Source organism: Molothrus aeneus, chromosome 3 (assembly GCF_037042795.1).
Source record: "Molothrus aeneus isolate 106 chromosome 3, BPBGC_Maene_1.0, whole genome shotgun sequence".
NCBI classification, from domain to species: domain Eukaryota; kingdom Metazoa; phylum Chordata; class Aves; order Passeriformes; family Icteridae; genus Molothrus; species Molothrus aeneus.
In genome coordinates this window covers 72,530,902-72,675,080 of record NC_089648.1, presented here as the reverse complement: position 1 = coordinate 72,675,080, position 144,179 = coordinate 72,530,902, and the positions used below count along the sequence as shown (strand labels likewise).

At 44.3% G+C, this 144,179-nt stretch overlaps 1 protein-coding gene and 1 non-coding gene across 2 annotated transcripts; both read right to left on the bottom strand.

The window, feature by feature from the left end:
* Positions 1 to 83,529: 83,529 nt before the first annotated feature.
* HS1BP3 (HCLS1 binding protein 3) lies at positions 83,530 to 140,248 on the bottom strand. The gene is made up of 7 exons (XM_066545841.1): positions 140,198 to 140,248; positions 134,092 to 134,257; positions 124,412 to 124,619; positions 122,279 to 122,498; positions 94,964 to 95,115; positions 94,328 to 94,463; positions 83,530 to 85,264 (listed from the first exon to the last, which is right to left on the bottom strand). The coding sequence occupies exons 1-7, from the start codon at positions 140,239 to 140,241 to the stop codon at positions 85,036 to 85,038; spliced, it is 1,155 nt and encodes a 384-aa protein (XP_066401938.1). The 5' UTR covers positions 140,242 to 140,248; the 3' UTR covers positions 83,530 to 85,035.
* A 131-nt stretch (positions 140,249 to 140,379) lies between these two features.
* TRNAS-AGA (transfer RNA serine (anticodon AGA)) lies at positions 140,380 to 140,461 on the bottom strand. Its single transcript has one exon. It is a non-coding gene; the product is annotated as a tRNA-Ser (tRNA).
* Between the last annotated feature and the right edge of the window lie 3,718 nt (positions 140,462 to 144,179).

Here is a 144,179-nt window from a genome sequence, read left to right as displayed (position 1 = left end):
TTAGCACAGAGCTGGAGCCCAGTCCTGGATGCCTCCTTTCAGGAGGAAAGCTTCAGTGTTCTCTTTCAGGCAGGTCTAGTAATGCTGAAGGGATGGGAAGGAACAGGGATTTGCTTCTCTCCAGCAGCTGACCGGGAGCGGGGAAGCCAAATGTCTGAGCATGGACATCTGCAGAGCTGCTGCCTGTGTTAGAGCCAGCTGTCTGAGACTCCCAGCAAAGTGAACAGAGAGAAGCTGTTTGAGGATGTGATTCATCTCTGCTGCTGTGGGAGCCTGAGTCAGGGCAGAGGAGATGCTCTGTTGCACTCTAGAGGAATGACTCCCACTGAGGGCTCAGAGTGAACTCATGGGCTTGTCAAGAGTTGGGTTTCTTGTTCATTTTCTGCCACAGGGTCAGTGCACTGGGCTCATGATCAGCTGAGGAACCTTCTCTAGGCTCATTCCCAAAGAGTCTCAAAGATGTTGGGTGATGTGCCCAGGCAAGGGCAGTGGCAAGAGGCAGGAGTCTGCTGCACATTGTTCACTCTCACCCTGAAGCCCTCACTGGAAGCCTCCACTGCATGATTCCCAGGGAGAAGATTAGCTTCTGCATGATTCCAAAGGAGAGGATGAGTTTCCTGCAAAGTTCCTTTGGTTTCTGGGTGTAGGTATATAATGGTGGCTGCTTGGTTGTGTCAAAGGGCTGTAGTTAGCATGTGGATTGCCAGCACAGAGAGATCACAGTGCCACAGAACTGCCCTCATGGATCTGCCTGTGGGGCTTGGCCACATGTGGGACATGGTTTGGACACTCTGCAGTGCTGCAGCTCCTGGGGCCCAGCAGATGTGGCACTGCAGAGAATTGGCTAAGCTGGGGCATGGGAAGGTGAGGTAGTAGGTACTACAACTCTCCAGGTCTTGAATCTATTGCAGAAAATCTGTGGGAGCTGGGGGTGCAGTTGTGGCCCAGCTGGGCTCTACAATGGAACAGCACAAAGGCTGTGGCTGTGGCAGCCAGGAAGGCTGGGATGTGACAAGGCTGGGGAAGCAGGAGTTTGCACAGGACTGTGGTGTCAGCTGTGCTGGAGGTGTGAGAGCAACCCTCAGAGAATTAAACATTTCTGAATGTGACTTCTGATGGCAGAAGTTTTGGCCATGCCCCAAAGAAGGCATGGTGATTAAAACAGGTACAAGGCCATGGTTCTACTCTGAGGGTTGTCAGTTCAGTATGAGGACTACACAATTTATTGTACCTATAGCATGATGTGTCCAGACTCAGAAAAAGGAACAGATAATATTGTAAGAAATTTGGAAGGTGAATTTGGAGAGGAGGTGGGGAATGTTTTGATCCCAAAGGAGCATGGCAGTGAAAGGGTTGCAGCCTCCAGTTCAAATGTGGAAAGACAGTGCTGAAACTCTTGCCACATATGTACAAGGTTATGATCTTGGTCTTGCATTCCTGTCTTGGGCAAGGTTGAGGAACACCAGCTGCTTTAGCAGCCTCTGCTCCTTCTTTCAGGACAACTTCCTTGCCATGGGGACCTCACCTGAAGAAGAGTTTGTTGTGCAATTTGTGCTGCTTCTCACAACTTTTGGCAGCACAACCTCACTGGCACTTACCCTGCTGCATGGGAAGCTGAGCTGCACACCCAAGCTGTGAGATCCTCCAGAGAGAAGCTGCTATGCACAAATAAAGAACGTTAGAGAAAGTATAAGGGGATGTGGCAGGTGTGTGTGGGCTGAAATGGAAAGCCAGGGGCTGGTGTGATAGATTTATGACAGGACTGGAGGAGAGGTTGAGGAGATCTACTTATTATAGTTTAAAAAATGGTCCCATCAGAAGACTGCCAAGAGTGCTCCACTGTGCAAATTTATGACATGCAGTGGGAGTGATCATGTGTTCTGTACAAGCTAGCTAGAAAAACCCCCACCTTTTTACCATGAATATTATTCACAGAAGTGCATAGATTAAAAATTAGAATTTTTTTTCCCCCAAGGTAGTTGTTTGCCTATTAGTGGGGGAAAAAACGCTCTTACATTAATGATAACCAAAAACTGACTTGCTTTTTGCAGTTGCAAATTTGAGATATAATATTTGTTTGAAATTCTTTTTAATTCCAGTTTTTAATTTTAAAGCAAATACATTTTGTTTTTCAGAAATACATATAAATGTGGAAAACCTATGTTTTCCTGCTCAAACATATTTTACACTGGGATATGTCAGCTTTTCTTCTTAACCATTATTGATACCTACCAACAAAAATAGCTTGCATACGTTGCCATATAACCTGAATATTATATGATTTAGTAATAAAAAATAAATATTTCAGGGTCCTGAATTTAAACAATTCTTCATGGTAAGCAAATTTGGGATTTGAAGCTCTCTGGAAGATTCTTTAGGAGCACAGCCATGGAGCATTTTGCACCTAAGTGTCCCCAGTGCCATGAGAACTTGCCCTGTGAAACACTAAGGGGTGTGGGGGTTCTCAGTCTGGGAAAAAAAAAAAACCCTTTTTGGGAAGTCTGATGTCAACCTGCCAGTGTCTGCTGGAGGAGGCAGAGCTATCCTCTTTTTGAGGGTGTGGAGCAGCAAGAAGAGAGACAGTGGTCACAAAATGTTCCTGAGAGGCTCGAACACATGGAGAAGAGGTTTCCCCCCTAAGGACAGTGGATCCCTGGAGCAGATTATCCAGAGAGGTTGCACAGACTGCTGGGCTGGCCTGTGTGCAAGTGAGAAGGGCAGTCCTTTCCACCAGGGGTTATTTACTGAGAGGAAGCTGAGCTATAGGCTCTGCATTAATGAGTTTTTGGGAGAGAAATGGCAAAAAGCAGTAGAAAGAGTCCCACAGAAATGTCAAAAGTTTTGAACCTGGGCATTTCTCTGTCCATGTCCCCCCAGGAAGGAAGAGGATTTGTATATATGTCAGCAAGATAAATATGTCTACAACTGAAAAAACAGACAAAATTCAAGCAGATCAGTGTTATCGCATGTATCCTATGATGAATACACTGAAATGACTGAAACTTCATATTAAGGGGCAAATCTACTGTTTCACAAAATGTCTTACATCTCTGTTTTCCCCTTTTCATCAGGTAACAAGATTGGATGGTGACCTTTCCTTTATTTTGATTAAAAATAGCGATTTTCTCATAAGGGCTAATGATGAATTCTGAGTGTATAGAGTGATTAAACATTAAACAACATTAAAAAAGAGAAGAGTTTATCCCTAAGAAGTTTTATTGTTGGTGGGGGTTCACAGGTTGAAAGCTAACTTCAGACCCTGAGTAGAATTGCTCCTCTAAATGTACCACATTTTTTGTAAGCCAAACAAACATGTTATATGCATGCTAAGTAGGTAATTTTGCACTAGTAACAATTATGGGTTGTCTTTTTCAAGGTTGGATTTTATATGCGAGGGGCATACATAGAGCATTTCACAAAAACTGCCCTCCCTTGACTCTTCAGGAAATCAGATAATTTTAAAACTATACTTTATACATGTTTTTCTTAGTGAGTTTTTAATTATCATTTTATGAGTGTCCATCACCTTAAATGTTTATTCAAATCCTCAAGCACAAAGCTGGAAAACAATGACCAGGTCTTTGCAGAAACCAGTGATTTTCACATTCATTTATTGTAAGAAATAAGTTCCCCTACACTGCCAAACTGAAAAATCTTTACAAGATTTCAAAGAACCCTCTAATGCCAAGAAGTGTGCAGCAATAAATTGTCTTGGGTTTTTTTCTACATCCCATGAGGACAGAATAAGTTCAAGGACCCAACTGCATAATTAGTTTTGAGATTTGAAGAACTCCTCGATTTTAGAGGCACCTGACATTTGAGGCCAGTCGGGGGTAACAGGGTCAAGTAGCAAATAATATAATAAACTCACTGAAATTTATAAATCTGCAAGTTAGACTGAAGAATTTGCTTTCATCTTCAGAGCATCTGCTGCTTCTCAGGAGGACAGGCAGGAATTTTTCCATTTGTCTTTATGTTTCTTTTTTCTAAATTTCAATCACAGGGACTACTTCTAAGTCAGGACTTAAGAAGCTGCAGAATCTCTTGGTGTCTCTTCTGGATTTCATTGACTAATGACCAGACTGGAAACACTGGCTCTTCTGATTTTCAGTATCTAATGTTGGTCATGCTGTGGCTGAGAAAAAAGTAGCTTTAGGAAATGGCCTCAGCTTGCATGACTGTGAGGGGGTCTAATTTATGCTGCATGAAGAATAAACATAAGTATATCCTTTGCCAGGGCTGCCAGTATTCAAAGGAGTGGATTTTGAAGCATTAAGGTGACTAACAAAGTTGCCTGGTCTGAGGAGCTCAGAGCCTGGAGGGTGGAAAAGATGGATTTCTTTAAGGCACAGATACTATAACTATCCAGAAATGGCATTCCAAAGACAAAAATACACAGGGAAGGGCAATGCTAGGGTAAGCAGACAGCAAATGAGGTTCAGTGAAAGAAAGAAAATAAAAGATGACAAATAGATATAGCTGTGTCAGAGGCAGGGAAGAGAAGATGTAAAATGAGAACTGCTGAGTGGAGAAATTAGTTAGACCTGACAGAAATAAAGCAGGAAAATGTTCTTTGCCCATATGAATAGAATAAGAAGAATGGAAAAAGCACCAAGTACGGACCAAGGATGCTCTAGATACAGATCCCAGAATAAAGAATCAACACTCAAGCACCTAATGTGACACTTAAGCATAATATAAACCCCCAAGCCAGCTGCCTCCCTTTCTGTAATGACCTGGCTGCAGGTCACGGGGGCTCTTCTGTTTGCATGTGCCCATGCTGCCTTCCTTGCATGCTCTTACCTGCTGTGCAAATCCCCATTTGGGAAGGATTTGCGAGCTACATATGATCTGAGGCAGGCAGGTTTGCTCAAGATGGCATTTGACAGCACAATAACAACAGACAGTCATGCACCTCAACCCCAGCAGTGGAAAAACAAGGGGTGAGTGAGCAGACAAGGCAGTGAAAGCACAGAGGAATGAATCAGATAATACCAGCATAACCACACAGGCTGCACACAAGGTCAAGACCACAGAAATGAGGGTGGGGAGAGCTGCTATTTAGACTAAGAGGAGCTGAGTTTTTAGCAAATACAGTACAGCCAGGAGTTAAAGGTCTTCTCAAAGGGTGGTCTAGGAAAACTCTGTTACTGTGGTTGGCTAAATCTGCCTGATTCTCTTGCTTCCAGTAGTTACAGCATAAACCTCACTCTGGTATCATTTTAGGAGATTTTCCAAAAGGCTTTCCTGCTGTGGTGCGCAGATAAAATGTCCTGCTTTAGCTGCCCTTGCTGGTTCTGTCCCCTTCTATTCTGGTAGTCAGTGGTCAGGAGATTAATCAGTACGTGGGGAGATCCTGTTCCCTGTGTTTAACTTCATAACCAGATAGAGGCAGTCAGGTATATTGATCCAGAGCCACTTGTGATGCCACATCTGCTCTGCTGTTCCTAAGGACTTGGGCATAAGTACAGCTCATGCTGTTGTTGGGGTCCATGTGTTGGGGAGAACAGTGGTCAAAAAAATAAGACTGAATTTGCATTGAGATGATCTGAAATAAATTCTCAGCTTGACTGAGATTTTATTTATCCCTGTCTAAATGAAAAAACCCAACAAAATAAAACACTTCCAGGCCACTCATTTGTTTCTTACTGCATAGCATCCGGAGAGAGGAAATGTATAAAATATCTTGTGAACCAGCAAGACCTGCTAGGAAACCCTATTATGTTTCCCTCTCTTCAACAGGCTGGAAAGTCTTAATGTTTCCTGTCATCTTATACTTCCTCTTTGCTTTATAAATAATTCCTGGATGCAAAACATTTTCTAGTGCTTTGGCCCTGCACTGAGGAATGCATGCTGAGACAAGCTCCCTGAGACAAAAAACACTCCAACAATTGTCCTCTTGATGCACTGCCAAGCAATGGAGATTTTCAAGCAGGCCCTACAAATTGAAATGCAGCTATGCAGACCATCATCACTTGGAAAAAGGGAAAATTGCTTTACAGGATGAAGGGTCTGTAGAACTGGTGAAAATAACTTTGTGTATCTCATGCTGATTTGAATGGAGAAACTGAGCCAAATTGTCATTCGATCCTGTTTAGGGCAGAAAATCTGGAAAAGCACAAACCAGTGCAGAATATCTTCTCTCATATACCCAGTGTTAGGGAAAGGTCAATCCTGGATCTTCCCTGAGAGCATCCAGGACCCGGAGCTGGGAACAAAGAAGGAAAGACACCTCAACTCCTTTCTCATTCCCCTCTCTGCTCCTTGAGCAAATCCCAAGAGGTGAGTGAATCTGACAGCTGTGTGAGCTGCCCAGATCAGCAGGACTCCCAGGAGCTTTCTCCTGGGGTTTGCTCCAGGGTATTTCACCTCTGCTCATTCAGTGTGGGCAGAGCTGGGACACCACAGCTGAATCCTTCAAAACCAATCTAAACCTGCTCACTGCAGCAATCCTGCTGCTAATTCATCAGGTCGATATGTAATTGTTTCTGTTGCTGGAAGGCTCCATCACCCCCTTCATTAAAATGCAAATTTTACATTAATTAAAAATGCTGGGAGCACTTGCACAATTTATGACCAAATCTTAGAGTCCAGAAACCCCCACGCTGGGGAGAGGCAGCAAGACAGTTTTGAAAATGCTAGAATAAATCCTTATCTCAGAACACTGAGGATGTTTTAGCTGATAAAGATTCTTTGTGGACTTCTAAAATTAATTTGTTCCACTTAGATTAGGAAACAGACAAAGCAGAAGGCATTCAAGTAGAATTATATTCCTACAGATAAATGCATCTAAAACTTTTCACACACAAGAGAAAGGAAAAAGAAAGATCCCATTTTATGCTCTGATGCAGCAGTAAGTGATCTTATTCCTTCTCAACCTTCCTTTCCCAACCAGAAATGTTGCATATTCCCCTGTATATCTGACCTACTGTTACAGCACTGGGAACTCGTCTGCTGAGATTCCTCAGTTTGATTGGTGTGAATCCCATCTGCTCCTAATTAGTCAGTAATGGTAGAATTTCTCCTGAGATGTGCTGGGGTGAATGGGGAGCTGCTCCTCAGTGACACAGAAAGGGCCAGCAAGGGGAGACCCTCAGGCTGTGGCTGCCTGGTTTGCATGCACTGAGCTGGCACCTTTCTAGCTGAGTTCTGCTCTGGGGTGGGATCTGGAGAGGTGCTGGGGGAGCCAGGGCTCACAGGTGCTCCTCAATTGCTCCCTTACAGGTATGGCTGCAGTGGGGTCTGTGGCTGGCAGGGGGGAAGGTGGGAGTGGGTGGAGTGGGAAAGCCTCCCTGAGACCTCATGACACATCATGGCATGTGAAGCCACCTGTGGCATCTTGGCATGACTGGAGCCTTTCACTCTGCCCTAGGGAGGAAGCTGTGTGATCTCCCTGCTGGGAAGTACCTGGAGTGAAGGATCAGGCTGTAGGAAATCTTTGCTCTTCCTCCACAGGATACCTCAAGGCTATGGCCGGAGGCTCTGCCTCCTCATTCAGCTAGCCCAATTTCAATTTCCAGTGCCTTCACCTTTCCTGAAAAGCAGGCAGACACAGCCTGAGGGTCTCACCTTGCTGGCCTGGTACGTGCCACTGAGATGAAGCCTTCTCTTCTATTTTCTTTAAGCCATCAGTTCTTCCCACCTGGTTTACACCCTTCTGCCCCAGGGAAACCTGTGGCAAACCTGGTCCTTACTTCTTCTGGGAATGAACAAATCACAGTGTGTCACTGGGGAAAAAATATCCCTACAGTTGCAAAAATAATCCTGAAGTGAAAAAAACCTTCTGCCCTGGAAGTGAAATAAATGGCAATGGAGGGTGGTGGGTCTGGGCACACCCTGGCCCCTTGCAGGAACAGGAGAAGCAGGAGTGTGACCAGCATCCAACAGTGTATGGCAAGAGCTAGGCAGGCTGGCACAGGGATCTCTCCCAATGTGCCACTGGAAGTGGCTGCCCCTGGTGCCTCCATGCCTGTGTTTGAGGTTCCTGTTTCTGTTCTTCATCTCCTGGAAAGAATAAACACACACTCCTAACTCCAGCAGTGCCTGTTTCTGGCACATGTATAAATCAGCAGCAATTTCTACCAAGGTAAATTTTGTTAGTCATTATAAAATGATTGTAAGTTAGGTCAGAATCCAGCCTCCTGAGGGCTGCTAATGGGCCCTGGGGAGTCTGGGCATGCGCGTGTATGTGCATGGATACGTAAGGAAACAGAAGGGAGGCCAGGACTCAAACCACTGCTGTTATTCTCATTGCAGTGCCTGTCCTTGGAGAGATGGGCTCCTCTGGTGCCCAGCTCTCTGCAAGCCAGGAATAAAGCAAAGGTTCCTTCTGCAAAGAGCCCACTCTGGAGTAGGGACAGCTGTAACAGGTGAATGATATGGAAATGTGTGAGTGTGGAAGAACAGGGTGATTATGGACACTTGCCTTTGCTCGGTCTCACTGTGGGCACAGTGGCACTGCCAGTCCCAGAGCACATGTGCCTTTCTGCAGATGAGATTAGTGACTGCAGATGGGTGAATTTCTGCAAATTTAGGGCATTGACGGGTCTGGTCTGTTATTTATGCAGAGTGATCGAACACAGACATTAATTTCTGTGAGGCAAGGCTTTTTATGGCTCCCTATGGATCACAGAGTGGATACTGGATTGCTGTCCTTCTGGTCGTAGATAAATCATCTATGAGAATCCAGGACGATCTGAGACTACATTATTAGGATAGTTTCCACATTCTCAGCCCTGGTACTTAAACACAGTAAATAAAGAAAGGAAAGATGATTTGTTTTTCACTTGGTTGAACTATTCTGAGATTTCACGGGGGGAAAAAACATCAAAAATCATCCTGATAGGTCCAGAGTTAAAAATAGCAACACTGCATGTACTGGGGAAAATGCTGCATTCCTCTGGGTTCTTGTAAGAAACAGGATTAAGAGAATGTGAAACTCATAAAATTTATGGTGGCCCTTGGCCGGATGTGATGTGTCAGTGGATGCAAGGCACATACCAAACGTGAAGTCAAGCAGGCACTGAGGATTTATATCTGCTGCATCTCTGTCCCAATAGCACCATATGTTTATATGGACTGTGCATTTATTACTGGAAATTGAAGGACTGCCTCATCGTTTCTCACTGGAATCTCACAGATTTGTTTTCTGAAGGACACTGAGAGCAATCCATGCTCCCACTTATATCCTGGGTCTATTTTAGTTTAAAGTAAAATCTAAAATATGTGTTCCTTCTTCTCAGCAAGGAACAGGATTCCTGAAATTAGTGAATGGGAGCAGGCAGCAGCCAGCCACCTCATTTCCATGCTTCTTGTTGTGAAACCATGTCTTCATATGTAGGATTTTATAAAAAATTTACATTTTCCTGGTACTGTACACATATCCCATCATTCGAGCCGGGTGTGAAACAACTCCCCCGACTGAAAAGCTGCCAAAAATCCAGGAGCATCCCCGGTCTGCACCAGGAATAGTCCTGGAAATCTGTCAAAGCAGAAGAAGTGAGAGATGGGGGCTGGGGTGTGTGTGCTTCCCCCCACACACACCCAGGCTGAAGCTTGGCCCCAGTGCCCTGGTTTGCCCCATGGGTGGCAGGGACGGAGTGATGGGGCAGAGCTGCTGCTGACAGAACTCCCACATGGGTGGTGGAAGGGTGACAGAGTGCTGCTGGTGAGAGGGACAAACATGGGAAGGGGAATGGGCAAGAGAAAGTCCTAATGTGCTGTGGGACATGATGGGCAGGGTGGCTCAGTGAGAGCTGTCCAGGAGGCACTGCCCAGCTCAGAGCCCTCCCTGAGCAGGCAGGCAGCCAAAAACACTGTGCTGCTGTTTGGGCTACCTGTCCTGTGCAGCTGGAGGGATGAGAGCCATAACATGCCAGAGGAAACCAAGTTGTTTTCCCAGGCATTCATTCCTGGAGCTGGTGGCAGGTGGGGATGACCTCGGGATGGGGGCCCCCCCAGCCAGGGAAGGGAGGGTCCCTCACACCCTCTGCTGAGACTGAACTTGTGCCAGCAGCAGGAAATGATATCTTAAACAAGCACAGCCATGGGTACTTGTGGTAGCTAAAACAATATTCCAGACTCCATGGAGATGGGATTGTTGCGGTTAACCAAAGTGTAACTCACCCTATTAAGCGGTTCCTGCTCATGGTGAGGGTTACTTTATGCTTAATGTAATTTTACTTACCTACAGTCTAAGGTGTTGCTTTTTTTCTAGTCTAACTCAGGCCTCTGTGAATTTGTCACTTCTACTCTGCAGAGCTGCTGTTAGGTCGCACTTCTCCCAAGGATACACGCACATACACTTTTAGGGTGTATCCTCACTGGGGAATTTAAACAGCCAGGAGGTGTTCCTCAGCCTTAGGCAGGTTATCTGCCCATTAGTGGCATCTCCACATCTCCAGCCAGGCTGCCCACATTCAAACAGCCAATTGGGAAGAGCCTCTGGTCCCTGTCAAATCCTAAACTGTTCCCAGGGATTGCAAGGGCCGTGCTGGGGGCCCAGCCCTGAGCTATGTCAGTGCTGCCAATTTAGCAGCACCTGTGATCAAGTTTCAGGGCTCAAACCTGCACACCTGGACCTTCAGGATGAGTTTGCTGCTATGGATGTAACCTCTGTTTTCTTCATGGGGAAGGAGAATAAACAGGAAAAACCTCTCACTTATTTACATAAACTATTATGCTGCTTACCCAAAATGCTGCCTACTAACACATTACCTTGCCTGGAATCTGTTTAGCTTTTGATTTCACAAGCGATAAAAGGCTCTGCACGTCACCACTGCTGTGAAAGGAAAGGGCAGCAGCAGCAATGGGCATCACCCCATAGCTCAGACCTGGGCTTTCAAGGAGGGCAGCACTACCTGCAGCATGGTCTGGGCCAAAACCAATGTGCCCTCAGTTAAATGGTGAGCAAAATCCAGCTGAAATAGAGACAGGGATACCCAGCTTTGAACTAACTGGTCACATGCTTAAAAGTTATCTGACCCCACACACAACAGTGTCACTAAGGCTGAGGAGATCTTGCCTCTTGTGGGGTCTGGCCATCAGAAACACATCTGAAATCACATATGAGATGTTTGGAAGAAGCAGGGGTGGAAGCAGGGCCCACCCGAACCTTGTGCAAATTAAATCCAATCTCTGTCTCACCTCCCTAAGTTTGATTTTGTGCTGCAAAGACCCCAAACACGTCCTGGTACAAAGTGAAAAGGAACAGAGAGTGATGTTTATTCTCCAGACTGGCAGCATTTCAACCCTTGGACCAGGCTTCTAAGCTAAAAATTGCCGAACTAGCTGAATACCTCCTTCTGTTCCTGGATTAATGTGTTTGGCTTCTGCTGATTTATGGGAGCTGTCACTCCCTGACCTCAACACGTGCTCTAAAGAAAGTGAATTTGTGCTAGATACCAGGAGCTACCCACTGGAAAACAAAGCAAAGAGAGATGGATCTGGTCTGTAATTGAGCCCTGTGCCTGGGGCTCAGGTGTCCTGTGCTGTCACCATCACAGAACATCTGTGGCTGCTCAGCTGGGAGGAGGGAGACAGAGAGAGATGCCACTTGCCATTCCCTTCCTGAAGTGCTCAGTGCCTTCATCCCTCCATAACCCCACTGCCTGCACATCCTCAACTGTTCCCAGCATCCCTGGGGCTTTCCTGGAGTGTCTGATCCAAGGGCCAGAAGAATGCCACTTGATTACAGCATGATCTGATCACAGACACTCTGATGTATTTTCCATATTTGAGTGGAAAAAGCTGCAGCTCTGCCCCATTGTAAAGGTAAAAGACTGACCTGGTGGGTCTGCAGAAGGAAAATCCTCACAGGCTTTCAGCAATGGAAAAAAGCAGAAAGACAGACCAGTGATAACAGAGGAACAGCTTTCTATACACACTGAGCTGGCAAGGACACAAAGGACACACACAGAGGATTCAATATTTTTTTCTAATTCCATCTGACATTTAGCAATCGTAACTTTTCATTTGAGTAATAAATGGATTTGTCCTTTCCAGCAAAACTGCTGTGGACATATTATTCCCTTTATGGTGTGTTTTGCTGAATTCCAGATGTTGCTGTTTATTCAAGTCAAAGTTCAACCAAAGAAGAGTCAAAAACAAAAAAAGTTTTGCTCAAAACAAAAAAGGAAATAAAAGATTTTGAAAGCAGTTAGTTTCTGCAGGTATTACTGTTATATGAAACTTTACACTGAACTGAATCGCAGCAATGCAGTGTATCATTCCAGGGGAGTGAAAATGACTGTCAGTGCTTGCTTCTCCCATTAACCTTTTATAATGTGAGCTTGTAAAATAATATGTGGTCTGGGAGATGAGGGAAAAAAGAGTACTCATTGAGACAGCCTCCACAAGAGAAATTGTCATCTTTCCTGATGTAATGATGAAGGAAATAACCCTTTGCTTATCCAGTCTACACCTATATCAAATGCCTCTCTCTACAGGAAGATTGAGCAAACAGAGGAAACACATGGTTAAAGATGGGGCTTGTTCAGGTTATGCCCAATTGTTTCTTTCTCAGGTGAAATCCATGTGCTCAGTGCTGCACAAAGCAAAACCTGATCCTCACTAGAACACTGATAGGCACCTCAAGTCCTTGCTTAGAGATAAGAATATGAAACATCCTTCAGATGCTTCCTCAATAATTGAAATGTAATTGCTTTCATTTTAACTAGATTTTAATCTTGGGAACCAGTCCCTCTGGAACCAGCCCAGGTGGCTGCAGAGCAGCCTTGGAATAGCAAACCTCTGACTACACTTGTGTCTTGGTTCTGGAGTGAGAAGATGACATAAAGCTGAATTTTTTCTCTCTGCATAACCGAGCTAAGGCTGCGCATTTGCCTCCAGTTTTGGTAGATTTCCTCCATATTGCAAAGGAAAATAAGCAGAGCAAAAGCAAGAGATTTGTTTTAATCACATGGAAGATGTTCAAAAGAGTAGCTTGCTACCTGCTGTTGCTAGCTGAAGGCTGCTGAGATATTTAGCAGCCTATTTGAACTAATTGCATTCCCTGGGACTTCATTTTTAGATCCTAAATCAGCCTTTCATCCCTGTCAAGTGGGATGAAATCACCCCTGGCGGGTAACCCACTCCTGCCTGAGGAGGTTTTGATGTGTGCCTTCCCATCCTTCACTGGGCTGCTGTGATGAGGGACAGAGGTGGAGAGACAGAGTTCCCTGTGGCATATGGACATGATGGAGAGGTTTCCTGAAGCCATTGGGAACTGGGAACCACCTCCTCAGGAGGCCAAGAGGCTGATACCTGCCTAGTCCAATGGAGGTGAAAATAAAGGTGTGTGGCATCTGGAGCAAAGAGACCTTATACTGGGCTGGAAATGAACAGCAGTGCAAAATCAGCACAAAGCACAAAGAATAGGTTGCTTTTCCCTGGCCAGTTTTAATGTTTGGCCAGCTCCTGAGCAGTCTTTCCCTTCAGTAACCCTTGGAGCACTCCAAGAGCTCATCAGGTTCTTGTGAGCTGCTCTTGCCCTGTGCAGACACGAGGGATTAGTCACAACTGGGGGAGGCGTGCTGGAATGGCCTGTGCCCTCCAGCAGCTCACAGCTCTGCCTCCATCCTGCAGCAACCATGGGATCATGGAACCATTCAGCATGGAAAAGACCTCTGAGACCACCAAGTCCCACCATTAACCAGCACTGACAAGTCCCCCACTAAACCATGTCCCTTAATGCCACGCTACACAGTTTTTAAATACCTCCAGGGATGGTGACTCCACCACTGCTCTGGACAGCCTGTTCCAGGGCTTGACTACCCTTTCCATGAAGAAATTTTTCCTAATAATAGATCTAAGCCTCCCCTGGTGCATCTTGAGGCCCCAGCAACCCATCTTGTGACAGCTTTGAGGTGGCCTTGGTGGCAGTTTCTGGGTTCAGGAGACTGCCACACAGAGAGAAATGCTGGTGATGGCAAGTGAAGGGCTCCTTGTCCTCTGGTTCTGTGTCTTCATTCCAGGTGAGACATGACTGGGAGACCAGGAGGACATGTCAGTGCTGGGACTGGTTGCCTTGAGGCAGCAGAGCTGAAGTGCAAATTGAAGACTAAAATGTGAAATGCTTGTGCTCAGACAGATTTTTTGAGTACCTTTGCCCCTGTTCATGGGAGGTTTGGTCTTATTTCACTCAGGAGCACTTTCTCCCCATTCAGAAGGAGCAGAGGCACTAATGGGTGGCTGCCCTTATGAACTTTCGTGGCTTCTTGCCACAAAAAACTACCAGAAGTCATTTGACAGCTCCCTAGGGCTTCTGTTTCCCTTAGGTTTGGTTTCTCCTTAATTAAAAACTTACTAGGTATCAAACAGATTTTTATTTTCATTTGATTTGGCTGCCTTTGAGAAGGGGGAAGGGGAAACAACCTTTCCTCTACTTCCTAAAAGGAATATTTGCCTATGGACAGAGCCTAATCCGATTTTCAAGCAAACAGATCAATATTTGCTTTTCACCACATCGAAATTGCTGTTAGCATTCCTGGTACAGAAATTAATACATGTTGATGTTAGTTAGGGGGCATTGATTTGTCTGGTGTATGTAGGTATAGTCTGCTTCAATTCAGCAGTCAGTAAATTCCATCAGAGAACTTGCCCTCATATATTTCACAGTTGTATCAAGCTTGGTTTCCTAAATGAAGTTGGAATCAAGATAGAAAAGAAATGATGAATGGAGAATTAACTGCATGAGATCAAACAGGAATCAGCATGGGCAGCTGGGGGTGTGGGGGAGAGCCTCATTTCAAGGAGGGGAGTGCTGTTGCAGGCTGGGTTACTGCTATACCCTGCCTGACTGCCTAAACCTGCATATCTCAAGTTTCCCAGGTCACAAGGTTATTCATATATACTTCCATTATAGCCTCTGCTGGGGCACTGATGCATCACTCCTTTGGTGTTTGCCATGAGGAAATACATAGCATTAGTCTGCCTGCAGTCTACACAGACAAGGTAAGTAGAAAGTGATAATGCTATTGTTATTTATGAGCTGGGAAGGTTCAGGGAAGGAGATTAAGGGACATGCCTGTGGCAGTCTGTGGCAGATGGAACAGACTGATCTCCCAAGATCCCTGATAGTGTCCTTCATGTATGGCCACCTCTCCCAGGACAGCACCCTGGTCTCATTGGGATAAATGAAATTTGAGCTGTGCCAACTATTCTTGTAAAATGAACTTTCCAAAACATGGATGTGTTTTACAAATAGATAGATAGACCTTTTCTTTACAAATTAGTAATAGGAACCCATTAGACCTACTGCAGGTATCTTTGGCCTAGTACCAGTATCACCAATGCTTTGAATGTTGCCATGGGCAGGACTTTCTTCCCTGGGCTGGTAAACACTCCAGTGTGTAATACAGTGGCTGGTGAGGAGTGGTAGCTTGGAGAGACATGGGTTCAATCCCCAAAGAGAGCACTCAGGACCTGGAACACGTGCACTGCACTGTGGTATGATCTAAGAAGCTATTTAAGGTCTCAGCTGGAAAACAAACACAGAAAAGATAACCATGGATTACAAGGCTGTTTGAGATCTATGTAGATACACTGTTTTGACAGCAGAAATTATAAACAGCTCATTTTTGTTGACCTGTGCCCTACAATCTGTTTGAAAGCAATTCCTGCTTTTTATCTGAGAAACCCATGGTGGAAAACATTGCTTGCATGGAAAATATTGTCTGGGTCACCTCTTGCCCAATGGTTTGTTTCGAAATTCTGATTTACCAAGCTCACTCTTCCTTGGCAGTACCTGAGTGTGAGTCCCCAAGGCTGAGGCTGACTGATGGGTCTGTGCTGATGAGTCACAGCCAACATGTCTGTGATGGACTGATAAAAGGAGGATGACACTTCAGACAAAACAAACCATGAGAGACCAACACACATCAGCCTGTTCCACGATACTTTCACCAGTGGTGGAGGAGGAAAGTGGAAAAGGGAGATGGGATAAGGAGAAAGGCAATAGGAGGAAAATCAGGGCATGGATCAGACATTAAGAAACATTTCCAAAGCAGAGAAAAGTGGCTCCCACACAGAAATCTGCTCTGCCTTGTCCTGCTTACTTAACAGAAGTGCTGCAAGCTTCCCACACCTCTCTTTTTGTTACTGGTGACAGAGAACCAGGCTGTTTTAGCATGTTTCTCTTACTCACTAGTAGACTTGACCTGCTGTCTGCTCTTTCCTTTCTTGGGAGAGTGACAAGGTGGAGGCAGGGGACTGGGGTTCAGAGCATCCTTGCTGGAGGTAAGGCCAGCAAGGCAGAACATGTAGGTTTGGGCAGGTTTGACCAAACAGTTGTTGCTGTGTTATCGCCAGGTGCTATGAGCAAGGCAGAAACTATAAGGGGAGGAAGAAAAGTCTCTCAGACTGCTAGAAGCAGTTTAGGCTGATGTCACTGCCCTCTGAAGTGTGCAGGCAGGGCTCAATGGTACCTGGAGCAACAGCATTGCTGCACCTGTGACAGGTAGAGGATTTTGCTCAATTAGTCTAAAGAGATTAGACCTCCCTTTACAAACCTGGCTGGAAAAGGAGAATAGCAGCTCATTTTAGACACTCTGTGTTTCTCTGGGACTGAGGTTCAGCAGGCTCAGAGAAACTCCTACCCAGTGAGAGAGCCATTGCTAGACCTGTGTTGACCCAATCATGGGTCTGCCCAGTTAGCTCTGAGAAACCTTCTTATGGAACTATCATTGCAGGCCATTTGCTGGTGTGGATCAGTGCCTGCTTTTTGCACATGTGTTTGTTCTTTGACCTTTCCCCAGCAGCATTGCTGCCAGGGCCAAAACTGGGCTTTCATTGTTGCAGTTCTAGGAGTCATTCAACCTGCACAGGATGCAAAGCTGAAGCCAGGCCAGTCTGTTTCTCTCCAGAGACTGGTTTTCATCTGCATGTTATTTATGTTAGAAATCTGCATTTATGGAAGATACTCTTAATACAAGAGCAATTGAGACCTCTTGTCTGGCTGTGTTCTGCCTACCCGCTGCTGGCCAGACAAATTGCTCCCAGGACATGACAGCCATGGATGCCAATTCCAATCTGCTTCTGTCATTTCTAAAGCACTGCTGTTGATCATCTCTGACATAAGTCAGTTGTCATCAGCACCTCCCCAGGTTCATGCCATAACTGCTCCCTGTGCAGGTTCACAAGCCCTGATCCTCTCTCCAGCCAGGTGTGCTCTCCCCTCCATCCTGAGGCCACCTCAGGTAGGGTAGACACAGAGAACCTGCCTGGTGGGCATAGTCCATATTTCACACCCTGTGCAGCAGTTGCTTGTGAGAGCATTTGATGGTCTGAGGACAACAACCATGCTGGCAACAGAGCTAATATTCTATTGATATGGAAGCCTCCAGGCTTGTGCCCGGGTCCTATCTATTCCCTAAATCAGACATGGCCCAAATGACTTAGCTTCAGTAAGCTATGTAGGGGAAATATCAGTCTAAAGCACCATAGAAGAGAGACCCTCACTCTGGGAGTGTAGTAGATCCTACCCAAGGCTTCACAAAAGCCCTGGGGGCTCTTGGTGCTGCAGGGAACACAACAGCTCTGTGCCCACACCAGTGCTGTTCACACCCACGGGGCAGCATTTGTGCTGCTACCTCTATGGTCTTTGGCTGCCAGACACAACTCAAAATTAAGCAATCCCATTTTTAACTCAGTATCTTCTACTCTCGTGGGTTCTTACAGAGCAGGATCTGGGCAGGAAACATCTGCTTCAGTGACTGCAGCAGCCAGAGCCTCAAGTGGGCTCTGGCAAAATGGGGAGTAAACAAAGCTCATGCATAACAAAGTGGTGTCCTGCAGCAAATTCTTCCTATCAGAAAGAAAACTGAATCTCACCCTTGTTTCCCTGAATCCTGGCTGTTTCCCGGTTAAGCCCCAACGATTTCAAGCATCCCAGGCATGCAAGGAAACACTGTTGATGTCAGGCAGGCTGCAGGCTGGCGGGAAGAGGGGATGGAGCTCAGGAAGTCTGGGCCCCTGGCAATGAAACAAGTACTGTGTGGAGAGCATATTCTGGGTCATAAAAGGGTTTCCCCAGTGTTCAATCTGTCTGAGACAATTTTCTATTTAAACTCCCCAGCTGTAGCCTGAGGAAGGGGCAGTGGAGCACAAAGTGAATCACCCATCCTGTCCAAGAGAATCCTGAGGTGGGAGATTTCCTGCCTTTGGAAAGAAAACAAGATACACAGTTGGGGCTGGTGCCAGAGGGGAATCCAACGCCATCTAACTGGAACCTCAGTGAGGCCATCCATGAGCCCAGGCATTTATTCCATCTGCCATTGATGCCCCATGCTCAGGAAAACGTGAGCTGGGGGCTCTCTCACTGATGGGTCTGCTGTGCTGGAGAAGGCCCACAAAACAGGGCAGGCTGTCCCAGCACAAAGCCCAGCTGAGTCAGGCTGTGCCAGTGGAGGAGGTGCTCACAGTCACCAACACCATGCTCCTCCTGGCCACTGGAAGCAAGGGGAGCCTCCCTTCCCAGCTCCATTCCTCATGGAGGCACACTGTTGTCAGGGCAATCGAGTCCACACTGGTTCATGAGCTGCATAGTGTGGAACTCCCTGCTCACCTCACCGAAGGACTCCTACAGAAAATTATTCATCAGAGAAAGGTTCAAGTTACAAAACACCATTATTCACTGAATCAGCACTGAATCATGTCCATACTCAGCACGTAAAGCAGACTTTAGCCACAGGAATGCTTAAACTGCTGACTGTGATGAAGAAAGTTGTGAAGGTGATAAAATGTAGGGCAGCATTAGCTGAGCTACACTTATTGAAACCCAGTTATCTACAGCACTCAAGTATTAAATTTGTACTTCAGGCTAAATTTTGTGTCATTTTGTATATTTTAAATGGGATTAAGGAAGGTACTTTGAAAATGTTTTGGGTCTATTTTCCCCTACATTGAACCATTGAGAGTTTCAATGGGAGCATCCCAGGGAACACAGAAAAGTTGTAGGTATGTGTTTCAAGAATCACTGCAGTCAGACATGCAAAATGCTGACCTGCTAAAAATTCAGTGAACTGATTCAATCATGCTCATATCATTTTAATTAGTTACCTTTTTACAGGAAGGTTTCATATTGGATCAGACAGTTTTTATTGTGTCACTCCAGCTTCACTTGACATGGAAAAGCTGCAGGTGATGCAGGTCACCTGTCTGTCAGACAGGGACTGCCCTACAAGTACTGTTTTTGGGAACTTGTTCTATTTAATAGTGAGTGATATTTGCAACCATTTTCTGTACCATGTTATGCTAACCAAAAAACCATTTCCATTTATTTGACTAGCTTTGCATTAGCTCTAAATTAAGCATTGTATTTAAATTTAATAATAGGTCCTTATTTTATTCATTAGAGAAGTAAATTTCTACTTGAAGTATTTAGTAAACAAATAAGGGGAAGTATCTTTCTCTGCAAGTGTGCTAGAGGTATAGTCCTCAGTCATGGTGTCTTTATGGAAAAAGTTTTTGAATGTTTGACAGGAAAGGTGGGAATTGCCCAACCAACTCCAGATGTTCACACTGTAAATTTCTGCCTGTGAGCTAAGAGTCTAGAGTGTTTTTATAGTAAATGGAAAAATACAGGCACTTCAGGATGCATTTCCCCTAATCCTAATGTCTGCAACAGCTCTGATATCACACCCTGAAAGTGCTTGCTTCTTTCTCCTGGCTGTAAAGGGAACCCCTAAAGTGACTGGCACTGATGCAGATTTCAGGCTATGTCTGCACTAGAAAACTAAAATGCCAGGGATCATCCCTTGGCACTGAAGATGAGGGGCAAAGAATGGCACAAAATGCTCTTGCCCTCAGAAGCAGTGAGGTAGCCCTCAAGTGACTGCTACTGCCCTGCTCTGAGCCCACCAGGCCTTTGGGAGAGCCCTGGGTGGCCCAGGTTGGAATATGGGAATATAATGCCCAGGACAAGCAGCTGGGATGGTGTAGAAACACTGTGGATGGCCACAGGAGGCAGCTGCAGTAGCTGGCCCAGGAAGAGAATTTTGTGTTGTAGGCATGCCAAAGAATAGAAGTGAATCCTACCAAATGTCTTGGGGATGTTCAGGTGCTCCTCTTCTGCCTTCTCTGCCTGTAATTGTGAATTATTTGGTTGCTGCTTGGAGGCTGTTGGTGTTTCTTCTGCAACAGAACTATGGTTTCTGGTTAATATGTGGCTGTTCTGACCTTTTCTCTTATCCTTCCTGAAGCAGAAAGGTATTTTTTGTCAGTGCCTCCAGCTCTTTTCACAAACTATGCAGGAAGAGAATGGCTCATTTACCTCCATAGAGATTTCTCTAAATTGATTTGCCTCTAGTGGATTTGTGCTGCTGGAAGGATTAAGGTTTTCACTTCTTATTTGGTGATTATGAAAATCACTGGGGACAGAATTGCAAGATCAAGCAATGCTAAACCCAAAAGGCTTCCTGAGTGAACCTTTGCTGTTCCTTTGATATCAGCACATGACTCTCCTCATCCATACCACAGTCAGTTGCCAACTGCACCCACAAAAAGCACCAGTATCCTTTTGTAAATTCTCAGTCTGGTTGGAACATAGTTGTTAATATAATGGAAAAATCTAATCCTTTATTTTGTCTAGATTTCATAGTGGAAGCACACTGTTTTAGGTTTACTTTTTGCCTTGTAAAAACTGCTTGTTTGTAAACAGTTTCATTATTTTGAAACAAATTTTCTCATTTTTCATCTTTCAATAGCCCTCTCTCGTGTCTGCAAGACAGAAATATCACTGTCACTATGATCTATTGATGTGGGTATGAACTATGTATGCTAAATCTATCAGACTCTGACCACAGTTTTATTGGTGCAAGTATAGCATGGCCATGATCAGAGTCTGTCTGCTGGGGAAATAACACCTGAGTTAATTTCATGCAGGTGGGACACCTGATTCTTCACATTTTTTTGCTTTGTCTCAGCAGTTTCAGAGAGACTTCTCCATACAGCAGCATAAATGAGAAGTGAGTCTGACCCCAGACACTGAGGACAGACAGAAATGAAAAATAAAGCTCAAACCCAAGGAATTGATGTTTCAGTTCAATTGCAACATAAAAAGTAGCAGAAATGGGATGTGAAAATCTGAGGGGAATCTAGAAATCCTGACATGTCATTACAACTGCTTCTTTTTAGTATGAAGTCTTGTTCTTTTGATAATACATTACTGAGTAATTTTATCTATACACCTTCTCTTCCATATAAAAATACTGGTTTTTCTATTAAGGAAGCTTACTTTTGTTTTGAGTAGTTAGATTTTATTCCTGAAACTTTAAAACAGAATAAAAAATATTGATAGGAAGAGTGCTCATATGTATCACAGGCAAAATTCCTAAAGACAAGGAGTTCTTGAAAATTGGTCTCTAGACCAATTTTTGCACAAATGAGAAGTGCTGTGAAAAATGTGAAAAATGATAATCCATATTAATTAAATCTTTTGGTGTTAGAGAACAAATTGAGGCACATCTGAAAGCTGAAGGGATTTGTAATGTGACTCAGTCTTTTTGCCTCTAGGTCACCACTTCAGAGTTGGTGTAGGCTAGTAGCAACTGAAAGTCATTATTCTCTGACAGCTGTTTGGAGACCTCTGGGAAATGAGTTTGTGCTATCCGGCTAGCAGTGGTAGTGACTGATGCAGCATCAAGTAATCTATCCTCCCTGCAGGGGGTAATTGGTATTTTCCTCCATGATGGCAAACAGAGAGTCTGTAGCTAAAACTGGCATAAACCAAAATTATCATCCTCTCATTGTATCACCAGCATCAGCCACATATTTTAATGTTCAGCCCCCAAAGTGCTGATGCTGTGTGCAAATTATCACCATGGGGGCTGGGCTCTGGTCACTGGCACTGCCAGCAGGAGGGACACCAGGACTGGCACTGTGCTCCTGGGAAGGGAAGGGAAGGGAAGGGAAGGGAAGGGAAGGGAAGGGAAGGGAAGGGAAGGGAAGGGAAGGGAAGGGAAGGGAAGGGAAGGGAAGGGAAGGGAAGGGAAGGGAAGGGAAGGGAAGCTCTCCAACCATTCCCTAGGATGTGTTGTTACTCCACACCACGCGTGCTGCCTGCAGTGGCACAGCTCCTGTTTGTTTCTGTTCATGGAACTTGGGCTCAAAGCAGTGTAAATGGCCAGCTGGTCAGGTTCCTCCTGCTCACTGCCTGACTCCCTCACCATTCACTCCTGTCCTCCTGAAATTTTGGGTTGGTTTCCTGATTGGTGGCACCAGCATGTGTGCTGATGTACCTCTGAGCACAGCATCATGTTAACCAGAGGATGCAAAGCAGCTTTAGATGGGCACCTGAAGTTAAACATCAACAAACTTTGGGTGAGAAAAAGCTGACACAATGCATTAGGGCCTTGTTGGCATTTTTTACATTCTTGTAAATATTTTGCAATCTTTTTTGCAAAAAAAATCGCAAAGAATGAGTCTCCATCACATGTTTTTATCTAGTACTAACACTCCCTAAATTCCAGGTTTATTGTCCTTTGTCACTTTTAGAGACTCTGACTCACATCTCAGTCAAAGCTCTCTCAGTTTAACCTGACCATGTATGAAAATTGGGGTCCAACCTCCACTGGAATTTCCTGTTATTTCCCCTGTTGGGTCTGACTGAAGGAGAGATCTCATCTAGAGGCACTTTCCTGGCAGACTTTTCTTGCCATGTTTTTCCCATCTACCTCCCTGTGCTCTCAGGCTCGCTGTGCTTTGTGACTGATGCAGCCTCCTGCAGACACTGGTGGTTCACTTAATGCAAAACCAATTCAAACCAGAAGTGTTGCCCTCCAGAGAGGCTTGTCTCACCCCACTGTCTGAGAACTGCTTGGAATGATGCACTCACACTTATGTGTGAGTACCTTTGAGGTGCCTGGTAGAAGGAAACCTGCATCTTAGCATGTGCATTTCTGGAAAGAGTTAATAAAATGGAGCCAATATTCAGAAGAAATTTTAAAAAGTACTTTGTAGACCTGGAAAAATATGTTAAAAGATTTAAAGTGATCAGTTTGATTTATAAAGGAAAAGAAGATTTAGTGGCAACTCAATTTACAGTCAATAAAAAGGCTGCAATGTTAAAGAGCTTTTTAAATCTAATGGAGAAAGACATGACAAGAAACAGTGGCTGGATGCTGAAGCCAAATTCAAGTGCAGTCTCATAAACTGTAACTCCCATAAAGCACTGTGCAACCAAGGGGAAATGAAGTTTAATTATGTTCCTAACTCAAAGCAGGTCATTGCTGGGAGGTGACAGTTGTGCCACCATCTACAACAAATTTTTAAGCATTGGGACTATCTGGATGTAGTGATCAGACTCAACTGGCCAATGTGTGATCTGAGCACCACAGTTAAAACCTGGGATCCTCATGCCATTTGAAGAGTTCTGGGAAGTCTGAGATACCCAGACAGGACTGGCCAGACATGCCATAAGACCTACAGAAGACCCTTTTGGAGTGAATGAATCTGCAAGGATGCTGGACTATGGCAAGGAGATGGCTGAGTCTAGTCCCAGTTGCCCAGAATCCTCTTACAGACAGTGCAGAGCTTTAAGTAGGTCACTGGGGGTTCTGAAATAAATCTGATGAACCATGACATGAAAACAACTATTTGTCTTTGTGCATTGTACAATGAGAGCAGGAATTTGGCTAAGATATTGATACCTTGCTGTAGGCATCTAATACATATGAGATGAATACAGCACTCAGTGATTAAATGAAATGCTCTGATACCATAGCAATGTTTTTAGATATGCTGGATTCTAAATTTTTAATTCATCTGAATTTTGGATAATAAAAAAACAGCTGTAAATTCAATGTTTTACCTTGTCAAACTAAAAAAGTAAGATAAGAGTACAAGTTATTCCAGTGCTCTCAATGAAAAAAAAAAAAAACAACAAACCAAACAGAATAACCCAAAACAAACATACACCCATTGAAATCAGAAATTCTCATTTCCCTCCCAGAAACATCCCAGGCCAGCTTGTGAAGTTTGATGAATGTATAACTACTGATGTGCTGTGTATTGCTACGGCCCAGAAATCCCTTTGCCTGAGTACAGAATCCCAGCAGTTCAGTGACAACCCCATGCCACGTGTGTGTTGTTGTGCAATGTCCAAACATAAGACTGAATGTTGCCCAGCAATGCACAGTGAAGCAATTCTGGAAGAAAGGGAGAGGAGAAAATAACCCAGCCCACAGTAAGGGAAAGATCAGAAGATCCTTTGGTCCAGTGGCCTTTGACATCCATTTGCTGCTGTAGCTCAGGCAACATAAACTTTCTGCTTGGGCTCTCCAGCTGGAACAGACCATTGTTCCCTTTGGATGACTGCATTTCTACCACTCCTGCACGAGATTAGTTGTGTAGCCCAGGTCTGAATTGTGATGGCAAGTGGCAGCAAAGACAAAAGGTGTGACCAAGGCTGGCAGAGGTGTGGGACACTGAAGCCAGCTGGGTGCAGAGGAGCAGCACTTTGCCCTATGCACACCCAGTGCTGTTGGAGAGGCACAGGGTGGTTCCACACCCTGCAAACACAGAGCTGCCAGTGAGCAGAAGCACGCAGGGGTCAGGATTATTTTTAGAGACATGAAATTAATGGCCTTCTCTCCTGAGTCATTGGAAAAACATTGTTTGGGGGCAGTTTCTGCTAGGAAATGCACACCACCTTTACAGGTGTGTTTACCTTCTCAACACCTTTAAATGTCTGTTTACCTGCTGTACATATGGGTTGGGCTTCACAGGACAGACATACCAGAAGAAAAGGCAATCTCTCAATCACTCACAAGAAGGTCTTTTAGGACAAGCAGATTATCACATTAAATTGTTCAACAAGTGCTGGAGTCACAGGCCAAGAGGTCCCTATAGTGCCTAAAGGAAAGTGGGCTGTGGTTTGAGCCATGCCATGGCATCTCCTCTTGAAGAAGAGATTTTTAAGGTGTCAGCAGGGCCTGTCATTGTTTTAGCAGGTGTTGTCTACAACTCCCCTCTCCCTCACTGGCTTCCCCTAAACTGACTATTTAAAAAAATCTTGTCTGCAATACTATTTTAATGCTATTCATTATTACTCCAGGAGTGCAGAGTAATTTCAACAAGTTTTCCAACTTCTGGAAATTGAAATTGTTCTCATTTAGCAAAAGATGGGTCCTGGTCCTGGCCTCACAAGGGATAGAGGGATAGGTGACAGTGAGATGTGACTCAAGACACATCCTTGGAGTTATGCAGTGTAGACTTTAGTCCTTGGAGCACAAGTGCTTCTGCATGTGCTGTTACCTGAGCTGGTCCTGAGCTGAGCTCTGCCAGCTCTCTATGGAGGGAGTGCTCTTCGGTTTGATTCCTGAGTGCTCAGGGTGCTCGAGAAGTCTTATGGCATCCATGTCTTGAGAGAGCCAAGCAGATGGATGTGTAATTCCTGCCTTAGCCCCAGGGTCCTGGAGCTCCAGGAGGGCTCCCAGACTTCAGGGCTAAAGAGGAGTTACACATCCATCTGCTCAACTCCACCAAGAACACAGCACTGGGCCAGCTCCCACTTAGATACTGCAGAAATTCAGAAGGTAAAACACAAGGCTCTGGTGGGGTTTTGATGCCCTAGGCAAGCATTGCAGGCTGAAGTTCTGGATCTAAAAATTCCCCACTTTCGGGGAAGTTTGGGTTGCAGCTGCCCTTCTTAGGGTCAGTGCACTGCAGTGTCCCTCAGGTAATGCCGCAACACATCATCATGCCAAAGTCCTCAAATGAGCCAGGTGGCTGAGTATTCATCCTTTGCCCTGTGATGATGGGAAGGTTGATGGCTGGATCCTGTCCAGATAAGGATGGAGATCCTGGACGGAGCACATGCCAAAGCACTGGGAGAAGAAAGATCTCCCACTGGCTCTCATCCAGACTTTCAAAGCAGCAGAGCCAAGGAAATCATGTGAAACCTAAGCACAGTCAGCACTTTGAGGGCTTCAGAACTTAAATCATTGGCAGTCACAGTTGAAAGTAAAAACTTAATTGACCTCTCTGTCTGATACCTACCTGATGCATTCCACCAAAAGTATGCTGGTTTTTTTTGTTTTTTTTTTTTTTTTTTTTTTGGTGAGCTACATTACCTTCTTAGGTAAAAATTTAGGAAGAAAATGTCCATTAGCAGTCAAATGAAATGGCAATTACTGTATAGTCAGACAGCATGGAGCCTGTACTTTTAATGCAATTAATTCTCTCATGGCTTAATAAATTAATTACACTAGTGTAGTCAAGACTGAAGTTCAAGAAGCACAATTGTGAGGGTTCTTTAGTTTTTAAATACATAAGCATTGAGATCCTTAAAAGGGAATTTTGCCTACTCTGAGGCCTTGACTGCTGCATTATTGAAATAAGGCACCTACAAAAATATGTGCTTTTTTGACATGGTATTTTTATTTTTTCACTTTGCATATGCTTTGGACTTTTTTTTTAATGTAAATGATATTACCAGCATTTTTGTATCCTAAAATCCTTTGAAAACGAAAAGGAATTCTGCTTTGCTATGCACCTGTGTATCAGAAGAGCAGGGCTTTTGCAGATGTTCACCCTTCCTTAAAGGAACGCAGGAGACACTTATATCCCTTGTAGAAACGTGCTCCCCATTTTTCTATAATGGATGACATGGCAAGAGGTTCAGAGGAGATAGCAGGAGGTTTAGGTGGGAATCACCCAAATCTCAAAAACATAGGCAGCATTAAGTCACAGTCAGCGGCAGGCAATTCTCACCTTCTTTGCCCAGGCTCCACCCCCTCATTCCCATCAGGCTTCCTGTGACATTTTAGGGCTCTTGCAGTTGTACAAGAAATAGGTCTCATGGGAAAAGAAACAAAAGTTGCCTTCTGGTGGATCTGTTCCCTGAACTGACTTGGTGCACGTTTTTTGGCTTTTGTATTCCACTGGCATGAACCATCTTCTGATGGCATTAGTCAATGCTACATGGGCTTCTCTTCATTAGGCAGTGCTAGTCAATAATTGTTCCTTTTGCTTTGAGGCTCTTGGGAGTACCAAGGCAGAGAGGCAGAGTGACTTTTCAGGGCCCACAACGACCAGTCTGTGTTTCTCAGCCTGGTGCTGGGTGTGAGAGCATGGCTCACTCTTAAGGAATATGAAAGAACTTTGCAGAGCGAGCTGTTTAGATTCTTCCATGCCCACACAGCCACAGACCAATGTAATTTCTGCAAAAGTGATAAAAGCTTCTTAAATCCTGGCTTCCTATGGCTTAGGCACAATCTCAGATGCCTCAGTGCTCATTTTAATTTGCTAGCTCTGAACAGCCAAGGAGCAAGGTGAGGGGATGTGCCACAGCCAACAGGTGCTCACAGGCACTGTGGTTGTGGCTCACATGCTGAGGGCATTTACTCACACCTGCAGCACTGGTGGGTGTGCAGGATGTCTGCTGCCTCTTCATGGTGGTGACAGCTCTGCACAGTCTCATCCCTCAGTCACCTTGTTCTTCAAGGACTGATCCCCATAACAGGTGGAGGGAGCATTGCCATTTATCAGCACCTAGCTGGGGCCTAGTATGCAGCTTGGTCACTGCACTTGCAGAAGGAGAAGCTGGAAGAGCTTCAGAGGGGAGCAGCATGAATGATTTCAGGTCCAGAAGATAAAATTTGTGGATTGTGAGAAACAACTGCTCATTTTGAAAATTTAAAAAAGTTTATTAAACCTTGACAAAAATACAACAAAAGGACTACATAAGGAAATAGCTGCAGTGCTGGGAACTGCCCCTCATGGATACCACGTGGCCAGTTCACCTTCAAGATGGATGCTCAGTCTTTTATACTCGTGGGGGTTGCATCAGCTAACTCTGGCCCCTCCTAAAGTCTGTCAGTCAGCTCTTCTTTGCTATTTATCAGTGGAAACTGCTTTCTTGTAACTTGGTTGGAGGTCAGGTGTTGCCATGCCTCGCCCCCTAAGCAACCCCCTGAGTTTTTCCATTCCCAGCTGCCCCAGGTAAGGGACACATGTGCAGCGTTCTTTGTACCTGTCCTAGGCAACCCCGGCTGTCTGATGGTCACAATACAGGGGGAAAGGAGAACAGAGGACATCTAAACTACAATAACATAACTATACATCACTAAAGCTTTTTTTAATATTCACACAATAGTAATCTTTTAATTGAGAGAGCCAATAATCTCATTATCCATCTATAACAAATTCAAAGGACTTGGGGAACATCAGTCTGGGCAACAGGTGACTGCCAGGGAAAGATAAATGTTTGAAACAAGGCAAAAATGCCCTTAGAAAGGAAGGGAATAATCCATCTGTGCCTGGAAAGGGGTCAGAGATTATGGATTTTAACTACAGCAAAGACTTCAGTGAGAAATTATGAAAAACTTTCTCAACCTAAAATATTGAAGCAAGGAGTTGGACACCCAAGGGAAGCTGTGAAATCTTCACACCAGTCTTTCTGAGGACCAATTAGAGAAGCACCTGTCAGGATTAGTTTCAGTACTGTCAACCTTGTCTTGGGGCAAGGGATCTGTATAGCGACCTCTCAAATTCTCTCTCAGGCTGGTTTTCTCTCATGATATTAACCTGTGAAACTTTGTCACAGAAAGTCATTTCTCTGCAAGGATGAGATGCAGCCAGGTGGTACAACAAGGCATGGTTGTAAAGGTGCCACAGAGCTGCTCCAAGCTGGAGTCCAGAGCCCAGGAACACAGCACAGGAATGCAAAGCTGAAATGGGAATGAGACTTTAATTAAGGGTGCAGCTCTTGAGAGGAGTGTCCTGCAATACTTAAGGACTGCAAATGGTCAAGACCTCAGTCAAAGATTTGAAAGGGACTGGGTATTGATTTCTCTAGGGAATCAGGTTATATTTTCCCTAAAATTCAAAGCCATTGCAGACTCCCAAAGGACCATAAACTGTCTGCTTTGCTGATTCATTTCTGTACAGAGGAGACTTCCTCCCCTAACAAGCCAGTGAAAACTTGTCTCCTCCACGTGTACCTGAGCAATCACCAGTAAATGTAGTTTTGTTCAGTAAACCTTGACCCATGATGTCTGCAGGATTTTGGAACTCTAAAGCCAAATGTATCATTTGCAAAAGGGCTTTTCTTATTCAGATGCCACAGAAATGCATGCTCTTTGAGATCCTGCACTTCATTTGCCATCTCTAGAGTGGTAGATCCTGCCTAGGTAGTTGGAAAATAGCATGTCAGGAGTTTTCTCATTGTAAACATATTATGAGCTGAGATAAATCCTGGGCAAGCCAAGCTCAGAGCAGATGAAAATAGAAACAATGAAAAGTTTTCTAGTCCCACAGAGGGGGTGGAGCTGTCTCTTCTATTCAATGGGGGGATATATACCTCTACAGGTATACGCAGGAAATGAGAGGTGTTCCTGGTAATCCTTTTTCCAGTTGTGAAGCAGTCACAGTTCACAAGCACTGAGCCAGGCTGGAATTGCACCTCTTGCATGTGATGTGTCTGCACAGGGGAAGCTGGAATCAGGAGAGGACCTGGCAGGAGAGGGAGGCTCTGAAGGAGGGATGCAGACCCAGAGCAGGAGGTGGGAGAAGAGGAGGCTGTGCTGCACCCAGGTGCCTTACATGAGCTCCAAGCAGAAAGCACAGGATCCATCATGGGACATTAAGCCCATGGGTAATAAAACTGCAGCATCTCAAAGCATCTTGAGGCTGTGAGGAGCACCAGTCAGGCATGTTGTGGTTGTGTGGGCATTTTTACACAAAACCCCTACTGATTGTATATAGATCATTTTAGTTTGGGATCATCCCAGTGCAAACATGATCTGGGTTCATATGCACATTTTTCAAGGGGCACTGTCATGGCAGACAAAAAAGGGATGTATCACAATCCTTGACTCTCAAAACCTCACCAGCTTCCTCCCCTCTGTTCTCAGTGATGCACTGATCAGTGATGCCAGCCTCCCTCCATTCCCACCTTGAGAGCCACAGTGATCCTGCACACACAGCTGCTGTTACAGGCTCTGTGTTTCAACCAGCCCTTGCTTCACAGTGCAGCTTGAAAAAGGCCTTGGGTGAGCCTGGATGTTTTGGGGCACCTCTGAGAATCAAAGGTAATGAAAGTTCCTTTTACATCATCTGTCATGCTGCTTAAGTTAAATGTTAGCACTGGTGTGAGCATTTGCCACAAAAAGTTCCTAGAGAGTAAGAGAACCAGCCAACCCCTGTGGCATTATCAGCAAATGAGATTCACTAATATTTCTCTGGTTTTGAGACAGTGAAAAAAGATGTGATCTGGCAAAAAGCTGTGGAAAGAAAGACCATATTTCTGACCTGCCAAGGCTTACATCATCATCTCCAGGAATTTCTTCTCTGCAGGGAGCACAGAGCAGCCTTTCTCTAGAAGGTCGACAGGGTTACTTAAACTTTGGTCATTTTACACAGCTGGCCAAATGAATCTGGTGGAACTGAGGTGGCAGAAGCCTCTGTCAGTGAGACTGGAAGGGATGAGAGACAAGGATGACTGTCTGGAGCTACAAACCACTGATAACAGACTGTTCCCAGTTGAAATAGCTGGTCTGATGGTATCTTTTCCATTGCAGCCTTCATCACCCATCACTTGTTCTGGGATGGGAGTACCTGACCAAGAGACCACCCAAACCCAGTGCCTCTACTATTTGCTCCATACATTAGGGAATAACACTGGGAAAGCCTTAGGAACCATTTCTGGACTGCAGCATGCCCCAGGAGCTGCTCCAGTTAGCCAAGCTGAGACCAGAGTGCTCATCCTGGAGGAGATGGATGCATGCTGAGCAGAGAGTGGTGCGTGGGAGGACTGTGCCCACTGCAGGAGCAGGGTCTGGTTGCACATTCCTCAGCCCTGAGTCATGTGGGGCTGCCTGCTGACCCCTAACCTCGCTCCAGCCCCAGGCACAATTTTCCTGCCTTAATTCTGTGGGAGAGAGTGCCTTCTCAAAGAGGAGTGATGAAAAGCAACCACTGAGGTCTGTAAAACACCACTCCTCTGACACCACACTGTGCCAGCAGGGCTCAGTTGGAGATGACTCACTAAGGGTTTTCTCCTTTCACTCCTGGCCTTAGGGGGTGAAGGGGAGCCCAAAAAGCTTGTTAATTTTGCAAAACATGTGAATGGCATTATACAACAATGGCAGACATCTGCAGAGCATGCAAATGAGAGGTTTCAGTCTTTCTATTTAGCAGAGGTTAATGAATGATCAATAGATGATCATTAGCCAGATGCTCTGTTAGATGCTGCTCATAAACAGGTAGCTTTGGAGGTTGCTACAAGCCCAAAAAGGCCTCATTAAAATGTTTCAAGAAAAAGCTTCTATAGGTAGAAACTGAGGCACAATGTTGACAGTAGCTCCACACCAGCTCAATCCATGTCTGATGTGATCATGACTTCTTGTTGCAGACACAGAGTTCCCATCACAGGAGTTTCCAGCCTCAACAAGGTCACAGAGGAAAGGCCAAGACCCAAGTTCTGGCTGCAAATCCTGGGGCTAATAGTTCTCTATCTTCCATCTGGGTTTAGTGTTGTGACTTCCCCTGCCAAGTGGAACCCATCAGGAGGGGCTGGTCTAAGCAGTTGTGCCCATTGAGCTGTGTGGGATCTGCCTGACAGGCAGCAGACAGAGCTGCATTTCCCAGGGATGATAGAGGGGTTGGAGCACTTGGAGCCTTGTCCCACCACCCCACTAATCACTGCAGATGCTACAGCACAGCAACACTTAAGGCCAGGAGGGGAGGGTGCATTTCATCTAAATCTTGATGCCTGCTCCATCTGGACTAGGAAATGTAAAATCCCTCTCTGGTTATTACATAGAAAAAGACACTTCTAGAATTTGGTTCATTTTCAAAAAGAAATAAAAAATGAGAGAAACTAAATTGCTCTCTCATATCCCTGCACCTGACCCCCATGAGCAGAACAGACCCATGAAACCTTCCTGCATTTTTCTAGCTCTCATCTGAAGAACTTCTTGTGTTGGCTATTCTTCTTTAAAACAAAAAAATTAAAAAAAAAATCTGGATTCTTCTTTAAACAAATATTAAATGAAGTAAAAAGAGCTGAAAATTGCCAGGTTTGCTACCCTGCTGCAGGTATGTGAGTAGTTAGTCTTGTATAAAAGGAACAGATGTTGCTTTTTTCCAAATGGCTCTGCCTGTGCTCAGGGTGCAAATATAACATTGTGCAGTGATGGTGACAGGGAGGTGATACCAGTGTGTCTGTACATGTGCATGGCAGTTAAATACCTGCTTAAATGCTCCAGCAGGCTGCAATCCCAGCTGACAGGTGAACGAATTGGAGTAGAAGAGAAGAAAATGTAGATGGTGTTTTTCCAAAGAAGGAGCTTTAGTCTTCACCCTTCCCTTACCAGCCTAAAAGGAAATCATTGTCTCAGAAGACAAGCAAACCATATTCCAGATGTCCAGAGTATTTGAAAAAGGATGTTTATTAATGACCTGGGGACTGAAGATAAACAGGCTGCACAAAAATAACCCCTGAGATACAATGGTGGACTTAACCTCTGCATGCCAGAGGTCTGGGTAGTCCAGGGAGGGGGCACACAGGGCTGCACAGGCTGTGGAGGCAGCTTCAGGCACAGCTCAGAGCTTCTACTCACAGGTAGTAACAAATGCAGTGCTGCAGAGGGTGAGTACAGATCTGCTGGAGAAGTGTCTCCTATTGTCTGCTTCCGTGATCAATTATAACCAGAGAAAATCCTGCCCTCATCGCTCATGTCAAAAAGAGCAGCCAATCCATCTTCCTGTAGCAAACACTGTCATGAGAACAAAGGGAGGTTTTACCAGTCCTTCCTTTTGGACACACATAATTTATAAACCCACAGCAATATTTTTGCCAGAACAACATCCATGCAAAAACAACATCCACAATAAAAGAAATCCTCTTTACTTAGCTTTGCATGCCCCCACCTAGCACAGAAAAGCTGCCTCTCAAGATCAATAATTCATGTTCTGAGCAGGGGGAGATCCACTTTCCCCCTTCTGCACATGCATATTCCCACAGGGAAAGGCCCAGGGACTCAGATTCCTCTTCTGAACTGCATTGCACACCCTGAAACTCAGTGAGCCTGGGCTCTGTGATAGCTGTAGAGAAGAGATACTCATGTCAAAGACACGCTGCTAAATGGCCTTCCTGCCAGCCCAGATTAGGCAGTGTCAGCTCCAGCTGATTACACTTATCACAGGTCTGCCCAGGAAAAGCTCAGCTCCATCCACCTGCCCTTTGGGGTGGATTTACCACACCTGTTCTATGGCTTAGTTGGTACCCAGTGTGAAGGGACACAGCAGCAAATTGCCTCTACTTTAAAAATTGCTTCTGCCTTAAGAAAGTTTATGTAAATAAATGCATAAACTTACATATAATGTTTACATAGAAACCAAATAATTAAATACAAAATTAGTAATATATAACTTTAAAATAAAAACATTTACATACATAAATAAACAGCTTAAAGAAACTCACAGCCACAAAGGTTTGGGTTTATATTGGCTAGGGCTCCCTGCCCTGAGATGTGCCTGGCTTTAGTCAAAGTCTGCACTGCTCTCGAGTATGTGCAAGGCGCTCTGATGGATGTAGGCTCAGGACTGGAGACAAGCCCCTTCTACCACTTCTGAGGAGCTCCCATCCTATCCAAGCTACTCCCTGTATCTCCCTCATCTACTCCCTGTATCTCCCTCATCCCAGCCCATTTCTCCTTTCACCTCAGTCTCAACAGCTCTGATCCTCATTTGTTCTGTTTTCCTACACTGGCCTCTGACATCTCCCTTCCCTAGCCATTACTCACACTCAGCAACTGATATTTTGGATTTGAGGATCAGGGCTGGGGAGAATTCTTGCTTGACCTTGCCTAAGCCATTGAATTTCTTTGTATCAGTTTGTAAACTGCCAAACTGAGTCATAATTCCCATGTCAAACTGTGCATCATCTACTGAGGCTTCAGGGAAAATCCTTAAATCTCTCTGGTATATAACTCAAGAACTGAATATCCAAATAATGTGGAAGACTTGGGCCAAAGCTCTTTTGAGATTGTGTAATATCTTACTACATATAGGTGTATAAATCTTTGTGAACCTTGGTCTTAGCTGAGACCTATGCTGAGCACTGATGATGTTTGTGCAAACCAGGAATCCCATGAAGATGTGTCAAACACCCATCCTGCCCACGCACAAGGAGCTTCTCTGGCTTATTCCCAGGTTTTCCTGGTAGAAAATGGTTAACATGACCTTTGTGTTCCAGACACAATGAGACCAAGATTTAAGACTTTTCAATATATAAAAGAAAACAAAGGTCAGGTAAAAATAAACTGATGACAATGCCTGGTACATGGCAAAGTAAATGGAATGGCCCCCTTGTGAAAACTTCATATTTGACCTCTTCAAAAAGGTATGAAGAATACTTCCCTGACTCATCAACTCCTTACCTCATTTACCTGCTGTGTGCAGTCTTCCCAGGCTAACTGGAATCAGCTGGAATTCAGCTGCATTTGCAAAGCTGCTGCTGACGACTAACCTAATAACTCATCATTTCTGCCAGTGCCTTTATCTCATCCAGGAGAAACAATTTCACATTTGGCTGGAGTGAGGGCCTGTTGATTCAGGAGAGCCCAGTCTCCCCAGGCTGTTTGTGCACTGCTGGCTGAAGGTCCCCTCGGCAAACATGCCACAGTGTCTGCAGTCTGTGTGCTGTTTACCCAGCCCATTTCTGGGGCTCTCCCCAGAGGAAGCCCCAGGCATTATCATCAGTTGACACTAGTTAACTCTTCTACTTAATGCATTCCTACAAGAGATATTGCAAACACACATATATCAGCTGCCATTAAGCTGGAAAATAACTCAGGCCTCCATTACAAGCCATGGCCAGTTGTATTCATGCTTTACCGCAGTTACTACCTTGAGGTCAAAAGTTGAAATAAAAATGTCTAGTTGGTATTGTATTTATAATGTTCTTATTGGCAGTGAACTGAGCTGGCTGGATCATTGTACTAATCCTTGTATTCACTGAGTGGAAACTCCAAAATATTGACAAAGTGCTGCTATTTAATCTCCAGGAATGCTTTTTGTTCTAAACCAGAGGCCTCTAAGACATTACAAATGATACCAAGAGGCCGCAAGTTTATCACAGAATCCCAAGGTTTGGAAGAGAGAAGATCCAAAATAGAACTGCTTGAGAATTTTTAAACTGCCATTTTTCAACCATTGCACATCAGCTTTTTGAAATGGAAGTTTTTAGTGGAAGGATACTAGTTCTGGTGAAATACAGAGTTGTAGCTTCACAGTTCGCTTTGTGTCTGTCACTCCTGAATGAATACACTTCACTCAGAAAATTAGAGATTGGCTTCAGGTCTCTGCTTCTGTTATTCAGAGCAAAGAATACTCTGGAAATGCCATGGTTCAAGCAAGTGTTTCACTAACTATTGCTGCAGGCTATTTTGATTAGCCTTGTTCTTTTAAAATGTCAAAAAAAATCACAAAACTGAAAATGATCATTTTCTCCATTGACCTTCTCTCCAAATGGACATCAGATGAGGGAAGGGATTCCCCTTTCTGTCCAGGGTGTTCCATATTCACAGGTTCCCACTGCCCTGTGAGGTGGCTCAGCAGGTTCCTCTCACAGGGCTGTCTCCTGCCTGCCAGTGCTGAAGAAGATGGCTCTGGAGGAAGGCCTAAATACTGAATCAGCAGGGGAGCAGTCTGGAGTGAGTCCATCCCGTCAGCAGGGAAATAATGTACTTGGTTCTTCAGTGGCTACCCACATCACTCCCACTTTGAGCCACCAAGCAACCAGTCGGGTGAGAGTTACCCTTTCCTTGCTGTCAGAACTTGGGTGAGGTACCACTGCATGGAAGATATCGAGCCACCACCATCTTTCCCAACTTCACCAGCAACTTACTACTGATGGGATACACTGTCCTAATAATACTGTGGCAAAACCAGTGTTTTGGGGGATGCTGGTCAAGGGCTGAGGTGTCAAGAGGGACCTGTGCTGGCACAAATCTTGCTGTGCCATCTTTAAGAAACACTCAAGCACCTGGCTGAGAGCCCAAGCTCCACCTGGCTGAGGGAAGCCTCAGATCCATGACTACTCTGTCCCTACCTCTGCTGAAAAAAGCCAGAGGAAGTAAAATTTGGAGATTTTGGGTTCCTTCTGGGCTTCCATTTTCCTCTCTCATACTCAGTGTTTTGTGAAACCAAGTATTGTTGTTTTGAGGAGCCTGTAAATCTGCCACTGGGGAGCTGGTTGTCCTTGGAAACAGATTGCAATCTCAACATGCTTCGAAATGAACAAGAAATATCTGGAGATTGAACTGAATTTGTGGGACAGAAAGAAAAGCCATTAGCCCTGTGCTTTAAAGCTGCCAGGGAAGATTCAGTTTCATGAGGACATTAACCAAAAAACCCAGCTAAGAACACTTTCAACATCCCCAAAAGAATATGAGCTTCTTTGTAATTAAGTCCTTCCTGGATGCTTATATATGTGCAAAGTGAGAGGGTCCCTGGCATGACAGTAGCAATGCATTTTGTTTGGCAAAATACCACTTTCAGTGTATTTCAGCTCATAAGTGATCGTTTTCCCTGCAGGCAGCTTTTAGCCTTGATATAGCAACCTCCAGCACACAGGGGAAAAAAGCACCTTTCCTCTGAGCAGATTAGCAGCAATTAGGGAAGGAACACAATGAGTTGGTTGAACAAATTCTTTCAGCTCATGGCTGGTTTCTGAAACCTAAACAGTCTTTTGGAAGGGAAGCACAGCAAGGCTGGTTGTGTTTATACTCCAGATTTAAATATACTGACATACTGCCAGGTTTGGAGCTGTGTATCAGACGAAGGTCAGTGAAAACTCAAACTCCTTGTGACAGGTTATTTTGCGCTTAAATAAATTCAGATAAAACATACAATGAGTTTATCTGTAGCTTTCAAAAGACTGACGTGCACCATAGCAAGGCTGCAGGCAGTTGGCCAGCTGGTGAAGGCAGTGGCCAACATGGCCCTGGACCCAGCTGTCTTATTGGAGTACAAATACCTGGAATGAGTATCTTTTCCAAAAAGAGGAAGCCTCACAATAATGAAAAATGCTGGAATATTGATGATATTATTTACACTTGTAACATAAGGCCTGCTAGTGCTTTCAAGTTATGTCCCAAGTAGCCCAAATATGACCATATTTTCTCAGACTGTTATCTGTCAGTGGTTGGTGGAGCCTGCAGAGGAACCAGTGTTCTACTCAGCCTCTGTGGATGGAGATCAGACCTGTTCAGCCTCAGCTTCCTGTGCCTGCTCCTTCTGACCTCCAAGGCACTCTTTCTTTTCAAAGCCCATGCACAGATCTTGGCTGCACAGCTCAGTCATTTTCATGCTTTTTCGTCAAAAAATGGAAGGACTTGATGTGTCAAACCTGCATTGTCCACTTTCAATAGCACTAAATTGTCAAGTGTTCAGTTTAGAGCTGTTCATGCTTTGGCCAACAAGCAGAGCCCCTCTCCCCCAAAACCAGACAGGCAAGGAGCACAGCAGGTTTACAAGGAATTTGTTACATGATGGTTCTGCATTATAGGTTTTATTAATTGAGATGACTACTCCAGTGTAGCAAATTATAACATTAATTATTCATCCTTTAATTCTCTCCTCCCAGCTTTTTTCATTTCAACCTGTTTCTTTCTTTTTCTCCTCAATTGCTTCAAGACCAGCAACATAATCTTCTCCCTGTTTTGCAATCCTTTGTAATTACGGTTTGGCCAGCGTGACCCCATGAAAATCCTTGCACTGTGACAAAAGGAGTCAGGGTTGCATATTAAGCAGAGTGAAAATCTTCATTTACTTGTGTCTTAAGAAAGACACTCATCAGAATATAAGCAGATATCAAAACTGTTATTTATCAGACCCAAACTTCTATTTAAGGGAAGCAATGATAAAGCAGTAGGAGTAAAGTGGAGAAAAACCTTGCAGGATTCACACAGCATTTGTCTCAGTAGAAGACAATGAATGAGTTGTGTCAGTGATGTTCAGCTTGCTCATCTTTAATTTCTCCTCATTGATTTATCAGAATTCATTTATACTGCCATTAATCAGGAATAAGCTGCTGCTCTACATTTACATGGCAGGATGATTATTTCTCCTGGGAGTCAAAGACTGTATCTGCCTGTGCTGCAGGATATTGGTAAAATACCTGGGAAGCTGGGCTGGAAGAGGAGGTGCAATGTCCAGCTGCACTAAGTCTGCATTTTGAGTAATAGAATCACAGAACTGCTAAGTTTGGAAAAGGTCTCTAAGATCATTGAGTCTGACCATTAGCCCAGCATTGCCATGTTCACCAAACCATATCCCCAAGTGCCACACACACACACTTTCACATACACACACGGGTGTCCATTTTGAACACTTTCAGGGATGATTTCACCACTGTCCTGGACAGCCTGTTCCAAGACTCAACCATTCCTTCCTTCAGTGGTGAAATTGTTCCTAATAACTAAACTTCTTCTGGTGGAACTTCAGTCTGTTTCCCCCCATCCTGTCAAACTTGTACCTTTGGTTGGGACACAAGTTTTCACATGTAGAGAGGGAAGTTGAGCTAGGAAATCAGCCCACACACCTCCTTGGGAATTGGTGCCTCCTGGGGAGTATGTCCCACTCTTCTGCAAACACCAAGACTGCATTCCTCAAATCCACCTGCTTTTCCAGGCACTGGCAGGGGTAGTTGCAATGAAAGCTGTCTCTCTTTGGAGGACATACTTTGGTGTGGGTGGGTGTAGTGTGGATTTTCTCCATCCCATGTAGTTCTCACCTGGTTAATCCAGGCTAAGGCATGTGCTACTCAACAGCAGGAAATGAGCTGGGGAAAGGAGAGTCCAACCTCCTGGGAAAGGCGTGACAAAACACATCCTTCTCCTCTGACTGACTCAGAAAAAGGTCCCAAAGTTAGCTGTGGGATTGAAGAGGGTTGACCAGACAGTCCTGATCTTACCCATGAGCAGTCAGGTTTGCTCGGAGGCAACCAGCCTTCCAGAGGGGAAAACAGCCATCTGTTGCCTGTTGCCATCTGTTGGCACTTAAATCTGAGATCCATGTCCACTGGCATTTTCCACTGGGACAAAGAAACCATTCCAGAACAGTTCTGACAGTTAGGGCTTTCTACACATGTTGACATTTTGTATCAGTAGTCAGAAAGCTGGGAGGGAATGTCCTTCTGAGGACACACTAGGCCCTATCATGAGGTTTTTATTGACATAGCACTGTCCCTTTAAGTCAAGCCTGTTTCAGTTCACAGCATTAATAACAAATTACATTTATGTTTAAAACCATACCAGTATGTAATTACTCCATCCTCCCTTGTGGATAAGTCCTCCTCATGACTTTTTATGAGCTATCCATAAATACCAAATGATTTATCCAAGAACGACCGTGCTGTAAACTTGGTCACATGGAACTGTTGATGAGGGACAGCCATAAATTTTAATTATGCCATTGATTCTTGCTAAAATATTAACTTGAAGCTGGCTATAGGATACTCCAGCCATTTGAAATCAAATGAAATTATAAAATGTCCTGTACTTTGAAGATGTGCAGCATGTACTTTTCAGGTAGTGACCTACAGGAAAAACCTTTCCTTGCCTGCTATAAAGATAACCTTTTGTATTAGGATTTAATGCAAGCAGTTATAAAAATCAGAGCCAAAAAGGATCTATTAATTCACCTCCTGATTCTCTGCCAGCATAAGTTTGTTCCAAAAAAATGTATTATTGAGTGTTATTGGTATAGCAAAGCTTTCAAAGGGCCATCTAATGGGAATTCCGTAACTCTTTTTGGATGTTGTCCCCCAGGCTAATAGACCTTGGCTTTGGAAAAAGCAGCTCTGACATTTAATCTGCAGCTTCTCTTTTTCAGTTTCACCTCACTGCTTCCAGTTGTACCTGCTTGAATCAGCTTGAATTTTGGCTCTCCAGCCCAGGTGTTGCACAACCTCTAACACAGAGCCTTTCTGCTCTTCTCTGAAGAGCCTGGGTACTTGGATAAGTTTTTCAAAGCAGGCTCAAGGATCCAGATACAGCTGTAAAGGAGAAAAACAGGAACAGACCAGAAGATTCAGCCATATAACTTTTCACTTATTTTTTGTGGGCATCATGTAGTTGCTGCCCAAAATTAGCTTTGAAAACCTCACCTGTCTGGTTCTTTCTGTCATGCCGAAGTGGACATCCCTCCCAGCCTCCAACTTGATTTTCCTAAGGTTTTTAAGTTTTAATAATTCTAATGTTTAAATATTTCTTTAACATCACTATCAATGAAATTACTAGGCCAACTTCCACATTACTGAATTTTGTCTCCTAATATATTATGCAGTTTGCATAAGTAGTTATATGCACAGACATATCCATGCACAAATCTATAGTGGCACAAACCCATGGGGTTGGTCTTATCTGCATCTACAAGCATGTTGAATTTCTTTGGACTAACATTTTAGGGGGCTAGGTTCTGTTCAATTCCACAAAATTACTGGTTTTTTTCATCTGCAGAGTGTAGTAGACATTCAGCAGGCTGAAAAGCCAACAGCACTAGAGTGGTGATATATCTGCCTAATTTGCTTATGGCAAATCCCCACAAAGCCAGACTGGCCTGGAAGCAGATCATCTTCACTTCTTGTGTCATTACTCCCCATTTAATGCCAGTCTCTCCTCATCTGTAGGCTGGTTTGGAAGAGCCATGGATGTTCCTTCCTGTTAGTGAAGGAAACAGATTGCTTGGAGGAACCCACAAAGATGATGAGCAGCACCCAAATGCTGACTCAGGTCTCACCTGGTCCAGATGAAAGAGCCTTGTCTTTCAACACAGATGACTCAGTTACTTTGGAAAGCAGCAGTATAGCCATCAAGAGCTAAGAAGTCTCTAACAAATGAGGATATTTTTTATGGCTTGTGGCTCCCTGTATCTAACAGTAATACTTTAAATTGCAGATTAGTGTTCCTCTACCAACTGTGAGAAGAGTCACGTGGATCATGTGAAGTAATCTCCAGAGGTAGTTCAAAGCAGCCTGAACTCAGAGTTGAACTTACTCATCTGAACACAAAGTAATTTATGAGGTAGTAAAAACAAGGTTATAAGCTGTCATTTCCACTTTCTCTCTCATAGGACCATCTGAGTTTGGTCACTGAGGAACCTGGTGCATCCCAGGCAGCCGTGGCTCAGAGGTGATGGGCACCTCTTCACTCTGATACAGAGCCACAGTGAGCAACTAGGCAGAAAATAGAATTGGGTGCCCCTGAAGATTTATTGGGTGTGACATGTCCATGAAATGCAGTTATATTAATCTTGCTATGGACTATAACAGCACATCCCTGCTTTGGGGAGATTCCAGCACTGCAGTAAAACATCACAGATGTAACTCTGATCTATTTAGGCTTGTATTCCTGGGTTTCACCTCAAGGCCTTGATATTGCACCTGCAATGATTTCCAGCAAGCAGGGGAGATGCACTGCAAACATGAGCTGTTTGAATAAGTCCTCAGCAGCTCCGGCTTTAATGACTTATTCATGAAAGTAAATTGGCAGATGACAGGCCACCATCTCTGGAACAGAAAGGTTGCAGCTTTAATTAAACTCTTTAATTGGCATGGCCATCTCCTCCCACACAGAGCATACACTGAATAAACATAGAATGTCACTGCATCCTTATGAACAGACATGGAGCCATTTCAGAAAATCAATGACAATGATTAAGAGAGCTTTCATCCCTTGCTCCTACCTACATTTTGCTTTCCACACCAAGTGTATTGACTAAATGTCTCCTCCTAGAAGGTTATGTGTACAGGCTTTCAGCAGACAGCACCAGCCAAATTTCTTGTTAGAGGCAGGCAATATTGCTCAAATTCCTAGCTAGCACCTTCCTTTGCTTTTGCAGTACAAATTCTGTGGGGTCTGGGCACTGTATGAACCTGGCAAGATATACGCTGACCTCAGACATCTTCTGGTCACTAGGACAGAGTAAAAGTGGTCAGGGATGAAGTGAATTTTGTCTGCTTGGGGAGACAAGCAGTAGGAGAGGGCATATGGCTCCTGGATAAGGACAGAAACCCCATCTTAGAGTCTCCTTTCACTATCCTGTAAGCAGAAAACTTCCTCATCAGAGAGGTCAGGCCAGCCACTGTACCATCCCACAGCTCAGCCCATTCAGGAGAGTTGCTGTGGTGTCTGAAATGCAGCTGTAAGAACACCATGTCCAAATGAGTAAAACTCTTGAGAACTGATGGGCTTGTTTGCCCAGCCTTAGCCATCCACTCCAGCTACTGCGCAGTTCTGGTGATGTTCAGGTCTGGGCTTGAGTCTCAGTGTGATACAAAGCAGATGGAGCTCAGTGACAAGTCTGGCTCCCAGATAATCACACTGCTGCAGAGCAACCTTCTTGAAGAGCTGTTTCCTGTTTTGCTTAAAATCAGCAGCCAATCCAGATTAGGAGCTTTTACCATAAACAACAGTATTTTGTACATACTGCAAAATTTCTCAATTTTTTTTTTAACATCTTAAAAAGTTTTATTTATTCATCAAAGTTTTATAGCTAATTTGTCACATAAAGGCCTAGGGAGAAGCATCACAAGAAGTACTGGTGAAACGTGCTTCAGCAGCTCCAGCAAGGAGCAGAACAGCCTACATCTTGTTTCCTTACATGGGTTTGAATCTGTATCAGGTCAAGTTAAACAAACCTTCACCTCCTCTCCTCAGAGCTCCAATGAACACAGATTGCTGTAGTTGAATCTATATATGAAAGGCTCAGAGCCTGGGCAATAGTGACAATCCAGCCTAATACTGCCAGCTTGTTAATGCCAGCTGAGCCATGGTGGCTGTGCTGCTGCTGGCCAGGTTTGCCCTTCCAGCCCATCTCTGGAGCAGAGACTGCTGGAGTACCTTTCACCCCATCAGCTGAGAAGTAAAGTGACTGATCTTAGACCTCAATAAAAGAAGTTTACACTGTGTTGCACATGAAGACTCAGCAGATGAGTACATGAGCTTCACTGGCATCAGCTGATGGAATGTAGTTCATTGAGCTTCTGCAACTCAGCTATGTGTCCTAGCACTGAGGGGTTGCATATATGTATGTGTATGTGTGTATATATATATATATATATATATATATATATGATGTAAATATATGTGTGTGGAAGTGTCTATCACAAAGTCACCAAGGAGCTGAGGTTGGAAGGGATGTCTGGAGATGATCTAGTTCAATCCCCTGCTCAAATCAAGGCCAGCTACAGCAGGTGATTCAGGGCCATCTCCTGTGAAGTTTAGAATGTCTCCTAAGGCTGAAGCTCCACAGCTTCTCTGGGCATCCAATTGTGGTGGCAAAGCATGAAGCCAGGGCTTTAATGCAAGCTTCATGGCCTCTGCAAACCATTCCAGCACTGTAGATGGCCAGGACAATGTGCTGCCTCTCTGCTGTCCTCCAGTGAAGGGAGCAACTTTTGTGATGCAAATACACTGCTGAAGAAATGTACACATATATGAACCTGTATGCAAGGTCTCACCTCCAAAGCTATCAAAGTATTTTGGAGTCTTTATGCTTTTGAAATGCTTCGGGCCTAAAAGACCTTCATAGTTGTGGGGACTATTTGTAAGGCTCCAATCATTGCAGCCTAAATGTCCTGTGTTCTTAAGAACATTTTTCCTTATAGTGGCCCAGGATATGTAAAGAAGGATTTAAACTATTTGTCCCTGTCAGAGACACATCAGTGACAAGGACAGCAACTTGCTTCACCTGAGCCCCAGACCTGGGACCTCAGTTTGTCTTCCCTCAGTTCATCCATTCCAGTAGCACTCTACAAATTGGCAGCTTTAGAGAAAGGGAAGTTGGCACATGCACAGGGCTTCAAACTGCAAATATTAGAAATGGATTCAAGCTCTTGGATCTAAATAACCCTGGATCTGCATGCAAACCTCACAGCTGATGCCTAAGAAGTGGGAAGGATTTGTAAATTGTGTCTCAGGAGACATCTCAGAGCTACTGATACTCTTAGTGGAGGATTTGAATCGTGCTGCTGATTTTGTTATCAGGTCATGACTAAGTAACAGATAAAAACTAAACTATGCAAAGTTATGACTGTTTCATGTGGGGGCTGAATGACTTGGCCAAAAGGCAAGTGTCCGAAGGAGCACTGAAACAGAGCAGCTGCTGTACTGCTGCCTTTCCTCCTCCTCCTCCTCATTCACCTCTTCCTCCTCCTCTTGCTTCTCTGCAACAGTTGGAGCTTCTCAACTGCTCCCCAAACCCATGAAAAGCTGTGAGAGCACAGGAGATACTGCTAGACACAATAATTCAGTTTTTTTCTGCCTTTTGACATGCAAAGGCCCTTCTCCAAGTTCTCTCACATGGATATGTATTTTGTATCCATCTGCAGGCTTTGTGTGTTGCATATAAATGGAATCATAGAATCAGAGAATAGTTTGGGTTGAAAAGGACATTTTAACCCCTCTGCAATGAGCGGGGACTTGTTGTTTTGTGGAAATACTGAGGGTGGGCCCTACATCTCTGGGCTACCTTAGAGAGGATGTACCCATGGATGTATCCACAGAGGCTGGGTGAGTCACAGTCTGATTGTGCTGGACAAAGTGTAAATGTTCAGACAGGGTTTGGGGACAGCTGAGCTCTGTGGGTTAGGGATCTGGACTGCTCTGCAACAGCAACTTTCTGTCTAGCAATTTTAGGTCTCCCACCACAGATTTCCTTTTCTTAATTAATTTTTTGCACAACTGCTTCCAAGTAGCCCAGAAACCTTCCAGGACCTGCAGACCACAGTTGAAAAGCACTGGTTTAAAAAACAAAACATTACTAATAGTTGAGACACACAAGCATGGAAAAGGCAGAAAAAAGTAAATTGGCTCTGCATAGTTATTAGCCAGAGCAATTACCACAATCTCTTGCCTTCTAAACCATCCTCAGGCTGCAGTTCATAACACATGCTGTGGAACCCTTTATTTTAATTTATATTTTTTTCCCCATGTTTTAATTTCTAACAATGTGTATGAGGCCAAGTCTCTCAGGAAGCCACATGCTTACACAGCAATCCAGGGAAAAGCACAGCAATTGGCACTTGTTTCCCTGAGCAGCTGTACCTCATCTGATGTGCACAGGGTCAGTGTGGTCAATAAAAGAGCTCAGTGGAAGGTAGGAATTATTAGGCTCAGCATCACTTCTGGTGGTCATTATTGCCACACTTTCCTGTGAATTATTTAGGAGGAGAAGAAGCTGGACAGGAGGTCCTTGTGGGTCAGTGAGGGCAGTCTCTCAGAAGACACCAGCCTCTGCTGTCACAAGCCACCCTGTCACACATATCCCCAGATGTGCGGCCATCACCTCCCAAAAGGTGATGAAACCAAGATTCACTCCTGCTTCCAGTGCTCTTCCTGCTTCTCCTGTTGTATCTGAAGCACTCTCCTCCAGTGATTAGAATGACTTTTAATTTCAAGTCTAAAGTTTCCTGTGGCTGGCTGATATCATTTGTACTGGTGCCAACAGTGGCTTTAGCTTACATGGTTTTTTTCATCCTCTGGTGTGTATCTGCTTGATGTATTAGTAGACAGCACAAGTTAATTGCTTCTTAGCTTTTGTTTTGTCAGACTAAACTGGCCAAATTCACTCAATTTCTTCTCACTGGACATGTTTGCTGTTCCCCCCAATATTTCTTCCTTGCATGCCATCCATTTGGGATGACTCTGGGCTAGAGGAGCCCATGATTAAACACTTTTTATCCCCAGAAAACATTGTAAAGGAGCAAAAGGATGCTTTCAGAAGCCTCTCTCCTGATGCAAGCTGTGACCGTATTTGCTGTCTGGTGCACATTTCGTGTTTGATCAGAAACACTGCTGTTTCTTAGGCCACATTTATGGCAAGCCAGAACAGTGAGCCAGGGCCTGATGGTGAGGCATGGCTCACATCCATGACTCTCTTAATCTGCAAACCAGAGTGACCTCATCCCCACAGCTCCTTGGAAGCTGTCCCTGGCCGCTGCTAATCCCCAAACCATGCCTGGGCATTGTCTAGCAGGGAATTGCTCAGCCCCGTCAAACAGTGCCAGGAAGCACATAAACATTTATCCTCACTGGTGATCATGGGGCAGTTCATAAACCTGCCCTGGCTCAGTTTAATTAATTAGTGTAGAGGGAGCCTCAGTGCATGCCAGGCACTTTGAACTCTTCACTCCAGGTCTGCTGATCCAGCTCTCCAACACAATGTGTTTTTCCTTTCTGCTATTCCAGATTCACTGATGCCTCCCAACCGTGTTTGTCTGCAAATATCATTAGCTCTTTCTTAGTTTTTGTTCCAGAAGAGAACTATCTAAAACTGTCTCCAAGTAATTTCACCCATTATGTCCCCCTGGTCCTATCATTTTCCTTTCAGAAGAACCTGTTGTGTTTGTTCTTTGCTGTTTCCTGACAGACCTTCAGCTCAAATACCAGTCCCTGCTTCTTCCAACACAAACAATGATTTCCCATGTGGCTCTTTTATCAGAAGTGTTGCTGAAGTCCAGACAGATTAGATCTAAAGCATTTCCCTTGTCTAAAAAAGCCCACAGAGAACTTTGTTTGCTCTTTTTTTTTTTATTTTCTTATCAAGTCAGTCTGACTCAAGTGACCTTGGTAAATCCTGGATTTATTTTTATCATATTTTGTCTTTTACTACCATGCCTTCAGGTGTTCCTTCAAAATTTGTTTGCATGTTATCCAAACATCCAAACATCCAAGCATCCAAACAACCCTTTTCAGGGGGTTCAGCCCTTTTCCTCTGAATTCATGTAAATTCAGTCCCTAAGTAGTCTGTGTCACTTACATATCACAGCCTCAGGAGGTCTGAAATTCTCCCTGCTGTGTGAGGACCCTCAAGAAATGTGGTTATTTTAAGATGAGGGGCAGAAAGAAAACTCAGAGCTAGAGCTACCTCAGTGCAGTGTGGGAACACCCAGCCTCACTTGTGCCAAGCTAAATATCCAGTCATGTCAGAAAAAAATCACTTGCATACTAATCCCCATCATAATTAACATTTAGGCCAATGCCCCTTGTTTCTCCAAGGGGGTTTTGCAGCTCTGTGCCTGCCCTACTGACCAGTCTGTCAATGCTTCACTGCCCCAATCCACTCACATCCGAGTTTGCAAAGACAGATGTACAAGGACCTGCAGGGCCAGCACTGACACTGCATAGCACAAGGCCCAGCTAGTTTGATGTGAATTTTCTGGAACTCATCTCAGAATACAGTTTGGTCAGGACTTGTGGTCCCCTTTTAAGGGATTTGGTTGCTATCCCTGGTGACTGTGACAAGTGCTGCAAGTGCTCCTAGTGTATTTATTTCAAGTCTTTTTTACTCATGTTACACCTCTTCCCTGGCAAACGTGTCCCTCAATCAGTATCTTTCCATAGCCTCCTTTGTGTACATAAATACATATCAAAATAAAGTATATGAACATATGTGTATATCTATCTATGCATATGAAATCAATGTATTTCCAACAATTCCCTGTCTCTTTTTTTGCCCAGTCTAATGCACACACAGCAATAATGTAGGAGAGTCCCACCAGCTGCAGACAAGCTCCTTCCCCAGTCTCCATCAGGCTCTGATCCAAAAGTCTGCTGGTCTTAATCTGGGACAAAGGAGCTCTTTCCCTATTTAGCTGGAGGGTAGCTATGGCAACATGGCACAAAGACATCTCAATAGCTGGCTAAGGCCAGACCAGCCCCCTGTCTAGCAGACAGACACTGCTTGCTGGCACTTTAATTCTCCTTTTTTTTTTTTTTTTTTTTTTTTTTTTGGACAAAGGGAATGTTTATTACCAAAAACTGGGCCCCTGGCTCAGAATGTCCAGTAGCTGGAAGTGAAAGCAAGCACTGCAATTCCCTCGACAAATGGGACATTTCAGGGGATGTCCATGAATAGGTCTTGTAGTGGGTAATGAAAGAAGCAGTGGAGAGGGAGGGGAGGAAATGGATGAGCAGAGACTGCAGCAGCTAAAGAGAAGCTCGATGCAGGAGACGGGAAAGGGCGCTCTGATTTATGGCTTGTCTGTCTGGGAAAGTTGCACTGATAGAGCTTTCCTTTTTTGTCTCAAATGTGCTGCCTGTGGCCACACACAAATTGTCTCCCGTCCTTTGGTCCCACCTTTCAATGGAAATGCTGCTTTCTTTTCCTGCAAGGGCTGTTCCCCTCCTTTGTGTTGTAAAGACAAGGGTGCAGCCACAGCAAATTGCTGTCTGCACCTACCAGCCTGCACGTGTGGCCATCACTGGCCTTGGGGTTTACCAGAGGCGTGTTTGGGGAAGCTTTAGGGAAAAATGGCCTCTAAACATCTCACATTTAGCAGTGTACCTGAAGATCTTTTGGGGAGCACCAGCACAGCCACAAAGGAGCTGCACTTCCACATCCCCACATAAAGCTCCACTCCCACACTTAACCTCCCCCCCCCCCCATGACATTTTATCTTTTCTCCTATTTCTAACTTCTTTATTTTGGGGGATTACCCTGGCAAAATCAGACCCTGTTTCAGCCTGTAGGCTGTGGCAGCTCAGAAGTCACTAGAGCCCCCTCTGCTCTTGCCATTGCTCCGGCCAGAGGGATCCCAAACACACCAGTTCTGAAGACCCAAGGCAAAGGGCAGTGCAGAAGCCTAAACCAGTAAGCATCCTTTTCTTTCTCCTTCTAGACACTGGCAGCATTCCTCCCTCCACAATCTTGGACTACAAAGATGCCCAGGCTGCATACATAGGCCTGGCTGTGCAGTGTGGGGGCACAGCCATGGGATGTGGGCCCTGTGGCCCTGATCTCACCCAGCATGTGCTTCAAGCAATCCCACACATTTATTAAAGAAAGCTGGGGGTATCTCCTGCTCCATCCTGCCTCACAATCTTTCCAGCAGCAGCAGGACCAGGAAAGGCTTTTGAGCACTCCACCACCCAGGTAGGCTCATGTCAGCAGCCATTGGTGCTGGCTGACGGCTTTAGGGTTGTGGTGTCACTGCTGGCACACACAGGCACATTTATCACCATTTAGTTTCCTTAAAAGTGCCATGGAGGCTGCAGAGCCACCAGGCCCAGCACAAGGCCATCTGTCTGGCATTCCTGTCCCTGTCACCTCCTGATGACAAGTGGCTGGAGAGTGGCACAGCAGCTGGTGCTCAGCAGTCACCGCTGCCAGCAGGACGGCTTCGGGCTCTCTGTGTGCTCCCAGCTCCACCTGCTCTCCCTGAGCCCTGAGGGTGGCAGGGAGTCGGCTGTGCTGCTGGATCAGCCTCACCTGCCTGAGCCCCAGCCCAGCCAAGCTGGAGGTAGCAGGCAGGGAGTCAAGGAGCTGCCTTGTGGCCCTCTGTGCCCTGCCAAGAGAGGCAGCACCAGCTGGCGACCAGCCTGTGCTGGTTGTGTCCTGCACTGACACATCCAGGGCGTACAGAATCCTCTCTGCTCACTTGCAGGACAGCTGGAGGCATTCAGAGGATGGCTGTCACCTCACATGGCCACCAGTTCAACTCAGCCTCGTGCAGGTGTGGAGGTGATCCATGACTTGCTTCCAAACATGAGTGCGGGAGGCTCAAAAACACCTGAACATGATGTTAGCAAACAGCTCATGTTTTATGTTTGCTGCTGAGGAAGGCTGATGTAGTAGCAAGCTGTTTGCAAGGCAATGATCAGTCATCACTCAAAAATATGCTAATATATTAGATTGGGTAATTTATATTTCATCTATGCTCCTCTGTATTTCCATAAGTAACCTCCCTCCTGCTATTGAGCCCAGCAGACTGTACTTACCTGAAGCAAGGAATTGATTCAACTCATTTAAAGGGGAGAGTTGGCTGCTGCCAAAAGTCTAACACTTTTTTGGTTCTTCTTGGCAAGCAGCACTGGTTTTGGGACCAGTGGGGATGCTTGTGTGTACATCCATGAGAAACCTGCTGGCACTTTGGTACCCTCCTGCTTCTCACAGTTGCTGTGGTGCTCCCTAACCCTTTAATTGCCAGTTCTCTGGGCCTGCCCTCTACTCTGCCTCAATAACTCAGCACCATCTGCTCCCATAGAGTCACACTCCAGCTTTCACCACAGTCTGCCTGAGCCATCTTGGATGCTAATGCCATGAACGCCACTCATTTGCTTTTCTGCATGAGGGTGCTGAGAATTCCAATGTACCCCAAAGCTGGGGTGAAGGGAGGTAGAGGAAAGGGAGAAGGACCCTCATGACCTGGGTGTCAGCATTGACATGACCTCTTCTGGCTCCTCAACTTGCTGCTTTGCCCCAGGCACATTACTGTGTGCCATACAGGTCAGGATATTTTTTCCTGGGCAGCATCAATATACCTGTTATTATTTTTCTCTTTCTTCCTGTGGGACCAGAACCCACCTTTTCTGAGACCTTTGCCCAGCAGCTTCAGCCAAATTTGATGCAGAGGCACTGAAGGTGCTAACTTCCAACAAATTCAAGCAGCAGGAGAGAGACAGAGAGAGAGAGAGAGAGCAACCATCTGGAGAGGGAGAACCAATGGGTGTTTCAGGTTGCAGGCACACCAGAGGGCAGGCTGGGGTCTGGGGCACAGACACCCACAGTAGGTGTGTATGTATGTGTGCCTCCTGGCATCCAGCAGGGTCCAACAGCCATGCTCTGTCCAGTAGGGTACGTGTCATCACTCCAGGGTCTGGCCCCTGGGAATGCCAGGAGGGATGTCCACCAGGATTGTCCCAGGTGCCTGTGGGGATGGCAGAGAGATACTGAGATGCTGCTTTTTGGGTGATGAGAGTTGTTTCCCCCCACTCCTGGAAGATAGGAGTGTTTCCAGCAGCCTGGGACACCTCAGCTGAGCCTCCCAGGTGACCAGGGACAGCAGACACTTGCATTTTTTAGCTTTATACATCAGACACCCAAGGAATGACATCAGTATGACTTTGTCCAGACAGGGTGGAGGCTGGATCCCACCCTCCACAGCACTGCTGCTGAAGAATCCCAGCACACAGGGAAAGGGAAGCTGGAAGCTGCAGCTTGCTCCCAGTTTGGGCATGTCTTGAGTGCAGACCTTTTCCTTTCCGGTGGCCTGAAGCAGGGAAGACTGCTCTTATCTAAAGGTCAGCAAGGAGACAGCTGACAAATACCTCTGTCTTCAGCCTGTCACTGTGCACATCACACAGATGCTGAAATAATCTGCCTGGGGGTCTGCTGGGGGGGTTGGAGGGGTTCTGATTAGTTCTAGAGAGAGATGCATTACCTTGTGCTAAATGCTGTGTTACAGCCTTTTCCTCTGCTGGTTAGATGAAAGGGGAGGGGAGAAGGAGGTCTGGAACTTGTAGCCTCAAATAACTTAATGGTCATGATCTGTACTTTGAAGCAAGATAATAAAAGATGTCTTTTTATGCTATTCATTTCAGGAGCCTTTACTCTTCAGCCAGGATTTTTCTGCCTGCTGGGAATGGCCTGATGGAAAAAGTTTTAAACTTTCAGAAATCCCATCTGAGACTTTTACTTTGTTCTTTACCTCTGAGGTTTATGCAGCATTTCTATGGCCTTATACATCAGACAGGATAATAAACATCAAGAAACTCCAGGTCCCACAGGGACCAAATTGCCAACTCAAGCTCAGCTGATCTCTTATAAGTACCAGATGCTGCACCAGAGCAGTTTAAACACCAGAGAGCTCTGGAAAGCCATGGAGAACTTATCCCTCAGACTCTGACTAACTCCTGAAGGTGCTAAAACCCAGTAGGAATGACCAAACTGAGCATCCAACAACAGGCCTTGATGATGGTTTGTTCATCACTGCTGACATATGCTGCAACATCTGACTTTGAGTTCTGGAAGAGTTTTAGGGAGCTTACACATACATGTGGGAGCTGAGCCTTAAATTGGGGTTTGAAATGCCCCAAGAGACACCAAAATTAGACATTGCCAGGAACTGTCTTTTAGGTATCAAAGATGGGGGTGTGATCATGAGGTAAATGTCAGCTGCAGCAGCAGCCCCAGCACCTGAGATAGCCTGGGAGGGCAGGGTCACACCAGCAGGTTTGGCTGTAAGGTGGACTGAACCCAGCTAAACTGATGTATCCAGGCACTACAGGAAGAAGTTCTGGTTCTTCAGAAAATTCATGGTAAAATCCTGAGTTGCCCATGCAATGCAGGAACCTCCACAGACAGGCAGAAGCTGTGGAGATATCTGCAGAGCTGGAGGTCAAACCTAGACTAGGTCTGAAACTCCAAGTCTGGACCTGTACACATTTTGTCATGGTTTTCCCCTATTTCTCTAGTCAGTTGGAGGTTAATGCAGACCATCTTAGCTCTCTTCCAGACATATCACTACAATAAGCTGTTCAATTTTTAATGAAGCCAAGAGACTGCTTTCCTAAAGACCTTCTGAAAATCAATAGTGCTCTTTACAGTGATACTACTTTACAATGGTAGGTCAATAAGGAAGGAAAATGCAAGGCCTCTGTGGGAAGGCTGCCTTCTTACCTGAAATGATGAATTTTATGTGACAAAGTTCAGTTAGACATATGAATGATTTGAGGATGCACCACCACCACGTCACTTGCTCTTTAGAGTTATTAAATTGGTTGTTGGCAACAATTAATTATTCAGAGGTCAGAGATGGTTTAGTATTTTAGAATTTTAGTACAAGATCATTACTGGTCTGAATTTCTTACAGCACTTCCTATACCATTGGGGTTTTTTATAATAATAATAATAATAATAATAATAATAATAATAATAATAATAATAATAATAATAATAATAATAATTATTATTATTATTATTATTATTATTATTATTATTATTATTATTATTATTATTATTATTATTATTATTCAAAAAGCAATTGGCAAATAGGAACACTTTTAGGTAACCTGTTATTAAACCTGAGCATCTGTATTCGGACTTGTCATGTCAGGATAGGTAATCATCTGGAAAAAAAATTAAACTCTGTGGTAAATTCACATAAGTAATAAATGTCTTCATTGATTAGTTCAGAAATGCTTTGTTTGATTAAAAAGTCAACAACTAAATTAATCTGGATCCAATACGGGAATTCATATAAAACTCTTCTTCATATGTTTTTTCTTCTTTGATTTCAATGAGATTGAAAGAAATGCCTGAGGTTTTTCCTAAATTTGGAAATTTCCCAAGCTGAAGTGTATGTTTGTGAGCTCTGACTCACGCTGACCAAAGCACATTCACACTGCCAACATTTGGACATCTCTGCTGGAAGTGATTTACTGGTGTTCCTTACACCTTTAATGGGGAGAGCTGGGAGCTGCTGAGCAAGGGTGCAGAAATCCTGGATCTGCGTTCGTGTAGCGACCAGCCTCCCTTCTCCAGCCCTTCCCAACATTCTGCAAACTTTAGGATTTTCTCCACTGCTGCTATTGAACAATCTTGGCAGCTGCTGGCGCCTTTGACTCATCTGTGTTTACTTGGTCTGCCCCCAGTGTGGGGGAGATGTGACGTTGGAAACAAAATCTGCTGGACTTGTCTCCATCCCACCCCCACTTCCCTTTGCACCCTTGGGCGGATGTTGTCTGCACTTAATGCCTTGTCAATACCAAGAGGCTTGAAGCCTTCACAAGCTATTTAAAGGTTTATCTTACAGACTTCCTGATTTTTCTGCATTTCTCTCTCTAAATATCTTTTCACCATTTTAGGTAAAAGTCTGTACTTCTGAGCTTTGAAAACAATGGCCCAATAACTCTGTTATTACTTTTTTTTTTCAGTTTATATTTTTTCCCTGTATCATTTCTGCAAGGAAAAATCACTTCTCCTCTCCTAGTGACATTAATCATAAGTTTTCATATCTTTTTGGTTAATCCTGCTGTCCAGGGACACTGGGTCTTATTTTTGTCAATTTTCTTCTTCTGTATTTTGTAACTTTCTTGAAGTTTTATTCCCCTTTCACCTTGCTCCAAAGTTTTTAGGTGAGAATAGATATCATACATTCATGGGTCACCCTGGAAACTGAAATGACAAGGCATTAGAAGTTGAATTGAAGGATAACATTGGATTTGGGTGCTTTGGATTTTAACCCAGTTCTGGCAGAGTGGAATCAATAGCCAGGAGCAAATCACTCAATAAATCCATCTAGTTTCAGCTGTCTTTGAAAAGGGAAGAATTTTTGCCAGTCTCTTATTGCAGCTCATTTCAAACATAACACCTTGGTCAATCGTGGTTGAAGGGCACTGGAGAGATCTCAGATAAAAGTCTGGCTGGGCCCAGGTAAAACACTGTACAGGGAAGAGACAGTGAGATAGGAAATTCTCTGCTAGTACAGCTCATGGACACCAATGTGGCAGATGTACCACAAGTGTTCACAGGGGAAATAATAGGATGAACAAAAGCAAAGTAAAATGAAATTTATGCGATGCATTTGTTTCACACCAAAATCATCAGGTCTTTCCTGGGTGACATTAATATGAGATTTCCTTACTTTAACACAAAGCCCAGTTTCAACACCAAAATAGCTGACAATTCAGCTGGTATCTGCATCCACGCTGGACTTCAAAAAAGCAATGTTTTCTTTACAAAGAACCTTGTTGTTTTTTGGGACTTTTTCACTGAGCTTGAGATGAGGTTCCTGGAGTTGAAATACTCACAGTGGATGTGCAGCCACATCTGAGAAAGGGATTAAGCATTGCAAACCTTCCCACAGCACTACAGTAGGGAATAAAGATAAAGGATTCTATATCCAGGAGAAATCACATTTATCTTGCAGTGACAAGCAGGAGTGAGAACAATGCTCTTTATTTTATCCAGCATCAACCCCTTCTCATCTCCTTTGCAAAATACTTTCAGTGGCCAACTGGGCTGTGTCCTGGAAAACCATATTAGAGATTAATTAGTAATGGATTTTTAACAATAGTGGAGAAGATATGCACAGGAGAGAAAGATCAGGCAGTTCAATTGAATTATTATATTTCCATAGGTTTTCAGATTGACTACATTATGCTTTTGATTAAATGATTATAATTTATGTGCTTTACAAGTAGCAATCTTCTCTGAGAGATTATTTTCTCTTGACCCATCTCCATATAGAATTATTTCCATGGTAAAAGTTTGAGTGATTTGTGAAATGAAATTATGATCTTCCATTACTATTGGGATAAAACCCTAAAATTTTAAAACCAAAATACAGCAGATTTTGGCTATATAAATGATAAAAAGTAGTGTCTGAAGGAGTCACATTTATATAAAGAGGAAATTGAAACTTGATCTTTCATTATCTCTTTGCAACAAAAATGTTATCTTCCAAATAGGGTTATAAATTGCTATCATTAGACCAAATAAATCTCATGTTTATATGCATTTGAAAGTATCTTTGAAAGTATGAGGCTTAAAATACACAATATTTCTCCTGAGTCAGCAGACTGATAAATCAATGCATAATAACTACTATTTGGTATATCCCTGGAAATTTCCTCAGTGCTGAAATGTTTGAATCAGTTAAAGGTTTTAAATGTGAGGCATAAATTAGAGAAATTAGATAAGCCATGAGAGGCAGATGACAATCACCCAAGGGTAAGTGAGGGATCAGCTGAAGTGCTCCTTGAAACATTAACAATCATCTCTGAGTGCAAAATGAGGGTGGAAGGGGAGATCCCAAGAGGCCAAAGAAGAGCAAGCAACAGAAGGAAATGGAGAAGGTTGTGGACGGAGAGAAGCTAAACCAGTCAGACTTGCTTTGGTACCTATCAGGATTCTGTGAATTATTTACAACTTTATAAGCACCAGCAGGATAAAATGCAAATACAACAGAAGCAGATTTTTCAGCAACAAGTCACATGAGTCCAGCCTGATTCCTTTCTTTGGCAGGATAACAGGTCCCAAGAACAGGGAAAAAGTAGCTGCTGTGTTGCATCATGACTTCAGAAATGCTTTTGTCCTGGCTAGATGACGTTCTTACATACTATCTAACAGAATGTGAAAGAGATTAAATCACAGCAAGGTGGGAACTGAACTGCTTGGCATATGGCCCTGAAGGGCAAGCTGTAAATAGTTTGCTCTCTAAAAAATTTGCAGTGTTTTTAGTAATTTTTTTTCACTTTGAGTTCATGGTGGAGTAAAGGATGCACTTTCATTTGCTGAGGGATGAAGCCTCTCAAGGGAATTTTCAAATCTAGTTGAGGCATGCAGCAGGGCTCAGAGCAATCTGCAAGACAGGGGAAAAGCACAACCAGTGAAGGTGAATGAAATAAAATGCTGAATTTGGGAAGGGGGGTTCCAATGCGCAAATACCAAGGAAGCAGCAAAACAACACACCCTCCCAAAAACAAACCAACCAAACAAATAAACAAATAAAAAACAAATCCCACTCCAAATATCCTTAAGCACAAGTTTTTATTAGATAGAAGATGAAATGTGAAATACAAGGGGAAATGCACTAAATAAAAGGGAAAATGCATTCTGGGTTGTATTGGTATCACAAGCTGTGGTTTTGCTCTGCTCTTTGTTGATGAATCTTGGGTTTACACACTAAATCCAGTTTAAGAAAGGTTGGCTGCTGTCCAGGATGGGCAGCTGTGACAGAGATTTAAGAACAATGAGTCAGGAGGATTGGCAGGGAAAAGAGAGGAGTGAGGGGAGAGGAACATGCAACAGTCACTGAATGTGGGATGGAGGACAGCAAGGGACTCCTGTCTGGTTGGTAGCACTAGGCAAAACACGTTTGATGGAACTGCCACAAGCAATATTTGTATGAGATATTAGGAAAATATCATAACTATAGAGTGCTGAAGCTGTGGATTGAGGGTCCTGGAGAGTTCCTGAACCTCTTGCACTGGGGATCATACAGACCAGGTTAGGCAAGTCTTCAGCAGGGAGGGTCTAAATAAGTTTGTTCCTCCCTTAAAAGAGGGCTAAGAAGAGGTAAGTGCTGTCACCTGTGTTGGATGGTGCCTGCATGGGAGGTCAGCATGGGAAGATGCAGCTGGATGACGTTCTCCCCTTCTGTTTGAAAGTTTTCCTCATGCCCAATGGAAGCTTTCTTTTCCAACACTCAGATGTCAGCAGAAGAGATCTGGAAGCAGGAGAAGTACCAGGAGCATGTTTTAAATCCCAGGTTCACAGTCCTGCCCTATGAAATCCTCTTGATGCCAACTCCCTGACTACACTATCAAAGAGCATCTGGGCCTCTCACAGCTCTGTTCCTACACCCACAGGACACTGTCTGTCCTGGGCACCAGCCAGACTCATACCTCAGAAAGACCCTTTCATATATATATATATATATATATACATATATATGTATATATATACACCTCAAAAAAGACCCTTTTAATGTACAGAGTTGTCATTACCAACCTGCTTTGAGTATCTGTTTATGTATCTGCTTACTTTGCTGAACAGAGCCCAGAAGAAGAGTAGCACCAGGAACAGAGTCAAATTTGCCTGAAGGCCTCCCAAGGCACCTGCAGGATTTATCTGGAGTTTCATTAGTAAAAACACCTCCTTCACCTAGGCAGGCTCTAAGCCTCTAATCTGATCCCATCAATAAACTACTATCAAGAATCCTGTATCACAATGCTGAAATTGCTTATTCTGATGCATTTTTACACTGCCCTGTGCCCCCTGGGCAGAGCAGGCTTTCCTGCTGAAAGGTAATCAAGGTTTATGCCAAGGGCTCTGCTGGGAACATGCACACTGGGTAATCCCTGTTGTTAAGCAACAGAAAACAGAACTTCCTGCCCAGCCCATTTAATCCAGAACATGAAATTCATTTTGGATGGTTTCTCTTTCTCAAATCATAATGGATAAAGGAAGAAGTGTTTTATCAGATTGTGTTGAACATCACTCCTACAATTTTTAGAACCAAATGCTGCCATGTTCACAATGGATCTTTTCTTCTTCTTCTTCTTCTTCTTCTTCTTCTTCTTCTTTCTTCTTTCTTCTTTCTTCTTCTTCTTCATGTTTCTTCCCCTTTTTTGTAAATTTTCAGGCTTCTCTAGGGATTCTTTTTAAACTCTAATCCTCTAATCTCAGTGTGATAAAGTCTCTCTTAAAAGCTAGCATTGGAAATGCTCTTAAAAGTTGTTTGGAATGCACACAGGCTTTCAGAAGAAAAAAATTCATGCTTATGTCTTCTTGCTAATTTAGATCATGTTCTCTGTGCAAGGAGGCTTCAGCCAGGATAGCTAAAAATGAATAAGGGAAGTTTATTCTAACCACTGCAAAACTTTCCTCTCTTGTGGTAATTGGAAATTAAATATTTTTTGGGGCAAAAAAGTTGGCTATGTGGAAGAAATAGACAAGATTGGTTTTAATAAGAAGATCTTGTCTTCATATATTATTTTGCACTTTTCAGGGTGCAGAAAATCCATTAATAGTTTAATTTGAATTTCCAGCAGATGTACTTCTTGTCCCATCAAATTTTGGTACTGTCTGAGTTCAGTCAAAGCTCAATGGCTTTGAAAACACTAAAATAATCTTCTCCAGGGACATTGCTATCCTGGCTGCTGCCTGCTCTGGGTCAGCATGTTCTACTCCTTCCCACAGGGAGTCATTAGGGACAATGCTCTGTGCCAGCATCTTGGGGAACAGGACACCTCCCACTCTGGGCTGCTCAAACACATAACTTCTTACCCAGCTGTCTTCCTGGCTAAGGAGATTAGGTATGTTCAAAAGGAGATTCTGGGAAGCAGTGGGTGCAGGTTTGGGACACACAGGCACTGGGATATTTGCTGGTGGGATCCAGGCATTGCTCACAGGCCAGAGGTGTCAGTGAGCTTTGGTGCCAGAGCCAGGATTTTCCCATCTGGCAGGGCACTTGCCACCCCAGCCTGCCACTGGGGGTTGATCATCTCATGAAAAGCCCATTTTCATTAAATAAAAAGAGCCTACTTCAGGCTTATTTTTTGATTTTCAGCAATGGTTTTACCTCCATTTGATTAATGTCACAGCACAAAGCCTTGGATCTAGTCTTGATAAAAGAACACTTTAGAAGATAAGTGAACACACAGAAGACCAAGTTCAAGGTGAAGCAGCCTCTCCTGAGCCTCCAACTGAAGGACCAGAGTGAAAACCAGAGAGCACCTCTGTCTCTAGTCCCTTCCACAGTATTTTTAAAAGTCATCTGGCTGCCCAGGTATGGGGTACCACTGCAAATAAGCAGGCATGTGGCACTCCCTGATATCAGCCTCTGGGCCATGACTGGGACTTGCTCCTGCCCAGGGTTGCAGTGCAAAGGCAGGGGAGAGCCCGGTGCTCCTCCTGTCCCAGCCATCCCCTGTGTCCCTGTCCCTGCAAGCACAGGTGCCTTGGGGAGGCTGAAAATCACACCTGCTCCCAGCACTGGCAGCAGCAATACCCCTGCATCTCTGCTCCAACCACATTGGGCAAGGTTTGTCCAGCTCCTACTGCCCTTTTGTTCCCTCTAACTACAAGGCTTGACCTTTTAAGGGCCAAAGGATCTACAGGCCTTTCTCTGACTTAGGTATTTTTAAGCTTTGAAATTCAGTGGTGATCCTTACCTCCTCCTCATATTTGAGTTCTGTCCTGTTGAGATATGAGGGAGAGCCTGTCCTTCCTTCAACTTCAGTCATCACCTCCTCATTTTAGAGGATAACAGTCTCATAAACAACATAGACACTTATGTTTCAATTTCACAGGGAAGCTTAATTTTTGTGCTGCAACAGCTGAAGATTGAAGGCAGAAGAGGTCCACAATCAATTCATCAATTTGGAAGTGCCTTTACCCACCTTCCCTATGTTTGCAATACTTAGTTAGGCATATTAATAAGTGAATAGAAATCAAACTGTTCTCAGACAGGCTGGGCCATCAGTTCAATAAGAACAAAGTATTTCATTAAAAAGAGCTCAATAAGATGTTCTCAAAAAGAACACTTTAAGACCAATTTAGAAGAAAAAGGGCAACAAACCACTATCCATGCCAATTGCAAACCAAAACCAATCAGAGTTTGCAGAGATACTGGTTTAATCACTAACTGAAAGGACTATTGTTCTGCAAATCTCGAGGCTGTGTTGCTGTTATGGGATCCAGCCCAGTCCCACCACCACAAGTCCCACTCCTGGCATGCTGTCTGTGAGCAAGGGGGGCACGGGGCTTCTTCTTGGCATGGAAAGTGTCACACCTTCCTTCTGTGCCTCCCTGAGCCCAGAAAGTAAAATACTCATCTTCACGGGCAATTTAGCAGGGTGAGAGGCAGCTCTGCCATCTGCATTCATTAGCACTGTGGTCAGTGCACCCCGTTCTGGGCACAAGCAGGTTTCTGTGTGCTGCTTTTTGGGAGGATGCTTTGAGTTGTGAGGCCTTTTCCATAAATAGTCATGGCCAATTCAGCCCTGCCAGACCATTTCTGGTAAATGGGACTCTGGGTTTCCCATATTCCGAGGGGGGAACTGGAGCGTCACATGGGAAAATGCCAGGCACCAGTGGCAAGTCTTTGTGCCACTTGTGTTGGTTTCAGCAGCATCTGTCTGGATTTAAATAAGAGCCTTTCAAGGCCAGAATGTAAATGGAGCATTTATGGCTCCTTTGTCCCAGCACAGTAAATGTTGGGAACTGTAGGTCTGTTGCAGCAGTCTGGCTCGGCTGACGGGTTTTTTGTGCAGCCCAGATTTATGTGACCTTTTGTCCTGAGATCTTCTATCTGTGGCCAATATTTCTGTGTCCCCTGGGACATGGAAAGGCAATACTGCAATGACTCTGCATCCAGAGGTGGCAGCTGGCTCTTGGAGAGCTCTGACAGTTGGAGTTTGGTCGCTGATTTCACTTTGATGCTGCACAAAGCCACCTGTTGGGAGAGACACAGAGCTGCCTGAAGCACATCCCTGTGCAGTAATTAAATGAGTGGGAAAAGCTGTGCCCTCTTGGGACACATTTTATTTTCGCCTGAGATAACTAAAGATAAACTGCAAATTGCCTTACCAGAAAAGAGATCCCTGTTTTTGGCCTCTCCATCCTTGTTCCCATGGATCACAGGGGGACAGCACAATTTCCTACTAAGGTGACAGGGAAAGGCTCTCACCCCCCAGCCTTGACAAGGCTGGTGTTTTCTCATTTTCCTCCTTCCAACCCCATCAGGTTGAAGACATCCATCACTCACAAGCCTAGAGCCTTGTCTCCCAGCCTTATAACCCCATGGGAGTCATGGGGAGGTTTTCCACCTGAAATAACCTCATACTGTTGAGGGTTAGAGCATTCCTGCATACAGAAACTGTGGGTGCAAGTTTTGTGGAGTAGGGGACAAAAGAAGCAGAGAAAATAGGATTTTTCCTCAAGCAAAAGCTCTGACTACTCTCCTACAGAGGATGAATATCAGCTTGGCTTGTCTGTTCCTGAGCACAGACATGGCACCATGATGAGCAATGCTGACAGCTACACACTTGTGCAAGGCATGCATGTCTGGCTGCTGCTGAGGCCTTGGATGCAGGGGGACATGGAGCAGTGTCAGCAGCCTGGTGTTATGTGTCACCTCCAAAAGTAGTCTGGGTCCCACAACTGCTTATTCTATGAATTTAAACCCAAACCTCAGTGTAAACTGCACTTTAGTTGCATTAATGACATTTTCCTTATGCCACTTTCAAAAGATCTCACTTTTCCAATCTGGAAATTATATTTCTAAGTATTAAAACACCTGTTGATATGCTTTCCCTTGGTGTAAATTACCTGTGAAATGAGGTTATTTAACTGGTGTAAAATAATGCTGGCTGTGTGCTTACATCTCAGGAGACAAGAAGTCTGCAGCAGCAAGGATAACAGTGGTTTTTTCATCGGGTGTTGGCACTTTTGGAAATGGTTGGCAGTGTTTGCTTAGAAATTGGAAAGGGATCAAACGATCCAGAACTAATCTAATTTGCATGGATATTTTACCTTAAATGCCACCTTGAACAAAATTACAATTCTGCAGAAATTTTAGGAAGGCAGATAAGACTGAGGAAATGAAGACAAACAGAAAACAATACATATCTTAAGAAGGTTGAATCATCCTCTGGGAGTTCTGGTCTCTCCCTCTACAGAGAGCTTGGCAGTACTCAGGTGACCAGCTATGACTGTACACCTTTGAGCACCCAGTGTGTCACTGCTGCTTTCTGAGCATGAATGGCAATTGCTCCTCACTCTCTTGAATCCAGTGTCTGATGGTGATGCACTGGCTGTCCCTTAGTTCAGTGCTGTGTGATGTTAATAAGACTTGGCTTAATAAGTCCAAATTGAAAGTTCAAACAGTTAAAGAGGAGGAAATGAGGCCCATTTGAAGGCAGGTAGCATATTTGAAAAGTCATGACAACACCAGAAACTTACAGGAGGCAAAAGGGAAAAAAAAACAGAGGATAAAGCTTGTTAAAGTAGAGGGTTAGTCAAGGTGAAGGCAGTCAAACTGCAGTCTGCCTGATTCAGCCCCTCCTAGAAAAGAAGGATTAGAGAAGAGTTAATCCTCTCACTGCTTTTTGAGTTGCAAAATAAGTTCTTATTTGCTTTCAGGTAGGAATGGGACTTGGCTGTATTCCTGAAGAAGAATACAGCAGAAAAGAGGAAATATTGCAGCTTTGCTGAGCTGCTCAGGGCTACTAGGCATAAGGGTGACTGCAGATGCATGTCTGCTGCATGTCTGCTCCATGTCTGCTGCATGTCTGCTGCATGTCTGCTGCATGTCTGCTGCACGTCTGCTGCACATTGCCTCCAGAGAGCTGATGCCTCAGTGTTGCAGGATGTTGTGTTTCAAAAAGGGCTGTGTGACACAGGAGCCCAGCCATCTCTGATCATCCCCAGAGATGCTAAAAAATTAAACTTCAGTTTTAAAAGAAAGAATCTGTCTATGAGGAAGAAGGTTCAATGAACAAATTACTACATGTTATACTGCCAAAGTCTGTTTATGGTTATCTGCGGAAAAATGAATGACCTCACCAACATTTGCAATTGCAGATCATGAAGAAAACATCTCAGGATATGATATCCTTAAAGGAAAATCTGGCAATTGCCCAACAGGAATGTCTAATCATTTGGGCCCACAAAAACTCCATAGAGTAAATTTTCTGGGAAAAAAGGGAAAAATTAATCTATAAAAAATTTATCCAGTTTTACCTGCTTCTGCTGTGACTAATATCAAGCAGTGCTCTATTCCTCCTGCAGCCAAAGAAAGGGTAAATGAATTAATTAAGAATTTAGAACAAAGGGGAATATATTTAGGACACATTCCCCATAAAATAATCCTGTTTGGCTGCTAAGAGAACCAGATGGGACCTGGCACTTAGCAACTGATCATCAACAACTTAATGCTAACACAGAACCACTCACTGCAGCTGTCCCAAATATTGCAAATCTCACTGCTGCCCTGCAAGCAGCTGCACATGCATGGATGGCATTTTTTAATATTAAAGACATGTTCATGGTTCTGCCTCAGGAAGAAGACAAACCCACATTTGCATTCATTTGTGAGGGAACACAATACACCTTTAATTGCCTGCCCCAAGGGTACAACTATTTACCTACCACAGCACACAATGCTTTAGTTGAACTCCTTCAACAAATTAAAATCCTGGAAGGAGTACAAATCTATCAATACACTGATGATGTGTTGACAGAAGGTGAAGAGGGAGATGCAGTAAGAACAACAGCACAGGATATATGGAATAAATTAAATGACAAGGGGATAGAAATGCTCCTACTAAATGACAACACCCTTCTAAAGAGGTAAAATTCCCAGGAACCTGGTGGGTTGCTGGTCAGGCTGCAATCCCAGATGGAACAATTACAAAATTGGATGCTATAGCCACTCCTACTACTAAAAAGGAACTTCAAAAGATTGTGGGTACTTTAGGATACTGGAGAAATGTTTCTGAATTTTTTCTCATAGAAAGACCATTGCACACATTAATGAGGAAAAAACAGACCTGGGAGTGAAAAAACAGGCCTGATAGTCACAAACAGACTTTGCAAACATTGATAGAAGAGTTAAAAACAGATCAAGCACTAGCTCCTGTTCATTCCAGTGATCCTATAATAGTTAAATGGGGTTTTTCTGAATATGGGACTTATTGTAATATGTTCCAGAAAAGTCCACATGTACCCAAACAACCATTAAGGTTGAGTTCCACAGGATTGAAGGATACTGATATGAAATACATTGATTGGGAAAAGGGATTATTATCTCTGACCTGAGCTCTTAAACAAGCAGAAAAATTCAACAGCATCAACCTGTGCAAGTCCAAGGACCTTTTACCTGTCAGTTAGTATTAAGAAGGGCAATGCTTCACCAGATGGAATTGCACAAAGACCAACAGTACACAGAAGGTTCGTCTCAAGGATCAGATGGATATAACTGAAGGGACAACAAAACCTGCAAAATTACATAGCTGTGACCCCAGATAGCTTTGCAACAGCCGTGTAAACCTAGTCCTGTACTTGATGCTCCTGCATTTACATTACTCTCTGAAGTTAAAGATGTCTGGTTTGTTGGTATGTCAGCCAAACATATTGATGGTAAATGGAAGTACAGACCAGTTGCTTTTAACATTCAGACAGGAATGGAAGCAATAGAAGAAAGAATGGGAAGTGCACAGGTGGGAATGTTAAAAGCTGTATTGCTGGCAGGAAGAGAGAAAGCAAAGCAATATAAGTTGACTCTTATGCAATCTGTGCCAGTGGTTGTGTCAATGGAAAACAATAGTGTGGTAGGTAAATGGAAAAGAGGCGTGGCAGGAGGAAGATTGGAAGTGATGTGTTTACAGGCTCAAACCCAACCAATCCACATAGAATGGGTCCAAGCTCATGCCAATGGTCAAGCCTTCCAGGACAACCTGAAGGTGTTCCAACCTGTCAAGGTCAAACTCCCCCAGCTGGGATTGTACCTATGACTCTAATGGACACTTGAGGACCATTAGCCTGGGTGGCTACAGACTCTAATGGCCACCAACACAGAATCAGTTCATGGATAATTCCCACCTTCTGAACTAAGGAAATTAACCTATCCTATCCAGCACAGGTGCCAAGATACATATTGTTTTATTTTACAGATCAATGGCTGCTCCTGGTCATCATCCTGACGGCAAGATCTGGAGCATTCCAGTGGAAAATATCCTTCAAACAGCCTGGAGGCTGCTGAAGTGTGGACTTGCAAACACAACAGATCTCATGGGCCAGCAGGTACCTGCCTACAAGTGTCCCTCTACAACTTGGAGGTGGTGTTGTCGTGCAGCAGCACCTCTGGGAATGAACATTGCCCTGGTTAAAAACTATTGGAACATCCTGATCTACACCAACTGGTACAACTGAAGAAGGACAATCGAAAATTATTAATCACTGTCCATCATGATATGGAAAAATACACTGTTGTCCTAGAGAGAGTGAGAAGGGATAGAGAATGTTACTGTATGATGACTTGTTTGGATGATCCCCAACCACGATGGGCATTCTGAATTTATTGTTACACCCTGTTATTCTAATATTATTATTAATCAGAATCTGGTTTCTATAATATTTTTTTACATATTTTATATGTAAGAGTGTGGTACTTAATACAACAAATGAGGATACTAATGAGTCCAGAAGTACATAAATTAAAATAATAACAGTGTTTCTTGCCAGAATCAATAGCTAATTCTATAGTATGTTCCATTTAATATTATTAACTAAATTCTAACTGATTTTTATAATCATTTTCTATGTAAAAGTATAAGGTATGATTATAATATAGCTAACACTATTTCAAACTATCTACCGATAAAATAGTAAAACCTAGGATACTGATGAATCTCAACATATTTAACAAGACTGGGGTTTTGAGGATGCTCAACAAGGATTCTCCTCAAGGTTAAGAGAAAGAGGCCTGCCCATGAGTGTTGATATTGGTGAGTTACATCAATCTCTACTTAAAAGTAGTTTCTTATTGTCAGCATTAATATAATTGCTTTAATATGGTCCATCTATTATACTATACATTACTAGTACTTTTAGCTTTTATGCTATATAGTGAATAATCCCAGTTAAGATATTTTTTCTAGTAATTTTTCATAATAAATAATTAATTTTATGTAAATGCATCTGATTGGACATCTTTCAATTGGGGTGGGAGAGGGGGAAGTTACGTAAAGTGTTGACAAACTGAGAGGCTGAGATTGGCTCCAGCTGACCCCAGGCTCCTCTCTGAGGAGGAGTTAAGAAGGCAGGGGAGTCCTCTCTGCACCTCGTGGCTCAGCAGTGGTGCTGTGGTGAGAGCAGCACAGTCCCTCAAACTGGTTGCAGGTGGGTATCAAGATGGGTTTTTTGGGTGGTCTGGGCTCAAGGTTTTCCATTCACACAACACCAAATATCACCTCTGGCTCACAGCTGACTCTGGGCTGCAGTGTGGGCACGGTATGAGGAGCCAGAGGATGGTATTGCATTTGTTTAAATTGCAGTGGGGATTCTGCTGCTGAGTAGCAGCTAGCATTCAAACTGTTGGTCTCAGTATTTCAGAAAGAGTTCATTGTTGTGCTTCTTCCTTTTCCTAATTTAGATGGCTGCAGGGTGCTAAAGAGCAGCTCATTGGTGTCCCTGCAGCTCACCAGCTCCAGCCTGCCCAGCATCCTCAGCTTTAGAGCTTCAGGCACTGGCATGGGTGCAAGATCTGTCACTCACCACATGCTGCAGAGAACAATGGAGACCTCAGCACAAGAGGAGCCAAAGATGCCTGGAAAACAGCTGCTCCTTGTTCAAACATGCAGGCTGCATCCATGCAAGAAGTCAGACCAGCCAAGAAGAGAGTTTTGAGAAAAGGGCAGGATTGGCATTAATCTTTATCTAATAGTGAGGCTTCCTGCTTTCTTCTGAGCTCAAATTCAGCATTAATTAAATTGCTCACCTTTCTCCACAGAAATAAGTATACTGATATACAGCATGGGATTTGAGTGTAAGCTGACAGGCCATGGTTGCTTGGGTGAAAGGTGGAGAGACATGTGATGACAAACAGCCTTTGCATGCAGGACAAAAATCTGGGTAATACTGGGGAGCCACAATGATGACCAAAATTATGTGTAAAACCCCAGGTTCCATCCTGCACTCAGTCCTCTTGGCTTCCACAGAAATACTCCAGTACTGGTGGGCACCAAGTCTTGTGGGAATTCACTGCTCTTCTTCCAGCTCTTTGGGAAGCTGGGTTGATAAGAGATTACCTTCAACAGAGGCCATCACAACACCTCGATATGTGACTGTTCCCCCACTGTGGGCTAAGAGTGCAGACACCACAACCTCCCTGGGCAACCTGTGCCAATGCTCAGTCATCTTCACAGTAAAAAAGTGTTTCCTAATATTCAGAAGGAACCTTCTGTGTTTCAGTTGGTCCCCATTGCCTCTTGTCCTGTCACTGGAAACCACCAAAAAGAGTCTGGCTCTAACTTGATGGCAGCCTTACTTCAGGTATTTATGTGCATTGAGGAAATTCCCTTTGAACTTTCTCTCCACACTGAAAAGTCCCAGTCCTTCCTCACAGGAGAGATTCTCCAACCCTCAATCTTTTTCATCAGCTTTTTCCAGAGTCTTTCTGGTATGTCCATGTCTCTCTTATATTGCGAAGCCCACACCTGGACTCAACACTCCAGCTGTGCCCTCACAAGTGCTGAGTACACTGGAAGGAGCTTGACCTGCTGGCAGTTCTTTGTCCAATGCAGTCTATGGTACCATTTGCCTTCTTTCTCAAAAAGGCACACTCCTGACTCGTGTGCTACTTGGTGTCCAGCAGGACCCCCAGATCATTTTCTGACAAGGTGCTTTCCAATGGGGTACCCCAGCATATTCTGGTGCACGGGGCTGTCCCTCCTCAGGTGCAGGATTTCACATTTGCCCTTGTTGAACTTCATGAGGTTCCAGTTGGTCCATTTCTCCAACCTGTTGAGGTCTCTGGATGTCAGTGTGGCCCTGTGCTATCAGCCTCTCCTCACAGTTTTGTATCATGTGCAGACTTGCTGAGGGTACACACTTCCCCCTCATCCAGACCACCACTGAAGATGTTAAACAGGACTGGACCCAGTGTAGACCCCAAACTCCCAGTCACAGGCTTCCACCTAAACTGTGTCACCACCCTCTGGACTCAGCCATTCAGTTTTCAATCGCCCTTACTGTCTGCTCAACTTACCCACACATCAAGAGCTTGTCTATGGGCATCTAATGTGAGATAGCATTGAAGTCCTCAGAGACATCTAGGTAGGAACTATCCACTCCTCTTCCTCCGTGTCCAGGCCAGTCATTTCTTCATAGGAGATTGTAAAATTGGTCAAGCATGGCTTCCCCTTAGTGAAACTGCGCTGACTGCTCCTAGTGGCTTTCCTGTCATTTATGTACCTGGAAATGGTTTTCAAGGATAAAGTTGAGGCTCATCAATTTGTAGTTCTTTGGGTTATCCTTCTTGTCCTTCCTGAAGATAGGAGCAACATTTGTTTCCTCCAGACTTTGGGTGCTTACTCCTCTTATTTTATGGGAAAATGTGTCAGTCCTTAAAAGATGTGGTAAAACAGCATCATCACTGAAAAGACTGCATGTGAGAGAGAGAGACTTTTCCTGGCCTGGCTGTGCTGGCAAATACTTCAGAGATAAAGGGTGTCTTGGAAACCAGAGGATTATTTTTGATGCTAACCTGTGTTTCAAGTCCATCCATGGATTCACAAATAACCTCTGGCACGCCTCTGCTTGGTGATCTTGTGGGCTATAACAAATTTGTGAGTGCAAAGACAGGGAAAAAGAAGTTCAAGTCCCTGTGGACATCTCTCCATAATGATTCACTCCTGGCATGACAGGGAGCTTGTAGCACTCTCCATGACTGATCTGTGCTCAAGAGTGCCAGCTCTGCAGTGAACTGTGTCAACCATTCCCTAAATGGCAGAGGAAATGCCCTAATACTCATCCATATGGTAAAGGAATTAAGGACATCAACAACAAAAAGATAATTAGGGAAAGATATCCAATAGAGATGCAAATTAACCTCCCTCCACAAAGCCCTTTATAAATCCTGGGATTTTGTGCATTTATTACTTCTATTAAATGTGACATATTTAAAGCTTCCCTTTGCCAAAAGTGCTCTTTCACTCTGACCTCACTTAGCTAGTTCATGAACAAAAAGGCAGATTAAAGGGGAGATAAATACAATTTATTAAACACTTGGGACCACTGGAAAAAATACCATGTATAAAGCCTTCATGAAACATACAGTATTCTTAAACATTTTATTTTGCTGAAGATTTTTAACTATTAATTACCAGTAACATTCCAAAGTTCAATGTTTCTCTATCAACCATTCCCTTGCTTGCTAGGAGCTTAACCTCCTCACCACCTTTGCTGCTTCTCTTGTTTCCTCTTTGCATCCAAACTTGTACCAACCACTGCTTGATCTAGGTGGAAAAAAAGCACTAAATATACCTTGGCTCTAGGCTACAGCTCAACAAAAAAAAGGGCTTTTTAAAAAAAAATTGGATGAGGTGTTTGCCTAACATGGAAGGTCCCTGGCAGGCCAGCACACAGCCAGTGCAGTTTTTTGGTATCCAACATGTAAGGTGAAGCTCAGGGTGGAGGTCATTTGGGGCTGGGTCAGCATACTGGGAAGCAGGTTTTGCAGAGTGGAAGTGGTGGGCTAAGTCCGTAGCAGCTGATTTCTGACTGACTTCAAGCAGGGGTGGAAACTCTTCCCTTCTTCTTCTGCCCCTCTGGGGCTTTTTCTCATTTCCAACAGTTGTCATTTGCTGCTGCAGGGCATCTGGGTTTTAGCAGGAACATCCTGTCCTTATTTGCAGCTGGAGCTGAGCGAGTATTTTGTCGGTGGAAATCTCTGGGGAGGCAGTGCCACCACACGGTGCATGTCCAGCAGGAGCACAGCAATCCCACCTGCCACCCCATGTGTCAGACAGCTCTGGTGGCTGCAGGCCAGCATCCTCAGCAGGTGTGGAGTTACTGACACAGCTGAATGCCAGGAGACCTTGGTGCTCACTGGACAGCATAAGGTTCCAGCACTTGGTGTATCCATGGCAGGACACGGAGCTTGGATGGATCCAGCACTGCTGTATGTAAGTGGAGACAACACCCTAAAATAGCCGGGGGCAATCATGGAAAGCATATTCTGCATGGAAGACAGTCAGACACGTTTCCTCCCACGTGCAGTGGGAGTTGTCATGGCTGTCTGGACCAACATTTCAGCCTTCAGGAGATATGAGGCAATCTGGTGCAGCTGTATCCTCTTTCACTGCGAGCTACATGATGTCATACCCAGCCTCTGCTGCCAGGGCCTCACATCACACTTGGGCACTTGCTGCTGCTGAGGAGCTGTGTGATAACCTGCCAATCTGCAGTCATGTGTCAGAGGATCTTAATGGGTGCAAATTGGGAGCAACTCCATAAAAGTTAATTACACTGGTGGAAAACATGGGCAGTGAGCCTTCTGTGCACTTATCAGTGAGGCTGGGCCTATTAGTCATGATTTACTCAAAACTGAACAGAGAACAACAAATGTCTGGCTGGCACTATTGAAGTAACTGCTTCAAGTTAACATTTATGGGAAATGGTCTGTGTAATGGGAAACAGCTCTTTCCTTCTGAGCTCATGTGCTGCTTAAGAGTTTACTTTCTTCTGCATGTCCTTGCCAGTCATCTTTTGTTATGTTGAGAACGTCTTGATTTTATTAACATCCTTTGGGAAGTTAAGGTTACTTTGGGAATTAATTTATTTCAAAATCATCCTCCTTAAGATGGAATATATGTAAAAAACTCATGTAGCATAGCAAGAAAAGAGGGAGTTCTGAGAACCGCCATGTTCTTCCCTCACTGCAAAGCTGCAGTCCCCAAGCTTGGCTCGGACCTTTAGGGAAAGTCAATCTGCACCAGCCCAGGGTGCCAGCACCAAAAGGACTTTTTCAGTGATGCCATAATGGACCTTTTTGGTAGATCCCTTGGGGTGTATTAGATTGAAATTACACTGAATGACTGGTATATACATATCTATTTTTAAGGGTTATTTTAGAACAATTTGGTTGCAATGAAAAGGAGGTGTGTAGCCATTTTTGTTATTCTCTGTAGAAATGTAACAATACAAAAGTATAAAAGCATCACTTAAGAAAATATATAAGGAAAAGTAAGACAGAAAAAAAGGAAAAGAGTAGACAGTAGAGACGAAAGGTATCATGTGGCAGTCATATTTTCTGGAAAAATCCCTTTGCCCAGGATTTCTCTCCTGGGAAGCTGAGAAGCCTCAGAGAAAAAAGAAAACAATATTATCTCATGTGCTTCTCCTGTGTTTTGCTGCTTTGGAATGTGGTTGGAGATTGTTTATCCAACAGGTGATTGTTTCATTGGTTCCTGGTGTGTTTTCACTCATTGGCCAATTACGGCCAAGCTGTGTCGAGGCTCTAGAAAGTCACGAGATTCATTAGTACCTTTCTAGCCTTCTTTCTAGCATTCTGTCTGTATCCTTTCTGTATTCTTTAGTATAGTTTAGTATAGTATTCTTTAATATAATATAGTATAATAAAGTAATAAATTAGCCTTCTAAGAACATGGAGTCAGATGCATCATTCCTTCCATTGTCGGGGGTCTCTGAAAATACAAGAGTATCATAACCCAAGGATCTAGCAATGAGACTTCATTATTGCAAAGTGATGGCTGCAGTCTTGATCCATCGAGGGTGGATCTGCTTCTTATCTGCTTTTTCTCTTAATTGGCTCAAAAATCAGGGAGTTGCTAAACAAAGGTTGGTTTGCAACAGTCATCCTCCAGTGGTGGGTGTGCACCTGGGCTGTGCTTGTGCACATCAGAGGTTTCAGCACCACACACCCAGCAGGTCTCCTTCTCCCCTTCAGCTGGGGGTGCAAACCTGGGCTCAGCAAAGCACACCCTGCTGCTTTTACCAATGGTCGACTGTTTGAATCATTAACCCTTAACATTTCAGTCTCTCACAGACGCCAAGGTGGTTGGTGGTCCCTGGCACACATCTGGTCCTGATGATGTCCCCTGGTCTGGGGGCCAGCTCACACCATGGACCACTCCTAGAGCAGTGTGATCCCCCTGTGCCACTGGTCTCAGTGCTGGACGTCCTGCAGGGAATCAGCTACCAGTAGGGTTGTCAGTGCTTTTTAATAAACACCTGAGCGTGTCCTGGGCCAGCAGAAATGATGTGAGTAGGCTGTGGCAAGAAGAGGTTGGCAGCACTGCTGGGAACCAAGAGGGATCATTCCTCCCACGGCAGGAGGGCAAGAAGCTCCTGCTGCCCACAGCCCATCCCAGCCCAGCACCACTGAGCCTTACAGCACTGTCAGGCTTTCCTAGACTGAGGCTTAGATTTCACCATCCCAGGTGGGAGTTCTAGAGAATGTAGTGTTGGAATGATGTTCCCCAGGAGAGGGCAACCAGACCTGCTGAAGAATGTGGCCATGAAAAGGGGGCAGGAAGCAGGAGTCACAGCAGGGATGTTGAAGGAGAACACATTTGTTAGGTGGTGATTAGGTGGTGCCACCCTCTGTGCCAGCACCTCTGCCGGGACACCCATTGCCATGGTCCCCAGGACACGGCAGCCGTGGCATTTGCTATCCCAGGGATGTGCTGATGCACCCTGGCTGTTCAGTGCTCCCCAGCTCTGGGCTGATGTGCGGGCCCAGGCCAGTCATGGAGCTGAGGGTTTTGTTAACATCAGGGTTTTGTTAGCACATTCATCTCAGCCTGACCTTTTGTCTTTTAAATCCCGGTGGCAGAGGAGTTACTCAGATTAGGAACTTAATTGGCTGATTGAAGCAAAGGTTTCTGCAAGGTTTCATTATCAACAGAAATTTCAGCTTATTGAAGCAATTTTTGGAGTCTTTTAACCTTACTCTAAACCCAGCAGTTTTACCCTGAAGAGCAGGGAAACATTTGGAAACCTATTAGACTCTCTACTGTTAGCTATTCCTATGGGAAAATGGAAGGTGGCTGTAGGAGCAAATGAACAGTAGTGATACCCAGCAAGTCACTCCCTGCCATTTTTACTGCACAACAGTGCAGATCACACAAGTACTGTGTCTGTACACATGAAACTCAGCACCTGGACTCTGGTGTTCCCCCAGCTTCTGTAATGAGAAATATCTCAACACTCCCAAATACTTCAATTAAATGCCAATCCTTCCTATACAACATGAAGGCAATGTCAAATAATCACTTGAGGTACAAAAGCCCCAGGGTAGTAATCCCTTTAAGATCAAAATATCCGTGGAAATTTTTTTTAAAGCAAGCACAGGTTTCAGGTTCGGGTGAATTTATTTCACTGGGGTGTCAGAAAGGCAGTAGTTAAGTATCAGTGTGGCAGCTCATGTGTGCTGAACTAGAGAGGGCAAGAAGCTCCTTCTGCCCACAGCCCAGCCCAGCCCAGCACCACATGGCCACACGAGCAGCTGCTTATTGCAGGTCAGTGGAACAAACTGTGCTAAACACATGTCTGGGGAGAAGGTGTCCAGGGCTGTGTTTTATGTTCCAGGCCAGCACTCAGGCAGGTGGTGGGGGAAACGTGCACAGCTGTGCCTCCCTTAGGGGAGACAGACCTGTGCCTCCCTCTCAGTGGGTAGATGCTCTAAGTGTTCACCCCAATGCTTCTATAGCCCTCCCAGGGTTAACACTCATGAAGCAATTTTTAGACTCCCTGTGAAAATGTACTTTTGTCACAAGGCCAGCACCTGGTAGAGAGAGACAGACCTCTGTTCCACAGGAGATGAACCTTCATGGCTTGAGAGGAGCCAAGTCCCTCCTGGGACAAGCCACTGTCTCTCCATTTCCCCTTGTGTACCCACTGCCAGCGCATGCTTAGGCCAGCTCATCTGTTAGCAAATGACCCCGAGCACATGTGCAGAACAGGACCAAAATAACACTCATGGCATGATTCCAGCTGATGGGTCCCAGCCTGGAACAGCCTCCTGAGAGCCAGCTGCCTCCTCTGCTAACAGCCCAGGGACACCCACCCTGACTCTTGGGAGAAAGGCTCCTTGGGCAGGATCCCTTTCACCCAAGTTTAGATGCTCCCAGCCTGCAGCTGAGCAAGCTAGCCACAGTCCCTTGGAGAGGAGATCAGGCACTTCCAGAGGCCTTGTCACCTCACCCTGGGTTACATGGAGGTCAGATGAAACAGCCTGGAAACACCAGTTGTTTCACAGACTATAAAAAGGTTCTCAGCTGCCAGCTCTGGGATGAGATGCACCATCCTTGAGGTTTGGTTCCTTTGCCTAAGCGCAGATGTCCAATATCTGCTTGGCCTGCAGCTGCTGGCCCCCAGGTCTGTCTTGTTGCCAGATCCAGGCTGATCACCACGTGCCACAGCCCCTCCAGAGCAGGACACTGGTGGCCAAGAGTTGTGCAGGTCTTGCTCAGCATCCTCCTGCACTGAGCTATTGGAGGAAAGATGTTGTGCCCAGTGACCAGCTGCAGATGGGCACTGACAGTTCATGGCAAAACGTACAGAATTGCCCACAATATTTCAGTACTGGCAGTTTATACATCAGGCTTTTTCCTTTTTTTTAAATTTTCTTGCTTTCTTTTTTTTTTCTATTATCATACACACAAATTTCAGAAGATGTGGGGTTTGTCTGCTTCTGATTAATAAACCAAAAGGAACAACTTTGACATCCAAGTGATTTCTATGCTGATTCCCAAACCATTCTTTCAAGCTTTGAGACCATAAAGCCTTCTCACCCACAGTTCTAAGAAAAAATATAAGTAGAACTTCCTACAACTACTTCATATGAAGACTCATGAGCTGTTTGAGTTGAAGCATTCTTACTATCTCAAGTGGAGCCAAATAATGGGGCACGTGAAATGTTATCCTGAACAATTAAAACCTGGCAAAGTTTAAGGAACTGAAAACAGGAAAGAAAAACACAAAGGAAATGGCTAGATGTATTTATCTGCATCAGGAATAATTTGCCACTTAATTCTAATAAGGATCATGTTCATATTGGTTTAGCCAGGTGCCAAATGGGATTATTGTCTCATTTGTGACATGTAATCAATAGGGAAATAATAGCAGGAAGCGTGCTGTGATTAGAAACAACTCAGATCCCAGGAATCTTCGCTTCTATTCCTACTCCACGACCTCACTTCTCGCTCTGCCTGCTGTTCCCCCTCCCTCCCACACCCGTAACGGGGTGCGGTGACAGCGCCCGTCGCCACCGGTGACCTGGCAGGTTCTGGGTTCAGTCCCTGCCCTCGCTTTCCCTTTCGGAGCAGCGCATAGTCACAGTGCCGGCGGTGCCCGGTTAGTCAGCATTCCCTCAGGCTGCGAGCATTCCCGCAGTCCTGGTGTTCCCAAGGAGCGGGGCTGCGGCCGTCACTGCGGGCCTGTGGGGCCGCAGCGGGAACGCGGCCCCGGCTCTGCCGCTCCTCGGCCGTGCCGGGGGACAGCGGCTCCGCTCGGCTGGGCTGGGCTGGGCTCGGCTCCGCTCGGCTCCGCTCGGCTCCGCTCGGCTCGGCTCGGCTCGGCTCGGCTCCGCTCGGCTCGGCTCGGCCGGGCTCGGCTGGGCTCGGCTCGGTTCTGCTCGGCTCCGCTCGGCTCGGCTCGGCTCCGCTCGGCTCGGCTGGGCTCGGCTCCGCTCGGCTCGGCTTGGCTCGGTTCTGCTCGGCTCAGCTCGGCTGGCCTCACAGGGCAGCCGCTCCTGACGCTGCAAAACCGCAGGGAAAGAGGCCTATCCCATATCTATAGCCAGTACCTGTTTGTCGGAATTCAGGACGTCCCTCCGGCTGTCCTGGATTGCCAGGTCCCCTGCCAGGGGGCTCAGAGACCCTGGCACAGAGCACAGGGGCACAAGACCCCTGTGACTTTGATTATGACCCATGGAGCAAGTGACCAACCTTGTATGAGGATCTGCTAGCCACAAAAGTAGAATAATAATAATTAGTGTAACAATTAGTATATATAAGTAGAATAATAATTAGTTTGTCACAGGGAGGAAAAATAGATTTTTTGGAGTTTTTAGAATCGGGGTTCAGGGGGCAAGATGGAAGAATCTGGGTGTGTCCAGCCTTTCTCCTTCTCCTTGGCCTCCATCTTCTGCTGTGATGTTGGCACTTACAGATTGGTTTAGAGTAGAAGCTCACTGTCTAACACAGGTGATAGGTATTGGGAAGTCATTGTAAACATTGTAGGTGTAGTTTTTAGTATAAAAAGATAACACCGCCCCGGGGGCAGGCAGAGTGCCTCTGAGCAGACCTCGGCAGGCCAGGAGAAAGAGTTTTATAGATAAGAAACAATAAACAAACTTGAGAATGAGAAATGAAGAGCTCTGACTCCTTCTTCGAGCACCAGGCTGGGAAAAGAGACTTTCAAATGCATCCTGGGGACACAGTGACCAGCTAAAGCCCTGAGACCTGTTCTTTTAACAAACCACAAGGCCTGCAGTGCTTCATCCTGGGGAAAGCCACACTGGCAGCTTTCTGGTGTCTGTGCCTCTCCAGGCATCTCTGGGTTTTGCTGTCTCAAGTGGTTCATGAGTTCAGGAAAAAGTTTCACTAAAAAGTTTTGTCTTACAGTGTTCTGACACCAATCCAGTTGAAGTTTTATTTGTCCTGATTCTGAGCAGGCTGTGGTGACTGAATGGTGACTGGTTCAGGGACTTGAGACTGATGGGGGAAAGATGATTTTTAAAGTAATTTAGAGTTTGAACCTGTTTTTCTGACATAATAAAGAAAACACTTAAGCTTTTCCTCTTTTATTTTTAAAGGTCAGTCATTTCCTTTTTATATTTTATTGGGAAAAATAGGAGGAAACCCAGATTCTCACACCCTTAGTGTTGGGAAAATTCTTTAGCAATCCTAACAAACATTGTTTTTCTCACAAATATAGTTACATATTTTAAAATTCAATAGAAAATCAACTGGAAAAGAAATGAAAACCTGTAGTACCAAAATAGATAGTTTTCCCTCCTTTCATCTGTCACAATGGGACCAGTTCACTGTCTGTCCAGCAGACAAAGCATATCCCCAAAATTCTAACAAAACACAGAAAAGGCAGGCAAATTTTTTTCAGAGGATGAATATTTGAGGTCATCCTTATGCATATCACAAAAATGTGAAAACAAATCAGAAAATCCCTTAACCCACAGGATTGTTTGGTTTATATTTTTAGTTTAGCCTTGAGGTTCATGGCCAAGATATGAAACCAGACAAATCTTTTCCTGGCTCTGCTACAGAGTCCCTCTTTAACTATGGGAAGGTTAAAGAGCCTCTCTGATATTTCCATGTTCTCATATGTACTATATATTTACATATTGTCAGACAGAGGAACACAGGGTCTATAAATTACTCCCAAGCATTCAATCCCAGTCTCTACTGAAGTGTTGAAAATAACTGAGTTGTTTTCATGTTATTAAAATAGCCACAGGAAAAGGAAAGGGGGCAGCAGGTCTCCGACAGTCACAGGAGTGAATGCTCCAACCCCAGGGCAGGGGCACAGCACTGTCACCCTTCCCCAGCACCTTTTGGAGTGTCACTACCAAGGAGCACAGTGCTCCCAGCCAGGTGAGACAGCAGGCAGCAGTGGTACCTGCCATCTCCTGGGATCTCTCACTGGATTCTAATGCTGCCCTGTGTGGATCTCTGCTAGAATTACATGGAATTTGTTACTCAAACATGGCTCTAGGGAAACTTCTTTTTTCCACTAAACTCCCCATTTTTTCTTTCTCTTCTTATCCTCTGGCTGAACAAAAGAAACTCCATGATTTTTTTAACAAAGCTGGAAAATCTGCAGGTCAAGTGGAAAAAAGAAAAAGAAGGAAAAAAAAAAAAAGGAAAATGAAGAAATAACAACAGAAATGGGGAAAAAAAAAGCTGTGGTAAATGAAGACATTGCAGATTTCACCTGCAGTGATTCAGGGGAGGAGCCACTGCAGGTCAGTATCTGGGGAAGGCAGTCAATCTGCTAATTACTGCATTAAATGGAGATGGGTGAGCTCATGGCTACTCTACAAAACCCAGTTATCATGCACACACTTGGAAATATGGGCAAACTGGAGCTGGTACATGAGGAAATGCTACACTATTCAGAACAGCCTTTGCTTGTCAGCCCTAGCTGAAGGCACACCTCAGGGTGGCACAGAGCTGGCACACACAGCCCATCCAGACTGTGTGGTGCCAGCTTGGAAATGGGAGAAAGGAACAGCATCTCATAGTGACCCCCAGTGACAGGTTTTTAAGCCAGGCCTGGGACTGAGTCTCCTCTCTTGTTAAATAAAAAGGAAATTTTTATTTCTTCTGACTTTCCCTGGTGCAATGCCTGCTCACCCAGGAGGGCAGATGTGCAGGCCTTTGCCCTTCTGAGCCACAGGGACTTTCATTTCCATTTCTCCAGCAAAGAATCAAGGCAGTGCCAAAATCATGCATTATCTTCCCAGCTGAAACTGGAAAGAAACAGGATTCCTAGAAGAAAAAACAGAGATTTTACTGCAAGTAGGAGAGCAGGAGTTTGTTTTCTCTCCTGACATCCCCACACAATACAATTTTTTCCTTTAGTTGAGCCAATGTTTGCTTAATGCAAAACTCACAAACAGCATGGGCAGCAGAGACAGAAGATCAGAGGCCAAGCTGTTACAGCAGGGGACCTGGCTGGGTATTGTGAAACCCACCCCAGCCCCTGCAGACCATGGAACACCTGAACCTCCCTATGATTTTGCCCTTCCTCCCTTTGCTCCCTCAGTACAATCCCTCACTGCAGAGCTGGAAGGGAACTGGCTGAGTTCAGGGGGATTTGGGGCTCAATTTACCACCAGCTGCAGAGTGGAAGAGCTGGTGGTGAGTCCCCACTGCCCACACCTGGGGGAGGTTATTTCTACCTCTGGGTGGGTCTCTGGACCCAAGTGTCTGGTTTGCTGCCATGGCAGGTCTGTGATGGGAAACAGAGTATAGTTAGGTGAGCCAACCAGATGTGCTATGAAAATGCTCCCTTGAGCTAAACTAAACCACTGATGAAGACAGCCTCAGATTTCTTTTCTCATTCCTCATGAAAAAGATGAATTTTCCACACAATTCCATGTAAATTAGTTTTGTTTGTTGGTTTGTTTTGTTTTTGTTTTGTTTTGGGTTTTTTTTTTTTGTTGTTTTTGTTTTTTTTTTTTAGATAGGCATTGCAGCTATAATTAGAATGTAATTCTGGACATAGAAAATTCCTTTTGGGGATTGTACACAAGATTAAATAAGTAAGCTATAAAAATTTGAGATGGGGAAGGCATAAACAGGAAAACAAATCATAGTAGCCTGCAGATTTGATTGCTTAAGACAGGGGGGAAGCATTAGGCAGTTTTGTTCTCAGTATCCAATGTAAATAAATGATTGGTTGTTTCACAGTAAGAACTTGTTAACATACCCAGACATTACCAAATTGACTGTTTCATTAAGCTCTTTGGGAGCACAATCAGTATCATTAAACCATTATTGCAAAAAAAAAAAAATCTGAGAAGTTTGTAAGTGTTAGACAAAATCTCTGGGAGGACTTAAAAGGCAGATAGATTACCAGAGAAGTAAGAAAAGTGCTCCATAAATACCCCAGGAATTTTATAATTTTGTGTTTTATGTTCATTTGAAAAACCATGGAGCTTCTCTCACCACAGAATCACTAAGCTAATTGCTGATTCCAGTCCTACAGCTGTGATATTTCAGGGGAATTGAATGGCTCTGGAGCTGTGTGTATAAATCAGGCAGATGCCTCCTTTCATTTTACCCTGTCTCTCCTGTTTCTCAGTGTGCCCTCCAAGCTTATCAGTGGTGTCACATCCCATTCTTTTACCTCCTCTCTCCAGCATCAGCAGGACCAGGCTTCCACTGATCTGCACCAGGTTTTGACAGCTTGGATTGAGAGCATGACCCTCACAGCAGTCAAAGGAAGCAACATTTTGATGACATCAGAAACATTGCCTTTGGTAGAAAATAGCTAAACTGCATTCTGAGAGTATTTAATGAGTTCAAGGAGAGACTGGTTTGCATTTCTTTTACCAAAACCCAACAAAATGATAGGTTTTCATACATTGTTAGGATGTTTTGGTGACTGAAGGACCTCAAGGAAGATGTCACACTGACCATAATGCTTCCCCATGGCTTTAACAGCTCCACATCTCCAATTTAATACTGTGATTCCTTGGTACTTGATAATAAAAACAATATATCTGAGGGTAAGAAACCATGGTAGCTGTTAATGCAGCAGGGGGCAGTGGGCTGTGAGGTCTTTTTGTATTTGCTGATGACTTCAGACTCTGGGGTTCCTGAGCACCTCGCTGAAAAAGATCATAACATAACATCAGCTGCTCTGTTTGGGGTATTCCACTGCCATTTGATGGTGTTGTGATGATGCCCATTTATTGCCAGGTTACTCTGCTAAACCTCCTGTGTGTGACATCCTAAGCAAACTGTAGTGTATCCTAACCTTCCCATCCAGGCTGGCATCAGAGTCTCAGAACAGTTTGGGTGGAAGGGACCTCAGAGATCATCCATTTCCAACCCCCTGCCATGGGCAGGGATACCTTCCACTAGACCAGGTTGCTCAGAGCTCCATCCAACTTGGTCTTGAACACTTCCAGGGACATCCACAGCTTCTCTGGGGAACCTGTTCCAGTGTCTGGGCACCACTACAGTAAATAATAGTTTCCTAATATCTAATCTAACCCTGCCTCTACTTTGAAGCCTCTTTTCCTGTCCTATCACTACAGTTCCTGAAGAAGATTCCCTCTCCATCTTCCCTGTAGCCGCCTTCAGACACTGGGAGGCTGCTATGAGGCCTGAACACAACCTTCTCTTCTCTGGGCTGAACAACCCCAACTCTCTCAGCCTGTCTTCTCAGGGGAGGTGCTCCAGTGCCCTCACCAACTTCAGGGCATCCTCTGGACTTGCTCCAACAGCTCCACGTCTTTCTTATATCAGGGACACCAGAACTGTGTGTTGTATTCCAGATGGGGAATCCTCAGTAGAGCAGAGGATCTGGATCTGGAAGGGCATTCAAGAATTGTTGGAATCTTCCTCTGATACCATCTGAACTTTTACTGCTCACTAAATGTCAAAAATGGCTTTTGAAAAAGTATAGATTGGAAACCAAAATTTCCACTGACTCCAGGACTTTCTCCTGAGTAAATGGGAGAACCTGCTTTGTTGTTGTAAGGCCAGAGGAGGGATCTTTGGGAGGGTGCTGGGAAGCAGGGTGATAAAGCACTGAATATGTTCTGTTCCCTCAGTCATCAAATCCTCCCTGAGTGACTTATTCCATGGGAGTTTTGGGTTAGCCCAGAACAGTATTCCTTACAACAGCCAAGAGCAAATCACTCTAGGGAAATATGACAATATCTGGCTGTTGAGTATTCTCCTTGTTTCCAGTAACTTGTAGCTGAAGGACTTTCCAAGCTCCGAGTGGCATAACCATCAATTGATTTATCTTCCATGAATCTAACTGGTGTCTCCTTGACCCCATTTAAATTTTAGGCACCCATAACATCTTGGTGTGAATAAAACTTAGTCCCTAAATATCTAGAACTAATCAATCCTTTAAGCAGCCTTATTGACTTCTGAACTCTCACAGCAGCACTTAATTCGAAAATTAATTTAATAAAATTAATTTAGCACCTTCCGGTGCTAGTATCTTTACTCAAAGCAGTGCACAAAATTTTCCCATCACCTGAATTCTTTATTAGGTTCAATGCATCACATGAAATAACAATATGCAGGAGGCTTTAAAGGAAAATCAGTGATATGGTGAGGGCTGAAAAAAATTTGATCAGGAGGGTTTAAAGATAAATTAAGGAAGAAATGGGCACAATACAGAAAGCAAGTGACTTAATTTACTCCAGTTTTTGATGTTGAGATGAAAAGTAAGAATACAGATAAAAAAATACAGATAAAACTTCATAGTAAGAGTCTTTTATCTTCTTGACCCACAGACATTTAAACTGTCACAAATGTGTGATCACTTCAATTGAGATGAAATGTGGTTGATGCATGCACACACACACACACAGAGATTCAAGACTCCTTGGTGAATAAGGGACAGTCACATTTTTAAGTGAAACATCAGTGCTTTCTGGTACTCAGTATTAAATCTAACAACCTCAGGGATTGCTCATTTACAGTAGGTAGTGCCCTTGAGCATGCTGGATTTTCATGGCCTTAATCAGAGATTGAATTGTGTATTCTGCTGTACCCAGCTCAGCTTCTTTGCAGAAGCTAACATCTGGGCAAAAATTAGCAGAAATATCAGTTTCAATTAATATTTTGTTTTACAACTCAACCCAAATTGTCACTGACAGAACTAGGCCTTAAGTGCTACATGGGAATTAGCTTTCCTAAAAATTCAGCAACTGAACAGACCTGAGTAGATGACCCACAACTCATCTGTGAAATACTCAGCTTGGGGAAATAATTTGTTTAACTGTGACCCAAATAATGAAGTATACAGCATTAGTTGTCAATTAGTGCTGTACCACAGAGCAAGCAGAATGTTACGCAAAACAAGAAGCTGCTTATAAGGCAATAGAGGTATCAATTATGAGTTCTAACTAACCTCCCCATCTTTTCTAAGGATTTAAATATAACTCTTTCTTGTCAAATCTTTTGATGAACTCTATTACTGATGTTGGAAGGTGATGACTGTCAGCCAAGAACTACATTAGAGTCCATAATTGAATTTCAAGAGTGTCAAGAGCAGGCTAATCAAATAGCTGCTACTAGAAGTAAAATATTAAAAAGAAAAAAATTAAAGTTCTCTTCTGGCAGGATGCAAAGTATGTTGTATAGTTTCCCTATGTCATTTCTAATAGTATGTTCCATTTTTCTCAGCTACCTTCGTCTGACATTCTTCTCTTGTATAATAATGATTCATTATATATAATATATTCAATGACTGTAACTCACCTCTTAGTGCCCAAAAATATGACTGCAGCTAGGCATTTGCATTGTAAAACAAAAGCATAACACCAGGGTTTATGAAGGATTCTTTTATATTAGTTTCTTGACGGGAATGCAAGATTTTTTTCTGAAGTAAAATACTGACCTCAAAATAGTCTTAAAAATCTAGCACAGGAAACAATTTACAGCTCTTCCTTCCCTGTGCTTAGGCAATTTGACAATTTTAGGGAGAGCTGGGGGGCAAAATATTCCTTGGCCATTTAAGGAGGGTGAAGAATTGCACTCACTGTACTGATCATTAAATCCATGGCCTGCAGTTGGGAAGTTTTAGCAGTGTTCAGGCTATGAGATGGGTGGGGCTGTGGCCCCAAAATACAGAAATGCAGGCAGAGTTCCCAAACAGTGCTGAGTAAAATGGAGCTGATGCTCCCTGAGCCCTCAGTTAAATATAGTGGTTGTTCATGACAGCAGGGAGTGCAACAGGAAGGCTGCCCTGAATTAATTTTTCCTACCTGCTATTCCCTGCTTGTTCTTGGGCAAGGCATTTATTTTCTCCTGACTGTTTTTATTCACCTTTTTTATTCCTAATTGCACCGGGACACTGAGGGGACAGACAGGACCAGGTAGTACCTTTGGTTCTGCCTTTAGCTGCTCTCAAAGGAAATATGAGCACAGCTATATTTTCAGTTTCATAGTTATTTACACTTTAACACCACACAGCACTCCTGAGCTAAATGGAATTGATTCTTTGCTGCTACTGTACAAGCCAGAGAACAACAGCAACAACAGTAACACCTGCAGGTTAGCAAAATGTTTTATTATAGTAAAACATATCATACACAGAGGAGAACCAATGGTTATATTTTATCTGTCCCATCAAAGCAAAATACCTTTCTAATATTTCCCCCTGGCTTAAAAAGGAAATGCTAATAGAAAAAAAATATTAAAAATAGATAATGTTTTCTATTTATTTTGTTCTATATTAGAAAGGCAAATATTGAGATGATGATATGGCTTAAATATATTAATATTTTCCCTCTGGGGAGCTTGTCTTCATCTCTAGCTAGACCACACATGGAATGAATTCAGGAAACTGCATGACAGCAGGTATCAACCCACATTAGGTGTAATTTTGGTATCTTCAACCAGAGTACCTGAGTTTGACAAGAAGAGGGAAAGTCTTGGATACCTACTCTACAATGTTTTTCTTCTCTTGCATATTAAAATTTCTCCAGTATATTTTCTTCCTATTTTTTCCCTCTAGATAATGCCAAGTTTGTCTTCCCTTGTTTTAACCATCACATAGTAAAGAAGAGACCACCATCTTATCACACAAACTCATTTTAGCTTAGTGGAATTAATCACCATGGCTGGTTCTTAAAAATTCTGGGAGAAGTGAAGGAATAGGAGAGAAAGAGTGACTCCAGAGAGCAACTCAGATTTCCTCCATTAACACACCTGCAGTGAATGACCTCCTGGAGAAGCCCCTCTTTCTCTCCACTAACTACAGTGGAAAACCCAGGAAGACTTGACTGGAAAAAATTAGCCCTTGTGAATCTGGAGTTCACAGGAGTCCTACAGCATCCAAACCTCCTGGGCACTGCAACTTCCATCTACGTCTGGAGAGTGTTCTTAGCCACCCCCAGTCATCTGCTATTCTCCCTGGGAATCAGAGATGCATAGCATGGTCTTTGCAGGCCTAAAGTTCTCTTACAAGTTGGCATTTGTGCAGCAATTAAGGCAGCAGGTTGTCAGGGTTAGCTGGGATTTCAATGTTCCATGGAAAGACAGAGGAACTGTTAACTACATTTAGCAGTTCCTGTTAAAAATTACCAAAATACCAGACAGGGAGGAAGAGGCTTCTACAAAAACACACTGGATAAAAGGGAAATGGCCTTTCCACTGAGCTGAAAAACACTATCTAAAAATGACAGGAACAGCATCCTATCATGCCTCAGACCATTTGTTGGACATTATTCACAGTTCCCATGTGTACAACATCCTCACCATTTTCAATCAACTGGCCAAAACTGTACAATGTTGATACTAAAATAGCAGTAGACAATCTGTAGTGCTGCATCCTTGTTCACATTGCCTGGGAAACCCTGAAAATCTAAGGCAACATTAGATCACAGCTGCAGTGTTTTGCAAACCTCACAGGGAGGTTCTGCTGCTCTCTGTATCCTGGTACACAAATGAGCCCTGTGACAGCAGAAACACCTGGTCAGTTCTTGCTGCTGTCACTGCAGCTCACTGGGAGGAGGGCCAAGAAGCCATCAGGACATTTTAAAAATACATATGTTCAAAAAAGACTGGTATCCTGGTTGTTGATAGATTCATTTTCCTGGATATACTGGAGAATGTCCACTTCATTCATCGTCTGAATCCTGTTTTCCTTTTGCTTTGCCAGTGAAGGTGAATTAGTGCTCCTGGGGGCAACTGCTGGCTTCTGAGGCAGAGGTGGCTTTGGTGGGACCTTAGGTTTTGGTTTGGAGGTAACCTCTAAGAGTTTCTCAAAATCATCTTCAACTCTGGAATGAAAAGAAAACATCAGTAACATCCTGGGAATTTCTGAACTGCTTTTTGTTCTGTAAGAAAATGCCATCTTTCAAAACAAAACTTTCTGCAGGAAAGGATCTACTCTGATAAATTTCTCTCTCCATAGAAGTTTCCAAAAGAACCATCTTTTTTATAATGTGGCTATACAAGTTAACTTATACAAGTTAATTTTACAGCATGTTTTCAAATGTCTAAATTAAATGCAATTAGCGATAACTAAAACCACCAAACTTTATTTTAGTTTGGGAAAAAAATGTATTTGTGACAGGATGCTTTGCTTCCCCATAAATTTTCATGGGAAAGTAAAATTATCCACATTCATCTCTGTTTCCTCTTCATCCCCATCACCCAATACTGAGATTGGGCATCCCCATGCTCAATCATGAGAAACTGTAAAAACACTAATGGATTTTAAAATTCCATGTTCATATTTAGTTCTTTGACACTGAAGAAGTTTTGCAATCTCTGACCACATACAACAACTCTTTTTGATGATAATTTGCTGCTGATTCCTACTGAAATAACCCAGAACAACTCAAACACTTCAGGGTATTTTCTGCCTGCATTGTTTGACCTTAACAGATATGCAGCAGGCTGTGCATGCCCAACTATGTTCCCACATGAGCTGTTAGAAGATTTCAAGAGAGCCCTTATCACAGATTATCTGGTGACTCCAAGAACTGTGTGCCTTTGAAAAGTCAAAATATGGAGTAAAGAAAAAGAAGGATTCTCTTCAGCAGCTCCACTCACTGGAACAGGATATGGTGCTAGAGTCTAAGGAAGATGCTTTTTTAGTTTCTTCTTCTCCATTACCTATAGGTAGGCAGTCCCTGGAGCATGAATAAATCATTTCAAGTCATGTATTTTTTGGTTCTTCCTCTCATTTGCCTTTTGTAGTTAGACTCATGGGACCATTGACGATCCTGATCTGGAAGGGACCCATCAGGATCATCAAGTCCAGCTCCTGGACCTGCACAGGACATCCCCAGGGTCACACCATGTGCCTGAGAGAATTGTCCAAATGCTCCTTGAGCTCTGTCAGGCTGGTGCTGTGAGCACTGCCCTGGGGAGCTCTTCCAGTGCCCAGCCACCCTCTGGGTAAAAAACCTGTCCTAATATCCAGTGTATAACTTCTCCACTGCCAGGCAATGAGGCATCTTGGGGCGTTACCCAGATGTCTGTGAAACCCCTGGGATAATTTCTGTTTCCTAAATGGGACAGTGATTCCTCCCTTTCTCTCTTTGTTCACCAGCTGCCTCAGGAGAGGTGCTGTAAATGCCTCTACCACACAGCAGTACAACTGGTGGGGCTTTCTGCTGACAGTTAAAAGTAAAGCTCAGCTTTTCCATAATTTGGGAAGCAGCTGATGAGGCAACTGTCCGGGACGACCAGGAACGTGATCAAAAAACCAACATCTCTGAGACACTTTATTCCTCCACCCCCAGTGAACACTGTTTGAATGTTAAGACCATAGGTATTTCAAGAGCTAGAGCCCCCTCAAGCTAAGGCTCCCACTATTACTATGATAAACAGCATGATTTCAAGGGTTTCTTTTTCATGTTCACCCTCATTAAAACCTGAGAGGAACTTACAACACTACTGCCCAGGCTGAGACAAACTACACTCACCATGAACCAGCCATGAAGTTAATAAGGATTAGCCTTAATTTTCTGGTGTAGAGACAGTCAGAACTCTTTAAGGTAAAACCATTCCTCAAGTCAGACAGATCTTCTTGTGACTCCCAAAGGGAAACTTAAAAGAATCACTTTTAACCAAGGCTGCTCTTGTAAAATCAATAGCATGAACACTGATATCTAAAAGTAGGGAGCACCTGAACAGATCAGCTGATGGACAGAGCCATTCACTGCCCCAGAGTTCTGCACCTTGAACTCTACCTCTTGTATTACAGCAAGCAGCATCTCAAATTTCATCCTCTAAGTAACTCTGGAAATTATATTCTTTTTTATTTCGATAGGACTTTTGATGTCTTTTATTTTCCATCATTCTTTGTGGGTGACATATCCTACTTAACTTACAAAACACACTCAATGTATTTCTGAATTCCTCATCTACAAAGAAATTAATTTCATTTAAGCCCAGGCCTTTGTGCTTGTTGCAAACTCTGATATCCAAGAGGTATCACACCTGTGATCACATTGCCAAGACACGTTCTTGTTCTCTTTGCTGTGTAATAAACAAAACTTGTTAAGGCTGGTATTTCTGAAGCCTTCCTTCTTGGCATAAACAAATAGTGAATGAATCAGTGTCCATGTCATAAAGTTTTGGTCTTAAATAACAGAAAACATAATAAGCAGAGGAACAATGTACAATACATAGAGACCATACGGAGGAAGCAGGATTTTGAACTAGATGCACTACCCAGAAAGGGCAGCAGTAAATCCAGCTCACTAACCTGGTATGATGATACAACTTCCTGAATTGTCTACTCCAGTTTCTGTGCTAATCACAGCAATAAAACCCCTCAGCACAGCCAAAAAAATACCCCCAAAAGATCCAGTCCAGTAGGTTGTAGGGGGTCTTTAGGGGGTGGGGGTTTGGTGTTCTGCTTTTAAGCCAAAGATTCTGCAGAAGAAAGTCTGGAAGCTGATGATGTAATTTCCTTTTTCTGTCCTGGATTTTTTCAAGACCTTGGTTAGACAGAAGTCTCTTAGAGAGAACACAGCAGATAATATGTGGTCTTTGTCTCAAAACCTGCTTTTCAGCACCGCAGTGCTAGGCAAGCTGTTTGATCCACTGCTGTTTGATCATGTGAGACACAACTGTCTTTGCAAAACTAAAGAGGTAAAATGCAAAATGCCTCAGGCAGAGATAGAAACAAGGACTTCTACTTCTTGAAAGCAAATGAATTGTTACAGTGCATAACTACCACCATATTTAACTCCAGGCCAGGAGAAGGAAGAAAAAAATCAAGCAATTATTCTGAAACATGATTAAAGGAAGAACCTTCCCACCCCGTCTTTTTATAGAGAATCAGACAGAGAATCCATGTAATTAATCATTCTTTAATTAGTCTCTTTCTATTTCTGTAAAAGAAAAGCAGTGCCACATTGTTTAAAATTCTCGCCATATTGTTGTGCCGATTCACTGACTCCATTGGTGGAAATTCTCTCAGAATTCCAAAAGAAAGCCATCAAAGCCCTTACTGAAGAAAGGCTGTCACAAAGCCCTTCATGACTGCTGGCATGTGGACTTTCAGACAGTAAATGAGTTCTGACTTGGAGACAGATGCAGCTGCCACAAGAACATCAACATTTTTGATGCCATTTCTCTGGACTTTGTCACTTGTCTCTGGACCAATCTTTGGGACAGGAATGACTGTCTGTATGTACAACGTGATAGGGACAGTGACCTCTGCTTGCTGGGAATGCTTTAATGAGGAGAATCTGTAATGAAAGCAAGAGACAAAGACCCCCATAATTTGCTAAGAATCCAAAAGGCTCATGCTTGAAGCTCAGTTGTGTAACTAACTGCAGTTCTTGCAGAACAGACTTTCATCTTTTGCTATCTTATGTTCTTTATTTTGTCTGGTGTTAATTCCAAGTACAAGAGTACTTGGTGAAGCCTTGGGGAGTGCTGTAACATCACATCTACAACTTGGGAAAGGACTTGTGCCCAAAAATAGGCAGGAGACTTCAAAGTATCTGTTACCCATCACATCTGCTATGGTCAGGAGAGACAGTGTGATGTCCAGCAAGGCCCAGGGAAAGATACAGGCTGGAGTTAATCCCAGGAATGCCAAGCACTGGGGGCCGTGAAGATCTCTCCCCTCCTGCTTCAGCTTTCCCCTGCAATCCATTACAGGTAAATTCACAATGATATTTTAACCAGGGCCAGGAAATATGTCTGGACATTGGAATGTGACAGTCTGTATTGTTTAAATGCTGCAAGAACCACTGGCATGGCTTTGGGCTGGGAGAGATCTGCCCTCCTCCAAAAACCTCTGTGGCAAAACTCGAAGCTGGAGTGGGACAGTGACCATTCCCTGGAGCAGCTGCACACAGTGCCCTTGTCCTGCAGCTGCAGAGTCCAAGAGGATGGATGCAGGCAGCCTGGTGGTGCTGCCTGGCTGAGTGCCAGAGAACAGATTCAATAGTGCAGGTAAGTCCCACAAGAAGCCCTCTGAGGAAATCAGCCTGCTGGTTATATCACTCACCTTGGAAATGAGAAAACTCAATTTTTCCAGTCTGAAAAAGTTAAAAACCTTTCTCTCCTGCCTCTCTAGAAAGTTCCCCAATTACCAGTCAAAGGCACAGCTGGGGCAGGGGAGAGCAGGCAACTTTTGCCCCTTGAGCTGATGATGTCTGTCAAAATGCAAACAACCTGGGGCAAGATGGTTGAAATCTGGTGGGTCTCAACCCATACATGTTCCAAGGGGTGGGGCAAGGATTAATGTTTCTGGTCTAGCAAAATACTGTTTGTTTTGTTGGCAAGTTTACTTGATAGCTTTTCTAATGGTTGTAAGTAGCATCCCGATACATCACAGGAATGAAATAAATTCTTGAAAACCATCACAGAAAAATTTGTTTTTCTGTAACCTACTGCAGCCAAATCAAGGACCTTTCCCCACAGCTCCATCATAGCAAGCAAGAGAAACTGCCCTGGAGTGGACAGGAAATTTCTGACTCAGTTATTGCAACCTTCTATTCCACCTGTACATTGCCCAAATAATCCTCTCCCCAAAGGATCTACATATAAACACTTTGGAGTTTCTCAAAGCTTTTTTCCCAGCTATAGTGTTGTTCTCATACTCTCAGGACAGGGAGCATTGGTGCTGGAAGTGCTGCTCCATATGACTCTTGGATAGGTTGAAGATGTGTTACTCTCTGAATTCAGCATCTGCTAATGCCTGCTGAAAGAACACACAAACATTTTCTCCTTCAAGGGTGACAACAGTTCCCTGGCAAACCTGAAGCTGATGAACCTGCTCAAGAAGCTCAATGGACTGAATGGTGTCTGGGGTGCAGTGTCACAAACAGCCTCAGCCTTAAAAAGTGTAATGCTTCTGATCAGTGTAATCCTAAGAAGGAACACCCCAGATCTGCCATCACAGGGCAGCAGAACTGGGATCCTGCTGCTGACACTTTTTTTCAACACTGGAAAAAGACAAATGTGCTTACAGCTGCTTCCTTCCATCTCAGCTTCCTATTCATTATCAAAGGTGCAGCTAATTAAATCTCTCCTGAAAAGCTGCTCAGACAGCTGTGATAATTATTTCAGGCTAGGATGTGTGATAATTTATGTAATTCTGTGGGCACACAGAGCTGCTGCAACATTCATAGGATCAATTCCAGCATTGGTTTTCCACAAAAACCTGATCCATCACACCAGGCAGGCATGATTGAGATTAATGAGGCAGAAGAGTTCGTGCCTGCAGGGCTATGATCTCATTGGCATCATGGAGACATGGTGGGACAGGTCCCAGACAGGGACAGGTGAGGACTGGAGTGTTGGAATGGAAGGATACAGGCTCTTCAGGAAGGACAGGCAGGGGACATGAGGAGGAGCTGTCACCCTCTATGCCAGTGACCAGCTGGAGTGCACAGAGCTCAGCCATGAGCCTCAGCTGAGGCGCCACCCAAGAACTCAGGGGTCAGGATCAAAGGGAAGGCAAGGACAGTGACATTATTGTGGGGGTTTGCTACAGGCCACCAGACCAGGAAGAGTGAGTGGATAAGGTACTCTACAGACAGGAGCAGCTTCCCATTCACAAACCTTGGTCCTCATGGAGAACTTCAACCACCCCATCATCTGTTGGAAGGACAGCCAGCAGGGCTTAAGCAATGCAGGAGGTCCCTCAAATGCACTGAGACCAATTTCCTCCTCCAAGTAAAGGAGCAAACAAGGAGAGGTGCTAGGCTAGACCTCATTCTCACCAATGAGGAGGGGCTGGTGGGGAATGTAAAGCTCCAGGGCAACTGGGCTGCAGAGACCATGAAATGGTGGAGTTTGACTCTCTCATGGCAGTGAAGTGGGTACTCAGCAAACCCTGGATTTCAGGACAGCAAACTTTGGCCTCTTCAGGGATCTGCTTTGTAGAGTCCATGGGATAAAGGCCATGAAATCTCCCACTGCACTTAGAATGCAATTGGTTCTTCTCAACACTCAGCTCTTGTTAATGTCAAGTTGGTGATTCTATTTAAAACAGTAATTCTCATTGCATATGAGCAAGTATCCACAGAGAGCACAGTTTTCAGTTTGCAGTGAGAACATTTATCAGATTCTCTTCTCCCTCAAGTTGTGACAAGCCCAGCCCACGCACATTTTGCAGACTCATTTGTCTCCTTAACAGCCTCTGCCTCATGAGTTACAGCCACTGCTGAGGATTCACTGCTGTGCTGACACTGCTCTGGGCTACTGCTGCTCAAACCACCCAGGTACCATAAAGATCGCAAAGGATTTGGTTGCTCCTGTGTTCTGTGCTGGACATTATCTTCTTGCCAACCCCCTCTGGAAGAAGGTTCTGCCCTCCTCTGCCTTAGGCAGCTCTCTTCTAACTCTGCCCATGATTCAGAGTGAGTCAGACACTTCTCAGATCTACCACACACACGAGAGCAGACCCTGAGGTACATGTGACTGTTCACTGCACCAGCAGAGAGCTCCCACATCTGCATTATTCAGCTACTCCACTGGAGTGCAGAGAACATGTCCAGGTTTCTGGACCTACCACAGACCTGCTGGTGCATCATAGCTCAGGACAGTCCTAGATCTCAACAAAATGTGTCCACATAAACTTTTGGCATGATAGAACCGAGTATGTCCAAGAGACCAAGGTTTCCATTTCCATTTCCAGTAGCATATCCAGCTCTAGCCTGCTAAAGGAATGGGTTGTCACAGCCCCTACTTTGATCCGAGGGCTGCAGAGAGATTTCTTCAGTCCCTTTTGGGAAAGGAGAGCAATTGTCAACACATACATGGCAAAGGCAAGACTTATTCTTAGGCCTCAAAATAAGCTCAAGCTCCCATGCAGGGACATTGCAGAGTGCAGCTTATACTAAACATTTTGTCACTACAAAGGGTCACTGCCTGGAAAAGAGCCTGTAGTACTGCCCTGCAAGAACATTCAACACCAGTTTGGTGGGAAGAGAAGGGGGGAGAGGATTCAAATGCTACCTCTACATTTCTGAGACCTGACTGTTCTGCTGAGGCTTCCAGCTGAACAGAAAACAAAGTGCATTTTGCCCTACCACTGGATTTCAGGTGACTGCAGTGAATTTGCACAGGGGGAGGTGAAGTGTTGCACTAGGTTAAAACAGCACTGCCACTCCTCCTCCTCTCTTGGACAGCAGCTTCTCCTTTACCCTCAACTGCCTTGCACTGAGTTCACCAGCTCTCTATGATGTGCAGATAACACCATGAATTGGGTTTACCAGGGGAATTTCAGAGGGTGTTAGGCACCTGAACAGGTCAACAGATCCTGATCTATGTGCCAAAACCTCTTGCACAGCCAGGACCTGCATCTGGATTCCCATAGCAACTTTCCCATTGGACCACTTGCATGGTTTTCTGCTTCATTACATGTATTCAATTCCAGCTGGACCTCAATGACTTATCAACTATTGGAAGCACTGAAAAAAAATCAGGAATAAACAAAAACTACTGGAATTTAAAAGAAATTACATCTTTTCCCATGGGTTCCCATAACCATCTGGGTGTGCTGCTGTCGTTGATGATCCCAAACTGATCTGAAAGCATGGTCTATTGTTCTCAGAGCAGACTTCAGAGACCTTTCTGAACATATATAATCCAAAAGACATTAACACAACAGATGGAGAAGTTCTCTCTAGTGGATAAAAATGCAAGGACTGCAGTGGAACAGGCCCTTCTCCTGTAGTCATATGAACACTCTGGATGAAGTGCTGTATGCTGAGATCACTAGCAGACAAGAAAGTATTGCAAGCACACGTGTGTTTGCTCTCAGTATGCTACAGCATGAAATCAGGTCATGTCCTGCCCCATCAGCTTCTATAAACATCAGGTGGGCTGTCAGGGTCTAATGCAAGATGGCACCCAGCCCAATTTAACCTTTGTTTAAAGTCAGTCAGGTATTACTGCTGAGATAGCCAGCACTTTTCCATGAGTAGAAAGCAACAGCTGCAGAATTACCTGCTTCAGGAAAGCTTTGAAACCACACACAGAGTCTCTCTCCTGGGTTTAGTACCTGCTGTGGAAATCATACATCCTAACAGGAGCTGGTTGACACAAATTAGCACTGGAAGCATAATTCAGATGCCAGCTTGAGACCCAGAAGGAAGGAATTTGACTCATTACTGCAGCACAGATTCCCTGTGTCTCTCCAAGCACTGGTTCCCTGCTCCATCTCTGGAGGATTATCAGCACAGGTGAACCAGCCCTGTGAGGGAGGTGTCAGGGATAAATGCATGGTGTGCTGATGTGTTCCAGTGCTGCACTACCAAGGGAGAAGCAATATATTATACCCTCCTGCAACTCTGAGCTCCAGCCCTCCTTCCCACTAGATTAAAAATTAAACACAGGGTGATAGAGTCCTTTATGGCTGTGGAGGTATGCACAGGATCCCTCCTGGAAACATGCACAGAAGTCTGTGAGCCATCAGCATGAAAATCATTCCTCCTGTGGCAAGAGCCCCCGATTTCAGGGCCCTGAAGCTGAACTGCTCTTTATCTCTGGGCTTTGTTCCCCACTTTTCACAGTGGAAGTCAGGTTCCCTGTGGATCATTTGCAGAAAGCAGAAGTGTCCTGTTAGAAAACAAGAACCAGATAGCACACCTGGGGCCTTCAAGGCTCTTCCTTTGGAGTCACAGAATAATTCCTTGCACCCCACCTCTCTCAAAGGGTCTTCCTAATTTCCTTTTAAATGTGTTTGATGTCCAAGCTCCATGACACACGTTACATTTTACTTGATGATACAAGTACTGATTCACAATTTGCATTCTGAGTATTTAAGTTTTGTCCCCAAATTCATCTCTTTCAAGATCTAAATAGATCAGAATAGATCAGACCCCCTTCATCCCACATGCCAGATTTGAGATGAGTACCTCAGCAGCTCCTCAGTGTCCTCCTCAGGATCCCTGCTCAGCACATACTTGCTGTGCTCACAGGCAGCTGGCAGCAGGAGTGAGTCACCCAGTCTCACCACCCCACCAAGGTCTGGGTCTTCAAATAACTTCAGATCTAGAAAGGGGAATCAGAAGCTGCTGTATTTAAATCATGCTATGTAACACAAGGCCTGCGCTAACACTAACTAGTAAATCTGGCTAGGTGGGTTGAAAAAACAGATCATGCAGACAATTCTTTTTTTCCAAAGACTTCCTGTCTACAAAGTGCAGTGATACTCTGCACTCTAAAGACTTGGTAAATCTGCTTTTTCCTTGCATTCAAAAGTAGGTCACATTACTCCTGTTAGTGTGGCATGAATGACTGTGGGACAGCCAGCTCCCACAGACCTTAATATCTCAGTTCAAAATGTTTACAGAGAATAGCTATGAGAGCTACAGTTTTCATTTGTTCTTTCTGAATGATTCTAGATGATTCTGCCCAGCTGAAGATTTGCCTTAACATTTCCAAGACATTATTTAGCCTGTATACTATGCATCACTGTAATTTAAAGGCTCAGTTATACACATGCTTTAGATAAAACAATCTGTGTATATACAAATATAGAACAGATTTACTCTCTTTAATCTTTCTTCTGGGACCGATTGATGAGAAATCTTTTTCTGGACCAAAGAGTCCTTCATTTGGATCCACCTCCTCTTCAAAAATGGTTAATTTGGGCTTCTCTTCCTTGGCTGGAGGAGCAGCTGTCTTCTTTGGTTTTTTGGTTCTAAAACATAAGAGAAAAGAAAGTTAGCTGCAATTCTGCCTTTAACAAGCAAGATTTATGGCTAGAAAGTCTCATAAGCTGAAAACAGACGGTGGGAGGCTAGGAAAGGTTTAGACAAAGGTGCAGAGGCATCTGTTAATTGCTGGCAGGAATGGGATACTGACCCGGAGGGACAGTTGGTCTGGCATTTTCTAGCTGGACCCATGTTGTGTATTCTTAATATATGTCAAGGAGTCCAATGGGAATGGGAAAAGCAGAGCTAACAATACTGCACTGTGCAAACTACTACTCAGAAACATTTAAGCAGTTTTACTGCTCCCACACAGAAGGCTTAAAATAAGAAAGATCAGTTCCATCAACACTGTTTGAGACAGACAGAAAAGGATGGCTTGAAATACAAAGTGCAAGTTGGTCCATTGCACTGATCCCTGTGGACAGGTTTTAAAAAATCCCTTTGGCTCCATTTCCTTGCCAGCTCCTGCTGCTGTTTATGATTGCTGCATACTCCTTTCACAAAGGTATTAGACACTCCGCTCATTTGCACATGGCTTAAACAAAGAGAGTTGACTTTTCTTCCAAGAGCAAAATGAAAAGCACCTGCCTCTTGCTCTCATACCCAGCACTCACATTCCACCAGCTGAGGCTACAAGGCAGCTCTCACAATAATTGAGCTTGAGTTATGAGGCAAACCAGATGGCACAGAAAAGAAAATTTAGAGGACAATAACCTTTGGGTGAAAAGTCCAATTCAAACTAGGCTGAAAGAGAAGCAGTCCCTAGGACAACATGCCCTTCCAAAGTAATTGCCATATTTCAGAGATCTTCACTCTCAGCAGCCCTGGTACTGCAATTTCTAGGGTAGCCCCTTTTGAGTGCCCCTTCCAGTAGAAGATCTGATCTTCTCTGCAGAGAGCAGGTCAGGTTTCAGCCTAGAGCAAACCCAATTATCAGCACTTAACATGCCATACTCATCAAAAACTAAGAACAAGGTCAAAAGATTACACACACACTCCAACTACATTAAAGAGTCTTGTAAAATCCTCTTCCAATTACAGCTGCACACAAAAGCAGAGTCCAGTTACTTCCAGATATTTTCACAAGTTTATTATTAACAAACTGGAACTCACAGATGGTATTATCTTGCTGCCACCACTTTGTCACAAATGCAGCCTAAAAGCAAGCACCAGGCAGAACCTAAACAATGCTTTATTTGGAAATAAATATACCCTATTTGATACTCTAAAGGTATCTGCAGGTGTCAACAACTACTATTCATGACAAAAACTTTCATTTTAAAGCAGCAGGAACTTTAATGAATTTTTTTCTGCATTCATATTCATTAGGGATATGCCTTGAGTAACTTCTCAATTTGAGCAACTTTTGAAAGCACAGCTCCAAGGAACTGCTTCAAAGTGAAGCATTTGCAGAAGACCCTTCTTCTAAAACCTGTCAAAATCTAAAGTTATAATATGTACAGGCAGCTTTCACTCAGGATACTACACAAACTCAAATCCATTGCTTTATTAACTGTAGTAAGGGATTTATCACTCAAATGACCCTAAGTATTAAAGGTAAACCAAACAACAACAAAACTGGAAGAACAGTAGGACTGAGTCATTCAGAACTGAAAAACCCATTAAAAAAGATTTAGCAAACACAAATAAATCTGATCTACTATGGAAGAAGCAACCTTTATTTGCATAATTCACACCTCTCAAAGTATTCTTTGAGAGGTGAATGACAATACAGGTGAGGACTTGCCAACCTACAGAATGCCAAAAGTCTTTGACAAGAACTCTTGTCCATTTAGAGTTACAACAGCTCTCCTGATGCTTAAGAGCCCATCATGGCACAGGTAATTATATACAGGAGCCAGTACATTGCCAAGCAACAGGTCTCCACCCCAGTGAAGTTAGCAAGGAATTTACTATTAGTTAGCTCAAGTTTTTGCAGTGAACAATACCAGAATAGTGGAAACACCAAAGAAAGGGAAGAGAATCATAAAGAGCATCATACAGAACAGCATGTAAAACAGAAATAATGGAACTGAAATGTCCTGGTAATAACCTTTTGTGTGGTCTGGCCACCAAACCAGCCCACTGACACCGGCTCACTTTCTGTTTGGCCAGGGACTCCACTGGCAGCTACAGGGCACAGGGCCAGACCCGCTGAGCTTGACTGGCACCGGTAGGAACAGGAGGAAATTGTTTTTCTGCCTTCAAGTTGTTTCCCTTTGCTGCCCTTCTAAGGAAGCCACTGTTGGACTGCCAAGTAATTCCAGCGTATCCATACAGGGCCACTGTTGAGGTCAGTCCCTAAGTGGGAAACAGGATTCCCATGGTTCTGTATTTAGCTGTGCCAGTCCAGACTGCACTGCTGAGCAGAGGTTAACAGATGAGAAGGGGGTGTGGGAAGTTTAAGAGACTGTCTGAGGTTCTGCAGCTGGCCTGAGGCTGCATCTGCCTGCCCACCCATCCCTTCTCTGTATGTTGGTGCTACCTCCCCATAAGCAGGGCCCAGGGACTGTGCTGGAGCCAAGCTGATTGTGAAGCCCCAAGCAGGCAGGCATGCAGAGGAGAAGCTGCAAGGAAGCTAATTCAATGATCATGATGTACCAGGGTGCAGTAAACTTGTGCAGGAATGTAGAGTCTTTAGAGAAGACTCTTAATGAAGGAACATTAAGTCTTCCAAAGTATTACTGTATTCAAACCCTGCACTTCAATAGCACCTTCTTCATACATCATGCTCACAACCTTGGCATCTGACATTTTGAAACTACCAGCATCCAGCTGGCAGAAGATGACCCATGTTATTGCTATTTCTTCATTTATGAAACAAGTGAACTTTTGGAGCATCACTCTAGTGACTTTTAAAACATTAACAAAAACCAAACCAGCCCTAAAGATGACGTGATCCTTTGTTCAGCAGAAACTATTTACTCAGTTGACCCTACTGATGTCTACACAGGAAGCACTGAAACACTGTGAGAATAACTCAAATAACCCCCCTGTCTCCTGCTCTAACTAAAAAGGAGCCTCCTAAGTGACTGTACATAAAGAATGACCTTTTAACTGACATGGACCAAAACTGGATGATCAAAAGTTAGAGTATATGAATCCACCTAGTCAGGCTGCTGGAACACTCGAAAGCCCAGCTGAGACTCCTGCCTCCCATATGATCCTCAAATCACCCATGAAAATGTCAACAAAACCCTGTATGCAGACACTTTCATACCCCACTCACTTTGTGAGCACAGTTCTCCTGCTACTGTTTACTGACACAATGTAGGTCACTCATCTGGCAGCCTCCAGGTCTCCCTGGCACAGCAGCAATGCACAAGAGCTTTCTGGTCAGCTGTGGAAAACAGCAATGAGGATGACTAAGGCACTTCAAAGTCAGAAGATTTCCAGACCTGTGTGTGACAGCTGTTTGTGAAACACTGGAACTACAGATCTAATGCTGGGTGACCCTGGTTTAAATCACAGTGTGTCTACTGTCTCTATACAGAGAGGAGTCCCTGCCCCGTGCTCACTGCTGGGTTAAAACAGTGAGAGTTGTAATCAAGAGCATGAGTAATCTCAGCACACAGGCAAAAGTCTTCAGGTGTTATTATTTTGAAAATATGACCATATCTTTTTTACAGAACTAAAATTATGTTTCAGAAAAGGAGTGCTACAGTAATATTAAAAAAAAGACTTATTCAGAATATACGTACTTATATATTAGGCATACATACTTATATATTATATATACAATATATATAATATATACTTATATATTAGACATACATACTTCTACATTAGGCATCCATGGAATTTTACAAGGGAAGAGCTCACTAATATAAATGGACATCCCCACTCCCACAGATCTATGTTCAGGCTTGAACAAAAGAGCTGCAGCCAGAATAGCAGCAATATTTGCACATCTTCTTGAAAACCACGTCTGAAAAACAAAGATCCTATACAATCGTTTGTGCAGAAAACAAAATGTCATCTGCTGCTTTCTTTTCACTCAATGGTGCTCGTTTTCCAGAGCTGCCTGATAATAAAAGACAGGACAAAAGGGGTCATTCTCAATTGCTCTGGCCAAGGGATGCCCAATAGAAACTCTAAGCCCATCAGCTCACACAGCCTCACTCCTAAGCATTAAGCTGCCACCACAAGTGCTGGCTGCAGGGATACTGTACCTCACACAGCAATCTTTTTCTTGTGGACATCATGCTAATTTACAGGATTTTAAATGGCTTTGGCATGTCCCAAATTAGGATAATGTGTAATTGATGGAATAAATCTCCAATTAGAAATAATTTGGAACAAGAGTATCCAGTTGCAAAGTTTGTCTGCTGCTGCTCTGAGATTAGGTCAGCCTTGGATTATTGTTCCAGCAGAGCAGCAGACAGGAAAGAAAGCCTGAAGGAACAGATTTTCAAGAGTTCAGCTCCCATCCAGGGTCCTGCTTCTGTGGAGAGATTTTTCTGAAGGGCTCAGAACTTAAGAGTACCTGTTCTTCCTAAACAAAGGCAAGCTGTGTTTATAATCTGTCCTCAAGTTTTCTGATTATATCCTTTTCCAAAGTAATTTGAAAGCAGATGAGAAGACCACAGATGGACAACTTTTGTTTAGTACACAGGTCATTAGCAATAATCATAATAGAGAAACATTTCCTAAAATGTTTTCAACTAAATAACTAATAAAACACTCAAGCACTCATAAACCTGGCAAGAGAACTGGGGTTAGAGACTAGATTGCAAAGAAGGAAAATTAACATAAAGGAAATTTCTTTATCGTTTTCCTCTGATTTTCTGGACTAAGCCAGAGTGTAAGACTTGCTGAAACAAGTTAAAGAACAACAAAAGACAAGTTTCAAAACATAATCATGACTAAATTAAACCACAGTGGTACAGAACAAGAGAAGCGTAATAAAATTGTCAATAATGATGTGAAAAAGCCAAAAATACTCATTAGTATTTTGGGTTTTGTCTGCAAAGCAGCAAAATGGTAGTTCCAAGGTTTCTGACAGCAGTGAAATTTTTCTTATCCTAATACTCATGCTAATGATGAACATTTTCAGATATGCAATACTGGATAACATGAACTAAGATGTTTTGGAAAAAATTGGCCAGGCATTTTCCACACCCTGGATGTAACTACTCAACACAGTTTAGAACTCCAGGGAAGTTACACAGGGCTAAAAATAAAGCTATTTTAGAAATCAGAAAAGTTAAAAAAGTAGAACATAAGCATGGGCCAGTGAGCATTGCCTTGATGCTCAGTAAAATTATAGAAAGGCAGATTATCAGATATAACCAGTTAGTAATTAAAAGAGCCATGAAAAGCATTCATTACTAAAATCTGTCCAGAGTCATGCTATCTTCTTTTCATCAACCTACAGCCTTGATTAATAATGGTATCTTACCCCAGGTGTGACATAGCAATCCTGAAAGAGTCCATAATTTCTTTCTAAAGCAGGAGCAGGACAAGGGAAGTTTCTCTCCTCTGAGTCGTGCAGACAGTGATCTCACTGCACCATTGCAGGAACCTGCTTCTCTGTGGAGATCCTGAGCCATCTCTGCATTAACTTGGACACTCAGATGCCACAAGCAACAGGGGATAAAACCACAACACTCTTTTGATAGGACAAGGACATGAGAATATTATGTCTGTCTATGAATTAGTAAAAGAGCTACAAGGCAAATATGACGATGATAGCATCAGGGCTTGATGCATGCCAGCTTTTATCATGCCCTTGATTCTCTATCTGTATGTCTGGCAGAACTTGATTTTAAATTGAAAAAAAGGAGAGAAGCATTGATTTTTGCTCTGCTTCCCTCTTCCTGGTGCACCTTTTTTCCTTAGGTCCAGCCTTTACAATTTCTGCCCAATTCCGTCCTTTTTCCCCTTTTCATCCTTCCTCATTTTCCCAATGTTTCTGGCCAGTATCAGACATTTTCCTGCTCCACCTCCAGAATCTGCAGTGCTGCCTTACCCTCCAGACTGACAATAAGGCCTCCTTGTCATCTTGAACTCCCTCCTTCACATCATGTACCTCTTACTCTCCAGACCTCTGTTCTGGACTCTTCTTTTTCTGCTTTAACCCTGAAGATTATTATCATTGGTCAAATTATGCTTCTGAAAAAGACCCCAGGCAGTAACTGAAGAAGAAACAGGAAACTTCACTCAGAAAGTGGGAAAATGCAGATGAGAAAAGGTAAGGGGAAAAAAAGGGATAGAACTAAGGAGAGGTAACAGAAGGCAAAACAAGAGAAAGGGGAGAGGTTGAAGCTGATCACAAATGATAACTAGCTGTAACTGCTAGCCCCTAAAAATAAACAACATTACTAGTCAGTTTTCAATAAAAGGCAAAATTCACGTCAAATCTTAAATAAATGCAATAATCTTTCTGAAGAAACAAAGCTTTATCAAGAAAAAAAATGAGGGAGAACAGTTTGCACTTAAAAAATTCTGCAAGACATTATCCCTTGGTTTATTTCCTTTAAGGTAAAATTCAAGCTAAAGGAGTTACTTTCAGGAATAGTTACATTTCAGGAGTTACTTCTCAGGAAACTTTCTTTCAACCCTATAAAAATTGCACTCTAAGGAAAAAAAAAACATTCCCTTACATTATTTAATGATTGCTGCAGGTCTGTAGCTCCAAAATGAACAAATTCTTGAGTAGGTACTGTGTTGCCTGTCAAGTAATGTCTATATGCAGTATACCTCAGCAATAAAATCTGCCACAAGAATTTAAATTTGACCACTGTAATGAAATCAACCTCCCAATATCATCCCTTTATGAGACATGCTTCACAAACATCCTGAGAAGCTTCACGATCCAAGTCACCCAAGCTGAAACAGCGTGTGAAAAAAAAAACTTGCTAGTAAGCATGTTTTCTGCCACACTCTCAACAGATTTGGGAGCAAACACTTTAAAAGAAGACCTCACAAAAAGGGGAGTTAAAGGTACTAAAAGTATGCAATGTCATGTTGAGAATTCTTACAAGTAGCAGCTATAAGTGACAAATGCAAATAGCAACCATTTTGGAGAAGTGATGTTTCTTCTACACTGAAATGGTGAAACCTGTTCCCCTCCTGAAATGAACATACTACTGTAGCTTCTTGTTAGATCTGTTTTCTGGAAAAGCACTGAACATGTGAATAGTTGATACCCCATTTTCAGATGTGTTGGGCACTCACAGCTCATGGAACAGTGGAGTCACAAAATGGTTTGGGTTGGAAGGGACGTTAACATCACCTATTCCAACCCCCCTGTTGTGTACATGGACCCCTGCCATTAGGCTGCTCAGGGCCCCATCCAACCTGGCCTTGCACACTTCCAGAGGTGGGGCATCCACAGCTTCTCTGGGCCAGTGTCTCATTACATTTATTGTGCTTATATCTCACCTAAACCTACCCTTTTTCAGTTTAACACCTAAAGTTTTATAAAGTGTCGTCTCACTACAGGCCTTGGCAAGGTCTAATCAGCAACTGTTTGCTTCAAAGGACAGGCAGCCTGTTTGCAACTGCTACCTCTACTTAATAAAGTTTTAATTTTGGGTTATTTAATCTTTACCTCCTCACAACAGAATGCAGTCCAGCCCCCTGGACTCACACTGTGCTCCTCAGGAGGAGATAATTTCCACTTTGCTGCTGCCTCACCTGAATTCCCTCCTCACCACATCTTCCAGCATAGGGGGCATAAGAGCCCAGACTGCAGACTCAACTCTAACTTTTCTATCTGTGAACAGAAAAACTTCAAATAGGATAGAGGATGTTTGCATAAAAAACTTCTGGCCTCTCTAATCCCTGACACTCCATATAAAATTCAGTCTGAAAGGAACCTTTGCTTTTCCTTGCTGGTACCTGCACAGACCAACCCCCAGCCTACCGAAAACCTCGAGCGTAACATTTTGTCTGACATACCTGCCACAGCATATCTAAAGAGCTTAGGAGAAGCTCGAGTCACCAAGGCAGTGAGCAGATTCCAGCAAGGCCAAGCAGGACTTGCATCAAGTCCAGGAGGGATGATGGGGCTGAGCCTGGCTCCCCACTGCCTTCCCTCCCCCACATCTTGCTGTTCACAGAGGTCACTTTTTCCTCTTGGCTGTGCCATGGGTAAAGCAGACCTCTCACCACAACTCAGAGATGGCTCCACAGGAGCTACAAGAGAGAAGGACACAGTGAGACATTGTCAGAGCTAAATGGCACTGCTGTTGCAGACACAGTGCTGCGCTCTGGCTGCTGCCTCTCCTGCTGATCACGACACCAAAAGAGCTTCCATGAAAAGAGAACATTGCTTTCCTGCCTACAGGTTTCTTGTGATGATTTCTTTTTAAAACAGAGGTAAGATAAAATTGCTCTGGGTGAAATATTGCCTAGGCCATGGATATACCTATTGCATGAAGCAATTCCACTTGTGATGCTGCAGACACTGCTGGAGGTCAGGCTGCAGGAACAGTCACACCAGAGAGCACCCCAGACACAATCCTTCCCTCCTAAGCCAGAGACTGAGGCTCTGCAGTGGCAGCTGCCCAGGGGCTGCTTTCTGCTGCCTTCTGCTTTCTGCATTTTTTAAATTGGATTCCTATTTATGATTTTATTGTTAACTAGCTTGATTTCTCAGCAGAGAAGTTTTTGCAAGGTCAGTAATTCCAGGGGCTGGCACTGAGCTCAGTGTGCCAGTGGCTGGCTGTCAGGCTGGAGGGGGGTTCAGTGGGGAAGCACCACAAACCCCTTGGGGAGCACAGTGGGGCCAGGCGCTGAATCACTGGAACCTGCTAAGCCACAACACATGACTGAAAGAAGAAATGAGCAGTCTTCACAAGTGCTCTGGCTTATGCATGTGATCCAACAGTGCTGGTGTTATTTGGCAGCCATGACAATATTCCAAAATCTCAACAAAATTCACTCCCCTCCTACTGGCAAAAAAAATCTCTGAGCTCAGCCCAGCCAGAGGACACTTGCTATTCCCACAGCACTCTTCAGAGCTGGCAGACAGATGATCTCAGGCCTCCATCTAGCATCTCACATCCCCAGAGGATTATCACCTGACACAAACAACACGAGCCTGTAGATCCACACAAGCCTTGCACATCCCCACTCCTTCCTACTGCTCAGCCACCTGATGATCTGCTCCTGCCCACCAGCCCTTGAGATGGCTGTATTAAACCCTGAAGATTCCTGTGCTGAAGGGTGCAGCAAGAAAAATGGATCAGGGAACATTTCTACCCACAGACTGTGGGTAGAAATGCTGGTAAACATCTCAGGCTCTCATACCCCAGATGACATGAGATCTCAGGCTTGTGTGGGGCAAACATAGAGTTCCAGCAGCCAAGGAGAGCTCTTTCCAGGCTTAGCTACTGGTCACTCACAGGGTGAGCCAGGTTTAGCTACTGGTCACTCACCTGTGAGCTAACTTGATCCTTTGCGTCAGCTTGCTGACTCACAAATCCTGAATTCATTCAAAGAACATTAAAGCTCTATGCTGTGAAGAATCTTGTACCATCTAGTAAGTTGGAGATGTGAGAAATTACCTGAGGTTTGCTAAAGGAGGATCTTTGATTGAATACAGAGTGGGAACACAAATTGTATCACTGATGTCTGTCAGTAAGAGGGATGACTGGAAAAGTGCTGAAATGATGCTGATGAGAGCAGGGGAGTAGCAACTACAAATGACTGCACAATGTTCTGAGCTTTTACTCCCTTGTGTTACAGTGGCTATGGCAGTGTTGGAGGAAGAATGATCATTACAGACAGAAAATACAGACCCAGGGCACTTCAGGATTTGGATCCATAAGCAGAAATGCTACAGCAGACCTTTCACATGCCACACAGCGAGGACAGAGAACACCACAGGGTCAGTGTGGTTGCAAACATACAGTACATCAGATATGGTCAAAATGCTGATTCACAGGGCTGACTTCTTCCTGTAGCCAACCCCTTCATGCTGCCTACCCAGCTCCTGGCCTCACTCCTGTCTCTCTTCATCTTCCTTTGCTCTTCCAAGAAGGGACATTGGTACCTGTACTGGGTTGCATGGCAAGGTTTTGGTAGCAGGCAGGGGCTACAGGGGTGGCTTCTGTGAGAAACTGCTGGAAGCTTCCCCATATCTGACAGAGCCAATGCCAGCCAGCTCCAAGAGGGACTCCTCAGTGGCCAAGGCTGAGCCCATCAGCCATGGTGGTAGTGCCTCTGTGATGGCATAGATAAGGGGGAAAAACTATTCTGCAACTGCAGCCCGGAGAGAAGGAGAATGTGAGAGAAACTGTCCTTCAGATGCCCAGGGCAGTGAAGATGGCAGAGAAGATGCTCCAGTGCCAGAGCAGAGGTTCCTTTGCAGCCCCTGGTAAGGCAGCTGTACCCCTGCAGCCCATGGGGGAGCAGAGATCCACCTGCAGCCTGTGGAGGATCCCAACCCAGATCAGAGGAATGCCTGAAGGAGGCTGTGACCTTGTGGAGACCCCAGTGGAGCAGCCTCCTGTGGCCCATGGACAGAGGAGGCCATGCTGGAGCAGGTTTGCTGGCAGGACTTGTGACCCCAAGGGAGTAGGATGTGAGGAGTCCTCCCCCTGAGGAGAAGGAACAGCAGGGACAACGAGTGATGAAGTGACCCCAGCCCCCATTCCCCATCCCCTGCACTGCTGGTAGGGAGGCAGAGAAAAGCAGGAGTGAAGCTGAGTTCAGGATAGGAGGGGTGAGGGGAAGGCATTTTATAATTCAATTTTATTTCTCATTGTCCTGCTCTGATTTGTCTGGTAATAAATTCAGTTCATTTCCCCAAGTAGAGCCTGTTTTGCCTGTGACAGTCACTGGTGAATAATCTCGCCCTGTCCTTACCTCACCCCATGAGCCTGTCATTATCATTTCTCTCCCATACACAGCTGAGGAGAGCAGTGATGGAGTGGCTTTGGGAAGATTTTGATACTGAATTCCACAGCAGAGGCGCAATGAACACGGGAGGCAGCACACACCTACACCTTGTGCTGAACAAGAGGGCCAGTCCAGGAAGGACTTAATCCATACTTTAAAACACTTGGCCTTGGTTTTCCCTTGCTCTTGGTTGCATTCTGGAATTAATGTTTGTTCTGTACCTGTTTTTAATTCCAAAGTGCTTGAAATGACATGAGGGTTGTGCTAGAGCTCTGCAAAGTCATAGCCTGAACTGATGGTAATGACATGCTTTGGGCACAGAACAAAGGCACATGGGGGTGTTTGAAGAAGCAAAGGCTGGTGTGATGCTGCAACAGGACTGTATATGGAGGGAAGCTTGATGTCCCTGTCACCTTCTAGAAAGGGTCTTTGTGAGGGGTTCTGGGTACCAGCCCCTTCCAGGAAGAACTGATAAGCAGAGAGCAGAAAGGAGACTGCTGTCCTTTGCCATGTTGTCCATCTGGCTGTAGGGCTTAAGGATACCTCATCATCTTTCATAATATCCACCAGCAGCACACAATGGCACCATGGCAGCATCCCCCCTGAGAGCAATGGTGCTGGGCTGCCAACAGCTGGAAAAGGACTGGCAGACCAAGGAAGTTCCTCCATGAGAGTAAGGGATACAATGGGCTGGGTAACATCTCCAGCACCACCTCCCAAGGGCAGCTAAACCAATGTTTACTGACAACAAACCACAATATTTGGATAGCCCCAAAACACCTCACAGCCTTTCAGAATTCAGTGTCTTTGCACTCCTGCATGCCAGCATTGTTCCTTTACAGATCAGGAATGAAATCTGGTCCTGAAAACCAGAAGTGAGCTATCTGCAGCCTAAACAGGATGTCTTTGAAATGAAAAATTGAAACTTATTCTCCTGAGACTTTGGTGTACAGTTCTAGACCATGTGCTTCTCCTTCCTTTTCCAGCATCCTGCATTGTGTGGCACTGCCCTTGTCTCTTGGCAGCATCACTGAACAAACAAAAACAACTCCAGTGAGGTCAGGGTTTGGTGTTACAGCCCCTGAGGGACGAAGTGAGGGTTAACCTTCAGGAGTCTCTTGAGAACACATATGCTTTTTTCCATATTACAGCTGGGGCCATGGCTCTGTCACTCATAGCCAAGAGGAGAAAGATGGATGATTCAGGAATGAGTTTCCAGGACAAGACTGTTAACACACGACAGCCAATGCTGGCAGATAACCCATCACACAGAGGATAAATGAGATGTCTGCTGCAAACAGGTCTAGATAATGTAGTGAGTTCTCATTAGCCATGGAGGCACAGGGCGCGGCTTTCCTCCGGCCAGTGGCACGGTGACTGAAAGAGGGCTCTGCACAGGCAGGGCTGCAGGTTTCCTCCTGCTAGTGGGGTTTGCAGTTTGTTTGTTGTGTTTTCATTGGTTGGTTGGTTTTGAGGTTTTTTGTTAGTAATGGCTTTTACCTGATCAAAAACTGCAGTTAGTAAAAGTTTTTGTAGCCAAACAGAATCCTCCAAAAAGAATCCATCTGTCCAGACCCCTTACTGTGCAGAGTGTTTGAGCTTATCAGTGGTACCAAGGGGCATTGCAGAAGCCTGATTTCAGTGTGAACGGGTGAACAATCTCTTTTTGATGGTGGCCAAGCTTACGGAGGAAGATGAAAGACTAAGGAGTATCAGGGAAAGTGAAAGGAAATAGATTGGTGGGGTTCTGCCCTTCCATCCTTGAGGGAGGCCCATCAGGAGTCAGAGGACTCCCATGTCTCCTACTGTCAGGCAATAGGAGGACACCTGGTATCCACCAGCGGAGTGGAAATGGGTCCCTCCTCAGGGAGGTAATAAAAATTCCTCCGAACCCCCATCACCTATTGAGGTGCCACTTCAGAATAAGTATGGGGGCCTGGATCTAGAGGGTCAGCCAGGTGATGTAGAAGAAAATGATCTGCCCAGTGAGCCTCCCAGTTATTCTTCATCTGTCAGACAGAGCACCTCCTCTAACATTAAAAGAAGGGTAATCATGGTGGATGACTCCCTTCTGAGGGGAACAGAGGGCGCCATGACCCATTGACTGGACCCATCCCACAGAGAGGTCTGCTGCCTCCCTGGGGCCCAGGTACAGGATATCACTGAGAGACTCCCTGGGCTGATTCAGCCCTCTGCTTATTACCCACTGCTGATACTCCAGGCTGGCAGTGATGAGATTGAAAAGAGGAGTGCCAGGGGAATTAAAATGGACTTTAGGGCACTGGGTCAAGTGGTTGATAGGGCAGGAGCACAGACTGTGTTTTGCTTAGTCCCTTTGGTGGCAGAGAAAAATGATGAAAGGAGTAGGAGAGGCCACATTCTCAGCAAGTGGCCCAAGGGTTGGTGTCATCAGCAGAATTTTGGGTTCTTTGATCATGGGGCCACTTTTATAGCACCTGGTCTGCTGGAACTGGATGGGCCCCTTCTCTCTGTTAAGGGCAGAAGTATTTTAGCTCATGAACAGGTGGAACTCATTGAGAGGGCTTTAAACTAGGTTTGAAGGGAGAGGGGGATGCAGCTGGGCTGTCTGGAAGCAGGCCCAAGGGTGATAAGCCTGAATTAGGGGTGAAATCAGCAGCCCAGCTGAGGTGCATGTATACCAATGTGTGCAGCATGGGCAACAAACGAGAAGAGCTGGAGGCCATGGTGCAACTGCAGAGCTATGATGTAATTGCCATCACAGAAACGTGGTGGGATGACTCACATGGCTGGAGTGCTGCACTGGATGGCTACATGGTGGAGGGGTGGCCCTTTATATTAGGGAAGCTTTGGTTGCCATGGGTATTGAAACTAATGTTGAATGCCTGTGGGTAAGAATTAAGGGGAAAGCCAACAAGGCTGACATCCTACTGGGAGTCTGTTAGCACCCACCCAACCAGGAAGAAGAAGTGGACAACTTATTCTACAAGCAGCTGAAGAAGGTTTCAGGATCACCAGCCCTTGCTCTTGTAGGTGACTTTAACCTACCAGACATCTGCTGGGAACTTAACACAGCAGAAAAGAGGCAGTCCAGGAAGTTCTTAGAGTGTGTGAAGGACAACTTTTTATCACAGCTAGTGGGTGAGCCCACCAGGGGAGGGACTATGTTAGATCTGTGGTTTGCAAATAGAGATGGGTTGGTGGGAGATGTGGTGGTTGGAGGCCACTTGGGGCGGAGTGATCATGAAATTAAAGAGTTCTGGATATTTGGTGAAATCAGGAGGAACATCGCTAAGACTTTTACATTGGACTTCTGGAGAGCTGACTTCGGCCTATTTAGGAGATTTATTCAGAGAGTTCCTTGGGAAACAGCCCTTAAAAACAAAGGAGTTCAGGAAAAGTGGACAGGCTTCAAAACAGAGACCCTGAGAGCACAGGAACAGACTGTCCCTGTGTGCTGAAAGATGAGTTGACAAGGCAAATGTCCAGTCTGGATGGGCAATGAGGTTTTGGAGGAACTTAGGAACAAAAAAGGTGTATCATATTTGGAAGGAGGGTCAGGTCTCTCAGGAAGTATTTAAGGGAGTTGCTAGAGCATGTAGGAAAAAAAAATAGGGAGGTCAAAGCTCAGTTTGAACTTAATTTAGCAACTTTTGTAAAGGATAATAAAAGATGTTTTTACAAATATATTAATGGCAAAAGGAAGGGTGAGACCAACCTTTGTTCTCTACTGGATGTGGGAGGGAACTTAGTAACTGTAGATGAAGAGAAGGTGGAAGTACTTAACACATTCTTTGCCTCAGTTTTTAGTGGGAAGATGGCTTGTCCTCAGGACAGCTGTCCTCCTGGGTTGGTAGATGGTGTCAGGAAGCAGAATGGTTCCCCTGTTATCCAGGAGGAGGCTGTCAGAGAACTTCTGAGATGTTTGGATATTCATAAATCTATGGGACCAGATGGGATCCATCCCAGGGTGATGAGGGAGCTGACAGATGAGCTTGTGAAGCTGCTCTCAATCATTTACCAGCAGTCCTGGCCCACTGGTGAGGTTCCAGATAACTGGAAACTGCCCGATGTGATGCCTGTTCACAAAAAGGGTGGGAAGGAGGATCCTGGTAATTATAGGCCAGTTAGCCTGACCTCAGTACGTGGTAAGGTGATGGAACAGTTTATACTGAGTGTCATCATGCAGCACTTACAGGATGGCCAGGGTATTGGACCCAGCCAGCAGGGGTTTGGGAGGGGCAGGTTGTGTTTGACCAACCTGGTCTCCTTTTATGACCATCAGACCCATCTGGTGGATATGGGAAAGGCTGTGGATGTTGTCTGTTTGGACTTCAGCAGGGCCTTTGGCACTGTCTCCCACAGCACACTCCTGGAAAAGCTGGCAGCCCGTGGCTTGGACAGGAGCACTCTTTGCTGGGTTAGGAACTGGCTGGATGGCCGGGCCCAGAGGGTGGTGGTGAGCAATGCTGCATCCAGCTTGGGCCAGTCACCAGTGGTGTCCCTCAGGGGTCTGTGCTGGGGCCAGCTCTGTTTAATATCTTTGTTGATGACATGGATGAGGGGATTGAGTTTTCATTAGTAAATTTTCAGAAGACACTAAGCTGGGATCATGTGTCCATCTGTTGGAAGGTAGGAGGGCTCTGCAGAGACACCTGGAATGGCTGGATGAATGGGCAGAGTCCAATAGGATCAAGTTTAATAAATCCAAGTGCCGAGTCCTGCATTTTGGCCACGATAACCCAATGTTATAGGCTGGGGACGGTGTGGCTGGACAGTGCTCAGGAGGAAAGGGACCTGGGGGTGCTGGTGACAGCTGGCTGAACATGAGCCAGCAGTGTGCCCAGGTGGCCAAGAAGGCCAATGGCTCCTGGCCTGGATCAGGAATAGTGTGGCCAGCAGGAGTAGGGAGGTCATTCTTCCCCTGTACTCAGCACTGGTGAGGCCACACCTTGAGTGCTGTGTCCAGTTCTGTGCCCTCAGTTTGGGAAGGACGTTGAGACTCTTGAGCGCATCCAGAGGAGGCAACGAGGCTGGTGAGGGGCTGGGAACACAAGCCCTGTGAGGAATGATTGAAGGAGCTGGGGTTGTTTAGCCTGGGGAAAAGGAGACTCAGGGGTGACCTTATCACTCTCTGCAGCTTCCTGAAAGGTGGTTGTAGTCAGGTGGGGTTGGTCTCTTTCTCCAGGCAGTAACTGACAGAACCAGAGGACACAGTCTCAAGCTGCGTCAGGGGAAATACAGGTTGGATATTAGGAAAAAGTTTTTTACTGAAAGAGTGATAAAGTACTGGAATGGTCTGCCCAGGGAGGTGGTGGAGTCACCATCCCTGGATGTGTTACAAAAAAGACTGGATGTGGCACTCGGTGCCATGGCTTAGTTGAGGTGTTAGGGCATGGAGTTGGACCCGATGATCTTGAAGGTCTCTTCCAACCCAGTGATTCTATAAGATGGTTTTGAGGGCATGACACTGTGTTTTGTGTTTAATGATGCCATCAAGTATGCCTCAGATGCTATTACGGACAAAAAGCAATAAAGCAAAGACCAAAGAAGCTTAGAAGTCTTCCATTCAAGCCACTCCAATCCATTTGTGTATTGTGACAAATAAAGAGCAGTTATTACAGAAAATGGTGGTTCAGAGAGCAGACCTCAGAAAATAACCTACACTAATGAAAATCACAATCAAGACCTTTTCCAAGCCATGTGATACACCGTAGCTCACACCCACAGGGCTGAACTCTGTTACAGCTCCAAAGAGGCAGGCTGCACCTATCCAGCTCCAGGCCAGCTCCTGAACTGGGCCACCACTCAGAGAGTGCCAGCTGAGAGGAGCCAGCAGCCAGAACCTGGGGGTTTATGGCAGGGAGCATCCTCAGGTGACAGTCATACACTCAGTACTGCCTGGCAACTCCTTACAGGGCCCCAACAGCTCCAATCCTCATTTCTAAAAATGCACATTCCTCAGGCTGCCCAGAGGGCAAAAAAAAAAGGCCAACAACAGCAAATAAATGTGGTGGGTGCATGGGCTGGGATAATGGTGCACAGTAACCGCCTTGTGAGTTTGTAGCATGCTCCCCAGAATGAATTTGGCCCAGGCTAATTATTGCTTTCCCAAATGATGGCTGGACAAAGTTTAGGGATCAGTACAAGCTTAGGGCCCTTGCTGTTTTGGACATGGCCAGTTTGCTCTGGGGAGGGGAAGGATTCAACTGTTGGACAGAAGCTACTTTATTCTAGCTGGCAAAAGCAACACTACACTTCCTGTCTGCTTTTATTTACTAGTTTAGCCACAGTCAAACCACCTACCACAGCTGTGTATTTCACTTTCACAATGAATATTACTCCCCCTATGATCTGGACATGACTGGGCATATCAGGCAATATGGAAAAAAAGGGTTTGACTCTTACCCAAAATGTACAGAAGGTAATGGAAAGCATTTCTTTTGCTTCAACAACAATGTCATTAACAACTATCTGAATGCCATATTTCTGTGCAAAGGGAAAGTTTTCCCCAGGCAGATCTATAAAATCAGTTTTATTCCTTTTACTAAAGGGATAATGGAGAAATCTAACTTTTAAGTACTGTGATATGACCCAAGAAATTCTAGTGCAGAATGAAGAGCTGCTGAGTCCAAGATGCATCGGTCCTTAGGGCCATTCCTTTTTAATTGAAAATTCAGGTGATTCCAGACCTGGCCAAATGCTGCAAGGGGCAGCAGTAAAAGATGTGATCCCCAGGTGTGTTAATTAGTACCAACCTATAGTTAATACAGCTAAATCATGCATTTTTGGCGAAGTTTTACAGATTGCTTTCAAAAATGGTTTTCCAAAAGCTGATTCTTTGATCCTTTGAAATGAAGACAGAAATGTCTGCAGCAGGTCCATGGGGAAAATGAACAATGGTTTTATTAAGTCTGCTGAATTAGGAACCTGACAGCATCAGATGAAAGGAAAAACAAGTCTCCCATCTCAACTTAAACTGAGCCCACATTCACCCCACAGACAGCTTCTTCAGTGCACAGTAAAGCAGTAGGGCAGCTCTGAATCCATCCCTCATTAGCAGTCTGTCTCATCTATGAGCAGTTCCCTGCATCTGTTGATTAAAGATTTCCCCTGCCTTGGTGAAAGGAGCAGGCTCATCGATGAGGTAATGCTTTTTTATTCTAATTAGGGATTTGAGTCATCCTATTATTGTAAAGTCCGTGAAACAAAACATGTTTAAATCTGCCCAATTACATCATGTTCAATCCTCTTCCAAAGGAGAAGTAAAAAAAAAAAAAAGGCACTTCTGATTCTGTGCAGTCATAAATTTATGCTGTGGCCTCTCTAAAGGATCTCCTGCCTTCTTCTCCTCTCTTTCTCAGTTAAGTAAGGACTTGCTGGATGTGCTCACAGCAGCTCCTGCACACCTTCAGTGCTGCCTAGCTCTGCTACAAATGCCTGCACGTCCTGCCAAACAGGAGGGGGAAACCAAAAGCCAGGAGTTCACTCAGAGGAGTATGGGAATTATTTGAAAGCTGGTACCAGCTAGTGGCAGTGGCATTTCATTCCAGTTCCCTGATATTACTTGGCTCTACAGTTCTTCTGTATACAGAAAAATGTATGTTAACTTTTATTCCTTTAGTACATTGTAAACAATGAACCAGGTCTGTTAAAAATCCCGTGAAATCTTTATCAAAAGGAGACAATATACTTTGGCAATGTGGTGAAATTCCAAGCTGGGTATTTGCATTTACATGGGTGCAATTCTCTCTGCATTTCCAGTTGAATTAAGTGTTCTTCATTTATAGTGCTGCAATGCAGTGTTGCATGAAGCAATTAAGTCCTTGCTGCATTTTACCCCAGGTGAAGTCACATTTGTGTTCTGCTTGGAAGCACCACTGGATGGTACACAGCTGTAACACTACACAGACTAGAGAGCTATTTTCAGCCCTTTGGGCTTAGGATGATGGCATAAACACAAATTAACTATTTATAAAACCCATTAAAGTATATTCAGTGTTCTAATCAGAAAGAAAATGAAGCACATTAAAATAATTACTTAAACTCTTTCCCAGAGGATTCTCATGTTCCAGCTGTGGATGTACTGGAATCACTCAAGCCTGTCATGACAAAAACTCATCACTGAACTTTAAGCCAGGCAATTGCTTAAAAACCTGGGGAAATAATGACTGCACAATCTCATGGGACCAAAAATCCAACACTAGACAGGGAAATATGAATGCAGATAAGGACAATGCTGGCACGGGGAGAACTCACACAACTTTTCCTTAGGTCAGGGAAATGACTATTTCCAAAAGAAAAGAAAACACAGAGCAGCCAACTTTAGAGCTGTGACTTGTGTATCCACTCCCAACCTCTCTGACAGTGTGAGTGCCCTAGCTCTGATCCAAGGTATAGTTCTTTCTGATTGCCAGGTGCTGACATAGCAGCAACCACCTGTGCAATACACTCTCCTGAAGGAGTGCTTATGGATATGTCAACTACAAGTCCAGGAGTACCCAAAAATCTCAGTTTTCCTGAGCATAATTCCATTCAGTCTGCCCTCCCAAAGAAAGCCATGAGAAAAGAGGGCCAAGTCCTTCACATATCCAACTTGATTTTCCTGGCTGGGAAGTACAGCTAGGAAGGGGTCTCAGTTCCACTACTCAGAGCCACACAAACCTTTGTAGAGTTATCTCAAAAGATCAGGTTTCTGCCACTCAGAAGACTTTAAACAGAATGAATATGGATGAGTCTGTGAGATCCAGCAGTTAAACATGGTTTCATTTTCCATTGTTTTCTTTCCATCTCCCTCAACCTCCCATTTGTGGGGGCACAGCAAGATTTTCAGTAAGGAAACACATTGGAAGCTTTTCTCAGGAGATGGCATTGGTGGCAGAAAAGAAAGGAAAGCCCTCTGCATAGGAAATACCACTCACAAAGCACCTATAAAAACAAAAATATTCAGGAGATAAACTGAAGGGACAGAATTCCTGCATGGAGAGCATTCCTGCCAACCTGCTTTACTCCCTAGACACTCAGTTAAAACAGTCCAAAGAGAGGCTATAAGGTTGCCCCTAAAAAAGGCTGAGACCAGACAATTTCTGAAAAGTGAGGCAGGCTTATCCTCTAACTGGTTAGGTAATACAGAATTTTTGCTCCCTTTTCTCCTTCTCTCTTTGATGGAGAAGAACACTATACCAGACTATTATCTTTGGTTTTCAGAAAAATTTCATCTGTCAGTAGAAGACCAAGAGGGTTGTTTACTGGGATGTTGTGAGTTGCCAATCTGACAGCAGCTGGATTGGAATTGTGACAAATACTTGTGTCACTTGGCAAAGTGATGGTCAAGCATGCCTTGCAACCTAAGCTTGTGACTCAACAACTGACAGAAAATAGAGATTTGCCTGTTTAAATCTCTGAAGGCCTCACAGCTGTGAGCATAGATACACACACTGCTAGGAAAACAAAGCTCTATTTTGCCATTCATTGTTTTGACTATCTGAATTTTGTTAAAGAAAAAAATAACCTGTATCTTCACTCTTTGATGTTTTGACACCTTCACTCTCTTTTAGCTGACCAGGACAAACAGACAAGTTGTTTTCATGCTGTGTATAAATCCTACTGGATTCAGAGGGGAAGCAAACATGTACCTGGCTGGACCAAAAGGCAGCTGTGAATTTGTGAGTGGCTGAGGAGCAGGATGCCTGAGGAGTGGCAGCAATACAATCCTGCCAGCCAAGGAGCAGAAGGCACAGCAGCTGAATGCACATTTTGACAGGTTTGCTCCAGACCATCTGTCCAGCAGACAGCAGCTGCGCTGCAACACCACTCCAGCCTGCAGAAATTTTCTTCCTTGGAGGGGAAAATCCATGAGCAAGTACACTGCCCTCACCTATTACAGCTCTGGGCACTCCATCAATAAAACCACTTGGTTTTATTGATGGAGTGCCCAGAGCTGTAATAGGTGAATCCTGCTGAATGCAGGATTGTGCCCAGAGCTGTAATAGGTGAATCCTGCTGAATGCAGGATTGTGCCCAGAGCTGTATTAGGTGAATCCTGCTGAATGCAGGATTGTGCCCAGAGCTGTAATAGGTGAATCCTCCCAAATGCAGGATTGTGCCCAGAGCTGTAATAGGTGAATCCTGCCGAATGCAGGATTGTGCCCAGAGCTGTATTAGGTGAATCCTGCCGAATGCAGGATTGTGCCCAGAGCTGTATTAGGTGAATCCTGCCGAATGCAGGATTGTGCCCAGAGCTGTAATAGGTGAATCCTGCCGAATGCAGGATTGTGCCCAGAGCTGTAATAGGTGAATCCTGCTGAATGCAGGATTGTGCCCAGAGCTGTAATAGGTGAATCCTGCTGAATGCAGGATTGTGCCCAGAGCTGTAATAGGTGAATCCTGCTGAATGCAGGATTGTGCCCAGAGCTGTAATAGGTGAATCCTGCTGAATGCAGGATTGTGCCCAGAGCTGTAATAGGTGAATCCTGCCGAATGCAGGATTGTGCCCAGAGCTGTATTAGGTGAATCCTGCTGAATGCAGGATTGTGCCCAGAGCTGTAATAGGTGAATCCTGCTGAATGCAGGATTGTGCCCAGAGCTGTAATAGGTGAATCCTGCCGAATGCAGGATTGTGCCCAGAGCTATATTAGGCGAATCCTGCCGAATGCAGGATTCCCCTTAAGCTGATTTCTGCCTCTCCATCAGCCACTCTCAGCTGCCCAAGGTTTCTGGCAGAGGAAGCAAGATCAAATGATGCCACTTACTTCTTCCCCAAAGACAGAAGGCTGAGGCTGTTCTCAGCTCTTCTGCCACAACAGGGAAGAGGAAAGGAAAGGGAGCACTGGGATCAACAACTCAGGAGTCAAGCTCTAGCCTGACTGCCACTAAGGGGCTGGGAAACACAAAGGCGTAGGATGCAACCCAGAAACAACCCTGGCTTGTGTGCCAACCTACCCTCCCTCCTGCAGCCTGCCTGGCTCTACAGGCTCTGGCAAGGCCAGGGCTGGCTCCTGGCTGCTCATTCCCTGCCAATCTGCTGCTCCAAGCCATCACCTACTTCATCTGCAGCCAGCAAAAGCACTGAAAGCCTTAATAATCTCCTTACCAACTAAACCCAGCAACAGCAAACCTCTAGCACTGGAGGTGCTTGAGCTTGACCCCAGCAATAACCAGCTACAAAAAGACTTAAAAAACCCCTGGCAGAAGACACCCAAAAGGTCAGCCCTCACCAGCCCCATCCCTTCCTAACTATTGTCAGGACTCAACTGTGTCTGTATTTAAACACACCAGATGCAAAGCTTCCACCTACCCACGTGTCTGTATTCCTCAGGAGAGGCACAAATTTGGATGAGGAGAAGTCATAAGGAAATCCTCTGAAACAATAGTAAAGGCACAGAATCAAGATAGAAACTCTCCAGGAGCCATGATGAGACTGAAGAACTCTTGCCTAAGGAATACTCACCTCTGTGCAGTTTGCCAGGAAAAACCTATGCCTGGGGAAATACATGCTGTCACTGAAAGATTTAGGGAGGCAAAGGAAAAAGGACGGAAGGGAGGAACCCTGTGTGGAGGAGAGGCTCCTACAAGGGCTGCAGAGAGCTGATGAAGACAGGAAAAAAAAGCTCAGGAAAAGGTGGGTTCTCCCAAAGTGGTGAACAAATATTACCTCAGAAGGTAATTGCAGCTGAAGAAATGCATGCACTGAAAGGGCTGCTGCAAGTTTTAACCCACGAGGCAGCCACACTCCTTTTGCAGAATTGCTGCTGCTTTGTTCAGAGGAGCTGGTTCACAGTCATTTTAATCAGCTGCTGTCTGAGGTTTTTTGGAATGAACTGAATACAAGTACTAAATTCAGTTGTTGTGACTACAAAGTGGGAGGAGAGGGATGCTAAAGATCTTGGCTTCAAAATATAAACAGTGGAACTCTGTATTTCACCCACAGAGGAAGAAGACAAAACCCAATTCAGTTGCTGTGATGTGTTTTTAACTAGCTTTAAGAAGAATACCTGGAAATGTGAACTTCATCTTGCTTGGATTAAGCACCCAAACTGGATGCCTGACCTGTCTACAGAAAGTCAAGCCCTAAGGTAACTTGAGGGCAGAGTGGAGTAAAGATGGCAGCAGGCAGAAAGCTCTGTGGGTAGAAGAACAGGGGCCATACTAGTTTTTTGAATAATTTCTTCACAGCCTGGGCCTGAGCACAGGAGCTCAGTTCAACAATTCAAGCTGTTAGAACAGCCCCTGGTATACCCTGGCTTGGGACAACCTGCCTTCTCCCAAACTATCCCAATCACAGCCCAGGAGGGAGCCCAGGCCAGCAGGCACTTGCATTCTGGACACAGCCAACCTCACTGAGAGGACAGAGAATGTCATGGTACAGCCACAGCCAGACACTGGCCAGTCAGCCCTGGCTGAGCACTGCTGCTGCTCTGGATCCCTGCTGCACACAGCTCCCCTCACTCCCTGCCAACCTCCCTTCAAACCACTGGCAAATCACACCTTTTTTCCATTGCAGAATTTTCAACAGTACTATCAAGTTCAGGTGAATAGCTCATCCAACTTGCGCTTCTCTTCCAGGCCTTGTCCTTCAGATGTATTAGCCTCTTTCAGGCTGCTCTTGTTTCTTTCATTCCTAAAGGCATGTTAGTTGGAGAACTCCCTGCAACTGAGACTAGCCACATGATATTATTTTGCAATTTATGAGGAAAATCCTTTAAAACATTTTTTAAAAATACTGCGCCTTTAAAAACTCCAATACCAAAGCACCATAGTAGCCTACTAAGGATTTAAAAATATGTATCTGCAAATGGTGAGCTCTATGGATTTAAAGAAGAGTGACAAAGAGTGGTGACAAAGCTAAGTCAATATACCTAATATTGTCCCTACAATGGGGAGTTAATTATGTATCTGATTTCCTACTTATCAGGGAAATAAAATATTTTAACAAAGGAATATTATAGTGATTTTGACTCAAGAGAAAAAAAAAGGAAACAAAACCCCAAACCCAAGAGATGCACCTTTAAAAAATGCTATGAGAGATTTACAATGACTTACAAGTCACTGTATACTTAAAGTACTAAGAAGAGTGAAATAAAGCTATAAGTGTGCCACTGCTACAAACGTGAGTATACTATAATTCATTCCCTTATGCACAGCTGATATCAAAGGATAGTCTTACTCTGCATTAGGAGTTATTTTTCCTACAGGACCTGTATATTCTGTCCAAAGCTGAAAAGATTTCTACAAATGTCCAGGAAAACCTGCAGAGTAATTGGTGACAATACACTGGAATACCAGCACTCCAAACTATCAAGAAAGGCAGAGGGTGAAGAGAACATATTTCAATGAATTTCAACACTGCATCCCACAAATATAAGTTAATATTGAGCACCTTTTATTCTAGGAAGAACCTGGCTTCTGGGGTAAAAAAATATAAAGGAGGAGGCATGTTAAAAGATGAAAACTTAATCAGAAATATCTATTGTTTCTGACATGTTCCTGGTTTGGAAAAAGAGCAAAACCCCAAGCCCTCCTCTTGTTAAGAGGAGCAAAATCCTGTTAAGAGTAAGAATCCTGTTAAGAGTAAGAATCCCAGAATCATCCTGCTAACACAGAGAGAAAGCTTTGAGGCATAAGAACCATACAACAGAGAAACACGAAGTTTGTAGATCATCCTTAATACCCACAAAAGATGAGAAGCTGAACTGGCAAGTTTGTAGATCATCCTTAATACCCACAAAAGATGAGGAGCTGAACTGACATCAAAGAGCAGCTCAGACACAGCCCTGAAAGCGAGGCAGACAACCAGCACCACCGGGATGTCTCTTCCAGGCAAAAGGAACCAGCCCATTATGAGCTTCCACCTGGATGGACACCAGCAATACAAAACCAGAAAAAAAAGCCCCTAGCTTAGCATTTTACCCCTAAGGCCTGATATTTAACTGGATACTGGGTGGTTCAGCAGCACAGCAGCAGTGCTGGGCCAAATCCAACTCACAGCCTTCTGGCCCAGGAGAAGTTGTTACCAAATGAAGCATGCTGACAGCATATGGAGGCCTGTGCTACTGGAGCAGTTTCATCCTCATCCAGAAAGCAAAAAACCTGTAAGATTATGCCAAACACATGATTCAATTTAGGTTGGAGCTCTGCTGCTCAAAGCACTCTGGACACCACTACTTCACCAAATGGACTGGCTTGTTTCAGTGCTGACTGTACTGCTTTCCAAAGGTTTTTCAGAGGGGAAAGGAGCATGGATTTTTTTTTTCCTTTTAAACCTGAATTTACTAGGCACTAGGGGACAATTTACTACTAAACACATTTATCTATCTGCTTCACCTCCTGTTTATTCATTCCCATGCCAAAGTAACTTCAAGCACATGTGAAGCACTAAAGCTATGGGGCTTCAGCTCCCTCTTCAAAGCATGTAAGCACCAAACATTTTAACAGGCACAAAGACCCTAAGATGTCCCCTGAGAACTGCCTATCCACTGACTACTAAGCTCCTGCCTTTGGCCTCTCACCTAGACACCTCTTACTAGAAGGCACAGAGCTGGGATACAGTGCTGATGTACAATCTGATCTCCATTGATGTGAGCTGAAAATAACTTCCATGGAAGCAGGATGAGTTGCAGGAGAACAGAGACAATGAAAAATCCACCTCAGAATTCTTGTTTTCACTTTCATGTTTCTGCCCCAACACTGCACATGTGAGAATCACAGAAACAGTAATAAACAGATATGGAGATGTCTTTTATAGATAGCCAGCCACTGCTTTAGGGTGAAAAACATCTGACTGCATAACTGCTGCTGCAGAGCTGCAGCTCTGTCCCAGTGAAGACCATACTTCTTATATAAATGAAGCTATTTTGATTCAGTAAGAATTTTGTACTTGGAAGGAATGGAAGCAATAAACTAAATGAGGATTAAATACCAGGTCTTGTCATCCTTCAGTGCATTAGAAGACCAAAATAATCAAGATTTTCAAATGCTATGTCAAGCTGTGCAGAGCAGAAAAGCAAACTTCTTGCTTGTTTTGGCATAGCAAGCTTTTTACAGCTTCTATTTGTTATAAGTTGGAAAATATAACATTGCATTTGCTAACCCAATAGATCATTTTCCTATCCAAAAAAGGACAGCTGCTTTTGTAAAAATACAAACTAAGGACCATTTTGTGGGAAGTATTGCTTTATCTAACTTCTTGTTGTAAATAGTTACTTAAATTTTTTAACTCTCCTTAAACAAAAGAATAATTTTGATGCTGAGTAATTCAGCACATTTTATCAAAAGAGTAATAGTTAATGTTTTTCTGGTGAATCTTTTCTGATTTAAAGGATTAAATACTTCAAGTAAAAAGGACAATATCTGGGCATCCACAATTACATGATTATAATAGCAGGAGGAAAGTCCAAATGGTGCTTCCAGTATTATTCATCTTATTTGACCAAACTTAGTGTAGGAGACTCCAGCTTAGACCTAGAGTGAATGATCCCCCAGAAATGATTTAATGCCACTGGGAAACACCAAGAGAGGGGTCTGGCTTGTTACTCTCAGTTACTTCCTATTGCTATGCAGAAGCATTTTGAAAGCACAGTCTAGATCCAAGACAACACTCAGTGGTGGCTGGGACTCTGGGTGGCTGGAACCATCCACTTGGGTCAGTCAGTGCTTACTGAAGATCAAGAACAGCTACACCTTCTCCACTTGGACATCTAAAGCCTGAGACACCCTAAAAAGTAGTTGATATTCATGATCCGAGCACAGAAAAGCTTAATTTGCTTCCAGAGTTTAGTAGAAATCGGTTTGGAATTCAGTGAGAATTTCCATCTTGAAGGAAAGAAAGTAATTGGCTGAAAATTACTGGACACCCAGATACCAGTATCAGGAAGCTTTGACCCAATTACTGTTTCTCAAGCTGTTACTGCATATGCCTTAGTGGCATTTAGCATCTGACACCTTCAGACAAAGGAAAAAGGAAAGAAAAGGCACAAGTGAGCTCAAAAGCAGTTCCAGACACTGTAATCAGAGTGTCCTGTGTACTCCAGAAGGCACATCCACTGGATGCTCTGTGGTGGAACCCTGCAGTGCCCAGCAAAACACCTTCTGTAGCTGGGACTGCTACCAAGGCACTCATCATGTCCCTGTCACTTCAATGTCCTGAGGAATGCACTGAAAAGGCACTACCGAGTCTCTTCCCTCTATCAAAGCACCTCATTCATGAAGTGTAGAGGCCCCTCCTCCCCTGTGAAATTTAGCAATGTGGGGACAGTGACATACAACAGCCTTATTCAGAAAGGCTGAAGTCTAAATACCTAATTTACAGGATTTTAGGCATACCTGATTATACCAAGAGGGTCTAAAATTTCTTCTTCTTCCTCATCTCCCCCTTCTTTTTTCTCCCCTTTTGTGACATCTTCCACTGATAAAAGCTGTGAGATTAAGTCAGGTGTCTTCTCCTCTTTGAAAAAATCCAATGCCTCATTTTCTTCATCTTCTTTCTCCCTGTCATCAGGCATGTTTTTACCCTTGAAGTCAATGGCACTGGAAGATTTTGTTCCTGCAAAACATAGTAATGGAGGCAAAACTGAGTATACAAGATAAAAAATACAGTTTTTTAATACCTTGCACTTGTTGCTGAGAGTTTTGTTTAAGGAATGAAGGACATGATCAGCTTTTGTGAAACTCTTTCAAAACACTCCCACTGTTCCCTTTATGTGTCATCCTGTGTCTGATCTGTTTACTGATTCAAAGTAGTTAAGTAGAGAAAGATAGAGGAAATGAACTTTATCTGAGACACAGCAGCACATGTCAAATCTGTTATTTATGTTCCTTCTACAGTCAACAGAAACAATAGAATTTCCACGTGGTGATTCATCCTATCCAAATGAAGTCATGTGAGTTTCTCTCTGAAGTGCTTATTTCTCTTCTACTGGCTACAGAGACACTGTAAATACTCTGCATAGATGTAGGTAGTTAACTTTCACATAGCTAGTAGAGATAAAATCCTCTTTTTGATACAGTTTAATTAACTTGGGTTAAAATTAGAGCATTGGACAGCATGTTTCTACAGCAGCTCTTCAGTTTACACTGAAAAATGAAGCCTGAAGTTCTAACACCCTTCAGTATGCAAGATGCATCCAGCTCAGCAAATTCAGCCAACTGAAAAATAAAACTAAGTCTTCTCACCACACTTGTTCATGCAAAGAGCAGCAGAATGAGGAGAAAATGGTTCTTTGTTGGGGAGTTTCTGAATGTCCAGGGAAGCAATTTGAAATCATGAGCCCAGGTAAAAAAAAGGCTACTGAAAACTGTGATGAATAAAATTCATGGCTACACCATTTTGACTATTGAAGTAACATGGCATGGGAGACTCATCTCACCCAGCTTTTCATGTCTGCATCTGCCAAATCAGGGTAAGACTGACATTATTCTAATGCAAATTCTGATTTCACATTACTTGCATCCAACCTGCCCACAGAATGAAGTCCAGCCTAGTTTACCTACAGATGTGCACCATGGTTAGGTTAACCAGCAAGCAAAGATCAATCAACATAAATTCTGAATACTATGTGCAAGGGATCTGCTTCCAAGAGAATACTGCTCAGGGAAAAAAAACCCAAACAAAAACCTTACCACCTGGATTTTGCCATGCATAAGCAGCTTTGCCCCCTTTGACTTTAGGAAGCTCCCAGTTCACAGAACTAATCTGGCCACACCTGACACTTCTGCAAAATAGGCTGTTTACACTTGTTAGCTTCTTGCAACTTCACTTAAAAGTAACCCTCCACTAAGAATCCTGCACAGCACCAGGCTGGAGTACTCCCTGTTCAGCAGCCCTCAGGTGAATTAAAAGCAGAGAACTCATATGTTCCACCCATTCAGTAACTCCCTGCTATGCCCAAGAGACAGCAGAAAAGAACTGTAAGAATCACTAGACAAAACAACAAGAGCTGGACATAAAGCTAAGGAAAACTAAGAAAAAAAATTAAAACAAACTAAAAAGAAAAAAAAGCTAGCTATAGAATGTGTTTAACTAACAAAGAATCTGTCTTCCATTTAAATCATTCCCAGAGTAAATAATTTGCAGGAAAACCAGACAAAACATGGAAGAGTTGCTCACTAAGAGAGACCCTGCACTGTCCCTTTAGGGTCCATCTCCCCACTGAAAACATATGACTATTAAGCCTTCTAAACTTACATGCTCTGAAGTACAGCAGGAAATCAGGGACAGGCTAGCACAATGCTTGTTTTGTAGGTACCTATCAACATCTCTAAATGAGGCAGGTGTCCATTGAGAGGAGGGAGAAACACTAGCAAACATGACTGTGCAGCACTGTAAATGCACATGAGGATATTTTCAGGGACAGCCTTTATTCTGGCACTCTCTAGTTTTTGGCTGCCCAAGTCAAGAACTTAACACTTCCATAAAGCACATTCCTGGGAGAGGGGACACTCACGTCTTTTAGTTACCTAAAAATTCCAGTAACTCAGGACTCGTTGCTAGATCCTCATCTTTGGAGATGAATTTCATGATGTCATTGAACATAGCTCTTCGCTCAGAGATGTCAGATTCCCCCACAAAGAGAACTTTTCTAGGCAGGAGTGGCAGAGAGACCTGTGGATACCGTGCTGCCAGTCTCTGGTAGAGCTCCTCGATCTCGCTGTACTTCTTGGAAACCTGCAATGAAAATGTATTGCCTGGGTTCATTTCTTTACAGGTGAGACAGAAGCAGCAAAGCAGCAGTGAAGTGCTGTGAAACATTAACTGTGGAAGTGGAAAACCATGTATTAGCAAGGAGCTTTACATATGACCTAGCAAAAGCCTGTTATGTACCCAGTGAATCCTTAAGCATTGTTGCTAGCCTTCTAATTCTGTTATTAAAAATCCACTGCTTAATCGAGTTAAAGTTCATTCCAGAATTCATTTGTCTGACTCATCAGCTAATGAAATACTGGGAAGGTCACTGCTGCAGATACTTTTCTGACAGCAGGAATCCTTGTCCACTAAAAGTGATGCCCAGTCCTGAGAGACAGGAGGGAAGAAAAGCCCTGCCTGGTTGGTACATGGTGGAGAAAGCTGCCCATGTCTTTGCACCACTGTCCCACTCCTCACTCCTGGTGGCTTCAGTGCCCTTTGGCTGCTTAGGCCTAAAAAACTGTCACGTTTTCTGCCCTGAAGAGCACATGACACAAAAACCTAAGGGCAAAGAGCTCAGCTGACTCCTGACTATTTAGTTCATCCATGAGAAAATAAAAATCAACAACTTGGCCGTGGCCTAAAAGGTTCTCATACAGGGAGAAGATGCCAGCAGTGAATGGAGTCATTCCTTCTGTGGACAAAGACAGGAAGCCTGAGGAGAAATAAGGCTCAAGATATTACAAGGAAAGCAATAGCTATGGGAATGTTGGTTAGAAAAATTGTGGCTTTTATGCCACATTAAGTATTGAATTCAGTACTTTAAACCAATACACAAAACCCACACACAAACAAAACACTAAGTGATGTTACAGATGCAATGAGGGTGACTTCCCTGCTCTGTGGTGTTACACAGATTGTTGTATTTGTCAAAGCCCTCCCTGGATCCATAATCTACCAAACTGTTTCAATTAATACAGAGATAAAAAACTACTCCAAAAACAGTGCTAAGGGAGTGCATAAGGGACAAATACTCTTTTAGTGTCCAGCTCTAATCCTCCTGTAACATGTGTTGCTGAACTCTAGAGGAGTGAATCCTAATTAACACTGCAATATGTGCAGTATTGCGCATACTGAGATGGATATAGAAGAAGGAGAGACTCAAGCACCACATCTTGGAGTGGAGTAATGCAGAGTTCTCCCATCAACACAGTGATAAAGAAAGTCAACCTAACAAAAATCACAGAAGGGAAATGAGTTATAGATCAGTGCAGAATCCCTGCACTGCATCTATACAGGCAAACTAAACAGCATCAGGCATATTCCCAGCCACTGGAACCTGAGAGCACCTACTAGAAACCTCATTTACAGTGTCTACTGGAACCTGACAATGTCTGGCACAGTTTCTACACTCTGGGCAGCTATCATGCTCCCAGATAACTCTTCAGCCCAAAATCTGGCCCAGTGGAGAGACCCCAGAGCAGCCAGTTTGGGCACTGATGCCCACTGCAGATGGTAAGGAAGTTTAATGCTGTGCATGCAGCCAGACTGTGTGAGCTGCCCTCCAGGCCAGGGAACAGGCCCTGGCAGTAACAGGCACACCTCAGCCAGTTCACTGATTCAGATGTGGGCACAAAGAGCAATAACCACCTCAGCGTCACGCTTCCCTGCCTTTCGCAGTAATTATCAACCTAGATATGGATGATGATTTGGAAAAGCATTTGCATTTCAGCTGTACAATGTTCACTGTGGGTTCAGTGCCCAGGCACGAACGGCAAGCAGCTTTGTAACAAAGATCTGAAACACAACACCCAACCTGAGTCGACAGGGGAATGAAAACCAAGAATTTTAGACTTGTCTTGTGAAAGCAACAAAGGTAAAGTGTGAGTAACACTGTGCTCCACATGCCGGATCTGAAATGACATTCAGCAACCAGGCACTAAAGTGAGGGCAATAGAGATGTTCCAGAACATCACAATCTTCCCTCTGAAAGACTCCCCAAAAAGAGAGGGGAAAGCAATTCCAGACCTTCTGAACTGCTGTACATTTTTAGTTTGCTAGGTCCCAGTAGTGCTCTGAGCAGGGTAGGATGCCTGAGCCCCTCCCAAACATACTATGTAAGCACAAATATAAGGGCAGTAAGGAATTCACCGGTGCTCTTTCAAAAGAATAAACATCATTACCCTCCACCCAGGAAAAAAAAAGTCTGATTTGCAAAAAACATTTAACATCTAATTAATTTCAATAATAACTACCAAATTAATTTCTGAAAGCATTGCAAGACAGCAGCCAATCAAGATTATGCCAAAACAGTTTTTTAAAAATACTCTAACACTGAACTGAGATACACAAACTTATTTCTTTCCCCACTTAATTTTCATTCCTCCTCTATCAAAGTCTGTAAATTATTCATAAATCTCAATTTATGTCTAATTACACCACTGAACCTAAAGCAAACGCACACCCTCGCATCCCATCGCTAATTGCGCCTTTGTGGATCTACGTGGGCTTTGAACAACAACGCCGGGAACGCACAGGCGACACGGAATACCAAGTGTGACAGCTCTGTCCCCAAAGCATACTAATGTGCTTCCCAGAGCCCGCAGCACAGCGGGCCGGCCGATAGATATCCTGCAGTGCCGGGATGCCCTCTGCTGGAACACCTCGATGTACCAGCGAGGCGTCAGCCCCCAGAACACCCTGATGGACCAGAGAGGTGTCAGCCCTCCAGAATAGAGGTGTCAGCCCTCTGCTGGAACACCCAGCTGTACCAGAGAGGTGTCAGTTCTCCAGAACACCCAGCTGTACCAGAGAGGTGTCAGCCCTGCAGAACACCCTGTTCTACCAGCAAGGTGTCAGCCCTCCAGAACAGAGGTGTCAGCCCTCTGCTGGAACACCCAGCTGTACCAGAGAGGTGTCAGCCCTCTGCTGGAACACCCAGCTGTACCAAAGAGGTGTCAGCCCTCCAGCCAAAACCATTCCCTGCTTACCCAAGCCCAGTGCTGGCCCCTGCCAGCCCCTGCCAGCCAGGCTCCTCACCCACTGTCCCTGTGCCTCCAGCCCTGGCAGCCACGGGCTCCTCGACACCCTCAGTCAGCTCTGCTGCTCGATTTACCTGGGGTTTGGTGCTGGAAATGCAGTGGTAAGGCTGGCTGAGCCCAGCAGCCCCATACTAGTGTGCTGAGAACCACCAAACAGTTTGGGTTAGAAGGGACTCTAAAGATCATCCTCTTCAATATGGGAGGGACACCTACCCCTGAACCAGGCTGCTCAGAGCCCCATCCAACCTGGCCTTGAACAGTTCCAGTGATGGGGCAGCCACAGCTTCTCTGGGCAACCTATGCCAGTGGCTCAGCACCCTCACAGTCAAGAATTTTTCCTTACATCTAATCTAAACCTTCCCTTCTTCAGCTTAAGGCCATCCCCTCTTGTCAATTCCAGGCCCTTTGTAGCCAGTCCCTCTCCTGCTTTCTTACAGCCCCTTCAGGTACTGGAAGGAATCCAGTGCCACCCTGGAGCCTTCTCCAGGCTGAACAGGCTCTCCCCTCCCTGTGTCCTCACTGTCCCAGCTCTATGACCACTCCTGTACCCTTCCTCTGGATCTGCTCCAACGGGTCCATGTCTATCCTGTACCTGGCACCCCAGAGCTGGATGCAGCAGCACAGAGGCCTTACACAAGTGCCAGACAGGTTCCACACACTGTATTTTTTCAAGCAAATCCCAGACATGATGCAGGGCATTCTCACATCTTTCTAGTTAGAAAGCACTGCTGCTGCAACAATTCTGGACCCTTTCAATTTGACATCCTCTGTTAATCTTCCAGGAGAAAGGTGTATCAGCATGTAACAAAATTAAATCTTGCCTTTCCTGGTTATCACTTACAGTGCTTTGAAAATCCTTGATGGATCCTATGGCCCAAAATGTCAGGATAGAAAATAAGCACTGCTCTAAACCCCATTTTACCAATCCTATTAAATAAACAAAGTTTGATTAATATTCAGATATTTTTCTTCTGCTGCCTGTAATTCCTCCAGGTGTTGATCCTGCAGTTATCCTCCCCCCTCCATGCCTCTAACTGAACTCTGTGAACACTGTGGAGCTAAACCCCACCACCTGTAAGTCAGCCTGAGTGCACACACTTCAAGGAGTTCTGTCAAGTCACAATATCAAAGGCTCAATCTGCTTCACTTCAAAAGAGTTAATCATGCAAATACAGCAAAGCATGTGCACATTTGCCAGGTCAAGACCTTATTTGCCTGTAACAATTAACATCCAACACAGAACTTAAAAGACAGACAGGGATGGGTTGAACATTTTTTTGGGTTTTTTTTTTTTCCCACTGGGAACAAATAAATAAGTCGAGTGTGATCAAGTATAGCTAGAAGGTTAAGAAAACCACCATGAAGTTCAAAGTGAAAGTCTGAAGTTTGCTACTAATCCTTCAAATCTCATGCATGTGCCTTGCCCCCCCTCTTCCCAAGGGCCTCACACAGGAAAGTACACACCGGAATGGCTGTGGGATACAAGCCTGGCACTCACAGTTGTGTGCAGAATTTGATCCCACTCAGTATTAATGCCATTTAATGCCTCTTACCCTTCAAAGCTCCTTTTACTGCCCCATTTGTGACCTCAAACTTGTCTTCATATGCTTTATATCTACTGCAAGGATTTCAACAAAATGGAGATCTCAGAGCTAACTTGAGCCCCTTGCCAGCCAGAGCACACCAACAAAGAGCACACTTGATTTTACAGTATTTCGTGAAAACCAGGGCTACAGTGACCTTCTTCTTACAAAGTCCACTTCTTAACACTGCAGAAAAGGGAGATCCAGCATCTCTGTCCTTTTAAACAACCACTAGTTTTGGGTACTGGAATCAAAACCCCTTCTCCCAGGCAGCACAAACCAAGCTTTTGCTTGGAAACTCCCAATTCAAGGCATACCAGAATGAATGTTGCTTGGTGACCCCGTGGGTGTGCATTATGGTAGATTTTAATTACATGACCACATGCTGTTCTCCTCATCTGTTTTGCCCAGCAGAAGAGCATGAACTGTAATATTTCCTTTTAATCAGCATGAATCCTTAGTGGCTCCTGAACCTATTGCTACACTGAGCATGGATTTTTTTCCCCTCCTCTCACATCACAGAAGCTATAAGGTGAAGGAATTTATCTTCACAACATACCTGCACAGTCAGGAAAATGCAACTCCAATGCACAGATTTTCAGATTTTGAGGCCCAAAAAAAAAAAAAAAAAGGGCAACATATGCAAAAAGGCAAGGATGAAAACATAAATGAATACACACCCACGTATTCATATACTCCCTCATTTTAAGAGAGGAAGATAGTTCTATAGTAAATGCCTCCCTAAATTGTACTATGCCTGTCAAACACCAGTACTTATTTGTTCAGCTTTGAAAAAGAAAAAACTTGACTAACAAATAACTTGTACAGAAGAATCAAACTGGATGCAGATACAAAGAGAAGGCACTAAAGGCTGGGTGGATTTTTAATAAGGCTGGGAAGGGAGAAGTTAATTGCTAAAAAAGCTAAGGTGTGGCTAGAAGAAATGCCTTTAAGAAAAGCAAAGCCTTTTCTTTTTATCACAGAAAATGGCAAATCTACAGGCAATAATTAAATATCACCTTGGTAGCAGTACCGAAGAGAAAACCAATTTCCCTCTTTTGATAGTACAAGAGTATTCTGACCTTTGAAAGAAATGCAACTGACTTTTCCCTTAATTACCAAATATAACCTTAAGGTTATGCAGTTCTAAAACCCATTTGCCCTATTTTACAATTAGGATTTTTTTAAATTAAAAAATCCCTCCACTTTCTAATAATTTAGAATGTCATCACAGAAGTGAATTTCTTATTCTGTTAATTCTTCACAAATATTTTAATTAGAGATGTTGTGATGCTGATTTTGCATAGTTCTGTTAAGGCTGGAGAATAGGGCACTCTGGATTGTTTAGACCCACAGTAAAGGTTTCACAGGTCAGATCTGAAGTCTCTTTTTGATGGTCATCTGGTTTTTGTTATCCCCTTAACACATCTCTCGATCTTGACAGGACGAAAGGACAGAGCCTCAAGCTGCACCAGGCAAGGTTCAGGTTGGACATCAGAAATAATTTCTTCATGGAAATGGTCATTAAATATTGGAATGGACTACCCAGGGAAGTGCTGGAGTTACAATTCCTGGAGATGTTCAAGAAACATCTGGACATGGCACTTGGTGCTCCAGCGTAGCTGACAAGGTGATGATCCGTCAAAAGCTGGGTCAAGGATCTTAAAGGCTGTTTCCCACCCAAATGATCCTATGATTCAATCCTGGAGACCACAGCCAACTTAGAAGATGCTTCTGCCTTGCTCACCAGCCTTTCCCAGGGAAAAGAGGAGCTGCTGGAGCCGCTGGTCTCACTAACCAGCGCTCGCTCAGCGAGGTGCAGGCCCCGAGGGCAGGGCAGGAGCAGCCACTTCTCTGAGGCCTCAGGGACAGCAACAGGGCAAGAAGGAGCCAAAAAATACAGACCTGGCTCCCCAGCTGGCCAAAACAGAGACAATCCAAAATCAGCATCCAGAGACAAGGAAAATCCTGCCACACCTGCCTGCCTTCTCTAAACTCCGTGTCACCTCAGCGCTGTGACACTGACTCCTTCCTCCAATTTGGCAGTTTCAAAAAAAGCAAAAAAAGATGCCCCCCTCTCCCATTCTGCTCCAGAACAGGCACATAGTAGTTTCCTCTTCCTCCTTCAGATGTCTCATATCTCACTCTGCTTTGTGATACAAATTTGATGTGTTAGATCTGCTGCCCATTGCAGCCTCGTTCTCCTCTGCTGTTCCTCAGGTACCTCTCTTACACTTCACCGCAAACTCTGGGGAAGGGTCACAGCTCTTGTTTGTGCTGCTCCAGCACCCAGCGGAACAGGGCACTGCACAGACACTCTGGGTGCAACCTGCCTTCCCCAGCAGCCACAGCACTGGCACTTCTCTCCAGGCTGAGCCATCTGCCTACATGCATGAGGTATCTCAGCTCCCATGACAGTCATTGTAAAATGAGATTTTGGTGAAAGTGAGTGAAGCTCAACTTGCCTGAACACAGGCAGCCAGTGGCACCTTGGATGCTGCATGTATTCTTGCTGTTTCAGGGCAGTGCCAATGCCTTTATGCCCTCTGTCACTCCTGCCAGCCCTGTGCACACACCTATGGTAATTTAGGGTTTCTCAAATGGTACAAGACATTTATGTTATGCAAAGTGGGTTCCCCCACCCCACAGATGCTCAGCTACATCATTTTCAACAGCACTGCACCAATGGGGATGGGAGTTTAGAAAACCAAACACAGACATCTGCAGACTGTTCTGCCCAGAAAAAGGCATCCCATGCTATCTGAGATGCTTTGGGGTGTCCAAAGGGCTTGTGTGCAGCAGGCTAATACCACACAAGATCTATAGGAAACACACAACTTCTGAAGGCCAGGTAGAAAATCCCAGGGCACCTCCAAGTGCACAGTGATTTGTGTGCAACTCTACTGATCCTCAAGCATTTCAGCCTGGAGTTGAAGCCCCCCACTGCAGCTGTCTACAATGTAGATACTTCCCCTTTATGGTCAAAGAAGAGAGACATTTCCAGAGGATGAGTCACATCATTCCCCTCCTCCCCACTGACCATATAAGCATGGACAGACTCAGATTAAAATATCCAACTTACAGAGAGATAAGTTACGACAGGTGAATCCCTCTGTTCCCCCCAGTAATACACACAGACAAGACTCATCGGAATGAATCGATGGAAAGCATCCATCCTCAACCTCCCAGCTCACAGTTTTAAATTACTCTCACACAACAAACTATATAGTATATCATATTTAGTCAGCTGAAAAAAATGCAACTGATGAGATAAATGTTATTCTCGTCAGGCTCCACCAGTTATCTTCTTCATGAAGAATGAAATGTCAGGAGACCTCACCAGAGGAGAAATGAGGAAGGTTCATTTCACTTGAGAAGAGCAACTGAGTGCTGAAAATCCTCCCAGAGAGACATGGGAACAGACAACCCCAGCAAGCAGAGGGGGCTGCAGTACAAAGTCTGTTTCTCCTCTTTATAGACAAGCTGATTTTATCAACTTGTTCTGAAATGATACAAAATGAAGTTAGATGACGACAGCCCAGTTCAACACCTCAGGTGTAACCAGATTCTTTCTTCCACAGAGCTGTGTGGAAAAATTACATAATATAAGCAGGCATTGATGCATGAAAAAAAGCAACTGCACATCCCCGTCTCTATCTGCCCCTGCCCCCTCAGGTGCTTCCCTGCCCTAAAAGAAACTATAATGATACTGTGCAAGTCACAGACTCAAGGAACAAGTGTAAATCAGTACTGAATAACAAGCCCCAAAATACCCATTTTTAGCCAGGAGCAGCTCCTCAGCTGACATTATGGAATAGCCACATAACACTGGGACACAAAAGGAAACACTGCAGGAGCAAGAACAAGCAGTCAGGGATGAGCAGGGTGAACAGAACAGACTCCTATGCCAGCATTGCTGCTTTTACCATGGTTATATACAGCACAAGGTGTGGAATAAATGCAAGAAATCTCATTTGTTGTAAAGCATTTCTTTACAACACTGCTAGATATTTATCTGCAAATCAGACTGTTTAAATAGGCTTTTATCAGCTATCTTCCACAAAGTGTGAGTTACACTACAGGGTCATGGTCTACCAGGTAACCACACACTCACATCACTCTGACATTATAGTTATTGCCAAAACATCTGAAAAAAGCAGATGGTCACAGCATGCAACAAGGTGTGTTCCCTTATGGTCAATGGACAGAGAAATGCACTTCTTGGGAGTGCTTCAGCAGGCAGCTAAAGAAGATCAAAGAGAAAACCCTAAATGCACCTTTTCCCATCAGCTTGACAGACAGTCCCAGGAGCAACAGCTTAAGTGGATGTGCACACGCCGTAGATGAGATTAATTTCACCTGTTTTAAGTCATGTGCTGTGCTTTCAAACCTTTACTCTGCAGGTATAGTGAAAAAGACAATCCAGCTAAATCATGTTTTATATGGACACTTCCTTGGAAACCTCTCTTATGAAGTATTTTAAAATCTGTGTCCAGGTAACAGACCCATTCAAATAAGCAACTATATATTTATTTCATGTTTTTATACAAAGTCTAGTACTGATACATATATTAGAGAAACTAATTTGCAGTAGAACTTACAAAAAGTTTAATTGGTTTCTATTTGTTGATCCATAATGAAAAATGCCTTAAAGGCAACAACAGCATTGCCACTTTTAGCTCCTGGAATAAAAAGTTCAATTACTGTGTGGATAATGTAATATGCATAATGGAATAGGAATTGCAGAAATGGTACAGACTGTGTTGTCCTACCAAGGACCTTGACCTGGAGAGACTGGGATTGATGATGAAGCATCTGCCACATCATGACAGAAATAATTAAAGGTGGTTAAGAAAGTGATCACTAACACAGGTCTGATGAAATATTTACCATAAATTGAACCACATCTTCAGGCTTGTGCTTTGATGATTTGAAGGCAGCCAGTCGGGTAACAACAACAATGTGATATTCGACATGGCCAGACATCATCTTCCCACGGATTTCCTGGTATTCCGGTACGGACAAATCCAGCCCCGTGTGTGTATTCTGAATTTGCCTAGGGGAGAAAATACACAGAGTTCAGGCATTGGCACAAAGACTTTTAGCTGTCCCTCTCCCAGTTACAAGCCCTAGAAAATCAATGCAAAAGCTCTCACTGGAACAGGACATCACACAGACCCTGTTCCCAACACTTCCTACTCTGTAACAAGACTAACTGGGACATGGCCTGTTTCCTATATTCCATCCCAAAGCACCTGCCGTGAGCCTCTGCAGGCAGCATCCCAGGAACACATAATTTCTGTGAAGAGATGTGGTTTCATTCAGAATGGGACTTCACTTGCAGGAGCTGAAAGTCCTCTTAGCCCACCTGGCAGGTGAGAAGATCCAATGATCTCTCATCAGGTTTATTTTGAGACAAAGGTCTGTTCATAGTGACTCATGCCGAGCCCTATCCACCTCTCCTTTATCTAAGGACATTCCCAGAAATGACAGAGACAATAACTGAAAGTGCCATGAAAGAAAGAAGGAGCTCCCTGGAGCACAGGGACAACTTGTGAAGAGTCAATCAGGAAAGTGGATTAAAGCCAAAATACAAAGGATGCTGCTGGAGCAGACTGATGGGCCAATTGCAGTTTCCACTTGTGAAGATCCTTGAGGAAAATCAGACAAACATCAGGACTGAGCAAGTTAAAGAAGGACATGATCCCTCAGAGCTGCCTTCTGGTTTTGACTATCTGATACACAGTCTTGCTGCCAAACAGCCTAAAGGGCACACTAGCCAAAACATATCGACTTTCCCACAGAAGATCCTACTGGAAACAGATACCCGTCCTTTCATACCCAGTTAAATAGCATTAACCTCTGAGAGCAGTCATAACCACCCATGGTTCCTCCTGGAGGAAAATGCAACAGGGGAGTTGCTGCTGCAGTTTACTCAATGGATTTTTTTCCTCCTGACCTCTTCAGATGCACAGAACTGTGGCACCACCTGCCCCCTGGAGCGCCCCCTGAAAATATTTATGATGTTTTTGCAAGAGGAATGCCAGGTCATATTAGAGTGCCCACACATCAATAGTAAGACCAAGCAGTTGCTGTTGGAGCATCAATTGGTACATATAATGAAATAAACAGTCTGTTTCAATAGCCTGAAAGGCAAAACTGATCAAAGACCCCTTCCCCAAAGTTACCCTGTGCCAAGCCATAGACCACTTGCCAGAATCAGAAGTTCACTGTCCACAGCACTCAATACCCTCTGAACACATCTCTGAGCACATTCTTCCTATGTGTGAGTAAATGTTTTTTAGAGAAATCAGGAGGGACCACTTAAAAGAAAACTAAACTAGGATTATTAAACATTTTTTCTGTCTTTAAACTTTAACCGTGAGGATTATCAAGTTCCATCTTCCCTGGATTTCCTGTGGAAATTCTTAACCTCTTCCTTCAGGAAATTTAGAATCATTAACACAAGTGCCCTTTCACCTAAGGATACACAATGCATAGAACTTAATATACACTTTCAAGAGGCTTAAACAATCTGGTTTCAAACAAAGTTTCAAAAGATCCTCTCATCATGTCAAAACTTGATCAGTTCTTATGAAACTTGAGCTTCCCCAAGAAGACAATCTCTGAATCTCTAATTCAAAGCTTGAATCAAAAGCCTTTTAAAGAGAATATCCTGAGAGCTCCTGATAAATAGGATAACAACAAACAAGGACACAGACTCAGTTTTGTACCCAATCCTCTTTGCAAGCCATATTTAAAGCATTAGGGCTTTAACAACAGCTCTTACCATCTCCAGTATTTTGGTGATGCTATTCTGTCTGCTCTGGTTCTGTTCTTATGTTCTGCCAGTCAGGGACTTCACTTTACACATCCAGACAAAATTTTGTTCTCAGTTACAGGTGGTTGGCTCTAAAACACAGGACCAGTAGTGCTCATGAGTGAATGCACAGGTGCCTGGCTTTCACACAGCAGCCTGTGGGACCTGGGAGTAACAACCATCAGCTGTAACTCTGCCTCTTCCAGTAGCAGCCAAAATGCTGGCCCTAAGGGGTACCTGCCAGTTACCTCAGCTGGATCTGGACTTTTTTAGAATATACCTGCAGCAGAGGATATGCTCTTAGAAGAGACTTACAGCTCACAATAGCCCTAAACACTATTAAGATCACCAAAGGACTTTGCCCACTCTGGCAGACTGTATAAAGAAGCAACTCCTCATCTGCAACCACCAATGCCTCCACCCCAAATCTGCCCCCAGGAATTCCTGGAGATATGGACAGTAAATTAAGCCACATGACAGGGACTTGAGATAAGATAAAGGGAGTACTATTGTCCAAGTTATCTCAAGCCTAAGGAGAGATAAACAAGAGTGGGGGAGAAGAGTGTAACACTGCAAGGAGTCCATGGAGAAGGCCAGCTCAGCGACTGTGCTGAAGGTCAGCTTTTGACTGCAGGAGACCATAGTCCACTGACTCCAAAGAAGAGACACACTGAGCACAGGACAGTCACACTCCTATGTAGGCCTGAGGGTACTTATCCCTTCTGATGGGGCTCAACTACACAGGCATAGAGGCAGCTGCCATGTCTTAAAAGGTGTCATAAACCAGCAAAGTCACCCAAAGCACCCCCAGATTTATTTCTGGGCCATCAGAGGATTGTACATGATTCACAGTGTAGCAAAAGACAGTGCAAAACTCCACCCTGCAGGGGAGGTGCTTGGGCATGCCTCTATATACCTGAATGCATATTAGCCCATTAAACTTTATTTTTTGTGGGACCCTTACCACTAAAAAGAGTGAAGAAGGACCAACAAAACAATGCTGGATCCACAAGGCTAGTGATTATCTTTCTACTTAATTGTTCTCTCTCTGCCTTTCCCTCCACCCTTTCTGTGTCTTTGTCTCTCACACATTTCACTTAATAAAATCTGCATTATTGATTTTTAGCAATGATCTCACTGGCACCTTAATTTGGGTAGAAGTATCTCTCTCTAATAATCACAATAATCAGATCTTAACAGCTCTCCAGATGTACAGTCACTCAGGTTGTGACTGCAGCTATGGCAGCCAAAAGGTCTGGCACTCATACTCAAAAGTGACCCACAACCCCAGGGAAGTGTGTGATTACCAGTCCTTGAAAGGATGTGTGGAAGTGGCACCTGGGAACAGGGTTTAGTGTGGACCTGGCAGTGCTGGGTTAATGCTTGCAGTTGATGATCTTAAAGGTCTTCTCAATCTCAAATGAGTCTGTGATTCTACTTCTGTTAACACAGAGTATAAATGACTAATTAACCTGCTTTTCACCTCTAATATAAATAAAAGGAGTAATGACCAGTGAACCATCCTCAATGGCCTTTAGCTGAAAACAGCAACCATGTACAGATGTTCTGAGATGACACAATGACAACTTCACTGAAAGAGCTGCTGCATTAGAGAGTTCTGAAACTGCAATGAAGTTAGTAAGTACCTAGTAAAAACCCAGGGTTTTTCTTATAAAGTTGTTAGAAGTCTGTGCTAAAATGTCATGGAAATTATTAGAGGGAGGGGGAATAGCTACATTTTTGTTTGTTCGCTTTAGGCCTTATGATCATTTTCATTATCATCTCCTACAGGAAACCCAACCCTATTATCTTCTATAGCAATAGGATTTCTTTTTAAATATAAAACTGATTCTAAAGAAACAGAAATCAGCAGGGAGGCTGAGACAAACAGAGCATACTATCCAAAGTGCTCCCTAGTTCTTGTAATGCCTTCAAAATAAGCAGCCTTAATGTTTTAACTAATTAAATACTGTTATTGTTATTCAAACAGAATTAGCACCTGCAAACCCCAAGACAGAATATAGTTTCACTGCATCTTTCACATAAAACCAACTATTTTTACACTTGTATCTTTAAAAAAAAAAAGCAGCAAAAGGAGAAAACTGGTTGTTTAATTTGGATACACAGGTTTATTGCTTGTACTCTTTATTTGAATCTAGCTTATCTCCAGTTTACACTTCTGTCTACAAAACAGACAGTTCACCAGAGACCTGGGCACATGGTTAACCTTCCTAACAGGAATCACTTCACCCAAATACAAGGAGACTGTTCATACCAGCAGCACTGCTGTGAATCAGAGCATTGCACAATCAGATCATGCAGGAGAGGCCCAGAACAGAGGAAGCGCAGACTATAAAGGCCAGCTGAACTGAGCAGCTTCCACAGTTCATGGAAGAGCTGGGTGTTCACTCCTGGTTTTTTGATTTGCATATAATCATTAAATTGTATTTCAATTAATCTGCTTTCTGTGCTGAAAGGCCAACATGGAGGGTGGTCAATAGGCACCTCCAGAAAGAAAGTAAAACAAGAGATGCAAGTGCTGTGACCAGAGAAACATTTATTCCAGCATCTGTATGGCCAGGAGAGCAGAGTCTATGCTTCCTGCCTTGATAAACTCAGCCCTGCCAGCAGCACCCAGCTCCAAAAACCTCTCTCCAGAAGGGACCAAATTGTGACATTCCTGGTCATAACAGAAGGAGAAAAAAATGTACAACCAGTTTTATTTATTAAGTGAAGGGAAAGTACTCACCAAACAGTTTATTTCTCTGTCTGGTCTAATTACAAGTATACAGATTTTATAGGCTCCCCAGAGAAGTGATCACAGCACCAAACCTGACAGGGTTCAAGAAGTGTTTGGACAATGCTCTCAGGCACATGGTGTGACCCTTGGGATGTCCTGAGCTGAGCCAGGAGTTGGACTCCATGATCCAACTCAGCATAGTCTGTGATTCCATGATTTATATTACCACAGCAACTAGGAATCCTATTCCCAAAACAAGTATGTGGAAAAAAGAGGGGAAAAGGTCACAACTATACAGTTATTTCACCACAGAAGCTAGAAAGTATGTCCACTTACTAAAGTCTTAATCCCACACATGCATATATACCCAATTTTATCACTGAAAGTATTCCAGTTTCAGTGGGACAATTTGCAAGTGGGTCTTTTTCAATCTAACAACTGTAAAATTAATCCAGGTGTTCCAATTTCCATTTCTAAGGCTAAACTTTATATAAAGTCAGTCCTGCAAAACGTCTGTTAGTCACATTAGATACATTTGAAGGTTCAAGGCCACTGCTTCAAGGAAAGTCCAGCCCTGATACAGCCAAATATTTAAGGATTAAAATAATGACTTTGAAGTTAAATCGACTGAAATACTCATTATTTATGTCCTAGGAGGTAAGGACCTTGCTGAATCAACACTTCTGCTTCTCATGTCTCATCTGATAGGAAACTGCTTTCATGTGGTCTCAAATATCTCATGGGGATTAAAAAAAAAGAGAGAGAAAGAGATCTATCAATTTCCCTATAAGAGATTGCCATAAGCATTTTCTTCTTGAGGTATTTCTCATCAGGATTCCTTTACCACACCTAGGAAGAAACAGGGTTTAAACATTTAATGCAAAGGAGAAGAGCGCCCCTGCACCACGCAGGGGGCAGCTTCCAGGAGATGGGAAAGGAGAATAAACTCTTTTTCTGCCCATTCCTGGGCTGCCGGCCAGAGGGGACACGAGGAGGGGACACAGGGATACAGGGCACAGCAGCGGGCATGGGCACCGGCCAAAGCACTGGGGACACCGCCGCACACCGCAGGATAAACCCTAATTCCTGCCCACCCACCGCCAAACACCGCCAAGGAAAGGATGTGTCCGGTGGGCAACAGCACCCAAAGCTGCGCCAGAGCGGACGGCAAAGGACGCGGAGCTGTCACAAGAGGAGAGGGAGGGCACACAGGACGGGCCAGGGATCCCCCCGGCTGTGGAATGCAGGAGAACTGGAGAACATCTGAAGTGCCCCGGGGCAAACCCACACAGCACTACCCGGCTTCCCCTCAGCCTCCGCCGCTCCTTCCTTTGCTTCCCCTTCCCTTTCTCCTTCCCCGCTCCCCCCGGGCTGCCCCGCCGAGGCCGCGGCCGCTGCGGGCGCGGGGCGCTGCCCGGCCCGTCCCCGGACGGTACCTGGTGGTGGCCAGCACGGCGGGAGCCGCGCCGCGCTGCTCCATGGCCGCGGGAGGACGTCCCGCCTCCCTTCCCGGGGCCGGACCCGCCGTCCTGCCGGATGTCAGGCGTCGGCGGCTCCGGTGCAAAACGAGCGGGGGAAAGAAAACGTCCGGCACGGGGAGGAAAAGAAGAGCGCGGGTCGTAGTCGGCAGGATTCGAACCTGCGCGGGGAGACCCCAATGGATTTCTAGTCCATCGCCTTAACCACTCGGCCACGACTACACCGACGGGCGGATGTGTTGCCACGTGAGCCCCACTAACTCACCCTGCAATTCCTCTTCCTCCCGGACCCAAACTTTCTGCAACTTCCCCCAAACCTCAGTGAATCCCTGGGCGCTTCTCTTCCTCACGGGAAACAGCTCGCACGCACCTCCCGCTGACACAGCGGGCACGGCGCTGCTTCCCCAGGCAGCACCAGCCGGGTGCGAGGCACGGCCACCCCCGCAGCCTGGCCACACACCTCGGAGCGGCTGTGTGTTCCGAAGTTTATTTTGGGAAAGAAGAGAGAAGCAGTCCTTCTGCTGCCCTTGGGGCACCCGCGGCTCGGCTGGGCTGCCCTGGTTTGTTTGCGGGCTGCTGGGCGTACCCGGGCCCTTGGTTATCCCGCGGCCTCTCTGCGCTCCTGGGCACGGCTCCTGCAGGGAAGCGCCTGGGAAAAAAGCTTCGCAGCGGGCACAGCTTCGTGGAATCACGGAATTACAAAGTCCTTATGGTTGGAAAAGACCTCTAAGATCATGGGATCTAATCGTTTACTCATTCACCATGTTCACAACTAAACCATAACCCTAAGTGCTACAGCCACATGTTTATTTGAACACTTCCAGTGACAGCAATCCCACAACTTCCCTGAGCCGCCTGTCCCAATGCCTGACCACCCTTTCAGTGAAGAATTTTTTCCTAATATCCAATTTAAACCTCTTAAGGTGCAACTCGAGGCTATGTCTTCATCTGTCACTTGTTACTTGGGAGAAGAGACCGACCCTCACCTGCCTGCACCCTCCTTTCGAGTGTTTGTAGAGTGATGGGGTTCCCCCCAAGCCTCCTTTTCTCCAGGTTAAACACCACCAGCTCCCTCAGCTGCTCCTCATCACACTTGTGCTCCAGACCCTTCTCACCAGCTCTGCTGTCCTTCTCTGGACAGACAGAAACCACAGCCCGAGAATATTATAAAAGTGATAAAAAAACAGATGCTGATACTGCATCAGTGCAGCCAGCCTCCAAACAGGCTCAGCACCTCAAGTGGGTATGCAGCAGTGTCCCCAGAGAGAAGCAGCCCTTGAAAGATGACCTAGTGAGTGGATTAAGACTTTTCACCCCAGAAAGGAGCATTAGAGGAGTTTGGGAGTGATGGAAATGTCAAAATCGAGAGCAGTCCAAAGTGGCAGACACAGAACAATCTTTTGATGCTTGTGGTGAAACAAGAAATCTGGAACATGAAACCCACGAGTCAAAACAAAAAAAAAAGGGAGACTTCATGGGTGGGGTCCCTTCCTAAATCCCCATTGTTTTCTCTCCCTGCCACTACAAACCTTTTGTTAAGCAGAGTGTAAACACCACCACCCAGCTGCAGCCTTTCTGGCACAGGAGTTGCAGTTTCCAGAAATGCTGCAAGCCACCAGAAAGTGCTTTTGGAAGATTAATTGTTCTCACGTGGCCTCTGAAGGGTTAAAAAGCTCTGGGGTTGAGTTCCTGTAAGCTTATAATGAATAGTTCTATGGCTAAACAAATTGCTTCTCTAATGGCATTTTTATTCCCATTTGACTTCCTGGATAATGCAATTTATTCAGGTAGTAACAAGGAGTAAGCAGCTGGCAGCTTGCTGTCTGAGACAGCAAAAATAGAGCAGGACCTGAGCCCGTGAGTTCCCACTGAGGCTTGTCGTGCTCACTGAGCAGTGTCCTTCCAGATGTTGCTAAGTGCCTGTGAAGGGGCTTCAAAAGCTGGGGATTTTCTCCCCAAACAGAAGTGTCTGCTTGGCTTCAGTGAGCTGCCACTCTGTGTCCTGGAGAGGCTGTGTATGCTGTGTCTGTGCACTCAAGGAGAAGTCTGAGCACTGCCTGTTTATCTGATTTCCTAACAAGTCTTATCATACATGGCATTTTTATAACTCCACAGCCCACATCATCATAACATGTGAATAAAACAAGTCCCTCAGTGGTGCTAACCTCTGAAGTTGTGGAAATAATCAGCTGATTTTCCCACAAGGTTAGGGCAGGGTCTTTGTTCAGATGGTGACTGTGTAGAGTGAACCTCTGCATAAAAGGTGGACATAAATCAAACCTGTCAGGAGAAAACTAATATGCCAGTAGAGCTATCTGCAGGACATAACCATCAACTTGCCTCTTTGAGAAGCAACTCCCAGAATACTTGGAGTTTGATTCCCATGTTGCTTTGGATGCTACACAGAAAATTTCTTCCACTGAACCAATTTTTTTACTCAATTATCCACTGCAAACATGCAGGGGGATGCCTATGGGAGAATGTCCAAAGAATCTGAGAACCAATACCAATAATAATCATCACTTATAAACTTATATTTTCCTACCTACTACTTGGGTTACCCTCAGCTGTTTCTCTCCCTTTCATGGTCCCTTCTGCCTCAGTTCAATTCTCTATGAGCAAAGGAAAGACAAAGAAACTCTCTGAAGTTTCAGGACTATTTTCTTTGGGATTTATGCCTTTTTTCCCTGCCTCTTAGCTCTGCAGTACTGACTGGTGTAGTAGGTTGCTTGACTTAATTTTATCCATTCTTTTTCTATTTTCCGTTTCTTTCCATATCCCCAACAAACTCAATCAGCATAGTCACACAGTCTGTATTTACTAGCCTAATTTATGCATAGTCTCTATAGTTAAACAATTAATTTGCATAGAATGACTGCCTAATTAGGAATGCATGTTCTTTTACTGCAGGTCTGTGTGGTACTGTACTAAACCCTCTGTGGTTTCTGCATAAATGAGGCCAAGGCCAAAGATGACTGCTCCAAGGGAGAGAAGATACTCGAAGAAAATGTAAGTAAGTCTGATTTCTGTCAAAAGCTTCTAGAAAGTCAAGGAAAAGAATGAGTGGGAGACAAGTAATTAAGCTCAATAGGAGGCTGAAGGAGGTTTTTGTTGTCTTCAAGACGTCTGAGCATTGGGAAGTGTCCTGCAGCAATGCAGCTGCGAGAGAGACGTCCGGCTAGCTGGCCAGCACCGCTAGCAGCACAGGGGGCGCTTGTCCCGATAGCTCGGCTCCAGGACAGCGCCTACAGCCAACGCCCAGCGTTGCAGCTGTAGGCATTGCCTTGTGCGGGACGAGGCCGTATCGAAGCCGCAACCAGCGGAATAAGAGGGCAGACTCCAACTGCAGTTAATCCAGGCTTCAATGAATCCTAGGGGATGCAGCAGGAGAAAACAGGGAAGGAAGCACTACAGCAGTTTTTAAAGGGTGGAGGATGTAAGGGAGGTGCCAGTCCCTGGACCAATAAGGATACAGTGGGGAGTGGGATCCAAAGGACTGACATGGGGAAAACAGCAATGCGGACAATTCTGAGGAGGGGCCCCGGTCCCTGAACCAATCATCCAACTCTCCAGCTGGAAACTTCTAGCAACAAAGGTGGGACTGGAGAGTGACTGGCAGGGCACTGGGGAGGGGTTGAGGAAAGGATACATTGGTTTCTAGGGAAACCGGGGAGGAGCTTTAAGAGATACAATGACAACTGGGGTGGAGTTAGGGTGACGGACACTAACAGGCACAGGAGGGAGGACTGTGGCAGAACCATTACCAAACAAGGAGGGAGCAGAGCGGTCCAACTTTAACAGAACAGAGTACAACAGTGTCCACGTAAGAGGAACTCATGCTGAAAATGGTATTGTCCAGGAAGGCTAAGATAACTCTCCCAACACAGTGGTGATGGAGAAGCCAGGCTTTAAGCAAAGAGTCTATGGGAAGACGCATATA

What these genes read in the sequence shown, in the direction of transcription:
- HS1BP3 (XM_066545841.1), bottom strand. Translation starts at nt 140,241, where the DNA reads ATGGAGCAGCGCGGCGCGGCTCCCGCCGTGCTGGCCACCACCAG. An exon ending in CAGAAGAAAGATTAAAGAGA is followed by an intron (nt 94,464 to 94,963) that starts GTAAATCTGTTC and finishes TCCCCTTTCTAG; the next exon opens with ATCTGAAGTTATTTGAAGAC. An exon ending in GACACTGAGGAGCTGCTGAG is followed by an intron (nt 85,265 to 94,327) that starts GTACTCATCTCA and finishes TTTTCATTCCAG; the next exon opens with AGTTGAAGATGATTTTGAGA.